This window comes from Capricornis sumatraensis, chromosome 19 (assembly GCF_032405125.1).
Source record: "Capricornis sumatraensis isolate serow.1 chromosome 19, serow.2, whole genome shotgun sequence".
NCBI classification, from domain to species: domain Eukaryota; kingdom Metazoa; phylum Chordata; class Mammalia; order Artiodactyla; family Bovidae; genus Capricornis; species Capricornis sumatraensis.
In genome coordinates this window covers 36,600,331-36,744,509 of record NC_091087.1, presented here as the reverse complement: position 1 = coordinate 36,744,509, position 144,179 = coordinate 36,600,331, and the positions used below count along the sequence as shown (strand labels likewise).

The 144,179-nt window shown below is 43.8% G+C and overlaps 1 protein-coding gene and 1 pseudogene across 1 annotated transcript; both read left to right on the top strand.

Annotated features, from left to right (window-relative positions):
• The first annotated feature begins 79,730 nt into the window (after window positions 1-79,730).
• LOC138094967 (histone-lysine N-methyltransferase PRDM9-like) lies at window positions 79,731-134,449 on the top strand. Its single transcript, XM_068990965.1, is given in 13 exon segments — window positions 79,731-79,806; window positions 80,207-80,322; window positions 80,627-80,735; window positions 86,466-86,515; window positions 96,887-97,055; window positions 97,878-97,967; window positions 98,185-98,220; window positions 98,223-98,452; window positions 98,857-98,919; window positions 100,136-100,324; window positions 101,693-101,699; window positions 106,356-106,590; window positions 134,230-134,449. Coding segments are annotated over 13 exon segments (1,590 nt in total).
• LOC138094869 (large ribosomal subunit protein eL39-like) lies at window positions 80,960-81,109 on the top strand (annotated as a pseudogene).
• Window positions 134,450-144,179: the final 9,730 nt, after the last annotated feature.

The window sequence follows — 144,179 nt, the reverse complement described above, 5'->3', positions numbered from 1 at the left end:
CCGTGTGCATTTTCTGACTCAGATACACATTTTTGGGAATAGAATGCAGGAAAATAGAAAAGAATTTTTGTGGATTATCACTTAGTGCTGTAGATTTCTGAGTCTATGTGGATGGGAGGTAGGAAGAATGAGGATAATCCATGGATGATTTATTACCCATACAGATTTCTTGTCCCTTTCGGTACTTACCCCCTAATTTGTTCCAGTTGCCTGCATTTTATTTTTCTGAAACAGATTTTTGTGAGTTTGAATTCTCAAAGTCTTTTGCAGATATGTTCATTTGCTGACTTGTGTGAAGTTCTCATGTGACTTGGATGAGACCTCATATCCCAGGATTTTTCTCCTGACTGATCACTTTCCCTATGATCCTTCAAGGTCCCTCCCTGTATCTCCCAGTGTTCAGTTCAGTTCAGTCGCTCAGCCGTGTCCGACTCTTTGTGACCCCATGAATCACAGCACGCCAGGCCTCCCTGTCCATCACCAACTCCTGGAGTTCACTCAGACTCACGTCCATCGAGTCCGTGATGCCATCCAGCCAGCTCATCCTCTGTCGTCCCCTTCTCCTCCTGCCCCCAATCCCTCCCAGCATCAGAGTCTTTTCCAATGAGTCAACTCTTCGCATGAGGTGGCCAAAGTACTAGAGCTTCAGCTTTAGCATCAGTCCTTCCAAAGAAATCCCAGGGCTGATCTCTTTCAGAATGGACTGGTTGGATCTCCTTGCAGTCCAAGGGACTCTCAAGAGTCTTCTCCAACACCACAGTTCAAAAGCATCAATTCTTCGGTGCTCAGCCTTCTTCACAGTCCAACTCTTACATCCATACATAACCACAGGAAAAACCATAGCCTTGACTAGACGGACCTTAGTCGGCAAAGTAATGTCTCTGCTTTTGAATATGCTATCTAGGTTGGTCCTAACTTTCCTTCCAAGGAGTAAGCGTCTTTTAATTTCATGGCTGCGGTCACCATCTGCAGTGATTTTGGAGCCCCCCAAAATAAAGTCTGACACTGTTTCCACTGTTTCCCCATCTATTTCCCATGAAGTGATGGGACCGGATGCCATGATCTTAGTTTTCTGAATGTTGAGCTTTAAGCCAACTTTTTCACTCTCCTCTTTCACTTTCATCAAGAGGCTTTTTAGTTCCTCTTCCCTTTCTGCCATAAGCGTGGTGTTATTGATATTTCTCCCAGCAATCTTGATTCCAGCTTGTGCTTCCTCCAGCCCAGTGTGTCTCCCAGTGTTACAATTACCTAATTTTTGTGTCTGCATTTCATGGATGAGAAATTGTCTACCAGATGTATGTACCACATCTTGTTTAAGGCTTAATCTCTCACCGGGGTTTTGCAGACTGCATGTCTTGGCTACTGGAAGGAAGCAGTGCTGGAGGTATGTTGGGGTGCATGTGGCTTTTACTCAATGGTGTTCTCAGGATACAGGCTAAGGTGTGGAAATGTCAGATCCTAGGCTTAGCCTCACTTCATAGTTTTTCAGGCATTTGGAGACTGTCCATTCTACTGGCTGCAGCCCATGTGCTTTAAAACTGACAGCCTTAGGGCATCCTTTTTCCTCCAGACTCTTCTCTTGTATATAGTACCTTCAGACTTCTGAGGTTGGCCATGTGAGTGTTTCTATTTAATTTTCTATTGTCCTTTTGACTGGCATTGCTGCAGCTTTGAGGGATGTTAAGCATCTGGTTTGAGAGGGGAGGTTTGGGTGTGTCTGTTCTTTTTTTTTTTTCACTTTTCCTTAAAGGGTGTGAGGACAATTTACCTTTGGTGGTAGGCTTCCTGAACGTCAGCTGTGTTGGGAATTTAGTACTCAGGTGCCAGCCACAGGACATTCTTGAGGGCAGCTGTCATTATCGGAACCTCAGGCCTTGTGAATTGAGGTGCTTGTTCAAGGGCGATCAAGTTGTAATTACAGAATATGTCCACAAGGCGGCAGCACTTTTTCATGAGAACCTTTGGTTCCTGGGGGAAAGCAGAGTCTGAAGGCTTCCTGGACTGTGAAACAGTGAAATTTGCCTGAAAAAAGTGGAAAGGTCTTGAGCCTCACTACTCTTTCCCCCTAAAGCTTCACACACAAAGGGACCATGCAGAGTAATCCCTTCAGTATCCACAGTTCACTGCAGAGGCTGCTTAGGTGTTAGGAGACAGTACTCCCAGGGAGGAGAAGGCTTGGGCTGGAATCCCCAGCTCCAGCAGAGACTGAGGCCAGCTGAATTTTGCCACGGAATTCCTCAGGTCCTTGATTCTATGTGGGACTATTGTCCCAGCCAGACGGAGCACACATGAAAACTTTAAGAACTGTTCAATGAAGGGTACCTTGCCAGGCTGTGTCTACCCCACGCAAGTTCACAAGTGGGACCCACACCTGCTCAGCCTCCAGGGATGGGATAGCATCCCAAGTCATGGATGTAGCCCAGAATACAGTAGGCACTGTTTTCCATCCATTTTCATTAACATCTTGCCAATACTACCTGCAGCATCGTCCATTTGCCATAGTGTGATTTTGTCAAGCACAGCCACCCCATTCAGGTTTTAAGTCATCTCCAGGGTATCTCTATGCTTTCTGGGGACTTTTTGCCTAACAAGATCGAGCAGAATGGTGAGCATCACATCCTCAAGCATTTTCTAACTCAGATACACTTTTTCTGGGAATAGAAACCAGATAGATGGGAGATAATTTTTGGTGGCTTATCTCTTAAGGCTACTGTCATGCCCAGAGTCCGAGTCCCCAAAACTGAGAGAATAAGACGTCCACAGCAACACAAAAGCATAAAGGAGGTTATTACTAGCTCGAGCCAGGACCCAGGTTTCATCCAGCACAGTGGAATCCAAGGGCCCCGAGTTCTGAATCACATATACTTTTACACAGACGGTTCTTTGTTTGTGCAACAGCATAGCTGATTGGTTAAACCGTACACGCACACGCGCACGCGACTTTTAAACCTCGCATCCCTATCTGGATTGGCTCGGGTCTGGCGTGGGCGGGGGGCTACGGGGATTTTTCTGATTGGTCTAGCTACACTGCCTGCGTGCCTGCCCCTCAGAGCCTGTCCTGGCTTCAGTTTGGTCCTAACAGCTGCATGTTTATCTGTCTGTCTGGATGGAAGGAAGGATGAACGAGGAGAATCCATGTGGCTGATTTATTACCGGTACAGATTTGTTGTCACTTTAGGTACTCACCCCTAGTTAGACCCTGCCCTTCACTTTGTTTATTTATTTTTCTGGAAGCTTTTGTTTGACTTTGAATTCTGAGTCTCTTTCTGGGATGCCACTGTGTTGCCTTGTACATCTGCTCTCATTTGGCCTAAATGAGACCTCATATGCCAGGATCTTCCTCTGCCTGCCTGACTTCTGTTTGCCCATAATCCTTCAAGATCCATCCCTGTGTCTCCCAGTATTATAATTTCATAGTTTCAGAGTCAGGTTTTAGGAGTGAGAAATGGTGTACCGGATGTAAGTGGGCATCTTGTTTGAGGCGTAATCTCTCGCCGGGGTTTTGCAGGCTGCCGGTCTTGGCTACAGGCAGGCAGCAGTGCTGGCGGTTTGCTGGGGTGCATGTGCGTTTTAATCGATGGTGTTCTCGGGATATAGGACAGGATGTAGGAATGTCAGATCCTAGACTTAGCCTGACTTCACAGTCTTTCAGGCGTTCGGAGACTGTCCATTCTAGTGGCTGCTGCCAGTGTGCATTGCCACCAAAGCCCTGGGGGACTCTTTGCCTCCAGCCTCTTTCTGTATGTACTGCCTGTAGACTTCCTTGGTCGGCCATGTGAGTGTTGCGATGTAATTTTCTTTTGTCCTTTTGACAGGCGTTCCTGCAGCTTGGAGGATCCTGAGGATCTGGTATGAGGGGAGGTTTGGGTGTGTCTGTTCTTCATTTATTTTCCCCAGTTATACTGTGAGGACACCTTTGGCGACTGGCTTCCTGAATGTCGGCTGTGTTTGGAACTTGTTTCTCGGGTGACGGCCACAGGACATTCTTGAGGGCAGCTGTCATTAACAGAACCCTGCTGCTGCTGCTAAGTCACTTCAGTCGTGTCCGACTCCGTGTGACCCCATAGACGGCAGCCCACCAGGCTCCCCCGTCCCTGGGATTCCCCAGGCAAGAACACTAGGCCTTGCGAATTGAGGTCCTGTGAGCAAGGGTGTTCAAGTTGTATTACAGAAAATGTCCACAAGGCGGCAGCACATTTTCATGCCCACCCTTATTTCCTGGGGTCCAGTGGAGCCTGAGGGCCAAGTTCGCTTCCTGGCTGTGAAATTGAGTGAAATTTGCATGCGCTAACAGGAAAGGGCTTGAGCCTCACTACTTTTTCCCCCTAAAGCTTCTCACAAAGGGACCTTGCAGATTAATCCCTTCAGGGTTCTCTGTACACTGCTGAGGGTGCTTAGGTGCCAGAAAGCGGCACTCCCAGGACAGAGGAAGTTTTAACTGAGATCCCCAGCACCAGCAGAGATTGAGGCCAGCTGAATTTTCCTTGAAATTCCTCAGGGTTTTGATGCCACGCGGGACTCTTGACCTGGCCAGACGTAGCACACAGTAGAACTTTTAAAAGTGTTTAATGAAGGGCACCCTGCCAGGCTGTGTATACTCCAGCCCGGTTCTGCAGTGGGATCCAAGCCTGCTCAGCCTCCAGGGGTGGGATAGCAACCCAGTTAGGGAGGTCACAGAATACAGTAGGCACTGCTTTCCTTCTGGCTTTTGTTGTTGTTGTTGTTAACATCTTGCCAGTACTCCCTGCAGCATCGTCCATTTGCCATAGTGTGATTTTGGTCACCACACAGATGCCTGATTCAGGTATTAAGTCATCTTTGGGGGATCTCGATGGTTTGCGGGGGCTTTTACCTTTGAATTTTGACTAGGGGGTGAGCATCACATCCTCGTGCATTTGCTAATTCAAATATACTTTTCTGGGAATAGAATGTTGTAATACAGAGAAGAATTTTCCTGGATTTACTCTCGGTGCTCTAGATTTCTGCGTCTATATGGATGGAGGGTAGGAAGAATGAGGATAAGCCACAGATGATTTGTTACAGGTACAGATGTGTTGTGCCTGTCACTGCTTACCCCCTAATTCGCTCCAGTCTCTGCACTTTATTTATTTATTTTCCCAAAACAGTTTTTTTGAGTTTGAATTCTCAGAGTCTTTTTCAGATATGTTCATTTGTTGGCTTGTATGAAGTTCTCATTTGATCTAGATGAGACCTCATATGCTAGGATTTTTCTCCTCTTGAGTGACTTCGCTTTCCCTTTGATCTTTCAAGGCCATCCCTGTGTCTCCCAGTGTTATAATTCCCTAATTTTAGTGTCTGTTTTTTATGAGTGAGAAATAGTCTACCAGATGTACGTACGACACCTTGTTGAAGGCTGCATCTCTCACCGAGAATTTTGCAGACTGTGTATATTGGCTACAGGAAAGAAACAGTGCTGGAGGATTTTTGGGGTGCATGTGCCTTTTAATTGATGGTGTTCTCAGGATACAGGCTCAGGATACAGGTGAGGGAATGTCAGATTCTAGACTTAGCCTCACTTCATAGTTTTTCAGGCAATCGGACACTGATCATTCTACTGGCTGCAGCCAATGTGCTTTAAAATTGACAGCCTTGGGGGATTCTTTTCCTCCTGACTCTCTCCTGTATATATTGCCTGCAGACTTCTGATGTTGGCCGGGTGAGTGTTTAATTTTCTGCTGTCCTTTTGACTGGCATTGCTGCAGCTTTGAGAGATGCTGAGCATCTCCTTTGAGAAGAGATATTTGGGTATGTCTGTTCTTCATTTTATTCCCCCCTTGAAGGGTGAGAGGACAATTTATCTTTGGCAGTTGGCTTCCTGGACATCGGCCTTGTTTGGAATTTATTTTGCAGGTGCCAGCCATTGGACATTTCTTGATGGCAGCTGTCATTTCCAGAACCCCAGGCCTTGTGAATTGAAGTGCATGTGTGCAAGGGTGACCAAGTTGTAGTTACACAAAATGCCCACAAGGCGGAAGCACTTTTTCATGTCCACTTTTGGTTCCTGGGGTACAGCAGAGCCTGAGGGCAAGTTGGCTTCCTGGGCGGTGATATAGAGTGAAATTTACCTGAGCAAACAGGAAAGGGCTTGAGCCTCACTACTCTTTCCCCCTAAAGCTTCACACACAAAGGGAACATGCAGAGTAATCACTTCAGTATCCACACTACACTGCAGAGGCTGCTTAGGTGCTAGGAGGCAGCACTCCCAGGGAGGAGGCTTAGGCTGGAATCCCCAGCACTAGCAGTGACTGAGGCCAGCTGAATTTTGCCATGAACTTCCTTGGGGTCTTTATTCCATGTGGGACTCTTGTCCCAGCCTGACGGAGCACACAGGAGAACTGTAAAAAGTGTTCAATGAAGCCCTGAAAGGCTGTGTCTACCCCCACGCGAGTTCACAATTGGGACACAAGCCTGCTCAGCCTTCAGGGATGGGACAGCATCCCGAGTCAGGAGAAAGCCCAGAATACAGTAGGCACCGTTTCCTTGCATTTTCATTAACATCTTGCCAATACTACCTGAAGCATCATCCATTTGCCATAGTGTGATTTTGTCAAGCACAGCCACCCCATTCAGGTATTAAGTCATCTCTGGGGCTATCTCTATGGTCTGGGGGGATTCTTTGCCTAAGAAGGTCAAGCAGAGTGGTGAGCATCGGGTCCTTGTGCATTTTCTAACTCAGATACAATTTTCTGGAAATAGAAAGCAGGTAGATGGGAATAATTTTTGTGCCTTATCTCTTTTTTAAAAATTAATTTATTTATTTTAATTGGAGGATAATTACTTTACAATATTGTAGTGATTTTTGCCATATATTCACATGAATCAGCCATGGTTATACATGTGTTCCCCATCCTGAACCCCCCTCCCACCTCCCTCCCCATCCCATCCCTCAGGGTCGTTCCAGTGCACCAGCCCTGAGCACCCAGTTTCATGCATTGAGCCTGGACTGGCGATCTATTTCACATATGATAATATACATGTTTCAGTGCTATTCTCTCAAATCATCCCACCCTCGCCTTCTCCCACAGAGTCCAAAAGTCTGTTCTTTATCTCTGGGTCTCTTTTGCTGTCTCACATATTGGGTCATCATTACCATCTTTCTAAATTCCATATATATGTGTTAATATACTGTATTGGTGTTTGATTTTCTGACTTACTTCACTCTGTATAGTAGGCCCCAGTTTCATCCACCTCATTAGAACTGATTCAAATGCATTCTTTTTAATAGCTGAGTATGCCTCTTTAGAAACTTACATGCAGGTCAAGAAACAACAGTTAGAACTGGACATGGAACAACAGACTGATTCCAAATAGGAAAAGCAGTATGTCAAGGCTGTATATTGTCACCCTGCTTATTTAACTTATATGCAGAGTACATCATGAGAAACGCTGGGCTGGAGGAAGCACAAGCTGGAATCAAGATTGCCGGGAGAAATATCAATAACCTCAGATATGCAGATGACACCAACCCTTATGGCAGAAAGTGAAGAGGAACTAAAAAGCCTCTTGATGAAAGTGAAAGAGGAGAGTGAAAAAGTTGGCCTCAAGCTCAACATCAAGAAAACAAAGATCATGGCATCTGATCCCATCACTTCATGGGAAATAGATGGGGAAACAGTGGAAACAGTGTCAAACTTTATTTTTGGGGGGCTCCAAAATCACTGCAGATGGTGACTGCAGCCGTGAAATTAAAAGATACTTACTCCTTGGAAGGAAAGTTATGACCAACCTAGATAGCATGTTGAAAAGCAGAGACATTACTTTGCCAACAAAGGTCCGTCTAGTCAAGGCTATGGTTTTTCCTGTGGTCATGTATGGATATGAGAGTTGGACTGTGAAGAAGGCTGAGCACCAAAGAATTGATGCTTATGAACTGTGGTTTTGGAGAAGACTCTTGAGAGTTCCTTGGACTGCAAGGAGATCCAACCAGTTCATTCTAAAGGAGATCAGTCCTGGGTGTTCTTTGGAAGGAGTGATGCTAAAGCTGAAACTCCAGTACTTTGTCCACCTCATGCGAAGAGTTGACTCATTGGAAAAGACTCTGATGCTGAGAGGCATTGAGGGCAGGAGAAGGGGATGACAGAGGATGAGATGGCTGGATGGCATCACCGACTCGATGGACGTGAGTTTAAGTGAACTCTGAGTGTTGGTGATGGACAGGGAGGCCTGGCATGCTGCAGTTCATGAGGTCGCAAAGAGTCAGACACGACTGAGCAACTGAACTGAATATTCCATTGTGTATATGTACCACAGCTTTCTTATCCATTCGTCTGCTGATGGACCTCTAGGTTGCTTCCATGTCCTGGCTATTATAAACAGTGCTCCAATGAACACTGGGGTACACGTATCTCTTTCAGTTCTGGTTTCCTTGGTGTGTATTCCCAGTAGTGGGATTGCTGGGTTGTATGGCAGTTCTATTTCCAGTTTTTTAGGGAATCTCCACACTGTTCTCCAAACTAGTGGCTGTACTAGTTTGCATTCCCACCAACAGTGTAAGAGGATTCCTTTTTCTCCACACCCTTTCCAGCATTTATTGTTTGTAGACTTTTTGATAGCAGCCATTCTGACTGGTGTGAGATGGTACCTCATTGTGGTTTTTATTTGCATTTCTCTGATAATGAGTGATGTTAAGCATCTTTTCATGTGTTTGTTACCCATTTTTATGTCTTCTTTGGAGAAATGTCTGCTTAGTTCTTTGGCCCATTTTTTGATTGGGTCATTTATTTTTCTGGTATTGAGCTTCATGAGCTGCTTATATATTTTTGAGATTAATTCTTTGTCACTTGCTTCATTTGCTGTTATTTTCTCCCATTCTGAAGGCCGTCTTTTCACCTTGCTTATAGTTTCCTTCGTTGTGGAAAAGCTTTTAAGTTTAATTAGGTCCCATTTGTTTACTTTTGCTTTAATTTCCATTACTCTGGGAGGTGGGTCATAGAGGATTCTGCTATGATTTACGTCAGAGAGTGTTTTGCCTATGTTTTCCCCTAGGAGTTTTATAGTTTCTGGTCTTACATTTAGATCTTTAATCCATTTTGAGTTTATTTTTGTGTATGGTGTTAGAAAGTGTTCTAGTTTCATTCTTTTACAAGTGGTTGACCAGTTTTCCCAGCACCACTTGTTAAAGAGATTGTCTTTTCTCCTTTGTATATTCTTGCCTCCTTTGTCAAAGATAAGGTGTCCATGGGTGTGTGGATTTATCTCTGGGCTTTCTATTTTGTTCCATTGATCTATATTTCTGTCTTTGTGCCAGTACAGTACTGTCTTGATGACTGTAGCTTTGTAGTGTAGTCTGAAGTCAGGCAGGTTGATTCCTCCAGTTCCATTCTTTCTCAAGGTTGCTTTGGCTATTCGAGGTTTTTTGTATTTCCATACAAGTTGTGAAATTATTTGTTCTGGTTCTCTGAAAAATACTGTTGGTAGCTTGATAGGGATTGCATTGAATCTATAAATTGCTTTGGGTAGTACACTCATTTTCACTATATTGATTCTTCTGATCCATGAACATAATATATTTCTCCATTTGTGTGTCATCTTTGACTTCTTTCATCAGGGTTTTATAGTTTTCTATATATAGGTGCCTTATCTCTTAAAGCTACATGTTTGTCTGTCTGGATGGATGGAAAGAAGGATGAACAAGGAGAATCCATGTGGATGATTTATTACAGGTACAGATTTGTTGTCACTTTAGATAATGACCCCCTAGTTGGACCCAGCCCTTCACTTTGTTTATTTATTTATTTGTTTTTGTGGAAACTTTTGACATTGAATTCTCAGATTCTATTTCTGGCATGTCAGTTTGTTGCCTTGTATGTCTGCTCTCATTTGGCCTAAATGAGGCCTCATATAGCAGGATATTCCTTTGCCTGACTGACTTCCCTTTATGTATGATCCTCCAAGATCCATCCCTGTGTCTCCCAGTTTTATAATTCCATAATTTTAGTGTCTTTATTTTATGAGTGAAAAATAATCCCAGATGTATGTACCACACATTGTTTAATTTTAATCTCTCATTGGGGATTTTGCAGGCCTCCCATTTTGGCTACTGGAGGGAAGCAGTGCTGGAGGTTTATTGGGGTGCCTGTGACTTTTAATCAATGTATTCTTGGGATACAGGCCATGGTGTGGGAATGTCACATCCTAGACGTAGCCCACCTTGATAGTTTGTCAGGCATTCAGAGACTGTCCATTCTACTGGCTTGCCAATGTGCATTGCTACCAACAGCCTTGGGGGGATTCTTTTTCCTCCAGACTCTCCTATATTTATTGCCTGTAGACTTGTGACATTGGCCACTGTGAATGTTGTGATTTGATTTTTCATTGTCCTTTTCACTGGCATTCCTGCAGCTTTGAGGGATGCTGAACCTCTTGCTTGACAGGGGAAGTTTTAATGTGTCTGTTCTTTTTTTATTTTCATCTTCTCCTTAAACTGTGTATGGACAATTTACCTTTGGCAATTGGCTTCCTGAACTTCAGCTGTGTTGGGAATTTATTTCTCAGGTGCCAGCTACAGGACATTTTTGAGAACAGCTGTCATTATCGGAAACCCGGGCCTTGTGAATTGAGGTGCCTGTGTGCAAGGTTTATCAAGGTGTAGTAACAGAAGATGTCCGTATGGTGGCAGCACTTTTCCAAGCCCACTTTTGGTTCCTGGGGCAAAGCAGGATCTGTGGGCAAGTTGGCTGCCTGGGTGTGAAATAGAGGGAAAGTTGCCTGAGGATACAGGAAAGGGATTGAGCCTCACCACTTCCCAACCTAAAGCTTCTAACAAAAGGACCATGCAGACTAGTCACTTCAGGGTCCATGGTACACTACTGAGGCTTTTAGGTGCTAGGAGGTGGCACTCCCAGGGAAGAGGCTTGAGCTGGGATCCCCAGCACCAGCAGATATTGAACTAGCTAAATTTGCCTTGAAATTCCTTGGGGTTTTGATGCCACTCAGGACTCTTGTCCCAGCCAGATGTAGAACTTTTAAAAGTGTTTAATGAAGGGCACCCTGCCAGGCTGTGTCTACTCCATCCCATTTCAGCAGTGGGACCCAAGCCTGCTTAGCCTCCAGGGATGAGGCAGCATCTCAAATCAGGGAGGTCTCACAGAATACAGTAGGCACTGGGGCGGGGGTGTGTGTGGGGGGGGGGGGTGTGGGCGGGTGTGTGTGTGTGTGTGTTTAACATCTTGCCAATACTACCTGCGGCATCATCCAATTGCCATACTGTGACTTTTGTCACCATACAGCTGCCTGATTCAGGTATTAAGTCATCTTTGGAGTATCTTTGGTTTTTTTGGCACTTTTTGCCTTAGGAGTTCGATTAGAGTGGTAAGCATTATATCCTCATGCATTTTCTGACTCAGATACATTTTTCTGGGAATCGAATGCAGGAATACAGAAAATAATTTTTGTGCATTATCCCTTTTTGCTATAGATTTCTGAGTCTATGTGGATGGAAGGTGGGAAGAATGAGGATAATCCATGGATAATTTATTACAGGTACAGATTTGTTGTCACTTTCAGTACTCCTCAACATTCAAAAAGTGAAGATCATGGCATCCGGTCCCATCACTTCATGGCAAATCAATGGGGAAACAATGGAAACAGTGAGAGTTTATTATTCTTGGGCTCCAAAATCACTGCAGATGGTGACTACAGTCATGAAATTAAAAGATGCATGCTCCTTGGAAGAAAAGTTATGACCAACCTAGACAGCATATTAAAAAGCAGAGACATTACTTTGCCAATAAAGATCTATATAGTCAAAGCTATGGTTTTTTCTGTAATCATGTATGGACGTGAGAGTTAGACCATAAATAAGGCTGAGCACCGAAGACTTGATGCTTTTGAACTGTGGTGTTGGAGAAGACTCTTGAGAGTCCCTTGGACTGCAAGTAGATCCAACCAGTCAATCCTAATGGAAATCAGTCCTGAATATTTATTGGAAGGACTGATGCTGAGGCTGAAGCTCCAATACTTTGGCCACCTGATGAGAAGAACTGACTCATTGGAAAAGACCCTGATGCTAGGAAAGTTTGAAGCCAGGAGAAGTGGACAAGATGGCTGGATGGAATCACTGACTTGATGTACATCAGTTTGATCAAGCTCCCAGATTTAATGATGGACAGGGAAGCTTGACGTGCTTCAGTCCATGGGGTTGCAAAGAGTTGGACACGACTGAGTGACTGAACTGAAGTGAACTGAGACAGGAGATAATTTTTGTGGATTGTCTCTTAGAGGTACAGACTTCTGCATCTATGCAGATGGCTGGAAGGAAGGCGTAGGACGATCCGTGTGGATCATCTATTACATTATAAATTTGTTGTCTCTTTAGGTTCTTACCCCCTATGGTTCCAGGCCCCTCTATTTATTTATTCCAAAACCATTTGTCTGACTTTGAATTCTCAGAGTCTTTTTCTGGGCTGTCAATTTGTTAACTTGTATGTCTGCTCTCATTTGCTCTAGTGAGTCCTCATATACCAGGATCTTCCTCTGCCTGACTGAACTCCCTTTGTCTATGATCCTTCAAGGTCGATCCCTGTGTCTTCTAGTGTTATAATTCCCTAATTTCAATGTCTGTTTTTTATGAGTGAGAAATAATCTACTGGATACATGTACTATATCTTGTTTAAGTTTTAATCTCTCATTGGGGATTTTGATAGTTATGTATCTTGGCTACTGGAGGGAAGCAGTTATGGAGGTTTGTTGGGGTGCCTGTGCTTTTTGATCGATGGTGTTCTCAAAATATAGACCAAGTGTGGGAATGTCAGATCCTAGGCTTAGCCTGATTGATAGTTTTTCAGGCATTGAGAGAGTGTCCATTCTATTGGCTGCTGTCAATGTCTATTCACATTGACAGCCTAAGGGGATTCTTTTTCCTCCAGCCTCTCTCCCACATTTATTGCCTGCTGATGTGACCTTGGCCATTGTGAGTGTTGTGATTTACTTCCCCATTGTCCTTTTGATTGGAATTCCTGAAGCTTTGAGGGATGTTGAGCATCTTGTTTGGTGTGAAGATTTGAGTGTGATTATTAAGCGCTGAAGAATTGATGCTTTTGAACTGTGGTGTTGGAGAAGACTCTTGAGAGTCCCTTGGACTGCAAGGAGATCCAACCAGTCCATTCTGAAGGAGATCAGCCCTGGGATTTCTTTGGAAGGAATGATGCTAAAGCTGAAGCTCCAATCCTTTGGCCACCTTACGCAAAGAGTTGACTCATTGGAAAAGACTCTGATGCTGGGAGGGGTTGGGGGCAGGAGGAGAAGGGGACGGCAGAGGATGACATGGCTGGATGGCATCACCGACACAATGGACATGAGTTTGAGTGAACTCTGGGAGTTGGTGGTGGACAGGGAGGCCTGGTGTGCTGCAATTCATGGGGTCACAAAGAGTTGGACACGACTGAGCGACTGAACTGAACTGACTCCTTTTTTTTATTTTTTCCTTAGAAGTTGTAAGGACAAGTTATCTCTTGTGCTTGGCTTCCTGAACGTTGGCTCTTTTTGCAATTTTTTTCCTCCAGTTCTGGCCACAGGACATTTCCTGAAGGCAGCTGTCTGTAATGGAACTCCAGGCCTTTTGAGTTGAGGTGCCAATGACAAATAGATAGGTAAAAATGGAAACAGTGACAGACTTTATTTTCTTGGGCTTCAAAGTCACTGGGGACAGTGACTATAGCCAAGAAATTAAAAGACACTTGCTCCTCTGTAGGAAAGCTATGACAAACCTAAAAGAGTATCAAAAAGCAGAGATATCAGTTTGCCAACAAGGTTCTGAATAGTCAAAGCTCTGGTTTTTCCAGTAGTCATGTATGGATGTTAGAGTTAGACCATAAAGAAGGCTGAGCACTGAAACATTGATGTTTTCCAACTGTGGTGTTGGAGAAGACTATCAAGAATCCCTTGGACAGCAAGGAGATCAAAACAGTCAATCCTAAAGGAAATCAGCATTGAATATTCATTGGAAAGACTGATGCTGAAGCTGAAGCTCCAATACTTTGGCCACCTGATAGGAAGAACTGACTCATTGGAAAAGACCCTGATGCTGGGAAACACTGAGGGCAAGATAAGAAGGGGCTCGGCAGAGAATGAGATGGTTCCATGGCATCACTGACTCAATGTACAGAAGTTTGAACAAATTCGGGAAGATAATGAAGGACAGAGAAGCCTCGCATGCTGCAGTTCATGGGATCGGAAGGAGTCAGACATGACTGAGCTGTTCAGTAGAACAACAGCAACAGGACCTCTGCCCATTTTTTAATCTGGTTGTTTATTTGATACTGAGTTGTATGAGCTGTTTTATGTACTTTGGATATTAAACCCTTACCAGTCATATAATTAGCAAACATTTTCTCTCTTTCAGCATGTCGTTGCTTCATTTTTTCATGTTATCCTTTCATGTGCAAACGTTTTTATGTTTAATTAGTTCCCATATTTCTGTTTTGCCTTTGTATCTCTTAGGAGACAGATACAATAATATTGCTATGATTTATATTAAATGTTTTGCCTCTGTTTTAATTTAGGAATTTTGTGTTTTCTAGTCTTAAGCTTAGGTCTTTAATCCATTTTGATTTTATTTTTGTACGTGTTCTTATAGAATATTCTGATTACATTCTTTTACATGTCTGTCCAATTTTCCCTCCAGTTATTGAAAAAATGGTCTTTCCCTGTTGTATATTCTTGTATCATTTATTGATTCTAAGTGGGTTTCTATCTAGACTCTGTCCTGTTCCATTGGTCTGTGTGTCCTTTTGGGGTCAGTATTATCTGCTTCGACCAGCTCTGTAGTACTGTCTTTAGTCAGGGAATGGGATATCTTCAGTTTTAAAGTTGTTGTAGCTATTCAAGGTCTTATTTTTCCATACAAATCTCAAAATTGTTTGTTCCAGTCATTGAAAACTGCCAGTGATGTTTGATAGGGATTGCATTGAATCAGATGACATTGGTTAGTATGGTCAGCTTAACAATATTGACTATTGCAATCCAAGAACATGGTCTATGTTTCCAAATAGTTGTGGTGTTTTTAATTTCTTTCACCAGAGTCTAGTTTTCTCAGTACAGATGTTGAACCAACTTGCTGCTGCTGCCACCTTAGGTCGAGGTTATTCCTAGTTATTTCTTTTTTAATTTTTATGTGATTGTAAATGTGATTGTTTCCTTAATTCCTCTGATAGCTTGTTAGTGTACAGAAATGCAACAAATTTCTGTATATTAATTTTGTATCCTGCAAACTTATCAAATTCATTGAGCTCTAGTAGTCATTTGGGATTTTCTGTGTGTAGTATCATTTCACCCAGAAACAGTGACACTTTAATTTCCAATTTGAAATGAAAGTGAAAGTCGCTCAGTCATGTCTGACCCCTTGGACTGTACAGTCCATGGAATTCTCCAGGCCAGAATACTGGAGTGAGTGACCTTCTCCAGGTGATCTTCCCAACCCAGGGATCGAACCCAGGAATCCCGCATTGCAGGCAGATTCTTTACCAGCTGAGCCACAAGGGAAGCCCAAGAAAACTGGAATGGGTAGCCTATCCCTTCTCCAGCAGATCTTCCCCATCCAGGAAACGAACCAGGCTCTCCTGCAATGCAGGCGTATTCTTTACCAACTGAGCTATAAGGAAAGCCCAGTATTCTGTATTGTGGCCCAGAGAATCCCATGGTCCACGGGATCGCAAAGAGTCGGGCACGACTGAGCAACGTTCACTTTCAGACGGATGAGACATGATTTCCAATTTAGATTCCTTTTATTGCTCTTTGATTGCTGTCACTAGGACTTTCAAAATTGTATTGAAAAATAGTGGCAAAGGTGGAAATTCTTGTTTCTGATCTTAGAAGAAATGTTTCATCTTTTCACTGCTGAGTCTGTTAGCTGTGCACTTATGTACATGGTCTTTATGCTGAAGTATGTTTCCTCTAGACTCACTTTCAGGTTTTATCATAAATGGCTATTGACCTTTGACAAAAGCTTTCTTTGCATCTACTGAGATGGTAATATGGTTTTTATTTGATCTGTTACTGTGTTGTATCACATTGATAGGTGGATTCTGAGCCATCCTTCCATCCCTGGAATAAATCTCACTTGGTCATGATGTGTGGTCCTTTTAATGAATCCCTGGGTTTCCTTGCTAATTCATTGAGGGTTTCACATCTATGTTTATCCATGTTACTGGCCTGCAACTTTTTTGTTTCTGAGATTTATTTGTCTGGTTTTGACTGCAGGGTGGTGCTGGCCTCAGAATGAGTTCAGAAGTATTCCTTCCTCTGCAGTGTTTGTGGAATGGTTTCAGAAGGGTCAGTATTAACTCTTCTCTGAAGGTCTGGTAGAATTCACCCATGAAGACATCTGGTCCTGGACTTCTGTTGGGAGCTTTAAATTATGGTAAAACTCTCAGTACTGGTAATTGGTCTGTCAGTGTTTTCTGTTTCTTCCTGTTATAATCTTGGGAAATTGTACATTTCAGAGGATTTGTCTGTTTCTACTACCTTGTCTATTTTATTGATGTATCAGTTCAATTCAGTTCAGTCACTCAGTCCTTTCTGACTCTTTGTGACCCCATGGACTGCAGCACACCAGACTTCCCTGTCCATCACCAACTCCCGGAGTTTACTCAAACTCATGTCCATTGAGTCGATGATGCCACCCAACCAATCATCCTCTGTTGTACCCTTCTCCTCTCGCCTTCAATCTTTCCGAGGATCAGGGTCTTTTCAAATGAGTCAGTTCTTCGTATCAGGTGGCCAAAGTACTGGAGTTTCAGCTTCAGCACCAGTCCTTCCAATGAACAGTCAGGACTGATTTCCTTTAGGATGGATTGGTTGGATGTTCTTGCTGTCCAAGAGATTCTCAAGAGTCTTCTCCCAGTTCAAAAGCATCAGTTCTTCAGTGCTCAGCTTTCTTTATAGTCCAACTCTCACATCCATACATGACTACTGGAAAAACCGTATCTTTGACTAGACAGACCTTTGTTGCCAAAGTAATGTCTCTCCTTTTTAATATGCTGTCTAGGATGGTCATAGCTTTTCTTCCAAGGAGTAAGCATCTTTTAATTTCATGACTGCAGTCACAATCTGCAGTGATTTTGGAACCCAGAAAAATAAAGTCTGTCACTGTTTCTACTGTTTCCCCATCAATTTGCCATGAAGTGATGGGACCGGATGGCAAGATCTTAGTTTTCTGAATGTTGAGTTTTACGCCAACTGTTTCACTCTCCTCTTTCACTTTCATCAAGAGATTCTTTAGTTCTTCACTTCCTGCCATAAGGGTGGTGTCATCTGCATATCTGAGGTTATTGATATTTCTCCTGGCAATCTTGATTCCAGCTTGTGCTTCATCCAGCCTGGCATTTCACATGATGTACTCTGCATAGAAGTTAAATAAGCAGGGTGACAATATACAGACTTGACATACTCCTTTCCCGATTTGGAACCAGTCTGATGTTCCATGTCCAGTTCTAACTGTTGTTTCCTGACCTGCATATAGGTTTCTCAAGAGGCAGGTAAGGTGGTCTGGTATTCCCATCTCTTTAAGAAATTTCCACAATTCGTTGTGATCCACATAGTCTAAGGCTTTGGCATGGTCAATATAGCAGAAGTAGATGTTTTCTGGAACTCTCTTGCTTTTCTGATGATCCAGCAGATGTTGGCAATTTGATCTCTGGTTCCATCTTGAACATCTGGAAGGTCACGGTTCATGTAATGTTGAAGCCTGGCTTGGAGAATTTTGAGCATTGCTTTATTAGCATGTGAGATGAGTGCAATTGTGTGGTAGTTTGGGCATTCTTTGGCATTGCCTTTCTTTGGAACTGGAATGAAAACTGACCTTTTCCAGTCTTGTGGCCACTGCTGAGTTTTTCAAATTTGCTGGCATATTGAGTGCAGCACTTTCACGGCATCATCTTTCAGGATTTGAAATAGCTCAATTGAAATTCCATCACTCCCACTAGCTTTGTTTGTAATGATGCTTCCCAGGCCCACTTGACTTTGCATTCTAGGATGTCTGGCTCTAGGTGAGTGATCACACCATTGTGATTATCTGGGTCATGAAGATCTTTTTTGTACAGTTGTTCTGTGTATTCTTGCCACCTCTTCTTAATATCTTATGCTTCTGTTAGGTCCATACCATTTCTATCCTTTATTGTGCCCATCTTTGCATGAAATGGTCCCTTGGTATCTCTAATTTTCTTGAAGAGATCTCTAGTCTTTCCCATTCTGTTGTTTTCCTCTATTTCTTTGCATTGATCACTGAGGAAGGCTTTCTTATCTCTCCTTGCTATTCTTTGGAACTCTGAATTCAGATGGGTATATCTTTTCTTTTCTCCTTTGCCTTTAGCTTCCTTTTTTTTCTCAGCTATTTTAAGGCCTCCTCAGACAGCCATTTTGCTTTTTTGCATTTCTTTTCCATGGAAATGGTCTTGCTCCCTGTCTCCTGTACAATGTCACGAACCTCATTCCATAGTTCATCAGGCACTCTATCAGATCTAGTCCCTTGAATCTATTTGTCACTTCCACTGTATAATCATAAAGGATTTATGTCATACCTGAATGGTCTAGTCGTATTACCTACTTTCTTCAAGTCTGAATTTGGCAATAAGGAATTCATGATCTGAGCCACAGTTGGCTCCTGGTCTTGTTTTGGCTGACTGTATAGAGCTTCTCTGTCTTTGGCTGAAAAGAATATAATCAATCTGATTGCAGATGGTATTGACCATCTGGTGATGTCCATGTGTAGAGTCTTCTCTTGTGTTGTTGGAAGAGGGTATTTGCTATGACCCAGTGTGTTCTCTTGGCAAAACTCTATTAGCCTTTGCCCTGCTTCATTCTGTACTCCAAGGCCAAATTTGCCTGTTACTCCAGGCATTTCTTGACTTTCTACTTTTGCATTCTAGTCCCCTATAATAAAAAGGACATCCTTTGGGGGTGTTAGTTCTAAAAGGTCTTGTAGGTCTTCATAGAACCATTCAACTTCAGCTTTTTCAGAATTACTGGTCAGGGCAGAGACTTGGATTACTCTGACACTGAATGTTTTGCCTTGGACATGAACAGATCATTCTGTAGTTTTTGAGATTGCATCCAAGTACTGCATTTTGGACTCTTGTTGACTATGATGGCTACTCCATTTCTTCTAAGGGATTCCTGCCACAGTAGTAGATATAATGGTCATCTGAGTTAAATTCACCCATTCCAGTCCATTTTAGTTTGCTGATTCCTAAAATGTTGACATTCACTCTTGCCATCTCTTATTTGACCACTTCCAGTTTGCCTTGGTTCATAGACATTCCAGGTTCCTATGCAATATTGCTCTTTACAGCATCAGACTTTACTTCCATCACCAGTCATGTTCACAACTGGGTGTTGTTTTTGCTTTGGCTCCACCTCCTCATTCTTTCTGGAGTTATTTCTCCACTGATCTTCAGTAGCATATTGGGCACCTATCTACCTGGGGAGTTCCTCTTTCAGTATCCTGTCATTTTGCCTTTTCATACTGTTCATGGGGTTCTCAAGGCAAGAATACTGAAGTGGTTTGCCATTCCCTTCTTCAGTGGACCACGTTTTGTCAGAACTCTCCACCATGACCCGTCCATCTTGGGCAGCCCTACATGGCATGGCTCATAGTTTCACTGAATTAGACAAGGCTGTGGTCCATGTGATCAGATTGGTTAGTTTTCTGTGCCTGTGGTTTTCAGTCCGTCTGCCCTCTGATGGGGGATAAGAGGCTTATAGAAGCTTCCTGATGGGGAGACTGACTGAGAGGGATATTGGGCCTTGTTCTGATGGCCCCCATGCTCAGTAAATCTTTAATCCAATTTTCTGTTGATGGGTGGGGCTGTGTTGGCTCCCTGTTATTTACCTGGGGCCAAACTATGGTGGAGATAATGAAAATAATAGTGACCTCTTTCAAAAGATCCCATGCACACACTGCTACACTCAGTGCCCCCAACCCTGCCACATGTCACCACCAACCCACACCTCTGCCGGAGACTCCTGGACAAGTCTAGGTCAGTCTCTTGTGGGGTCACTGCTCCTTTCTCCTGGGTCTCACACAAGGTCCTGTTTGTGCCCTCCCAGAGTCTATTTCCCAGTCCTGTGTAAGTTCTGGCAGCTCTTATGGTGGGCTTAATGGCAACCTCCTCCAAGAGGGCTTATGCCATACCCAAGTCTGCTGCAGCCAGAGCCCCTGTCCCTGAGGCAGTCCACTGCTGACCCGTACCTCTACAGGAGACACACACACAGTTCTGTCTCAGTCTCTGTGTGGTCTCTGGATCCTGGTGCGCACAAGGTTTGTTTGTGCCCTCTGAGCATCTGTGGCGGGTATGGGGTTTGATTCTAAACATGATTTTGCCCCTCCTACCACCTTGCTGGGGCTTCTCCTTTGCCCTTGGACGTAGGAAATCTCCTCAAAGCCCTACTCCAGCACTGTGCAGGCACCACTCCCACGCCTACTGTCTTGCTGGGGCTTCGCTGCCCTTGGACGTGGGGTATCTCTGCACACAAGACTACAAGTTGTAAAGATTCCTCTAAGAGGAATGCAGAATTTTCCAAAGGTATCTTCAGTTCAGTTCAGTCACTCAGTTGTGTCCAACTCTTTGCGACCCCATGAATTGCAGCATGCCAGGCCACCCTATCCATCACCAACTCCCGGAGTTTACCCAAACTCATGTCCATTGAGTCGGTGATGCCATCCAGCCATCTCATCCTCTGTCATCCCCTTCTCCTCCTGCCCCCAATCCCTCCCAGCATCAGGGTCTTTTCCAATGAGTCAGCTCCTCGCATGAGGTGGCCAAAGGATTGGAGTTTCAGCTTCAGCATCAATCCTTCCAATGAATGCCCAGGACTGATCTCCTTTAGGATGGACTGGTTGGATCTCCTTGCAGTCCAAGGGACTCTCAAGAGTCTTCTCAACACCACAGTTCAAAAGCATCAATTCTTCGGTGCTCAGCTTTCTTCACAGTCCAACTCTCACATCCATACATGACCACTGGAAAAACCATAGCCTTGACTAGATGGACCTTTGTTGGCATAGTAATGTTTCTGCTTTTCAGCATGCTATCTAGGTTGGTCATAACTTTCCTTCCACGGAGTAAGCGTCTTTTAGTTTCATGGCTGCAATCACCATCTGCAGTGATTTGGGAGCCCAAAAAAATAAAGTCTGACACTGTTTCCACTGTTTCCCCGTCTCTTTCCCATGAAGTGATGGGACCGGATGCCATGATCTTTGTTTTCTGAATGTTGAGCTTTAAGCCAACTTTTTCACTCTCCTCTTTTACTTTCATCAAGAGGCTTTTGAGTTCCTCTTCACTTTCTGCCGTAAGGGTGGTGTCATCTGCATATCTGAGGTTATTGATATTTCTCCCGGCAATCTTGATTCCAGCTTGTGCTTCTTCCAGCCCAGCGTTTCTCATGATGTACTCTGCATATAAGTTAAATCAGCAGGGTACAACATACAGCCTTGACGTACTCTGTATTTGGAACCAGCCTGTTGTTCCATGTCCAGTTCTAACTGTTGCTTCCTGACCTGCATATAGGTTTCTCAAGAGGCAGGACAGGTGGTCTGGTATTCCCATCTCTTTCAGAATTTTCCACAGTTTATTGTGATCCATGTAGTCAAAGGCTTTGGCATAGTCAATAATGCAGAAATAGATGTTTTTCTGGAACTCTCTTGCTTTTCCATGATCCAGCAGATGTTGGCAATTTGATCTCTGGTTCCTCTGCCTTTTCTAAAACCAGCTTGAACATCTGGAAGTTCACGGTGTCCGTATTGCTGAAGCCTGGCTTGGAGAATTTTGAGCATTACTTACACTGTGAAAAAATCAGCTTCTAAGTTTCAGCAGCTTTTTTTGATTGGGGCATCTGCGTAACAGCCAAATCAACAATGACTAAAATTTTCTTCTAGCGCTTTTCTTTCACTGGCAGCGACCAGCTCTAGCAGCACATGTGTAGTTACTCATAGCAGTCTCTCATGATCCTTTGTATTTCAGTGGTGCCATTTATAACTTCTTTTTCATTTCTGTTTTTTAAATCGATTAGGGCCCTCTCCCTTTTTTTTATGATGGTGTCCGTTTAAAGGTTTATCAGTTGTGTTTCACTCTTCAAAAAACCAGCTGTTTGTTTCCTTCATCTTATCTGTTTTTCAATTTTTTATTCACTTATCTCCTCTGATAGTTTTCTTTCCTTCTCAACTTGGATTTCCTTTATTCTTTTTATATCCCTTTGGGCATAAGGTTAGATTGTTAAGAGATTTTTCTTGTTTCTTGAGGCAAACTTGTATCACCACAAGTTCCCTCTTAGAACTGCCTTTGCTGCAACCCATAGATTTTTGGATCATTTCATTTTCATTTGTCTCCAGGTATTTTTATTAATTTTATTACTAGTTTAACTTCTTCAGTACCCCACTGGCTGTTTAGTAGCATATTGTTTAGCCTCCAGGGATTTGTACCTTTTGCAGTTTTCTTTTTGATTTCTAGTCTCATAGTGTTGTAGTTAGAAGAGATCATTGATATTATTTTCATTTTCTTGCTTATCAAGGCTTGTATTGAGGCCTAGCATGTTATGTATCCTAGAGAATGTTCCATGCACACTTGAAAAGAGTGTGCACCATGCTTTTGGATGGAAAAAAAATATATATATATATATATAGTTGTACAGTTGCTTGTGTCCAACTCTTTGTGACCCCATGGACTGTAGCATGTCAGACTTCCCTGTCCTTCACTATCTCCTGGAAAGTGACAGTGAAGTCGCTCAGTCATGTCCAACTCTTTGGGACCCCATGAAATGTAACCTACCAGGCTCCTCTGTCCATGGGATTTTCCAGGCAAGAGTACTGGAGTGGGTTGCCATTTCCTTCTCGAGGGGATCTTCCCAACCCAATGATCAAACCCAGGTCTCCGGCATTGTAGGCAGACGCTTTACCATCTGAGCCACGAGGGAAGTCTATCTCCTGGAGTTTGCTCAAACTCATGTTCATTGAGTCTGTGATGTCATCCAACCATCTCATCCTCTGTCACCCACTTTTCCCCCTGCCTTCAATCTTTCCAGCATCAGAATCTTTTCCAATGAGTCAGCTTTTCTCATCAGGTGGTCAAAGCTTTAGTTTCAGCATCAGACCTCCCAATAAATATTCAGCGGTGATTTCCTTTAGGATTGTCTGGTTTGATCTCCTTGTTGTCCAAGGGACTCTCAAGAGTCTTCTCCAGCACCACAGTTTTGGTGTTAGCATTCTGAAAATACTAGGGAGATTAAGACACCATTTTGACATTTGGCTCCATAGCTTACATTTTTCACATAATGATTTCAAATATATAGAGATCAATTTATAAGTTTAGAAGATAGCACAAGTGGCTTTTTTGTTGGGTTGAGTTGGGTTTTTATATCCACTTGTTGTGACTGATTTAATTGTTCCACCACATACAGTTATGTAAAGGAAATTTGCTTCCTCCTTTGTCATAAAATATGAGATTCCACCACCACAAAATGAGTAAATTAGACAGAATTTAACTGGATTTTTAAAGATTTTATATTTTGTAATTCTCACATTCAGTTGAAAGCCAAAATGGATTCCAACTTACAAAGTAACACACAGAATATAAAATTTTCACTCTGGAGCATTTCTGTGAACTCCAAAGGGCTGTATTTTCTAACTTCCCTGATGAAGAGTTGAGGGGGAGATGGCAGGTGGGGAGTTGGGGAGAGTAGACCAGATTGTCAGCCTAGGACCCTAAGAGGACGACAATTCATGTTTGACTTTATCCTTATAACAGAAGACTGTGGGGCAAATTTAAAGGAATGATTGTGCTCTCCTGGCTGTCGGATCACAGCCTGGTTTCCATCATGTATGGAGGGCTCTGTGGGACTCCGTGGCTCTCAGTAGCTGTCCAACTCCCCATCTTGTTGTGGGGAGCAGAACGGCAGGAACTGCTTATGGGCAGAAGCTTGCTTGAGAAAATGACCTGCTGTTTAAACTGTTTCAGACTCTCCTCTGAGCCCCAGTGAGTGTTGTCCCAAACCAGCCAGGAATGAAACCCCTGTTCCCATCTTTAAGACTAAAACCCAGTGCATCTGAAGGTCCTTAGTTGCTATATAAACAGGTAAGCTTTTTAGTTCTGAACTTTCATAATTTCCTGAAGGAATATAGTTAAAATGCAGTTTTGGCTTATTGTTGTTTTGTACACCCACAGATCTTACCTTTAGGATAAAATTACATTCAAAAGCCATGGTACAACTATAAGCAACGCCTGTGTTTGTCTCCCGACTGTGCCGAATGAGATGATTAGAGATGGGTCAGGTCACAGCACAAGTGCTCTGTTCCCAGCTGTCTTTCCACCATTATAGGTTCACCCACCTGGACTTCATCACTACTTTTCAAGCTCTTCAATAAAGTGTAAATTGTGGCTCAAACGGTATTTCCCTGCAATGTGGGAGACCCAGGTTTGATCCCTGGGTCAGGAAGATCCCATGGAGGGAAGGGCATGGCAACCCACTCCAGTATTCTTGTCTGGAAAATTCCAGGGACAGCGGAACCTGGTGGGCTACAGCCCATGGGATCACGAAGAGTCGGACACACATACTCCCCTAGAAAGTACTAAGCCTGCCTGTTTAATTTTTGTAGTGACAATATGTATTAAGATAGAAAAAGCAGAGTGACACTAGACTTGAGGATGAATGCAGAGCCCATGGCTGGTCTTTTCACTTCACCTTGTCTCCTGTAATGATGCCCTCTTGGGGAAGGGGGTGTAGCAACACAGTTGCATAGGACACTGAGATGAACAGAGTTGATGTAAACCCCTCAAAACACACAGCTATTAAATTACAACTGGATTTCAACTCCAGTTGAAGTATTTGAATGCTCAGGACAAAAGGTGATACTGGCAAGTAGAGGTGGGTCCTTAAAGGATAATTTTCTAATAATTTCAACTAAAGATTTCCCTAACATTAGTGATATAAAATGCTGTACATATACAGTTTGACTACAGTACTGAGTGGAAACATTCAGCAAGACTCAACAGTACAGATTTTCTGGGTCTCTGGATTGGTTTGCTCAAGTATGTCAGGAATAACCAGAAATAATTGTTAAAAGAATTTAAAATGGCTTCAACTGGTGGGGAGAGCAGATGTCAGAAGGCTGGCAAACCTTACATAGGCATGTGTGTCATGAGGAAATTTAAGGGAGCCAGAAAGCAATAATTATTCACTTAGTATGAATTTTTAAATGTGCATTTTAATCTAATATTCAGAGTGAAATGTTAGTAGGAAAACACATTTAAGAAAAAATTTTATTTTTAAAAAGTCTCTTCTAAATAATAAGTAAAAAAAAAAAAATTCTGCCTGTTGGCCCCTAAGAGAGCTTCAAATGCAATAACTACCAAAATATATTCATTTTTATAATTCACCTAACATAAATTCCAAGTTATGTATACAGGCTTATTTCATCATTGTTGATGATTTCCATGTTTTTTCCATTAAGGCATTTAGAAAGAAAATTAAAATATAATTGGTGCAAACTGTGAGGTTCTAAAAATCTAAAGGAAAACAACTTTTTCTTATTATAATAATTCTTTGTCAAAAACATCATTGTTTAGGGGGTAGGGAAAGAAAGGATTGGGAGTTTGTGGTTAGCAGATACAAATTGTTATATACAAGATGGATAAACTGCAAGGTCCTACTCTATAACACAGGGAACAATATTGAATGTCCTGTGATAAATCATAATGAAAAAGAAATACAAAAAAAATATACATTTATGTAACTGAGTCACTTTGCTGTTCAGAAGAAATCAACACATTGTAAGTCAACTGTACCTCAATAAATTTTGAAAAAATAGATCACAGATATTGCTGTTACTATTAAATATATTAGGTACTGGATACTACTGAATGTTTTTGAAGGCTCTGACCTTTTATTTTAAATTGGAGCAAAATGAAAGATGCCAACATACAAATTAACTGAGGTTACTTATTTTATTTTTTAATTTTTTTTTTTTGAGGTTACTTATTTTAAACAGAGCCGGAGGTTCAGGTCCCTGTACCGGGACACAGGGATGCTGTGTCCCTTCTCCCTCCCTCCCACCCCGCAACCTCGATCCTTGCCTCTCACTGCCCCCTGTCTGCACATTATTACCACTGCTGCTGGCCTAGGAAGTCAGATGCAGTGTGCAGTTGTTTTCTCAGTTATGCTTAAGAATGAGAGTGAGATAGAACTCATAAAATTCACCATTTTAATGCATACATATTAGTCAAGGGTTTATCTTTTTTACTATTAAAAAATGGGGGGGTTGATACTGCAGTGATCACCGCAGTGTATGTTAGAACACTGCTCTTGCCACTAAAATTGAATGGAGCCCCTCAGCGGTCACTCCTCCTCCTCACCCAAGCCTCCAGCTTTAGGCAACCACTACTCTACTGTCTGTATCAATTTGGCTGCTCTGGATAATGCATATAATCATTCAATATGTGTCTTTCGGTGAATGGCCTCTTGTATTTAGCATAATGTTTTCAAGATAATAGTCCACTGTATGAATGCACCACACTTTGTTGGTCTCCTCACTAGTTGATGGACATTTGGGTTGTTTCCACATTTGGCCAATTGGGAATAATGCTGGTGTAAACATTCATGTATGGATTTATGTCTGAACATGTGTTTTTTAGTTCTGTTGCCTATATGTTGGAGTAATTGCTGAACCTTGTGGTAACCCCATGTTTCAACTACCCGATGAACGACTGCCAGGCTGTTTTCTGCAGCAGCCTTACCATCTTTACTTCCCCACCAAAACAGGACAAGTGTCTCCATTCCTGCACATCTTTGCCTCCACTTGTTTCTTGTCATTATGGTCTGACCCATCCTAGAGGTTGCGAAGTGTTTTGATTTGTATTTCCCTAATGATTAATGATATTGAGCATCTTTTCATTTGCTTGTGGGTCATTTTTATGTCTTTGGAGAAATGTGTATTCAAATTCGTTGCCAGTGTTTTAGTTATTTTATCTGCCTACGTACTATTTAGCCATAAGGGTTTACATATTCTGGATACAAGTCCTTGGATAGACACATGACTTGCACTTTCTCCCATTCTGACTGGGGGGCAGGTGGAGGGGCAGCTTCAATTTTCTTAGTATTTGTTCATTTTTATTTATTTGTTTGGCTGTGTTGGATCTTAGTTGTGCCATGTGGGATCTAGTTCTCTGACCAGGGATCACACCTGGGTCCCCATTGGAACATGGAGTCTTAGCCACTGAACCACCAGGGAAGTCCTGGGGGCTTTGATTTTAATGGAAAAACCAATTTATTTTTGTTTCTTAGACAAGTTTTGCATTAGAGTTGCCTTTCAAACTAACTTGATTTAGTATCCACTTAAAGATACCACTATTTTTTTTCGGTTTACGTACTGACTGCAGATAATTAAGAGGCTGTTTATTTTTATCCACAAAAATATAGTGTAGCCATAACTCTGAAATGAATGACTGTTGCTGAAACATCACTTACACATAGACTTTTCCCACTAGTTGTATGGGAAATTTGCTTGTGATTCAAATTATTTTGTGAGACAAATTGTTTTTCCTGACAATAAGCTCATCATCACAAGAAAAAGATTACTTGTTAAAGCAAGCTGTTATTTTGTTAGATTAAAAAGAAATGGGGCTGTGCAAAGAAAATTCTCAACAGCAAAGTGATGGTTCCAGTCAGGCTGACTGGGTCAGTAGGCTCCAACATCCACAGAGTATAGTACACAGCTCACTGGGGTATCCTTAGACGAAATTATTACAGTGTGTGCCTCGGAGAAAGGAGGGCAGATAACCACAGGGTTTGGCTTAGAGCAAGAGAAAACATCACCATCATTAGTGCTGGCCTACTTTCATTATCTTAAAATAATATGCTCCCATTGAAAGCACCATCTTAGCCATGGCTCACATTGTAATTTAAAGCTCTTCTATGTAAAAGTTCTCAGTTTGGAAAGGTGAGTTTAGAATATTTAATGATTATCCTTTTCGGTCAAGTTTTTGTTTTCAAGTGTGATATTAGGTTGGTATATATTTCCTTCAGAATCCCTCAGGATACTGATTAAGGTTTTATGAAATGAGTACATCAGTGACAACCATCACCAAGTATTACACTCGTGTTTCTCTGAAAAGCTGCTCAGCATCAAATCACACATGGCAGTACTCCTTTGCGTATGATTAATACATTAGCAGCATTCTGTAAGTAAAGTAGGAAGCAGCTGATACTATTCAGGAGAAACGTGGTGTTTGTCTCATTACAAAATGTTCAGTTCAGTGGCTCAGCCATGTCTGACTCTTTGTGTCCTCATGGACTGCAGCACGCCAGGCCCCCTTGTCCATTACCAACTCCTGGAGCCTATTCAAACTCATGTGCATTGAGTTGGTGATGCCATCCAACCATCTCATCCTCTCTCATCCCCTTCTCCTCCTGCCTTCAATCCCTCCCAGCATCAGGGTCTTTTCCAATGAGTCAATTCTTTTCATCAGGTGGCCAAAGTATTGGAGTTTCAGCTTCAGCATCAGTCCTTCCAATAAATATTCAAGACTTATTTCCTTTAGGATTGACTCATTTGATCTCCTGGCAGTCCATAGGACTCTCAAGAGTCTTCTCCAACACCACAGTTCAAAAGCATCAATTTTCAGTGCTCAGCTTTCTTTATATTCCAACTCTCATACCCATACATGATTACTAGAAAAACCATAGCTTTGACTAGACAGATTTTTCTTGGCAAAGTAATGTCTGCTTTTTAATATGCTGTCTAGGTTGGTCATAGCTTTTCTTCCAAGAAGCAAGTATCTTTTAATTTCATGGCTGCAGTCACCATCTGCAGTGATTTTGGGAGCCCCCTAAAATTAAGTCTGTCACTGTTTCCATTGTTTCCCCATCTATTAGCCATAAAGTTATGGGACTGTTATAGCCACGCATTCCGGGAAACAAACTCACTCAAAAGGACAATGTGCATGGTGGAGTGGAGTTTATTACACCAGCGGGCCCAAGGCCGAGTCTCCTCTTAGCCAAGGACCCCGACCAGTTTTTGTGAAAACCTTATATACCCTAAGTGTACGTGCTCAAACCTACCTCCCCAAACTCTCTGAAACTAGTCTGAACAAAGGAAAAGAAAGATAGAATCAAAGTTAACCCCGTATGCCTTAAACCTGTGATTTGTATGCCTTAAGCCTAGCTGGTTAACAATGCACAATTATCAATAGGCCTGTGGTCATACCCCAATAAGCATAATAGAATTTATGATTCTATTCGGTTACACAGATAATTAGCTTATTTTTTTAGGCGACAGAGAGTCTAGGTATGAACCCTGGGGCTCTTCCATCCAGGGTCTGATTTTCCAGTTTGTATGATGTTTCCATAGATACAGGGCATATAGCTCAAAGTCCACAGTCCAGCTCAATATGGAGTCCTGCTTTCAAGATGGAACCTGTTCTGTTTCCTCCTTCATTCACCATCTTGATGCTCTTAACTCATAGTATGAGCATCACTCATAGGGATATATTGCACCCTGGCTCTCCGACCGCCAATTTGGGAAAACAACACCAGCCTTTGGGTTATAAAGTCCATAATACATTGTAAATGCAAGGTCCACAAAGCAGAACTATCAAGGCAACTATAACAATTTTATATATAGTTTTCCATCAATCACCCTTCACCCAAGATAGAACCAAAGTCCAGAAAGGAATGTTTTCATTTGACATTGCTTTTACCCAGTTTTTCATGTCATCTAAAGCAGCTGATACATTGCCAGATAAATCAGGATATACACAACATTCAACCTTAATTATAGCACAGATCCCTCCTTGAGCAGCTGTGAGCATGTCCAAAGCCATTCAATTTGGAATTACCGCTTTTCTCATTTGGATTTGTTCTTTTAAGGCTTGGATGGCTTTAGCACTATCTAGGAGGGCCTGTTTTGTGAAATTAGTCAAGGCCTCTACTTTAATCATACTATCTGTTGACCCTTATAGAAGGTATGAGTAAGGCAGCAATATACTCATGCCACTGAAACACAGACCTTGTCCACCTAGCATGTAAATAAGGTAGATTGACCAGGGTTTTCTGTAGGTTAGGCTTTATGCTGCCATGGGCAAAAGTGAATCCCAGTGTGCAGGGGCCTACCCAGCAGACTGGTAACCAAGACCAAAGGTTAGGCCCCCAATTAGGTTCCGTTGGGTGCCACCCAGAGGATTCCAGGGTTTTATTTTTAATCAGAGCCTGGCCAGTGGATGGACTGGTTGGGGTGGTATGTGACCTCAAATGTTCATTTACATTGTTTGGGGGATAGGTACCCCATATATTTTAGTTCTTTTGGATCTAAGGGACGGTCACCAAACCCTACCCTTTGTTCTTTTTGTTCCCAGCATACAGCGGCAGGAGTAATTAATTGACCCTTTTCTGGGGTCATCCAGAAATATTCATCCCAAACTCAGTAGAATTGTTCAACATACCTAGAGGCCTGTCCTCCCTTGGTGGTCAGGGAGCGGTTTTTTTTTTTTTTTTCTCCTCTTTAAATATGAGGTATAGGTTTTTGTTACTTCTATGAAACTGGTGTTAACATCAAAAAGAACCCCATGAACCGAGTCTATGGACTGTAGGTCTGGCTTAAACCAAGAGAGCAGGGAGAGATTATGATTGACAAGAGAAAGGGAAGTCTCTTTGTTGTCCCAGAAAAGAGCAGAGTGGTTTAAAAGGAGTGGTGACACCACTAAGGAAGTCCATCTATCACAGACAGAGGCATAGCCCCACATACCCAGCAGTTGGAGGTGTTGCTGAAGTCCGTATAAGAATGTGCCCATAAGATGAAAACATTGTCCTGAGTTGAAATGGAAGTTAAACTCAAAATCATGTTGATGAGGAAAGCAGCAGGAGTTGATTATGTGGCTTCATCCTCAAGGGGCTTGTCCGGGATCTTCTTTCCTTCTTCTTCTTAAGGATGATCTTAGTCTCTCGAGGGTCAGCAGGGTCCCTCTGTGCAGTCCACTCAGCGTTTTCTGGGTCTGCGTGGTATGCTTTCTTCACCCTTGTATGATGGATCCAAGGGGCAATACCTGCATCTTTAACTGCAGTAGGGGTAGTTAGAGTAACAGTATAAGGGCCCTTCCACTGAGGGGCTAGTGAATCATGTTCCCAATCTTTGACCCATACTTGGTCACCAAGGGTAAACTCATGAATCCGTTCCTCCAAGGGGAACAGCACTCTTTCTTGTACAAACTCAGTTACCTGATTTATTACTTTACCCAGTTCCATCTGCCGTGAAATCCCATCCCCCCTTCAGTTCAGTTCAGTTCATTTTAGTCACTCAGTCATGTCCGACTCTTTGCGACCCCATGAATCGCAGCACGCCAGGCCTCCCTGGCCGTCATCATCTCCCGGAGTTCACTCAGACTCACGTTCATCGAGTCTGTGATGCCATCCAGCCATCTCATCCTCTGTTGTCCCCTTCTCCTCCTGCCCCCAATCCCTCCCAACATCAGAGTCTTTTCCAATGAGTCAACTCTTTGCATGAGGTGGCCAAAGTACTGGAGCTTCAGCTTTAGCATCATTCCTTCCAAAGAAATCCCAGGGTTGATCTCCTTCAGAAAGGACTGGTTGGATCTCCTTGCAGTCCAAGGGACTCTCAAGAGTCTTCTCCAACACCACAGTTCAAAAGCATCAATTCTTCAGTGCTCAGCCTTCTTCACAGTCCAACTCTCACATCCATACATGACCACTGGAAAAACCATAGCCTTGACTAGACGGACCTTAGTCGGCAAAGTAATGTCTCTGCTTTTGAATATACTATCTAGGTTGGTCATAACTTTCTGTCCAAGGAGTAAGCGTCTTTTAATTTCATGGCTGCAATCACCATCTGCAGTGATTTTGGAGCCCAAAAAAATAAAGTCTGACACTGTTTCCACCTGAGGCAAATTGGTTGACACCTATTTTATTATGGGAGGGGGTCTCCCATATACAATTTCATACGGAGAGTAGACATGGGATCGTGGGGTCATCCTGAGTCTGAGTAGAGCCATTGGAAGCAAGTCCACCCAGGAGCAGTCAGTCTCTCTGATGCATTTGGAGGGTGTCTCTTTAAGTGTCCGGTTGGTCTGTTCCACCATCCCAGAACTCTGGGGCCTATATGCAGTGTGTAGTTTCCATTTGATGTTTAAAGTTTTGCTTACTTCTTGTACTAAATCAGCTACGAAAGCCAGACCATTGTCTGATCCAATGCTGGTAAGAAATCCAAATCTGGGAACTATCTCCTGAAGCAGGCACCGGGCTACTTCTGATGCTTTTTCAGTCCGGCCAGGAAAAGCTTCTACCCATCCCGAGAACGTACATACCATGACCAGCAGGTAATGGTAGTGTCAGTGAGGTTTCATTTCAGTGAAGTCCACTTCCAGGTGTTCAAAGGGCAGCCTGCCTTTTAGCTGAATCCCCGGAGGTTTCTGTCTGTGCCAAGAGGCAACACTGACCTGTGAGCAAGCAGTGCAGTTCTGAGGTTCTGTTCTGCATAGGGGAGAGAGGCGGGGAACCAAGAAATATTTTCAAATTAGCTCTTCCCGTTTATCATGGCCTAGGTGGGTCGCTTGGTGTGTCTGGCTTCCCAGAGTGGGTGCCAGCTCCTCTGGTGCCAATAATTTGCCACTTGGCAATTCCCACCATCCCTTTCCAGTCTTGATAGCCCCTTCTGCTTTGGCTAGTTGGTTTTGGGCTTCAGTGTATTTTGGAGAGTCCAGCGTTAGCTCAGGCAGCTCCACCAATACGAGAGCTTTAATAGGGGCTCACTTGTCACCCCCATGCCCTCGGCTGCTTGTTTAGTGGTCTTATCTGCCAGTCTGTTTCCCTGAGCCTGGTGGGTATCCTCTTTTTGATGTTCTCGGCAGTGTACGACTGCAACCCTTTCTGGTTCCCAGAACCCTTTCTGGTTCTAATTGGCTCAGAATTTCTTCCTTATTTTTGGTATCTTTTCCACTAGCTGTCAAAAGGCCTCTCTCCTTATACAGAGCCCCATGTACATGTAGTGTGGCAAAAGCGTACCTGGAGTTGGTGAAGACGTTTACTCTCTTGCCTTTTGGCAGCTGGAGTGCGCAAATCAAGGCCCGTAACTCAGCTCGTTGAGCAGAGCAGTGTTGTGTCAAGGAGCCAGCTTCAATGATAGTCTTTTCTGTGACTATGGCATAACCTGACAGCCATTGTCCTTGTTTTATCAGGCTAGGGCCATCAGTATATAGGACCCAATCAGGGTCCAGAATGGGTTGGTCTCAGAGGTCGGGTCTGCTGGCGTAGACCTCTTCCAAGACTTCCCCGCAGTCATGAGAAGATCCACCCTCTCCCACTGGAAGTAGTGTGGCTGGGATTAAAGTCTGGCAAGGCTCAATATGGAGGTTAGGGTTTTCACATAACAGCCCTTGATACTGAATAATCTGGGAGTTTGATAGCCACTTGTGGGGATCTCCTCATAAGAGTGTGTTGACCTCATGTGGGACTCTTACGACCAGACCTTGGCCTAAAGTCAATTTAGTAGCTTCTCGTACTAGTAGGGCAACTGCGGCAATTGCTTGCAAGCATCTGGGCCACCCGGCGGCAACACTGTCAAGCCGCCTTGAGAGAGGCTACAGGCCTGTCCCACGTTCCCACAGTCTGAGTTAACACCCCCATTGCTGTTTTGTCTTGTTCAGTTACATACAGAGTAAATGGCTTGGCAAGGTCTGGCAGCCCTAAAGCAGGAGCTGATATAATTGCCAACCTTAGTTCATCAAAGGCTTTTTACTGTTTTTCAGTCCAATTTAGCGGATTCTCCTCAGGCCCCGTCAAGAGTTCACATAAAGGCTGGGCCATTGGGTAATATCCTGGAATCCAGATTCTGCAAAACCCAGCAGCTCCCAAAAACTCCTGGACCTACCAACAAGTCTTAGGTGTTGGGATTCTCAGGATCAGTGAACTGGTCTTTTAACTGAACTGGTCTAATAACCTTGTGCCCTTCTTTAAAACAAACCCCAGATACCTTACCTCCTCCTTGCAGATCTGTGCCTTCTCCTTTGACATCCGGTAACCTGCTTCCATCAGCAGTTAGAGCAGTGCTTTCATCCTTCCCAGCATTTTTCCTTGGTCTCTGCAGCCAGTAGCAGGTCATCACATATTGTAGGAGCCAACATCCATACTGTTCTGACTGGAATGAGTCCAGGTCAGAAGCCAAGGCTTCCCCAAAGACGGCTGGAGAATTCTTAAACCCTTGTGAGAGACGAGTTAGGGTGAGCTGTTGTTTGGTTCCCCTGACTGGATCTTCCCATTTCAAGGCAAAGATGGGCTATGATGCTGGAGCGAGGCTAATACAGAAGAAGGCATCCTTGAGATCTAGGCAAGTATAAACTTTAGTCCTCGGTGGGAGGAGGCTAAGTGAGGTGGAGGGGTTTGGAACAGTGGGGTGTAAAGTCACAGCAGCCTGGTTGACTAGCCTGAGATCTTGCACAGGCCTATAGTCCTGTCCTCCTCCTTTTCTGACTGGCAGGATCGGCCTATTCCAAGCCGACTGGCACTCTACTAGAATGCCTACCCGCTTGTTCCAATCTATTGATGTGGGGTAGTATGCTGGCCCGGGCCTCTATCAGTAGCGGGTACTGGCGCTTTCTAACCGGAATGGTGCCTGGCTTGAGTTCTGTTATCACTGGGGCTTAATGTTTAGCCAGCCTGGGGGGAGGGGGGAGGGTTGTCTTCTGCCAAGACCTCAGGAAATAATTGAGTTGGCTCTCTCTCAAGTTCTTCCGGCCCACCTGGTTTTTCCTTCGGAGGCTCATGCAACCTCCACTCCTCTTGGGGTGGGTATTGAGAGAGAGAGAGAGAGAGAGAGAGAGAGAGAGAGAGAGAGAGAGAGAGAGAGCAATAAGTCATAGTGCCCATCCGGAAGGTGGGCCTCTCCTCAGGGGAGAAAGTCACTTGTGCTCCTAGTTTGGAGAGCAAGTCTCTTCCCAACAGGGGTACTGGGCACTCAGGAATGTAGAGGAATTCATGAATCACTTGGTGTCCCCCTATCTGGCATTTTCCGGGCTGGCAGAATGATTTAATCATCTCTTCTCCTGATACCCCAGTTATAGTCTTTTTGGATAACGGTGCCACAGGTTTTGTTACTACCGACAGTTCTGCTCCTGTATCCACCATAAAGTCAATGTTTTGGTCCCCCACTTTTAAGGTTACCACGGGCTCTCGGGGACCTGGTATCTCTGAGCCCCAGCAGCCCTATTTAATTTTCAAGTTAGCAAGTCCCACAACTGCGAGAGCTTTCTCTTCCCTCCTTGCCTTAGGGCATTCATTCTTCCGACGGCAGAAACCTCAGCACCAGGCACACTGGTTTGGCTGTAATGGGGCCTGGGGCCTCCATTGGGATGAGTTGAAGGTCTGTCTTGTCCCTGGGGCGAAGGCAAAGTCGCTCAGTTGTGTCCGACTCTTTACGACCCCATGGACAGTAGCCCACCAGGCTCCTCCATCTATGGAATTTTCTAGGCAAGAGTACTGGAGTGGGTTGCCATTTCCTTCTCCAGGGGATCTTCCCGACCTGGGGATCAAACCCGGGTCTCCCGCATTGCAGGCAGACGCTTTACCGTCCCTGGGGCAAGAAGAGGTTTTTCTGGAGGGCCCGAGATAAGACTTTCCCAGAGCAGCAGCTAGCACTGCAAATCTCTGGTCTGTTCTCTTTTGTTCCTCTTTATATCTCTTTTATATTTCTTTTCTATTTCTGTGTCCCTGTTCTGGAACACTTTGCCTGCTATTTCAATTAGCTGGGAGCTGGACATGGACAGCACCCCTTCTGTCTTTTGAATCTTTCACTTAGTATCAGGGTACGCCTGCAAGATGAATGCTGAGTTTACAACAATCTGAGAGCCCGGAGCGTCCGGGTCTATAGGTATAGAAAGTCTATAGGCTTCACAGAGCCTCTCATAAAATTCAGGTGATCATTCCCCTTCCAAATTACCCCAGCAGGTTTTGACATGTCCATTGGCTTACAGGGTCCCCTTTTCAGCCCTTGTATAATGGCTGTCTAATATCTGTCTAATTGAATCCACCCTTCTTCTGTGTTACGGTCCTAATTAGGTTTATCAGTGGAGAAGGCTTGCTCTATCTACCTTTCTGGGTTTGCAACACCTTCTGGAACCATCTTTCATAACCATTTTCTTGCTTCCGTATTAATCCTATATCTCTCCTCAGTACTGAAGAGAGATGTCAATAATTGCATGACATCATCCCATGTTGGTCGATGGGTGTGAAAGATGGTTTCCATCAATCTAGTCATACCTGGTGGCTCTTCTGAGTATGTCAGTTGATGAGAAAGGATGGTAGTAATAAGCTACAGGAGCTTGATGGTAATTACCATCCTCCCCTTGCACGGGGGGTTGTTGGACTTCTCTAAGAGGCATCTGTAGTGGTGCCTTTCCCTCCGGCTCTCTGGCAGAGCACAGTCTCTGCTTAATTCCAAAGTCTCCTTCCCCTTGTTTGGAAGTACTTACAGGGAGCGGAGGATAGAGCTTGTGGCGTATGATGTCAGCAGTGGTTGAATCTGGTGGGTTGTAGCCTGTTGCCCCTTCAACAGCTTGCCAGAACGGCAGCTCTATAACCTGTGGGGCTGTCGGGAGGACTGGTGAAGGTGGAGGCTCTGGGATGCTTACCCGCCTCTGGTCAGTTCCCTGTGGGGAGGCTCTTGGCACTGCGGGAACATTGGTTGGTGGGATCATCATCCAGTACAGTGGCGGGGGAAGTTCTTCCCCTCTCTGGATCCTGTAAGGTCTCCTTTTCATCTTTGGTTACTTCTTGAGCCATCAATATCTTCCTCTCCCCATTTTGGATATAAAATCAGGCCCATGTGGTGGGGTCCTGGGCTATCCCTAACCAAGAGTCTATGTATGGGAACTGATCAGGGTGTCCAGGTTTTCCTGTAACTATGGCATAGACTGTCTTTATTAAATTTAAGTCCATGGTATCCTCTGGTGGCCAACTGACTCCCATTGCGGGTCACTCGACCTCACAGAGAGTGCAGAGCCAGCTGGGCATCATCTTTGTCCCACAGTCTCCGTCAAATCCCTTTTTGAAGTTTTTGATCATGTTTTCTAGTACAGTTGCCTTAGATCCGATTCCTCCCATTTTTCCTACCTTCTCGTTGATGTTTCCTTTTTTTCTTTTTTGGCTTGAGAAGCACTTGGTATCCCTGGTATTTTTGGTATTTCCACTCGATGAAACACTTAAACTGCCAGTCTGCCTCTTGTCTAATAGGGTCAAGGAGGGCTTTACCTGCTAAGTCCCAGAGGGTGGTGGGGAGTCAGGCATTGTTTTTCTTGCAGCCTTATTTGTCTAAACCAGAACACCACAGCAGCCACAACTTCTCCCCTTTGCTTTAGACGCCTTTCTTGTCCCGGGGCGCTTAACTGGGTGAGAATGAAAACACAGATCGATTAGATACCCCACATCCCAGGCTTCTCCTGGAAAGGCCAATTCATACTTACTGATATACTCTTTTTCTTTCTACCTAACTAGTTTGAGGGGATCGGGGGTTTTGCAGCAGATAGGGCACCTCCTGTGGGAGGGTAGAATACGACCACACAAGGACCAAGTTTCTTCTCCTAAAAATCCCCTGGCAATTGCTTGGTAATAATTTCCCTAAGATGGCGTGGACACCACCTCCTAAATGACCTTCACAAATTTCCTTCCTAAGCCCTAACACACTCGTTGACCTGTGTATCAAGCAATCACTGCCACCTGCCTATTCCAAGCTCCTGTGGATCTGTGCCCCTTCTAGTCCCTCCCAGGGGGGTGATCGGGCCCCCTCTTCCACCCTGCCGGGTGGGTTCCTTCTCACCTGAGCACTCAGTTCCCCTGCTGCTGTCCACTACCTGCTAAACATAAAAGGTCTGGAAGTTGAGAAGCAGAATCCTTCCAGAAGGGCGAGGCGACCTCCTCCCTCTAGAAGATTCAAGCCTCAAGGCCTCAGAGTAGTCCCAAATGGGATTTGTCTCCTCAAGGGAGGAGTTTCCCGGCCAGTGCATCAAATGTTGTAGCCGTGCGTTCCAGGAATCAAACTCACTCAAAAGGACATGCAGATGGTGGAGTGCAATTTGTTACACTGGTGGGCCCAAGGGAGAGTCTCCTCTTAGCCAAGGACCCCGACCAGTTTTTGTGAAAACCTTATATACCCTAAGTGTATGTGCTCAAACCCACCTCCCCAAATTCTCTAGTCGGAACAAAAGAAAAGAAAGATACAATCAGAGTTAACCCATGATTCATATGCCTTAAACCTGTGATTCGTATGCCTTAAGCCTAGGTAGTTAACAGTGGACAATTTTCAATAGGCCTGTGGTCATACCCCAATAAGCATAATAGAATTTATGATTCTATTTGGTTACACAGATAATTAGGGTATTTTTTTAGGCAACGGAGAGTCTAGGTATGAGCCCTGGGGCCCTTCCATCCAGGGGGTCTGATTTTCCAGTTTGTATGTTGTTTCCATAGATACAGGGCATATAGCTCAAAGTCCACAGTCCCGCCCAAGATGGAGTCCTGCTTTCAACATGGAACCTGTTCTGTTTCCTCCTTCAGGACCAGATGCCATGATCTTCATTTTTGAAATGTCAAGTTTTAAGCCTGCTTTTTCACTCTCCTCTTTCACCTTCATCAAGAGGCTCCTTAGTTCTTTGCTTTCTGCCATAAGGGTGGTGTCATCTGCATATCTGAGGTTATCGACATTTCTCCCAGCAATCTTGATTCCAGCTTGTGCTTCATCCAGCCCAGCATTTCAAATAATGTCACCCTGCTTATTTAACATACGCAGAGTACAATATACAGCCTTGACATACTCCTTTCCCAAGTTTGAACCAGGAGACAGTGGGTTGATTTATTCAAAGCACTGAAGGAAAAACACGTCAACAAAGAGTCCTGTTGATGGCAAAACAGGGAGTTGTTTAGCACTAGGCCTGCCCTGCATAAACGACACTGGACAGTAACTCAAAAACAAGTGTCTATATGGGGAAAAATGGGAAGTGACCACACAAGCCAAAGTCTTAGAAAAGACCTGAGAAGATCTTCAGCTTACATCTCAGGTTGGTCCTCAGCACAGAGGAACAATTAGAACAAAACCAGTATCAGTGAACAAACCCTGGGGAAGAGTGGGGCCCTTATTTCCAGAGTTACCACATTACTGAACTCAAATGTCCAGTTTTCAACAAAAAAAATCAGAAGGCAGAGGAGCAACATCATCAAAATGGTGGAACAGGTTACTATCTTCCCTGAAAGAAAACGCCCACAGACTAGGCAGCCTTTGTGGGAGGCCCAGAGTCCAGCAGGGTGTTCCAGCACAGTGTGGGAGGCCTGGAGTCCAGTGGTGGGGGCCAGCACACTGCTGGACAGAAAATCAGATGCTGGATGCATTGAGGAGAGCAAGAGAAATGCTCTGATTTTTCCCCTGTTGCCCCCACAATCCCCAAGGTGACACTCAGGAGAAGGGTTAATTTTAAGTTTACACTGGATCTGCTTCTGTGACTTTAACCCTTTTTTGTTATACACAATGGCCTGCCTCAGAGAGAGAACCTGAGCTGCCCACCTGTGAAGGACTGTAAGGAAGTGAAACTAACACATTCCCCCGCCTAAGGGTTGCCATTCTAGGGGACATTTGCAAAGACTGAATAGTCTTTCTACTTTGTTTCCTCACCTCCCCCTCATCTCTGATCCATAAAAGATCCTGGCAACCAGGCCCAGACAAGATGGCTACTTTGAGGCACAAGCCTGCCATCTTCCCGGTCAGCTGGCTCCCAGATTAAAATCTCTTCCTTGCCTCAACACCTCGTCTCTTGGAGAGCACCCACCTGACACCCACTGCCTCCCTGTGGATGTGCTGACAGCTGTGAGAATGCACTCAGGCAGTAAGGGAGCCTGAGCAGAAAGCTACCTGAGTCAGCAAGCCCGGAGGAAACCACTGGCTGGACCATTCAGCACCCCTTCCTGTCAGCAGTCAGCCAGGCTTGGCAGGATCCAGAGAGGGTATGTGCATTTCAGCATTCTGCCACAAGAGGAGGTGTGGAGCAGGCGTCCCCACAATAAAGATGTGAGAATTCCTAGCACAGCCCACAGAGGGTGTTTCTCTCCTGAAGTCAGCCACTAAGGACTAGAAGTGGTCACTCCTCTTCAGATGTGAAAACAGCAACACAGGACTTCAAGGAATATGAAAATTTGAGGTCCAGTTATATGTCACAGGGATATAATGTACAGCTTAGGGAATACAGTCAGTAAAACTGCAGTAACTTTGTATGATGACAGAAGGCTCCTGGACTTAATGGTGATCAACTCACAATACATGAAAATGTTGGATCACTATGCTGTACACCCCAAACTAATATAATACTGTATGTTAACTATACTGCAGTTAAAAAATTTTTAAAAAAGAAGCTTTAAGGAAACATGACCATCAGTGGAACATAATAACTGTGTCTAATAACTGACCCCAAAGAAATGGAAATCTGCAGTTTACCCAATATATAATTTAAAACAGCTGTTTTAAGGAAGCTCAATAAACTACAAAAAAAACATAGAACAATTCACCAAAATCAGGAAAAGGATACATGAACAAATGAGAAGTTCTGTAGGGAGAAAGAAAACATTGAAACAAAAATGTACAAATTCTTAGGCTGAAAAATACAGTGGATGAAATTACAAATGCAATAGACAACATCAACAGCAGAATGGGTCAAGGAGAAGAAAACTTGTGAGTAGTAGACAGGAGCTTGAAATCATTCATTCAAAGAAGAAGAAAAATGAAGAGTGAAGATTCGGTGAATTATTCTATAATTTCCTTAGACTAAGAACATTAGTTTAAAAATTAGATTACATTTTAGATTAAAAATCTCTTAGATTAAAAAACATTCTAAGAAGTATTCGGGTCTCAGAAGAAGAGAGACAAGAGTCAGAAAGCATATTTAAAGAAATAATGGATGAAAACGTCTCAAATCTGGGGAGAAATTTTGATATCCAAGTTTATAAAGCTAAAAGTCACCCCAAAATTTCAATACAAAACAATCTTGTCCCATTTTTTGATAATACTGTCTAAAATAAAAGATAAAGGTAGAATTTCAAATCAACAAGACAGAAAAAAAGTCTATCTCATACAAGGGTACTCCTAGAAGCTGAGTTCTCAGCAGGGAGCTTTCAGGTGAAGAGAATGGGTGGATATAATATTAATAAACACTCTTAGAAAAGTATTCCAACAAGGAATACTTTACCTTACCTCATTTCTGAGAGAAAAATTTACTAGGTAAAGACTTTTCCAAACAAACAAAAGCAGAGGGAGTTCATTAGCTCTAAACACTGAAATGAGTTCTTCAAGTTGCCATGAAAGGGCATTATACGCCTATGAAAACAAAGGATGCAGGTAGATAAAGAAGATAACGATAAGCATGTAGCCAAATTCAGCATATTCTAAGACTGAATATGGTTGCATGTTAATCATTTAATTCTTAATATAAACGTTAAAGGACAAAGGTAGTAAAAGTAACTATAGCTATAAAATTGGTTAATTAATACATGATATAAAAAGGTAAACTAAGGGGAGGTAGAGGTTAAAAATCAAGTTATCATCAGCACGTAATAGACTGTTATATCTGTAAAATGATTTATGTAAGCCTGGTGGCTCAGTCCCCAGATTTGGTGGCTCAGTGGTAAAGAACCCGCCTGTCAATGCAGGAGATACGTGTTCAATCTCTGATCTGGGAGGATGCCCTGGAGAAGGGAATGGCACTTCTCAGTAAAAACCCACTCAAGTATTCCTACCGAGGAAATCCTATGGACAGAGAAGCCTTACAGGCTACAGCCCATGCGGTTGCAAAGAAGTCAGATGAACTGGGGATACACTGGCTACATCTAATGGAAGCTCCACCACCTCCACTACGATGGTGTACCTGGAGGAGGCTCAGGATGACAAACACAGTATACTGGCCCCAGATGGCTGAGGTGCATATTAAAGGAATGTTTTCAGAGAGCATCATCCCATACACAGAAAAGTGCTAAATTCCTTACCTTCAGACATCTGGTTTTCTTTTATTAACAGCAACCTTTTCATGTTCCAAGTAACTAAGTGGTCTTTATTGCAGAAACTTCTATATATCCTGGTTCCCTTCTTGCCTCTTTGGAGCAGTCTCTCAGTTATCTGCAGTCCTCAGTTTTGCCCACCAGATAAAACATAACTCTCAACTATCAAGTTGTGCATTTTTTTTTCAGTTGACACTAAAAAGACCCAACTACCGACAGTGGAAAAATTAAAGAGGGTTAGCTATGGAAGTAACTCAGCAATTTATTCACCACGAGCAGATAATCTCCACTGGATTAAACCTCCATATCATTCCACCCTACCCTTCAATGTCTGCTGAGAAAAGACAAAGAGAACTTGAGGAGAAACACACTTCATCAGAGATTTTAGTTTATAGCCCATCCATTCAACAGGTGACACTAGAAAGACAATCTGTGGAATGTTAGATTAATTAGTTAAGCTAGGTTTTATCTATTAACAGAAAATACATCAGTATTCTTACCAAATATATAATAGAGTACTGTAAAATTACCAAACACCAAAGAACATTTCAGTCTCTCTATATAAGACAGATTGAAAAAGCATTGCGACCTCAATCTCAATCTGACAAAATAAATTTAAGGGGAAAGTAATTTAGAAGTTTGAAAATTTAAAAAGCATCTCTAGGATTAATCTTCAAAATATATAAGTAGCTCATGCAGCTCAATACCAGAAAAACAAACAACTCAATCAAAAAACGGGCAGAAGACCTAAATAGACATTTCTCCAAAGAAGACAGAGAGATGACTAATAAACACAGGAAAAGATGCTCAACATTGCTCATAACTAGAGAAATACAAATCAAAACTACAATGAGGTGTCACCACACACCAATCAGGATGGCCATCACCAAAAAATCCACGAACAATAAGGCTGGAGCTGGTATGGAATAAAAGGAATCCTCTTGCACTGTTGGTGGAAATGTAAATTGATACAGCCACTATGGAGAACAGCATGGCAATCCCTTTAAAAACTGGGAATAAAACTACCAGGTGTGTGTTAAGTTACTTCAGTCATGTTCAACTCTATGACTCTATGGACTGGGGCACCACCCTCCTCTGTCCGTGGGACTCTCCGAGGCAAGAATACTGGAGTGGGTTGCTACGCACTCCTCCAGAGGATCTTCCCAACTCAGGGATCAAATTCACGTCTCTTCTGTCTCCTGCATTGGCACCTGGAAAGCTCCATAAACTACCATATGACACAGCAATCCCACTACTGGTCATATACCCTAGGAAAACCATAATTGAAAGAAACACATGTACCCCAATGTTCACTGCAGCACCATTTACAACAGCTAGGACATGGAAGCAACCTGGATGTCCATCAACAGATGAATGGATAAAGAAGTTCTGGTATTAATACATATATACAATGCAACATTACTCAGCCACAAAAAGGAATAAATTTGAGTCAGTTGTGTGGATGAACCTAGAGTCTGTCATACAGAGTGAAATAAGTCGGAGAGAAACAAATATCGTATATTAAAGCATATATATGGAATCCAGAAAGATGGCACTGACGAACCTATTTGCAGGGCAGCAATGGAGACGCAGACACAGAGAACAGACTTGTGGACACAGTGGGGTAAGAGGAGGGAGGGATGAAGAGAAAGAGTAACACTGAAACATACACATTACCATAAGCAAAACAGAGAGCCAATGGGAATTAGCAGTAAGACACAGGGACCTCTAACCCAGTGCTCTGTGACCCCTAGAGGGGTGGGATGGGATTGGAGGTGAGAGTGTCAGGTACAAAGTTAGACATGAGCACCTAGAGGAGGCCTGGCTGAAAGGATGCAAGCTGATCTCTAAACTCCATCCCAGATGCACCCAGGAGAGCTCATAAATATGCTACAAAATAACCATAGAAACTTTTCAATTCCTGAACATGGGCCCTGGGCACACAGTGGATACAAAATGACCACAGGAGCTTCTCCAAATAACCTTAGCAGTTAGATACTTAGGAGTGCATCAAGGGCTCATGAATATTCTACATCTAATTATATCAGATGGAATTATGGGAAGACATAAACAACACAGCCTGCTATTATACAACTTGAAATTGTCAATTGGCCTTGAGCGTATGCCCATTTGTATTCCCTTTCATTGGCTGGTAGTAGGTACAAGCCCTACTTTGCACCTGGCATAACCAAAAGGAGGGGGACTGGAGGAAGCCAAGAGCTTGACAGAAAGGATGAGAAGGACTCTCTTGGGAGTGTCAGTCTAATAAAAGATCTGTATGCTTAAGGTGAGCTGACTTTTCACTTGTCTGTTGTTCTATACATTTTGCTCCATTGCTCCAAATTTTTGTTTGTTGTGACAAGATAAGAACCGAGGAAGATAAATAAACCAACCTGAGAGGAGGGAGGTCCAAGAAGGAGGGGGCATATGTATATCTATGGCTGATTCATATTATGGCAGAAACCAACACAATATTGTAAAGCAACTATCCTCTAATTAAAAATAAAATAAAAAACACTTCTATTAGTATCCTCCAGAGGGAAAAAACATAGGGTACATATAGATAGCTAGAAAGATTTTTTTTTAGGTGGGACTGGCTCACATGATGATGGAAGCTGAGAAGTCCCAGAGCTGCTCTGCTGTCTACAAGTTGGCGGTCCAGGAAAGCCAGTGGTGTGGTTCCAAATCTGGAACCGCCAAACCTGGATGCCGAAGAATGAGGGAAGCCAACAGCATCAGTCCCAGTCCGAAGGCCTGAGAACAAGGAAAACCAAAGCCAATGGTAGGAGACAGAAGTCCAGGCTCAGAAAACAAGCTCCCCCCCCCCCCCCGCCCCATTCCCCCAATCCCCAACATCCCCTCCCACCACACACCATTTTGCTCTCTCTGGACCTTTAGGGAACTATCCTGTTTCCAGTCTCTGGTTTCAAATGCTAATCTCTTCTGGAAAGACCATGACAGACTCATCCAGAAATAGTCTTACCAGTTTTCTGGGCCTCCCTTAGCTTAGTCTCTGTGCATGACACACAGTGAGGCCAACAATATTAAACCATTAGACTCTGGAACAGAGAAAGGTTTATTACAGGTTCATGCAAGGAGACGAGTGGCTCATGCCCTAAGAACCCCAAAGTTCCTGAAAGCTTTCAACAGAGCCCTCTTTAAAGCAGAAGGTGAGGGAGCGGCTCGGTTAGCTGTTGTAGATTCTTGGCGTCAGACCCTTTGTTCTTGAGGTCAGGTCATGGTCTGGTAATGATGTTCCTGTAAATCTCCATCAAACGAACGTTAATCTCTATCCTGACAGGAAAGGGCAAGGGCCCATGGCATAGCTGTCACCCTCCAAAGTCCTGGTCCTGGCAAAGAGGAGGCAGAGCTCAGCTGGTGGCTCCCTCAGGCCCAGGTCCCCACACCCTGCCCAGCTGTCATCGCTGAGGGAGTCAGGCGCCCGATCCAACTGGCCATCATGCTCCTCAGGCCACCCAAAGGGGGACAGACCAGGTCTCACAGACTGTGACTCAGGCAGACTGCCACTGCTATTGGGTCAGAGAGACCAGGATGGGGGTGAGGTTCACCTCTCCTCAAGGCCTGCTAGGGAGTGGCCTTGGGGAGGGCTCTGAAGTCCTGCAGGACACAGTCCCCAGCCTGGTCCCTGGACCCCCAGCTCACCTGCTGGTCCAAGGCCCGGTGAGCTGGAGAGCCTCAGGGAGAAGACTAAAATCTGCCCCTTACCTCACTCTCCGCCTCACGAACACCACTCCACTGCTGTCTGATTCCTCTCACTGTCACTCCTTAACAGTTGGTTGGTTGGTTGTAGGAGAAGGGCGTACTGCTGTGCTGTCCAATGGCTGAGCAGGACCACTGATGGTAGCTCATTAACAGCTGGTTGACAGTGGGTGGGAGCTGACTGAGGCACGACCAGTGGCTGAGCAGGGCCACTAGTGGCGGCTCACTGACTGCTGGTTGCTGGTGGGCGGGGCCTGGAGGAAACCACTGCATGGCCCCTCCCCCACAACCACACCACATCCACATCTGGGCCCTCTGGTCAGGGGAGGATGGTGCCTCAAAAGGTAGGTGTGAAGCAAAAGGAAGGAAACTTCTTCCTACCTGATTACCCATAAGCAAGAGAGCAAGGTGAGCTCCAGGGGGGTCCTTGTGTGGGATGGGTTTGCAAGAGGGGGGATGAGCTGCTTGAGGGGCAGAGCATTGGCAGGGCTGAGCCTCCCACTCTCTCTTTCCCCTGGAGTAAATCCAGCCTTGTTGTTGTTCAGTTGCTCAGCTGTATCCAACTGTTTGTGACCCCATGGACTGCAGCATGCCAGGCCTTCCTGTCCTTCACCATCTCCCGGAATTTGCTCAAACTCTTGTCCACTGAGTCGGTGATACCATACAACTATCTTGTCCTCTGTTGTCCCCTTCTTCTCCTTTTGCGTTCATTTTTTCCCAGCATCAGGGTCCTTTCCAGTGAGTCAGATCTTCGCATCAGGTGGCCAGAGTACTAGAGCTTCAGTATCAAGCCTTTCAATGAATATTCAGGGTTGATTTCCTTTAGGATTGACTAATTTGATCTCCTTGCTGTCCAAGGAACTCTCAAGAGTCTTCTCAAACACTACAGTTCAAAAACATCAATTCTTTGGTGCTCAGCCTTCTTTATGGTCCAACTCTCACATGCATACATGACTACTGAAGAAACCACAGGTTTGACTAGACAGACCTTGGTTGGCATTGTGATGTCTCTGCTTTTTAATACGCCGTCTAGGTTTGTCATAGCTTCTATATATTTCAAAAAAAATTCACTCCTTATCCTATTTCAGTTTTATAAGTTTATGCTATTATGGGTCAAATCTGGGGCTAAATAAACACCTCAGGCTACAGGTCTGGAAATACCTCTGGCAGCAACTTAAACAAACATTTGAGTTGGTAGTGAGGTTGTTTTTAGTGATCTTTCTGACCTGCCTGGAGGCCCAGGGAGAGACTCCTAACTGTATTTTCTGCCACATTCCTGTAAGGTTCTCAGGTTCATTGAAATAGGTGGTTTAAGAGTTCCCCACCGGAGGGACAGTTGGTTTTAAAGTTCATTTCATTATCACACGTGAAAAATGGAGGTCCTGCTGCCAAGGAAGCCTCAGCCCACCTGCCAGTATCACCAGGGAAGGTTTGCAGGAGGCCTGTAGGCAGTGCTCTGCTTTCAGGAACCCAATTTCACCTGATTTCTGACCTTAGGTGTTTGAAACCAAAATTTAAAAGTTCTGTGACTGGCACAAACCAAAGTGTACTGATCAACATATGCTGTAAACGAAGCAGGGAATGAGAAGTCAAGTAGGCCTGAGGAAGCATCACACAAACAAAGCTAGTGGAGGTGATGGATTTCCAGCTGAGCTATTTCAAATCCTAAAAGATGAGGCTGTGAAAGTGCTGCATTCAATAGGCCAGCAGATTTGGGAAACTCAGCAGTGGCCACAGGTCTGGAAAAGGTCAATTTTCATTCTAATCTCAGAGAAAGGCAATGCCAAAGAATGTTCAAACTGCCACATGATTGCACTCATCTCACACGCAGGCAAAGTAATGCTCAAAATTCTTCAAGCTAGGCTTCAGCAGTACGGGAACTGACAACTTCCAGATGTTCAAGTTGGATTTAGAAAAGGCAGAAGAACCAGAGATCATTGCCAACATCTACTGGATCATCAAAAAAGCAAGACAGTTTCAGAAAAACATCTACTTCTGCTTTATTGACTATGCCAAAGTCTTTGACTGTGAAGATCACAACAAACTGAAAAAATCTTAAAGAGAGGGGAATACCAGGCCACCTTACCTGCCTCCTGAGAAATCTATATGCAGGTCAGGAAGCAACAGTTAGAACCAGATATGGAACAACATACTAGTTTCAAATTGGGAAGAGTACATCAAGGCTGTATACTGTCACCCTGCTTATTTAACTTATATGCAGAGTTCATCATGTGAAATGCCAGGCTAGAGGAAGCACAAGCTGGAATCAAGATTGCCAGGAGAAATGTCAATAACCTCAGATATGCAGATGACACCACTCTTATGGCAAAAAGTGAAAAAGAACTAAAGAGCCTCTTGATGAGAGTGAAAAAGCTGGCTTAAAACTCAACATTCAGAAAACTAAGATCATGGCATCTGGTCCCATCAGTTCATGGCAAATAGGTGGGGAAACAATGGAAACAGTGACAGACTATTTTCTTGGGCTCCAAAATCACTGCAGATGGTGACTGCAGCCATGAAATTAAAAGACACTTGCTCCTTGGAAGCACAGCTATGACAAACCTAGACAGTGTATTAAAAAGTAGACATTACTTTGCTGACAAGGGTCCATCTAGTCAAAGCCATGGTTTTTCCAGTAGTCATGTATGGATGTGAGAGTTGGACTATAAAGAAGGCTGAGCGCCAGAGAATTGATGCTTTTGAACTGTGGTGGTGAAGAAGACTCTTGAAAGTCCTATGGACTGCCAGGAGATCAAATGAGTCAATCCTAAAGAAAATCAGTCTTGAAAATTTATTGGAAGGACTGATGCTGAAGCGCCAGTACTTTGGCCACCTGATGGGAAGAACTGACTCATTAGAAAAGACCCTGATGCTTGGAAAGACGGAAGGCAGGAGGAGAAGGGGTGACAGAGGGTGAGAAGGTTGGATGGCATCACTGACTCAATCGACATGAGTTTGAGCAAGCTCCAGGAGTTGATGATGGGAGGGAAGCCAGGCGTGCTGCAGTCCATAGGGTCACAAAGAGTCAGACATGACTGAGTGACTGAACTGAACTGACTGAAGCAGGGAATGCGAATGAGTTTTCATCTTCATGGCTTTTGTTTTTATTATGCAACAACAATGAACCTAGAATGCTAACGTCCTCTTCAATGCACCAGGCAATAAAACAACAAAGTAAAAGAGAATCTGCTCAGCTATAACAACAGCGCTATCCTCTAACAACGCAATCTTCACTTATCCTATTTTAAGTGTACACACCTCCTGCTTTTGCCTTGGATTAATTTAGCTTCAGTGTCATTTTTTACTTCTAGAAAGCATTTTCACTGATTACCTTCAACTTCTCTTATTAGTGTATTCTTACAACATACTTGGATTTGCATGTACATTTTCACTTGATATTCTCAGATATGCATGAAGGAGGCCTGAAGGTCAATTCCCATTCCCCTATATGGAGCTCAACATGCTGTGCAATGCTTAGTTGATCAGTCCTGCTGGACTCTCTGCGACCCCATGGACTATAGCCCACCAGGTTCCTCTGTCCACAGGGATTCTCCAGGTAAGAATACTGGAGTGGGTTGCCATGCCCTCCTTTGGGGGATCTTCCCAACCCAGGGATTAAACCCAGGTCTCCCGCAATGCAGGAGGATTCTTTGATGTCTGAGCCACCAGGGAAACCCCCGGAATGGAAAGTGTTTTTAAATTGTGGTAAGAAACTCTAGTGTATTGCCATCTGAATTGGCAAAGCAAGTCAGTTTTTCTGACTGACTGGCAAAGTTTTTCTGAAAAGTGCCAGATTACAGTGAAGATTTTAGGCCATGTGGGTCATAAGTACTCAGCCCTACTGAGTGAGAAAGCAGTCATTCCAACACATAGAACTGAGTGTGGCTGGATCCCCAAATACTTTATCTCAAGGAACAGGATGGGGTGGGGGGGACGGCTATAGTTTGCTGACTCCTGCAAATGATGAGTCTCATGTACACACTCGTCTAGTAAATAAAATTCTGAGTAGTTTCTGTTGCATTTTCCTTTGGTGATTTTCCCTGTCCTCACACCATGTTGACAAACTCTGACCTCACTAAGTGACCCATTTTAAAGTTCATAGGTCCTCTGGAGGAGTACCACTAGATTCCTCACCAGTGTTTCCAAAACCAAGGCCAAAGGAGATTCAGCTCTTGGTATATCATTAAATTTGTGTCCTGTGAAGACATCTTATGGTAAGATATGATACAACAAGAAGGATGGAGGTCCCTGGCAATTTCAAAGATCACATGGGTAGTAAACAAAAATAGTTCACCTGCAGACTGACATGTAGCCAGAGAAGTCTGGGTCTCCTTGGAGTAGGACACTACCTCTCTGGGCAAGAAATCCGCTTGGGTAAACTTTGACAGGCCCAGCTTAGGCAGTCTTCTCTGGAAGTAACGGAGAGCAAACACTTAGAGAGTGAAGGCATTTCTTGTAGAATATTTATCAGGAATAAAACAAACATCTAAAACAAACCCCAAAGATCCATAGCATCTCCATGCAAGTGTCAGCACTGAAAGCAGAACTGGCCCCGGGCTGCAAGTCTGGAGACTTGAGGTTTTGACCACGTTACTGCTGTGTTGCTGGGTGGTGCCAGGTAGGCCTCCTCATGACCCTCAGGCCTTCCCCACATCAAATGAGACTCCCTTCCATTCCGAGCAGGTCTGACTTTTCTCAATTAAAATTTACAAAGGAATTTTCATTTTTGATACAGGAGTCTAGTCTCTTAGGCAAGAGGGATGACAAAAAAGTAACACTTCTCAAATCTGAAGAAAAAGATGATTGCTGAATGGAGTAAACATTCTCTATGATAGTAATGAGAGGATTATATTCCAAGGGGAAGTATGTGTGTGTGGTATGTACGGTTGTTCAGCTGTGTCTGGTTCTTTGCAATCCCATGGACTGTAGCCTACCAGGCTCCTCTGTCCATTGGATTTCCCAGGCAAGAATACTAGAGTGGGTTGCCATTTCCTACTCCAGGGGATCTTCCCAACCCAGGGATCAAACCTGCATCCCGTGTGTCTCCTGTATTGGCAGGTGGGTTCTTTACCGCTATATCATCTCCTGCTTCTTCAGAAAAGGAACTAATACAAACAGCATGTGAACCTGTGTAAAGATAAGTTGGTATAGCACAGAGGAGTGCAAAGAGTACTGGGCCAAGCATGATAAAGTTTTAGTTTATAATTCTGAAATTAGTTGTGCCATGTGGAAACTCCTTTCTGAATATTTACAGAACATGTCAAGTGTTTTCTGATGTCTTTCACATCCATGACATAAACTGTCTTCACGACCCTTCAGTGAAGCTTCTGGGCAGATTACCACCATCTCCATTTTGTAGATGAGAAAAGTGAGATCAGTAGGAGGCATGCTCAAATATATTCAACTCACAAATGGTAGAACTAGGGCTAAAATTCAGTTGGCCTGAGCCCTGGTCCAGAGCTTTTGCCACCACTCAAACTCCTACCTGAGGCTCTTAATGGTGAATTCTGAGTTACGCCCCAAATTTGAAGTGCCTCCTGCATCACCCAGGAAACATCCACTCATGGAGGCAGTAGATTCTGGCAGTTAAGCACACAGACCAGCTCACCAACTCACCAGCTCTGTGTGTGACCCTGCTTAAGCTACCTAAGTTCTCTGGGCCTCAGTTTCCTTATCTGTAAAATGGACATATTATTACTAGTATTCAGTACTAGGATTATTATGGGTAATGTATACATGTCACATACATATAATGCATATGCCATATATATACATACATACACAATTTACACACACATATATTTTTAAATAGTTTCTGAAACATTATTTTAGTATATAGATTTAGTATCAGCATTGGACATATTTGACTATATTTCTTTAACATTTCCAGGAAACAGACTGTGTGTGTCTCTCTCTGAGAGAGAAAGAAAGGCTACATAACCATTTAGCCAAAATCCCACATTCCCTAGCTTTCCAGAATCAACAGAAGCACACCTTGTATTATTTTTTAAATTATTACTAGTAATGGCACAGACATTGTATTTTTTCCAGTACCCATGGTGGATTCATGTTGATGTATGGCAAAACCAATAAAATATTGTAAAGTAAAAAAATAAATCTGAAAAAAAAAGAAAATACATACCACAGCTAGGGATTTTCATGTACAATTTACCAAGCATTCTAGGAAAACAAAAATTTATTTTCTATGAATCAATAAAATAACTGAAGTGAAACCTGAGATGAGCACAGGGTTGAAGAAAAACAAACAAAGGCTGGTTTGGAGAACAAGCCCACTGGGTTGTCTCTGCAGCCCCACTATGCTCCACACAGGCCTGGGCCATGTGCCCTCACTCACTCAGATGTCTGGACCACAAAGCATACAGGAGGGTCAGGCTGGGGACCCAGAACTCCCTCGCAACCTTCTCACACAGCATTAGGGGAAAACACACGAAAGGTACTAGAAACAAAATTACCCAACGAGGCAAAAGGCTCAAGATTTCAGAGAAAGAAATTCAGTATTATTTTAAATTCTCCCTGGATCAGAGAAGTAGGCTTTTCTTCCTGAAATGGGTCTTTCTTGAAGCATCTGAAGACACCCCAGCACTGCTTGAGGCAAAGTCTCTCCTGCTGTCTAATAGCCCAGAGCATCTTTCTGAGGGCCCAAGAGGCTGATCTTCATCTCAGGCAGAGAGACGGAAAGGAACCATGGGCTGGTGATGCTCCCTCATCCCTTCAAACTGGGCTCACATTTGGCATGGAGAGACCACCCTGGAGTTTAGACATCCAAGGGCATCAGTGAGACCCAAAGATCTCCAAAGTCCAGTGAAGAGAAACCTACACCTGCAGCCAGGGATTCCACACCTCTGGCTCATAACATGCAAGCATAAGCTGTCGGCCTGTCTTGCTGGGTGACCAACCAGTTTCATCTGGTAATCCATCACGGAAAATTGAAACCAGCTAGTGAAGCAGCACAGCATAGTGGTTAAGCCACATGCGCAGAGAAACGGGGTTCAAATCCCTGCCCTGTCCCTTACCAGCCACATGGTATGTAAAAGCTTTGGATAAGAGACAAACCCCTCATGTTTCTCATCTGCAAAATGGGTACATATCACTGAATGGTTGTGAAGATTAAATGAAGCTAATATTCATAAAGTACTTAACTCAGTGCCTGGCACATAGTAGGTGGCTTTACACTTTATCTTTCTCACTGATTATAATAAAGCTTATATTTATTTCAAAAAACTCAAGGGAATGCAGACTTATGACTACTCTAAACGGATTCTCTAAAATAGTAGATTGGAAGATTATCTCTGACAGTAAAACATGACTCACACTCCTCATTCCTATGTATGGGCCCTTGGGTAGGTTTTGGTTGCCTGGGAGCGATGACCTGCTGCTGCTAAGCCGCTTTCAGTCGTGTCCAACTCTGTGCGACCCCATGGACTGCAGCCTACCAGGCTCCTCTGTCCATGGGATTTGCCAGGCAGGAGTACTGGGGTGGGTTGCCATTGCCTTCTCCAAGAGATGACGTGGTCTTCCTTTAATTAAAAGTATCATTACCATGAAACTTCTCAGTTTTCAAAACTTAGCTTGAAGTGATTTGAATACTGCACAATTGTTCCTAGCCCTAGCTATTCCAGAAAGTGTGGCTAGAAGGTGCAGCCCTTCCATGGCAAAGACCTTCCCCTTAGGTGTGTTCTCCAACTTGCCCCCACTTCTGGTCTCTCCTGGGCCAGCCTTAGCGTCTGCATATCTTGGCAGATCCAAGTGCTCTCCGTTCACACAACACTGGAATAGAGGCTTTCAACTTCTCTAAAATACTTCTACAAGGGTCTCTTTTATACAGAAGCTGCTCTTTGCACAGATCCTGAATAACTCTAACTCTTAGCTAATCCGGCATTACCATGGCTCCATGCTCCCATGAATGGATTGGCAGTTCTGGACACACTGTTTAAGGTCACATTTCTCAACTCAGTTTCAAAACTCTAGGTAGAGAAGCTCACTGCACCATGGAAAATGATCACTCACTTATTTGACCCTAAATACGCTAAACAATACAGCGTCTGGCATCTCATCTAAAAAGGCCTACCATGTAACAGTTTATAATTTAGGGAACCATCTGCTTTACAATATTTCTTTAAAGAAAAAGAATAGGCAAAATATCAAAATTGTTCAAACTAGCAGTGACTTATTGAGAGACGAACAGAAGTTTATATTTTAAATCTTTTACTAATCATCACTATCCAGTCTCCTATAAAATTCTCATTGGCTCAAGTTTATTTGCTCAGCTTCACTTGATTAGAAAGTGGAAATTCAAACCAACAAAACAAAACAAGCCCTGGTCCTCTGTTGAAAGTATAACCTGGAATAAGAGACACGATGTCTGTGTTGTGTAACCTTGTTCTCAGAGGAGCGGTTAATTTCTTGTTCAGCAGCACAGTGGTAGTTTCCATTCTTCTTCCCATCATTTTTAGACTCCAGAGTAGGCCGCTTTAATATTCTTCCTTTAAAGAGCATCTTTGCTCTTAACTTTTTTTTTTTTTTTTTTGGTTTTGGTTATAAGAAAGAGATGTGTGGAATACTTGGAAGGCATAACTGTCATTTGTGATGCTGGTACTCAATGTGGCTGAGGAACTCTCATCCACTGCTGGTGGCATTTTTAAATGAGTAAGTTCTTTGGGAAAGCAGTATGCCAACATGGCGCAAGAATCAAACACAACATTTATTCTAGAACTTCCTTAACTTCTAGGAACTCAACCTATGGAAATATTAATCAAATAGCACAAGCAGTAATAACAGAAATGATGATGGTGAAAATGATGACCAAGTCACCAAATCCCAAGGTCTGTTCCTGTCTCTCATCCTTGATCTCTATGATTGTGGTGACCACTGGCTCCTTCATAGCATGATATTTCTTTCAGTGTTCCTGACCCTAAAACTCTGTGTCATTTCCACCTCTCGCTATAATTTTGGAAGGCTCCTTACCTTACTCTTTCCATCCCCATAAAGACAGACTGCTGGGAGCCGGCGTGAGGAACTCCACCCATGGCAAAAGACATGAAGAACGAGGCTCGGCATACGCAAAGGTGGGATCGAGCCTCAGGAGACCTCCTGTTCCTGAGCATCTACCCCCCAAAATCAGAGTCTGCCTGCTTTACTGTGTTACGCTTTTTACCTACTCTTCTGACATTAACAGGGGGCTGTTCCTCCACCACTTTTTTCTGGAAAAAGTTAATTTAGAGCTTTTAGATAATAAATCTCCTGGGCATAATACAAGTGTTTCAATCCAAAAACCCCTCTGATTGCTTTCTAGCCTGCCTGCCGGACTCTTAAAGCTGCGCATGTGATTGTTTGCAGCCTCCCGACTGTGAGAGGCACAGGAAGCTTAAAACATCCTAGGAATGTAGAGGTTTCTGAGGAGTCAAAATCATTAGAATAGGATTGATTAAGGGTTTCATTTGTTGAGCCAATACTTGCTGCCAAGTTTTCATATCTTTTATTTGTAGATATAGTTGGTATATAGAAAATACAGGTAGTAGCCCTGGTATTAGCAACATTAGATCTTTAAGTTAAGTACTTTCTTTGTTATAACCCACTGCACCTTTGTTCTACAGGAATGTAACTTTATTTAGTATTTTGAGGGTGATGAAGATTAAGGAAAAACACTTCAGGGGAAATGAGTTTATTGGTTGATAGACATTTATCTAGGAAGAGAGCCATAGAAATGTTAACAGGCCTCTTGGCCAGAAGATAATGTAAACCACCTGAGACCTTTTGTATATGGGAAGGTATGCAAAAGGAAAGCCTGGTCTCAATAAGGGTCAGGACTGCTGCCCCTGCATAACTCTGCATATTCCATTATTTCTTTATGTACAACTTGGGGTATATAAGCTGCTTTTGAAAATAAAGTTGTGGGTCTAACACTGATGCTTGGCTCCCCCATGCCGTTCTTTTCTCCCTTTTATGGCTGAATTCCCATCTGGAGCGTGGAGGTTCACTGTGTCTACTTATTGGCCCTGGCTTCTAAGACCCACGCAAAAGGGAGCCCAAGGCAGGGCATCCTCCGCTATTCAAGCAGGCGCCGGTGGCCTACGTAGATGGTGCAAGTTCCTTGTCTTGGAACTTTATTGGTTTTCCACATAAACCAAGTTATTCAGCCTCTTTTCTCTGCTAATTTTCCTACTACACTATTCTTTCCTAATCTCTCTTTATATTTCTAAATAAAAAGTTTTCCTCGCCGACTCTGTCCCCGCTTCGAATTACCCTGGATCCACTGGGGCTGGACCCCAGCAACAGACATTCTCCCAACCAGAGTTATTTCTTCTCCTCTCACCTCTATACTCTAACTGTAGGTGATCCCAAAGATGTCCACATATCTTCTGCAGAAGATGACTCCAGTCCTCAACATCCTTGAACTCTAAGTCCTAACTTTTCACATGCTTTTTGGATATATCCATCAGTCAGTTCATTTCAGTTCAGTCATCAGTCGTGTCTGACTCTCTGTGACCCCATGAATCGCAGCACACCAGGCCTCCCTGTCCATCACCAACTCCCGGAGTTCACTCAGACTCACGTTCATCGAGTCCGTGATGCCATCCAGCCATCTCATCCTCGGTCATCCCCTTCTCCTCCTGCCCCCAATCCCTCCCAGCATCAGGGTCTTTTCCAATGAGTCAACTCTTCACATGAGGTGGCCAAAGTACTGGAGTTTCAGCTTTAGCATCAGTCCTTCCAAAGAAATCCCAGGGTTGATCTCCTTCAGAATGGATTGGTTGGATCTCCTTACAATCCAAGGGACTCTCAAGAGTCTTCTCCAACACCACAGTTCAAAAGCATCAATTCTTCAGCGCTCAGCCTTCTTCACAGTCCAACTCTCACATCCATACATGACCACTGGAAAAACCATAGCCTTTTTAGACAGACCTTAGCCGGCAAAGTAATGTCTCTGCTTTTGAATAATACTATCTAGGTTGGTCATAACTTTTCTTCCAAGGAGTAAGCGTCTTTTAATTTCATGGCTGCAGTCACCATCTGCAGTGATTTTGGAGCCCCCAAAAATAAAGTAAGCCATTTCACCCTTCCTCATCTTGTCCGTCTTTCCTTCTGTATGGTAACAATCCTCAATCAGACCTTCTGTCCTTTTTATCAGATCAATGGTTCCCCCAAACATGTCCTCAAACCCTGAAAGCATCATAAAAATGCAGTGACCAGACCTCAACTCAGACCTGTGCGTTAGGTATGTGTGTTTCTAATAAGCTGTCAAGTAAACTCAACAGAAGCCACCAGATACAGGAGTCAGGAGTCTCAGCTATCTAAAAGACCATACTTGCCACCCAGATTCAGATCTCTTTTCCTATGGCCACCTCCATGTGCTTCTACACCCACCTCCACCTCCTCATCTATTTCCCTTCACAAACAGTCTACACCCCACACCCCTCCTCTTCCTCCTCCATTTCCCTTCACAAACAGTCTATACTGGACACTCCTCCTCTTCCCCTCCCCCCTTTAGAAAGGACCTAATATGTGTCAAAACTCTAGGTACAGTAGTAGTGAATCAAAAGCACCTCTCCCATAGGAATATACAAATTAATTGTAGATGACCTGGAAAAATGCTTTATTACATTATTGCTCACCTCTTTGAGTATAAATATTTGAGAGCTGTAATTTCATTGAAACATTTCTTTAGATGGCTTCAAGTTAAATATGTCAATTTACTGGAAATTTAGAAGAATTCCTTGATCTTTGCCCTCCTTGCAGGTCTAGCACTTATTGTGCTGTACAATGAATTCTCTACTACTTATTGAATGAATGTGATGAACAACTGAACAAATAAATAGTCCCTACTTGCCTTTTCTGAAGATAGGTGAGAAGTGTTGAGGGCAAGTTGGCTCCCTAAGCAATAGCTTTTACTTTCTTTATTTTTTAAAAAAATGAGGGAATAAATCAGGGCATGTCTGCCCGACTCTCTTCACCTCTACAAGCCACTTGTGAAGAACTCAGTCTTGGATGGCATGATGCCATCACACGGTCCCAGAAGAACTTTCAGACTCGCTTCCGTATTGAAGAAAGCCTATGTTGAATATGCTGATGTCAATGCATGAATGGATAAAAAAACTGTAGTACACACACAAATGTATAATATTATTCAACCACAAAAAAAATGAGGACATCCTCCTCTTTGTGACAACATGGATGGACTGTAAAGACATTATGGTAAGTGAAATAAATCAGACAGAAAAAGACAAAACTGTATAATCTCAATGATATGTAGAATCCAAAAAATCAAACTTATAGAAAAAGAGATGAAAGTGAGGGGCTGGAAAAAGATACTCCATGCAAATGGAATCAAAAGAGGAGTAGCAATTTCATCTCAGAGAAAAAAATTTAAAGACTGTTACAAGACACAAAGAAGGATGCTACATAATGATCAAGAGATCAATCCAAGAAGATATAACCATTATAAATATATATGCACCCAAAGTAGGAGCATCTCAATATGCTAACAACTATGAAAGGGGAAATCGACACCCCACTCACACCAATGGACAGATTATCCAGACTGAAAATAAGGAAACACAGGCTTTAAATGATACACTGGACTAGTTGGACCTAATCGATATCTACAGACTATTTCATCCAAAAACAATAGATTTCACTTTTTTCTTAAGTGTACATGGAACATTCTCCAGGATGGATCAGATACTGGGCCACAAATCAAGCCATGGTAAATTTTTAAAAACTGAGATCATTTCCAGCATCTTCTCTGACTACAACAATATGATTAGACATCAACTACAGAAAAAAAAAAAACTATTAAAAAAACACATACACATGGAAGTTAAACAACCTGCTTCTCAATAACCAACAGACCACTGAAGAAATCAAAAAGGAAATCTAAATATGCATAGAAACAATTAACAATGAAAACACAACAATGCAAAACCTATGGGATGCAGTAAAAGCAATAATGTGAGGGAAGGTTATGGCAAAACAAACCTATCTCAAGAAACAAGAAAGACTACCAAATAAACAATCTAATCTTACACCTAAAGCACTTAGAAAACAAACAAAACAAAAGGAAAAAACCCAAAGTTAGTAGAAGGAAAGAAATCATACAGATCAAAGCAGAAATAAATGAAAAAGAAATGGAGACAACAGCAAAGATCAATAAGACTAAAAGCTGGTGCTTTGAGAAGATAAACAAAACTGACAAACTGGTAGCTAGACTCATTAACAAAAAAAGGCAGGGGGAGGGAGAAGATGCAAATCAATAAAATGGGGAAAGGAGAAGTTAGAGAAAGTAGAAATGTAAAAGAAGTTACAAAAGATAACAGAAATACAAAGGATCAATATGATACTATGAGCAACTATATGCCAACAAAATAGACAAACTGGAAAGAAAGAGACAAATTCTTACAAATGTTTTGCCTTCCAAAACTGAATCAGGAAGAAATAGAAAATAGGAACAGACCAGTCACAAACATGAAAATTGAAACTGTAATAAAAAAATCTTCCAACAAACAGCAGACCAGGACCAGCTGGCTTCACAGGCAGATTCTACTGAAACTTTAGAGAAGAGCTAGCACCTATCCTGCTCAAACTCTTCCAGAAAATCACAGAGGAAGGAAAACTCCCAAACTCAATCCATGATACCAAAACCAGACAAATATACCACAATAAAAAAGAAGGTTATAGGCCAGAATCACTGAACATAGATGCAAAAATCCTCAACAAAATTCCAGCAAACAGAATCCAACAATTCATTAAAAGGATCATACATCATGGTCAAGTGGGGTTTATCCCAGGGATGTAAGGATTCTTCAATATATGCAAATCAATCAATGTGATACACCATATTAACACATTGAAAGATAAAAACCATATGATCATCTCAATAGATGCAGAAAAAGCCTTTGACAAACTTTAACACTCATTTATGATTTTAAAAAAAAAACTCTCTAGAAGGTAGGCATAGAAGGAATATACCTCAACGAAACAATGGCCATATATGGTCTATCCACAGCGAGCATTATTCTCAATGGTGAAAGCCCTCTTTTCATGTCTCTGCTGTTAAAATGAGGCCATCAATATTAGGATATTTTGCTCCATTGTGCTTTTTTTAGTTACTCTTGAAATGAAAATGAAACACAGCAAGCATTTTCTCTAAAATCAGGAACAAGACAAAGTTCCACTCTCGCCACTAGTATTCAACATAGTTTTGAAAGTCCTAGCCACAGCAAAAGAAATAAAAGGAATCAAGATTGGAAAAGAAGAAGCAAAACTCTCACTGTTCATAGATGACGTGATGCTTTACATGGAAAACCCTAAAGATACCACCAGAAAATTACTAGCACTGATCAATGAATACAGTAAAGTCACATATAAAATTAACACACAGAAACTCCTTGCATTCCTATACACTAACAATGCACAATCAGAAAAAGAAATTAAGGAAACAATCCCATTCACCACTGCAACAAAAAGAATAAAATTCTTATGAGAAGACTTCCAGTTCAAGATGGTGGAGTAGAAGGACTTGCATTCTCCTCCTGCAAGAGCACCGAAATCACAATGAGCTGTTGAACAACCATCCACAGGAGGACACTGGAACCTACCAAAAAAAAAGATACCCCGTGTCCAAAGACAAAGAGGAAGCCACAGCAAGATGGTAGGAAGGACACAATCACAATAAAATCAAGTCCTATACCCACAGGGTGGGTGAATCACAAACTGGAGAACAATAATACCAAAGAAGTTCTCCCACTGTTGGGAACGTTCTGAACCCCAGGTCAGGCTTCCCAGCCTAATGATCGGACAAAGGGACTGGGAATCCCCAGGGAATCTGACCTTGAAGGCCAGCAGGATTTGATTACATGACTTCCACAGGACTAGGGGAAACAGACACTCCAGTCTTAGAGGGCAAAAATAAAACTTGCACGCACCAAGACTCAGAGGAAAGCAGCAGTGACCCCACAGGTTGTTGTTCAGTTGATGAGACGTGTCCAACTCTGCGACCCCACACACTGCAGCATGCCAGGCTTCCCTGTCCTTCACCATCTCATGGAGCCCATCCAAACTCATGTCCATTGAGTCCATGCCATCATGATTATCTGGGTCATTAAGATCTTTTTTGTATAGTTCAGACCCCACAGGAGACTGAACCTAAACTACCTGCTAGTGTTGGAGGGTCTCCTGTGGGTGTGGGTTAGCAGGGGCTCACAACAGGGATGGGACACCAGTCTGGGAAGGTCCCCCTTGGTGTAAACCCTCTTGTAGGCCACTATTAACCCAACCACAGAGCTCACAGACCTGAGGGCTGGGTCCCCAAGGACCAAAAAACTACCACAGAGGAAGCATAACCCCATCCATCATCAGACAATTGGATTAAAACTTTACTGAGACCCTGTCCACCAGAGCAAGAGCCAGTTTTTCTTACCACCAATGCCTCCCACCAGGAAGCTCACACAAGCCTCTTAGCATCCTCCATCAGAGAGTAGACAGAAGAAGCAAGAACCACAGTCCCACAGCAACTAATACAAAAACCACATTACAGAAAAGTAATCATAATGAAAAAGCAGAAAGTTTTGTCTCAGATGAAGGGACAAGATAAAATGCCAGAAAAACAGCTAAATGAAAAGGAGATAGGCAACCTTTCAGAAAAAAAAAATTCAGAATAATGATAGTGAAGATGATTCAGGACCTTAGAAGAAGAATGGACACAAAGATTAAGATGACGCAGGAAAAGTTCACCAAAGACCTCGAAGAACTAAAGAACAAACAAACCGAGGCGAATAAAACACTAGAAAGAATAAGTAGCAGAATAACTGAGGCAGAAGAACAGATAAATAACCTGGAAGACAGAATGGTAGAAATCACTGCCACAGAACAGAATATAAAGAATGAAAAGAAGACAGCCTAAGAGACCTCTGGGACAACATTAAACTCACCAACATTCACATTATAGCGGTCCTAGAAGAAGAGACAGAGAAAGGACCTGATAAAATATTTGAAGAGATAATAGCTGAAAACTTCCTTAACATGGGAAAGAAAATAGTCATCCAACTCCAGCAAGCACAGAGAGTTCCAGGCAGGATAAACCCAAGGAGGAACACATTGAGACACACAGTAATCAAACTGACAAAAATTAAAGACAGATAACATATTAAAAGCAACAAGGGAAAAACCACACATAACATACAAGGGAACTCCCATCAGGCTATCAGCTGGTTTCTCAACAGAGACTCTACAAGCCAGAAGGGAAAGGCATGATATATTTAAAGCTATGAAAGGGAAGAGCCTACAACCAAGAATACTCTACCCAGTAAGACTCTTCTTCAGATTTGATGAAGGAATAAAAAGTTGTCCAGACAAGCAAAAGTTAAGAGAGTTCAGCACCACCAAACCAGCCTTACAAGAAATGCTAAAGGAACTTCTCAAGACCTATGTAGAGAAAATAAATCCAAAACAATTAAGAAAAATGTAAATGGATTAAATGCACCAACCAAAAAACAGATTGGCTGAGCAAATGAAAACATGTGCATGTATGCACTTTCACTTACCACATCACTCTGCTTGACTTCACAAATTGTATGCAATTATTTTATATTATTAGGTTAAACATGTTCCCATTATGGTGTACAACTGTAATTATTTTTGTTTTTTATCTGGCTATTGCTTGTGAAAACTGATAAACATCTTTTACTATTGTGATTCAGTCAGCCAGTCAGGTCAGTTGCTCAGTCGTGTCTGACTCTTTGCGACCCCATGAACCGCAGCACGCCAGTGAATAGTGAATGGTGAAGTCATGTCCGACTCTCTGAGACCCCGTGGACTGTAGCCTACCAGGCTTCTCCGTCCATGGGCTTCTCCAGGCAAGAATACTGGACTGGGTTACCATTTCCTTCTCCAGGGGATCTTCCCAACCCAGGGATTGAACTCAGGTCTCCCGCATTGGAGGCAGATACTTTAACCTCTGAGCCACCAGGGAAGCAGCACGCCAGGCCTCCCTGTAAATCACCAACTCTCAGAGTCCACCCAAACCCATGTCCATTGAGTCAGTGATGCCACCCAACCATCTCATTCTTTGTCGTGCCCTTCTCCAGTCCTCAATCTTTCCCAGCATCAGGGTCTTTTCAAATGAGTCAGTTCTTCGCATCAGGTAGCCAAAGTATTGGAGCTTTAGCTTCAACATCAGTCCTTCCAATGAACTCTCAGGACTGACCTCCTTTAGGATTAACTGGTTTGATTTCCTTGCAGTCCAAGGGACTCTCAAGAGTCTTCTCCAACACCACAGTTCAAAAGCATCATTTCTTTGGTGCTCAGCTTTCTTTATAGTCCAACTCTCACATACATACATGACCGCTGGAAAAACCATAGCCTTGACTAGACGGACCTTTGTTGACAAAGTAATGTATCTGCTTTTTAATATGCTGTCTAGGTTGGTCATAACTTTCCTTTCAAGGAGTAATCATCTTTTAATTTCATGGCTGCAATCACCATCTGCAGTGATTCTGGAGCCCTGAAAAGTAAAGTCAGCCACTATTTCCCCATCTATTTGCCATGAAGTGATGGAACCAGATGCCATGATCTTAGTTGAGCTTTAAGCCAATTTTTTCACTCTGCTCTTTCACTTTCATCTAGAGGCTCTTTAGTTCTTCACTTTCTGCTATAAGGGCGGTGTCACCTGCATATCTGAGGTTATTGATATTTCTCCCAGCAATCCTGATTCCAGCTTGTGCTTCATCCAGCACAATGTTTCTCATGATGTATTCTGCACATAAGTTAAATAAGCAGGGTGACAATATACAGCCTTGATATACTCCTTTTCCTATGTGGAACCAGTCTGTTGGTCCATGTCCAGGTCTAACTGTTGCTTCCTGACCTACATATAGGTTTTTTAAGAGGCAGGTTAGGTGGTCTGGTATTCCCATCTCTTTCAGAATTTTCCACAGTTTATTGTGATCCACACAGTCAAAGGCTTTGGCATAATCAATAAAGCAGAAATAGATGTTTTTCTGGAACTCTCTTGCTCCTTTGATTATCCAGCGGATGTTGGCAATTTGATCTCTGGTGCCTCTGCCTTTTCTAAAACCAGCTTGAACATCTGGAAGTTCACGGTTCATGTATTGCTGAAGTCTGGCTTGGAGAATTTTGAGCATTACTTTACTAGTGTGTGAGATGAGTGCAACTGTGTGGCAGTTTGAGCATTCTTTGGCATTGCCTTTCTTTGGGATTGGAAAGAAAACTGACCTTTTCCAGTCCTGTGGCCACTGCTGAGTTTTCCAAATTTGCTGGCATATTGAGTGCAGCACTTTCACAGCATCATCTTTCAGGATTTGAAACAGCTCAACTGGAATTCCATCACCTCCACTAGCTTTGTTTGTAGTGATGCTTCCTAAGGCCCACTTGACTTTACATTCCAAGATGTCTGGCTCTAGGTGAGTGATCACACCATCATGATCACTCACTTAGTACCACTGTATCATGAGTGGTGAACAGAAAAATAACAGAATTCTGTATCAACAAAACTACCATTTAATAGAAAAACCTGTAATCACTTTTTAAAATCCATATGCATATCAGAATTATCTTGGGATTTTTTGAAAAATACAAATGCCCATATACTGCTTTTTTTCCAGCAGAGTTCCAGATATGTTTCTAATGAACAGCCATGCTTAAAAGCCACTGGATTATATTGGGATCTTTAACTTTTATCTATTTTGGTTTACTTTTTCTATTTCATATTCAGTGTTCCCATTTCATTCACCTTATGTTTCTCCAATTTTTCCATCTCTTCTTTTTGATGTTCTTTTTCAAGACTTTATCAAGCATAGTAGAAAAGCTCTCATATACATATAAATAATATGCATAATATATATATTTAGAAATTTTATGGACTTTTGCCTAACTAAAAAATTTATGACATTTTGATTCTACTTGTTTGACTATGAATAGAATGCTAGATTTCTAATTTTAGAAATAGATATGTAATAAACAACAAAGGTTAACTGTATAGCACAAGGAACTGTAGTCAATATTTTGCAATTACATATAATGGAAATTTCAAAACCAACATATGTGTACTGGCATAAATGAATTACAAAAAAAAGAATTTCACATTTTCAAATGTAGTCATGCTTATCTTTTTGCTAGTTTTTCTAAATGCCCTATGGACACCTAATAACAACATATGAAATATAAAATTTGAAATTTATTTGTGTAGGATATAAGATTAATATAAATAGAAATCATTATATTTAAATTATTAATGACATCATTCAAGATGCTTCTATTCTTACTTTTTTCTGCACTTGATATTCTCAGAAAAATGATATGTCTATGATTGTATATTTTTTTCTTTTTGCTTATATTTCTTCTGATTTTTGCTTTGTGTATTCTTGTTTCTTTGTTGTTAGCTGTCTGATGGTTTATGTCTATCTTATTTGTGAATTGTTCCTTTTAGCATTACAAATATTCATCTTTGTTTCATTTTAAAATTAATTATTTAATTTAAAAAATACTTAGGAGTAAACTTACCCAAAGACCTGTATGCAGAAAACTCTGAGACATCGATGAAAGAAATCAAAGACAAAACAAACAAATGGAGAGATATACCATGTTGTTGGGTTGAAGAATAAATATTGTGAAAATGATTATCCTACCCAAAGCAATCTGTAGATTCAATACAACCCCTATCAAAGTACCCATGGTATTTTTTCACAGAATTACAGTAAATAATATCACAATCTGTATGGAAACAAAAGACCCTGAATAGCCAAAGCAATCTTGACAAAGAAGAATGGAGCTAGAGAAATCAACCTTTCTAACTTCAGACTTCACTACAAAGCTCCAGTCATCAAGACAGTATGGTACTGGCACAAAAACAGAAATATAGACCAATGAAACAAAATAGAAAGCCTGGAGATAAATCCACCCACCTACAGGCACAAAGAAGACAAAAATATACAATAGAGAAAAGACAGTCTCTTCAGTGAGTGGTGCTGGGAAAACTGGGCAGCTACATGTGAAAGAATGAAATTAGAATACTTCCTAACACCATAAACACCAAACAAAAATAAACTAAGTAAACAAAAATAAATGCCAAATGGATTAAAGACCTAAATGTAAGACCAGAAACTATAAGACTCTTAGAGGGTAACACAGACACAATACTGTTTGACATAAACCATAGCAAGATCCTCTGACCCACCTTCTAGAGTAATGGAAATAAAAACAAAAATAAACAAATGGGACCTAATTAAATTTAAAGCTTTTGCACAATGAAGGAAACTATAAGCAAGGTGAAAAGACAACCTTCAGAATTGGAGAAAATAACAGCAAATGAAACAACTGACAAAGAACTGACCTCCAAACTATACAAGTAGCACAGGAAACTCAATACCAGAAAAACAAACAACCCAATCAAAATGTGGACAGAAGACCTAAAAAGACATTTCTCCAAAGAATATATAGAGATGGCTAATCAACACATGAAAAGATGCTCAACACTGCTCATTATTAGAGAAACGCAAATCCAAACTCAATGAGGTATCATCTCACATTGGTCAGAATGGTCATCATCAAAAAGTCCACAAACAATAAATGCTAGAGAAGGTGTGGAAAAGGGGGAACACTCTTGCCCTCTTGGTGGGAATGCAGACTGATACAACCACTATGGAGAATAGTATGGAGATTCCTTAAAAAGCTAGGAATAAAACTACCATATGACCCAGCTCTCCCATTACTGGACATATATTCTGAGGAGACCATAGCTGAAAAAGATATGTACCTCCATGTTCATTGCAGCACTATTTAAAATAGCTAGGACATGGAAGCATGTCCTATAGCATGTCCAACAGCTAGGACATGTCCACCAACAGATGAATGGATAAAGAAGTGGTAATACAAATATACAACAGAATATTACTCAGCTATAAAAATGAATGCATTTGAGTCAGTTCTAATGAGGTGGACGAACCTATATCATACAAAGTGAAGCAAATCAGAAAGAGAAAGACAAATATTGTATATTAACACACATATAGGAATCTAGAGAGATGGTACTGATGAACCTATTTGCAGGGCAGCAGTGCAGTCGCAGACACAGACAACAGACTTGTGGACACAGCTGGGGAAGGAGAGGGTGGGCAGAATGAGAGAGTAGTGTTGTATATACGTAAAATAGATAGCCAGTGGGAATTCGCTGTATGACAAATGGAACCCAAACTGTGACACCTAGAGGGGTGGGATGGGGAGGGAGGTTTTTAAGAGGGAGGGGGCATATGTGTACCTATGGAGGATTCATGTTGATGTATGGCAGAAACCGTTGCAGTATTATAAAGTAATCATCCTCCAATTTAAAATAAAAGATTGTAAAAAAAAATGACAGCTATGGAGTTTCTTCCACTTACTGATTTTTGGATCTATTCCAAACTACTTTGCATCAACACCTGGGAGAATAGGAAAGCTCAAGAGACCACCTCATAAAAGCTTTGGAAAGTACACATTAGAGTAAATGAATGGACCTTTATACACAGTGAAATGGCTTAAACAGTGGCACCAAATGCAGTGTCAGCGCTGAACTCCATAGGCTTTCCTGAGGGCCTTGCCAGTCAGCCCCACTAAATCTCCCAGCACAAGGAGCAAGGCTTGGGGACATGAGTTATGGAGCTTCCTGGGGATAATGCAGGTCATTGCAAAAGTAATTTTGATGCTCTCAGTTTAAGAAAATAAGAGTCAGAGCTACCTGCTGCTAATTAATACTCATTTCACACACATAAAAAGCTAGTTTCTCATTTACAACTAGCAAGGGGTTAAAAGCAGATAAATCAAACCCACCTATATGTCTCCTCCCTGTCTGACTGTCAACCAACTCTCCCACCCACCAGCCAACTACAGCTCAACTCTAACCTGGCTTAGGAACACTTACAGTGGTCCTGCTAGAGCTCCAGGCCAGGTCAGTAGATAGACTTTCATGATGCCTGCCTAGTTTGCCCCCTACAGAGCCCATGTTCTGAATTTGTTTTCCATTAGAGTCTGATGCTGGGAGGGATTGGGGGCAGGAGGAGAAGGGGACGACAGAGGATTGAGATGGCTGGACGGCATCACCGACTCGATGGACATGAGTCTGAGTGAACTCCAGGAGTTGGTGATGGACAGGGAGGCCTGGCGTGCTGCGATTCACGGGGTCGCAAAGAGTCGGACACGACTGAGCGACTGAACTGAACTGAATGACATCCCTTCAAACCTATGTGCATTGCCTGATCCATCTTCCTCTCTGCATCTTAGCAGTTTTCTCCCGCGGTTTTCCAGCTTTACTATCACTAAGTACAACCCCCCTTCAAATCTTTTCTCTTTTCATCCACCAATTACCCCTACCTGACAACAGAAATCTCAAAGTTCAAATCAGCTACTCCATGTACTCTGAACGCTACACCCCCATTCCCAACCCCGAGAACTTTTTTCAAATTTCCACTCTCCTGATTTCCTTCTTTTCCCTGGTTCACCCTTTATCCCCTTGTTTCACTATGACTCATCTCCATCTATCCTCCCAGATGTCTCAATTCTTGCCAACTTGTGTTTCAGCCCATCTTGGAGTTCAGTAAACTCCCATTCTTACCATCCAAGTAAAAGAATCAACAGAAGAGCTTAAAACTGTGTCTGGCAAGTAATGAACAGCAAAGAAAAGTTATTTCTTCTCCTCCTCTTTTTCTATTATTATTAGTATTCCTATTTTTTTACCCTGCGAACTCTTTCCCCATCACCACTAATTCCACCCTAATTCAATAACTAAAACCATCACTCAAAGTTCACTACAAACGATCTAAATCTTTAAAAAAAAAAAAAAAAAGGCAGGGGGGAGGGACAGAATTCCCCGGTAGTCCCGTGGTTAGGACTGAGTGCTTTCACTGCGAGAGGCCAGGGTTCAATCCCTGGTTGGGGAACAGAAGATCCCACAAGCTGCGCTGCATGGCCAAAATTAAAAATTAAAACTTTAACAACAAAAAATACGCTCATAGCCTGAGAACAGATTTAATTAATGCCTTGCTGTAAGTGCATATCCTTCGACTTGGCGGGTAACAACAGCATCTACCAGCTTTGCAGACAACTGAAAATACTCAAACAGCATCCATTCATTCCCCTTCCTCTGCGAGTTAGCGGGTGGCCGGGAGGGGTGCAGCCCGGAACGCCTCTCCCAGCGCAGAAGGTGGGCGCCCAGGTGATGTCACTACGACTCTCTCTCTCCCTCCTCTGCGCTCGCCTCCTGGCTTAGCTGGGAGATCTGCAGCAGGGGGCTGCCTCAGGGGCGCTTTGGCCGCTTTTAGGCGCCGCGGAGCACGCAGGAGTCCTGGGAGGGGGCCGCGGCCAAGGTCCAGATGGGGCTGTGGCAGGCGTACTACGGCCTGCAGCTCCGAAAGCTAAGGACCCCGGAGCGGGACGGTGTAGGAGGCGCGCAGAGGCGGCGGCCCGGGGAGTGCAACCCCCCTCGCAAGCACCTGGATGGGGGACCTCCCCTCGCATTTACCTGGACTCGAGCTGCGGCAGCGGCGCTGGGCTTATGCTGAGCCAGCCGACCGCTCGGGCTCCTCGAAATCTTCACGTCTACCTTCTCCGGAGCCAGATGCTGCAGGCTCGTGGGAGCATTCAAACTGCGGCTCGCCCCGCCGGAGCCAGGTCCTCTACGTCCCGTGCTCTGCCCTGGCCACGCCCACCACACCCCCACCACGCTCCGGTCACGCCCTCTACGCCCTGCGCTCCGTCCCAACCTCGCCCTCCACGCCCCCGGCTCCTCCCGCACTGGGCGCCCCCCATACTCGACCTGGGCTCCCCGGAAGCGGATGGCACAGAGGACTAAGCACCCTTGTGCCATCGACAGGACTCACCTAAGTGGCTGTAAAGGAAGGGTGTCAGTGTTTTGGGAGCTCCTGTCAACGTGCCAACAAGGAACAACTTTCACTCCCTGACAACTACTTTAGGTTAGTTGAATAGAAATAGAAAAAGCACAGATCCAGCTGCCGCACACAAAGACTTAAAGATTTACCCTTAGTTTTAACCAGAGGAAAAAATAAATACATTTTCAGCTTGCCTCCACGACATTACTTCTTCGAGTCCTAGCTTTTAAAAGCCTGGGTAACAAAACACCCTGCATATGCTAGTGAAATTAGTCAGTTCGACAAGGACAAATACTGCATGATATCACTTGTACATGGAATCTAAAAAATATGAGGAGCTACTGAATATAACAAAAGAGAAGCGGACTCACAGATCTAGAGAGTAAATTAGTGGTTACCAGTGGGAAGAGGGGGGCGCATTATAGGGTAGGAGATTAAGAGGTACCAACTATTATGTAAAATAAGCTACAAGAACGCGGGGAATATAGCCAATATTTTATAACTATAAATGGAGTATACCTTTAAACATTGTGAATCTCGATATTGCACACCTGTAACATATAATATGTAACCAAGCAAAACCAAACAATGCTGCCTTCCCAGGGACAGACTCCCTCACCCATATCCTCTGCTTTAGCTCCTCTGATAAGTGCCTAGATGGTAACAGCTGATGTACATTTATTTCCTGAGTTGTTTTACAGATGCTAAAACCCCCAGGTGGAAGATGCTAACTAGTTCACTACTCCATGACCTGAGTACATAGCCTCCAGGTCTACTGGAGCCTAATATTGTTCAGTGGTTTAGTCAAGTGTGACTCTCTGTGGCCCCTTGAACTGCAGCACACCAGGCTTCCCTGTCCTTCACTATCTCCCAGAGTTTGTTCAGACTCATGTCCATTGAGTCCATGATGCTTAAGGACAACGCCTAACTCTAAGGTTAACTCCTGTGATGCGCCCTGTTACCTCGCCGTTAACCAGTCAGAGAATTGTGCATGGGCTGGTCATGTACCCTTTGGCTTACGTCCCTCACCTTGCCCATTGGCAACTGCAGGCTTTTTAAGCAGTAGCTGTCCAGACTCCTGGTATGGTGCCTTCCAATAAGAGCTGTACTTTCCTTTACCACATCCAGGTGTCAGTAGTTGGTTTTTCTGTGGTAAGGCTCAGTAACAAATGTATATCAACTACACTTCAATTTACAAAAGAAAAAAGATTAATAAAAATCTGGGTAACCATTCTTGGACTCCCCCAAAACTGCCATAAAAGTTGAGTTTTATGACCCAGAAATGGAGTTTGGGATTCTAAAAAGCAGGTTTGGCCCCATTTTTACACAAGCTTTTCACCATGCTTCTTAGATGTCTATGGAATCACTTCACACATTAGAATGAAAGTAGAGAGCAAGGGCTGTATCTTATTCACTGCAGTATCCCCAATACCTACAACAGTGATGCATAACAGGTGCTCAATAAATATACATGATTCTATTTAATTGACAAGTACTACAATATTTTCAGGGCTTCCCTGGTGGCTCAGCTAGTAAAGAATCCTCCTGCAATGCAAGAGATCTGGGTTAGATCCCTGGGTTGGGAAGGGAACTGCTACCCACTCCAGTATTCTGGCCTGGAAGTCGGACATTACTGAGCGACTTTCACTTCACAGTATTTTCAAAATAAACATAGACCTTATTGTAAATAAAATATCAGGTCTATCTATAAAATGGCTTTCTTTGTGCCAATTTTGCCTTGCTGGCAAATTACTGTAAGCATAAGTAAGACTAAAAAATAGAGTTAAAGTGTCTTTAGTTAGAAGGAAGTAAAGGTATTCCAGAAGAAAAATTCAGTGAAACAAACACTTGCCACTGCCATATATTAGATACTTAATGAATGTTAAACTCTACATGTATTTTCCTGTGTATCAGATACAATGCTATGCCCATAGAAAATGAATCTGAGTCTCAAAGAAGTTAACTACCTTGCCCAAATTTCAGAGCTACTTAGAAATTTCCCTGAGACTGGAATCCCTGTCCACCTGACTCTACAGTTTACACATTCCTACTTGGTGTTACTGTCTCTCCAACGTGAGGGTTGCTGAATGTCCACGACCTGCAAAGCATTGTGTTGGAAGTTCTGGATGGTCCAGAACTGAGGACCATGTAATTCCCTTTCAAAAGTAGGGTTAAAATCCAGTTGAAAGTGGAAAAATGGTTGAAGGCAGCATACAATTAAAGGCAAACAAGAAGGAAATGGTCAAAGGAGTGCACTGTGTTAAGAGAACTCAAGTAAGAGCCGTCTGCTGTGAGTGGGGAGGTGGTAGGAGGAAATTAGAATTATGAACATGGATAATGCTTGAAATGGATAGGTAAGGTTTTTAACAGTAGTAATGCAGAACAGAGAACATTTTCAGGCATAAACAAAGCTCCAAAGAAGAGAAAGCAATATGTGTACTTAACAAATGAGTGAGCCAGTTTTTTGGAGCATAACAGACTCTTAGGGGAGCAGATTTGGGCCTTAAGGGATGCTGAAGAGCAGACAATAGAGTCCCACCATTACAGATATTTGAGCAGAAAATGACACGTGGGAAGAGGCATCCAAGGGTGTTTAAGAGTAGGGGACTGGAACATGCAAAGGCTGAAGAGACCAATTTACAGTTTTATGTAAGAATCCAGGCCAGGATTGTTGTTGTTGTTGTTTAGTTGCTAAGTTGTGTCCATCTCTTTGTGACTCCATGGGCTGTACCACACCAGGCTCCTCTGTCCATGTATTTCTCCAGGCAAGAATACTGGAGTGGGTTGCCATTTCCTTCCCCAGGGGTATCTTCCCCACCCAGGGATGAAAAATGCATCTCCTGCATTGCAGGCAGATTCTTTAACATCTGAGCCACCTTGGAAGCCCCTTAGGTAGTGTAGTAATATCATATCTTGTTTTAATCACATAAACGTAAGTCAACTATCCTCCCAAAAAAAAGGTAAACATTAACTGGAAAAAAAAAAAAAAGCCAAACCAAGGATTAATGAGACACAACTTTTGATGGTTTCTTCTGGCACATGCCACTCTATCTTACAACCGTGACCTAGTAGTAACCCTGAGGCTCTGGTTACTGCAGTAACAGGAGCAGGGCATGAAGAAATCCTGCTTCCTTGTGGCCATTTCCCACAACAGCAAACTTAAAAGATATTGCTTCTGTTGCAGTGAAATAAGAGTTTTCTTTTTCTCTTTTGCCTTTTGAGTCCCTTTCTGCTTTAACTGTTCCTAATCTACAGTCTGAATTGATAACTAAGTTTTCTTCTTTTCAGAAGACTAACCTATTGACTGTTTTGAAACAATGCAAAAAGGAAAAAGAATACACGATCCTTACACCTTTGTGGAAATAATTTTTTTTTTGGAGGAAATAGAAAAATGGCTTTGATCCCCAAGCTGGCAGAGTAGCGAACACAGTAGGCTCGTGCCTCAGGAACTGTGCCCCCGCCACGGGGAATCAAGGAGATCATACAGTCAGGACTCACAGTCAGAGGTTGGAGATAAAGAGCAAAGGTGTAACGATCCTGCATTCTTTCTTTCTGCATTGTTTCAAAACAGTCAATAGGCTGGCTTCAGGTAGCCTGGTAACTTGGGTCTGGCATTCTGTCCCAACAGTTAGGTCCATTGTCTTTTGTGGATTGCACCACAGCTTTCTTTCCTTAATGCAAAGAGGGAAAAACAAACTATAAGGGGTGTTTACAGAGAAAGTGCTGTAAAGTTAAGCATCAGGATTGACTAGCATAAAATTAAAAGATAATAGATGCAGAGTGTAGCTCATGCAGAATTAGAGGGTGATAGGTGAGGGATATCCCCGGAGAAGAGCAAGGCAACCCACCCCAGTGTTCTTGCCTGGGAAATCTCATGCACAGAGGAGCCTGGCAGGCCAGTCCATGGGGTTGTAAAGAGTTGGACACAGCTGAACAACTAAATAACAACAACCTAAATTCCAATGACATTTTTCACAGAAACAGAACAATCTTAAGATGTGTGAGGAACCAACAAAGGACCCAGAATAGCCAAAGCAAACCTGAGAAAGGAGAACAAGCTGGAAGCATCTCACTTCCAGACTTCACATTACATTACAAAGCTACCATAAAGCAGTGTGGACTTGGCACAAAAACAGGCACACAGACCAGAGGCCCAGGATAGAGAACCCAGAAAAGTTCTAAGAGCATGTACTCTTGTTAACTCACAAGAATTAAGGAGCCAAAGACAAACACCATGGAAAGAAAAGTCCCCTCAATAAATGGTGCTCAGCAAACTGGGCACCACATGCCGAAGAGCAGCACTGTACTTTACCCACACCACACACACAAAACTGGCCATGCACTGGGTTCTCCACACCAAGTCCTTCCCCACCTGGCCCTCTGAAGACAAGACACTCCTCAGCAGTCAGCCACACACAGGCACATTTTCCCCACTTTTCTTCACGTTTCTTCACCTTTTTCTTCAGCAGGACCTCCTACCAGCAGGTCCTGAGGAGACCAGGCTCCTGTCTGAGTGAACAGGACCCCACAATGTCCCAAAGCTGAAGCCCTGGTGGGTCCTGAGGGGACCCAGCTCCCATTAGCATGGACTTGACCACCCCTACCCTTGTTCCAGAAACCAAAGCCAGGGCAGGTTCTGAGGAGATGGGGCTCCCATCAGCTATGCTGGGAGCCAAGTCCTCAGGCAGAATGCACAACCCCAGGGCGGCTCAAGGAGGTGGGCTCACGTTCCCTGCCAGCCAATGGGAAAGCGCAGATCAAGCCACCCTCACCTTCAGCTGAGGCCCTACCCCCTGGGGGCAGTTCTGCTGCCTCCATGAAACCGGGGAAAATCAAACTGAAACAGAACCAAACAGCCCATGACTTTTCCAAAATTGTTACAGAATAATTAACGGGAAACCATATGAAATGAAATGAGTATAAACACAAACTTTAAAATACAAAACTATCAAAATTACTGAAAAACAAAGAAGAAAATCTTCATGACCTTGGTTCTGGTCTGCAGATCATGAGCTTTGAGGTTAGTCCACAAAAAGCAAGAGCATAAAAAGAAAAAAATATTGTGGACTTTATAAAATTAAATATTTCGACTCCGAAAGACCTGATTCATAAGGTCAAAAAACAAACCATGAACTGGGAGAAAAATATTTGTAAACTACATACCTAATAAAGCGTCTGGACTCAAAACAGATAAAGACCTCTAAAACAACCCCATAAAAAATTGGGTAAGGATGTGAACAGACACCTGGCCAAAAAAGATATATAGACAGTAAATATCTTACAAGAATTAGATTTAAAAAAATCATACTGTTAAAGAATAACAAGTTAAAATCATGCAATATCACACCACACCTTTTAGGACTGCTAAACTCCATATATATGACAATATCAACTGCTGGAGGGTGAGGAAAAAGAAGTCTCCCTCACTGCTGCTGGCATGTACGTACAGCCACTTTGTAACACAGTTGGGCAGTGTTTTCCAAAGCTAAACAATGTAATCCAACAATCATGCTTTCAGTATTGACTCAAATGCTTTGAAAATTTATCGCAAATTCAAACGAGGATGGAATTATGCACAGCAGCATTATTTATAATAGCTAAAATCTTGAAAAAACCAGGATATCCTTCAACAGATGAATGCATAAGCAAAGTAGGGTATATCCATATCAAAGTGAGTAGGATATGCCACCCCAAAATATGCCTCTCTGGCATAAGGATTATTCAGTCTAATGAAAAAAAAAAAAAAAACCAGGAATCTCAGAAAACTAAGAAGTGATTGCCCTTTTGTGAAGGACATTTACAAAAGAGAAATCTCCATATTTAAGGGCTTACCCTCTTTGCACCAGAAATAGAAGGATAATTAAAACTCAAAGAACTTATCAATGGAGAGGTTCTGACTTAAATCTGCAAAAATCATATGCTTCTTTACTGTGTTTTGCATGATAACCTGTCATAATGGACTTCCCCCACTTCCCCAAGGTCTTTCTTTTATTTTTATCTGAAATGGTATTTGAGTTGATGGCTTTGGACATTTCAGGAAGTGACTCAGGTTATACACATGACATATACAAGTTATTAAACTTCTGTTTTTCTCCTGGTGTTGTCTCAAACTCTGCTACAGTGCTTTTGTGAAAAAAAAAAAAAAAACAAAAACGGGAAAATGAAGCTGGGCTCCTGAAGGCCAGTCCTTCTAGTCTAAGCTACTTCCATCAATGTCACAGTGAAAAGAAAAAAAAGAGGAATGATTTTCTTTTCTTTCCTGAGAATAAAGAAGATAAAGAGAACACTGAGCAGACCTGATCCCTCCTAGATTTTACTTCACTGTTCCTAATCTGTAGTCTGCAAATAAATTTGCTTTTCTGTCCCCGTAACTCTGCGTGAGCTACATCCTCCATCTATTTGCCTTTAACTCCATGCTACTTACACCCTGGTGCTTACCTTTACAGCAGACCACCCGTTGCAGTTTTCTTTCTTTTTGCATTTCAGAAAGAAGGCCACAGTGCAATAAACCAGAGGGCTGTGCTGGGTCTTCGTGCTGCGTGGACTTTTCTCTAGTTGAGGAGAGCGGGGACTTCTCCTCATTGCAGTGTGAGGGCTTCTCATTCAACTACTGAGCCTTTGCTCTAGAGCCTCGGAGCCACGACTGCTATGTTGCAAATACAGAAGGCCGCATGCCCTGAAGCCTGTGCTCCACAACTAGAGAAGCCACAGCAGTAAGAAATCCTAGAAACAAAACAAAGAGTAGCCCCCACTTGCTGCAATTAGAGAAAACCCGTGCACAGCAACAAAGACGCAACACAACCAAAAATATAAATAAAATAAACAAAAATCAACATTTTAAAAAATTAGAGTAAAACATAAACAACAAGGATTACTCTATAGCACAGGGAACTACACTCAATATTTTGTAATAACTTAAAAGGGGAAACATTATAAAGAAGAACAGATATCTATACCTATATCAAGACCAGATCAGCTGGAATGTAACCCATGCTGATGGTGACTGGTTCTGACTCTCAAGACTTCAATCAACTGAAGCTTGGACTCTGCCATGGGCAGAGGCCCTGCATGAACACGCCTGTAAAGTGAAAATCCTAGTCACTCACTCGTGTCTGAATCCTTGCGACTCTGTGGACCACCAGGCTTCTGTGTCCAAGGGATTCTCTAAGCAAGAATACTGGAGTGGATAGCCATGCCCTCCTCCAGGGGATCTTCCCGACCCAGGGATCAAACCCCAGTCTCCTGCACTGCAGGCAGATTCTTTACCAGCTGAGCCACAACGGAAGCCTCAACATGCCTGTTCCCGTAGATTAAAGCTTCCCTAATTTTGCCATTTGGAGAGAGATTGCTCTGGAAAGCTTCCTGGCATTCTCCATACTTCTGCAAGTAATATACCTTTCCTTCCCATGAGCTTTGGCATGGGTTGTATCTTCCGGCTCAACACCACCCAGAGGCAAACCCACTTTTCTGGTAACGTCTTTCCCAACCAGCACTCATGGCCCTGTTAGGGGAAGCACACCGACTAAAACCGCCCACCCTGACCAGGCACCATAGTAATCATTTGCATGAGCTGATTTATGACAGGAGATCCTGGTAAGGAACAGGGAACTAATAGGCCACTACCAAGCAGAAGAGTTAGGGAATGGTCAAAATGAGACACCACATGTCTGACCACCCTCCAGAATCCTTCTCACTGGCATCCATCTTGGCTGAACAAGGTGTGCACCACCAGGAAGGACTCTAAGTCAGGATGATTGGCTAAAGACAACCCGGAAACTAATCCTATCACCATAAAACTTGAGACTGTGAGCCACTTGGCAGAGCTATTCTCTGGGGTTCCCTTACCCCTACTGCTCTCCATCCGGGTGCTGCTTCCCAATAAATTCTTTTGCTTTGTCAGCACAATTCATTTCCGACTGTTAGACAAGAGCCCAGTTTCAAGCCCTAGAAGTGGTCCCCCTACCTGCAACAGCCCCACTTGGTAATTTCCAGTCAGTCATCTTGCTTCCAATACATGGAAATCATGTTATTTTTCTATGAGCAAAGATATGTAAGGGCCAGAAACAGTGTCCCTATTTTATCTTCTGAAGCCAGTAGGTCTCAAGCAAACTCACCTCTGTAGACCCAATTCAATGCCTTGTTCTATGGAAAACACTAGCAGGGCTTTGGGGTTTTATTTATATCTCATTTCTGAAGCCTTTTAATACCTACATTAAACATACAGATTACTCATCAGTGCCACTTCTACTTTGAGGTTAAAAATCCTCCAAGTTTTTTCTAATATACTTACCATTCCATTCGTTGCGTTTAAATGTTTGACCAAATGCTATTTCTCTCGTGTTTCATCAGAATTTAGTTAATTACACAGTTGTCGCCAGAATAAAGCAGTACTCATCATATACAGTTCTTGCCAAAACTGGATTTTACAAGGTAGGGCACAGGTGGGCCAGGAGGAGCACGACTACAGTCTCCTTGAGCCAAGATTCTAATTCAGGGCACTGGAGGAAAACATCCACCCTGAGGACGCACCGCCCACTTAAAGTGCAAGATTAAAACGCGTTGCCTGAAAACAAGCTATGAAACCTACCAAGATGCGCCTGCGCGCTGGAGGTCTCTAGGCAGACAAGCGCGGGACCCAGAGCAGCCAATCCCCAATCGGTGGGGCGGGACCTTTTGCGCGCTCCGCATCCTCCCAGCTCCTATTGGCTGGACTGCTTCAGTCGCAACGCAGATTGGTGGCTTGTGCCTGACGCGGCTGTACAAGCCAGCTGCTCACCCTTCGCTTCGCCACAGCCGGGGAGGACTGGATGACGCCTATCGCCGAGCTCTCGCCGGACCGGGGTGGGCAGCGCCGGAGGACAGCGGGGAGACTGACAGGAACGCGCCCTGCGAAACGCTCGTAAACCCTTTGCTTGACGTCTTCAAATTCCAGGCTGCTGCTGCTGCTAAGTCGCTTCAGTCGTATCCGACTCTCTGCGACCCCATAGACGGCAGCCCAACAGGCTTTCCCGTCCCTGGGATTCTCCAGGCAAGAATACTGGAGTGGGTTGCTATTTCCTTCTCCAATGCATGAAAGTGAAAAGTGAAAGTGAAGTTGCTCAGTCGTGTCCAACTCCTAGAGACCCCATGGACTGCAGCCTACCAGGCTCCTCCATCCATGGGATTTTCCAGGCAAGAGTGCTGGATGGGTTTCCATTGCCTTCTCCGCAAATTCCAGGCTGGAAGGCCCCAAATCCCAACAGCTTTGAGGAACCCAGGTCCTAACCTGAAGGGAACTCGCGTCTCGTCTGCTTCAGGGACAACAAGTCCTTTCACCCACAGAAACAAGAAATGCCCTAGTGCTGAGATCCCTAAATACCTCAAGTAACCTCAATTCCCCTCAGCCTGAGGCACCCTAAAAATAGCACCCTCAGAGAGACCAAATTTCCCTAACCTCAGAGTCCCTGAATACCTCAGCCTGGGAACTCTTAATCCCTTCATACTCAAGACCCCAACTATCCTGTAGGAGGGAAACCTAAAGCTCCTTAATGAGAAATCCCCGATTTCCTCAGCCTCAGAGATTCCAAGTTCTCTCAACCTGAGCATTCTACATCAGCCAAAAGACCCCCCAGTCCCCTTTGTTTGAGGAACCCCAGTTCCCCCAGCCCTGTGACCCTGATCTCAAGTCAAGTGGTTTGTCCCTTAGATGTAGAACACACATTATGCTCAGATTTTCCTGGAGTCCCCAGGCAGAGCCACCAAAACCCTTGGAAAAACATTCCCTCTCGCACTGGAACAGAGCCCTGATTTCAGCCTGACGCCAGTCCAGCAGTTAGGAACTTCCAGGTCTCCTTAGGACTCCCTCTGTCACCCACAGACACATCCCTCCTAGTGCCTTTCCTCAGAGGGGTCGAGTTGTAGGGCAACAAAATCTTGCTCACATTAGGCTGGTCTGTCACAGCCTATCAGGATTTGTCCATCCCACCAAGACCCCCACCCTGACTTTCCCCACACCTTCCTGCCCCAAACACTCCATCCAAGGAAGACAGGCCTGGCTCTGGACAGTGGTCTGGGCTATCTCAGCGTCTTCTTCCACAGGCACTCAAGGCCATGAACCCTTACATATCCCCAGAGGAGAGCACTGAGGGAGATGCTGGGAGAACAGAGTGGAAGCCCATGGTGAGAGGTGGAGGTGGCAAAGCCAGGCTCTAAGCTGGCTCTATAGGAAGGATGTGGAGCTGGTCCCTTAAAGACCATAGACTGCTTGCCTGCACTGCTGAGTGAACTTCTCTGTGAAGATACACAGGATGGGAGTGCCTGGCCCTGTCTGGAACAGGTGGGGTGGAGTGGGGCAGAACAGGATACTAGCATCGTCAAGTGCTTTGTGTCCAGGAATAGTTACGAAATACTCAGTGTTTGCTCAGTTAAGCAGGGCAGTCAGTAAGGAAAGTCTTCATCCCTGTCTCACAACACCCAGTGGCATCAGGCTACTCCCTGCCCATAGGTAGAAGAGAAGGCCCAGCTCTAAGGGCTGACTCATATTAGTAAGTCACTGATGAAGTCTATTATTTTCTTTAAGGCCAAAGATGCTTTCAAAGACATTTCCATATACTTCTCCAAGGAAGAATGCGCAGAGATGGGAGAATGGGAAAAAATCTGTTATAGGAATGCAAAAAGGAACTGTGAAGCACTGATTACTATAGGTAACAGGAAATGCTGGGCGCCTGTGAGCCTGGGAAACATGAAACAGGTCTTCAGTCTCCATGTTAACTTGGCCCTTTCTTAGGTGGCTACATCTGCTCACAGTCTCCTTTTGTGTGGAGACTAACCTGGAGGAAGTTTTTGTTCTTTTTTATCAATGTGGGGCTAGCCCTGGCAGTGCACAGCTCACCTCTTGCCCTGTTCTAGATTCTCCAAGCCCTACTAATTGGCCTGACTTTGTGACACTTTCCATTGCGTCTATGCTTTGTTCTTCCTTCTTAAAGCAAAAATTTTGCTTCTTTCTGGGTCTCAGGGCCACTCAACTAGCATTCATGCATCACTGCAGGCAGGTCATCAAACCCCAGGTAGATGACATTGAGGATTCTGATGAAGAATGGACACCAAGGCAGCAAGGTGAGGGGCCAGGAGGATTTAGAGGTGTCTTCCTGAAACTAACCTGTGTTTATCTCTTAGCTGCATCTCAGGCATTAGCAAAGAAAACATAATTTTCAGAAAACTAGCAAGATGCATAACAATATATTATACAGTGAGACTATCCATATGAAGTTTTTAAATACGTGAAATAATTAGCCTCCCTTTCTCTGCCATTTTATGTGCAGTTTACTCTGCTCCTCACCATGTCTTCTGACAAGACTTTCAGGATCAAGTGATACCTCACCAAGAAACAAAAGCAGAATCATCCCATTCCCTAATGGATTCTAATGAAAACTGGTAATAAAATCAGATAAAACTCCAAGAGAAGACATTGCAGAAAAACAAAGCTATAGGTCTATAAGGAGCCACACATGAGGTGGCACACATATTTGTGCTGTCGAGGTCACTTGCATCTTACCATATGACTCTGAAAACATCATTAATGCATCCATTTGTTTCACTGAAAAAATGATTTCTCTTTGTGTCAGTGTTTCTGCACTGGTGCTTTGGTTCAGTAATAAATATGAGAACTTTTGTTGAAACAAATTATATATATATAGGCATATATATATATAATTATTTATACATTAAAAATGGAGCAACTGACAAATAATTAATCTCAAAAATATACAAACAACTCCTGCAGCTCAGTTCCAGAAAAATAAACGACCCAATCAAAACTGGGCCAAAGAACTAAACAGACATTTCTCCAAAGAAGACATACAGATGGCTAACAAACACATGAAAAGATGCTCAACATCACTTATTATCAGAAAAATGCAAATCAAAACCACAATGAGGTACCATTTCATGCCAGTCAGAATGGCTGCGATCCAAAAGTCTATAAGCAATAAATGCTGGAGAGGGTGTGGAGAAAAGGGAACCCTCTTACACTGTTGGTGGGAATGCAAACTAATACAGCCACTATGGAGAACAGTGTGGAGATTCCTTAAAAAACTGGAAATAGAACTGCCATACGCCCCAGCAATCCCACTGCTGGGCATACGCACCAAGGAAACCAGAACTGAAAGAGACATGTGTACCCCAATGTTCATCGCAGCACTGTTTATAATAGCCAGGACATGGGAGCAACCTAGATGTCCATCAGCAGACGAATGGATAAGAAAGCTGTGGTACATATACACAATGAAGTATTACTCAGCCATTAAAAAGAATACATTTGAATCAGTTCTAATGAGGTGGATGAAACTGGAGCCTATTATACAGAGTGAAGTAAGCCAGAAAGAAAAACACCAATACAGTATACTAACCCATATATATGGAATTTAGAATGATGGCAACGATAACCCTGTATGCGAGATAGCCAGAGACACAGATGTATAGAACAGTCTTTTGGACTCTCTGGGAGAGGGCGAGGGTGGGATGATTTGGGTGAATGGCACTTGAAACATGTATATTATCATATGTGAAACGGATCGCCAGTCCAGGTTCGATGCATGATGCAGGATGCTAGGGGGCTGGTGCACTGGGATGACCCAGAGGGACGGTACAGGGAGGGAGGAGGGAGGGGGGTTCAGGATGGGGAACACGAGCACACCCATGGCAGATTCATATAGATGTATGGCAAAACCAATAAAATATTGTAAAGTAATTAGCCTCCAATTAAATAAATTTATATTGAAAATGCCAAAAAAAATGGAGAATATTAAAAAATCTAAATGTGAATAAGAAGTACCAAATTCAGCACCAGAGGAGTAAGGGCTGGCAGGCGGCTTCACTGTGTGTTGGTTAGTTTTTTTATCTTATTTTTGAATTCTGAAATAGAAATTTAAAAGACCTGACGTGGTTGTGGCAGAGTATTGATGTAAGCCTGAATGAAGGTGGATGTATAGGTTTTCCAGTATAATTCTCAATAGTTTTATGTTTAAAATTTATCATTCTTTTTCTTTTAAAAAGATTGTTTTTGCTAAACATTCTTAATGAAAGGGCAATTAAAGCCACCTTAATTAGACTACAAATTCACCAGAGAAATTTTTAATACTAAGCTCATAATGATTCAGTCACTGGGTTAAATCTCTTAGAAGAGGAAAGATATTAACATATCATGTCAAGATACATAATTTATGCATATATATTTAACCACACCACATGATCTTCTTATGCTAAGATGAACCTAATTCTTTGTCTTGATTCTGGGAAAGGGTTTGAGATAACTATTTAGTCTCCTTGATCTTTCCCACATTTCACTGCTGACCAGAGACTGCATCAGGTAAACAAAATGAAGTATACTCATTGTAAAATAGAAGTGAGCAGCTCACTTCCTCTTCTGCTGCTCAGAGTAGAGTTTAGAAAGAGTTAATCTGCCTAGACTGGAGAAAACAATTTAGATTAGTTCCATGATTCTCCATATATGGATTTCTATTCTCTTAGTTTATTATTATTTATTTATTCTTGGCTACACTGGGTCTTCGCTGCTGTGCATCAACTTTCTCTGGTTGCAGTGAGTGGGGGCTACTCTCTACTTGGGTTGCACAGGCTTTTCCTTGTGGTGGCTTCTCTGGTTGCAGAGCCCACACAGGCTCAGTAGTTATGACACACATGCTTAGTTGCCCCACAGCATGTGGAATCTTCCTGGACCAGGGATCAAACTTGTCTTCTGTATTGACAGACAGATTCTCATCCACTGTGCCACCAGAGAAGTCCATTTGTTCCCTTAGGTTATTAATAGTAGTGTAAGAGACGAAAACCAAACATATGTCTGCAAAGGTTTTGGTATGAAGAGATACTCTTGATAGGGAACAGGTACCCCACGATTCGCCAGAACTCTACACATTTACCCTCTGAACAGTTTTTGTGTGTGTGTGGTGCACTATTGCTAACTATATACACATTGCTGTACAACAAATCTATAGAACTTTTTCATCTTGCATGACTGAAACCCTGTACCCATTGAGCAACAATTCTCCACTTTCTCCTCCTCATAGGCCTTGGCAACCACCATTCTATTCTGTTTCCATGAATTTGATTAGATACCCAAGTGAAATCATGCAATATTTGTCTTTTTCTATTGGTTCATTTAATAATGTTCTCAAGGCCCATCCCTGATGTAGCATATGACAGAATTTCATTCTTAAGGCTGAAAAATATTCCATGTGATGTATATATAATATGCATATGAGATATATTTTATATATAATCTGTATCTTTTTATCCACCAGTGAACTGTGAGGTTGCTGCCACATCTTGCCAATTGTGAATAATGCTGCAATGACCATACATGTGCATATATTTATTCAAGATCTTTTCAATTTTTTATAAATATATACTTAGGAGTTGGATTGCTAGGTCATATAGCAGTTGTTTCTAATATTCACAGGAAACTCCATACAGTTTTCTATAAAGGTTGCAAGATTTTACACTTCGAACAATAGTGCGTGTGTTAGTGTGTAAGTTTCTCCATATCCTTACCAAACTTGCTAATTTTTTTTCTATACTGGCCATCATAAAATATATGAGATAATTTCCATTGCACTTGTGTTCTGTATTTCCCCATTGATTAGTAATACTGAGCATCTTTTCATATGTTTGTTGGCCATTTGTGTTATCTTCTTTGGAGAAATGTCTATTTAATTCCTTCTCCCACTGTGTTAGTCAGTTCAGGCTGCCATAACAAAACAGATCACGTGGCTTAAACTGCAGAAATTTGTTTTCCTACAATCCTGGAGCATGGAAGTTTGATATCAGGGTGCCATCATGGTTAATTAAGTTCTCTTTCTGGCTTATAGGCAGCCTTGATATAGGTATGTGCTTATTAACCCCTTATCAGATAAGTATTTTACAAATATTTTCTACCGTCTTTTTCACTCTGTTCATTGTCTCCTTTGCTGCAAAGAAGTTTTAAGTTTAGTAAGTTCCATTTGTCTAATTTTACGTTATTAATATATGTGCACTTAGTATCATATTTAGAAATCATTAGATTAAATTAATGACGTTTCACCCTTGTTTTCTTGTAAGAGTCTTACCAAGTCTTACATTTTTGAGTTGATTTTTCTACATGATGTAAGAGCTTCATTATTTGCATGTGGATATTTGTTTCCCAGTGCCATTCATTACAGGGATTAAGCTTTCCCCATTGTCTTGACACCCCTGATGAAGATCTTTAGATCATGTATCCAAGAGTTTATTTCTGTTTACTTCTAGCTACCTCTTCCGTTCCATTGATTGATAAATCTGTCTTTATATCAGCGGGCTTCCCCAATGGCTCAGCAGATTCACCTTCAATGTAGCAAACACAAGAGACACGGGTTCAATCCGTGAGTTAGGAAGATCGTCTGGAGAAGGAAATGGCAACCCACTCCAGTATTCCTGCCTGAAAAAATACCATGGACAAAGAAGTCTGGTGGGCTAGTCCAAAGGGCCACAAAGAGTCTGACACGACTGAGCAACTTAGCACGCACTTTATGCCACTACTACACTCTTTTGATTACTGAACCTTTGTAATATGTTCTGAAATCAGCAGCCTACAGTTTTGCTGTTCTTTCTAAGATTGTTTTGGTTATTCGTGGGTCCTCTGAGATTCCATGTTAACTGTAGGATGGATTTTTCTATATCTGAAAAAAAATCCATTGATATTTTTATAGGAGTTGCATTGAATCTTTAAATTTCTTTGGATAGTATGAACAGCTTAATATTGTCTTCAAATCCATAAACATGGGATGCCTTTCTATTTATTTGTGTCAGATTTCTTTCAGCAATACTTTGTAGTTTTCACTGGGTAAGCCTTTCATCTCCTTAAGTTTACTCCTAATTATTTCATCTTTTTGATGCTATTATAAATAAGATTGTTGGGACTTCCCTGATGGTCCAGTGGTTAAGATTCCACACTCCCAATGCAGAGCGCCTGGGTTCAATCCCTGGTCATGGAACTAGATCCCACATGCCACAACTAAAGACCCCACCCGTCACAATGAAGACCTGGCACAAATAAATAAATAAAAATAAATATTTTTTAAAAAAATTTAAACTTAGCTCTTGACTATAGCTTTAAAAAAGTTAAAAGTAAATAGGACTGTTTGCTTATTTTCCATTTTGGAATGGTCAGTGAACAATGAATTTTCCATTCAAATATGCATGGAAAGATATTTGAATGTTGATTTTGTACCCTGAAACTTTCTGTGCAAGTTTTTTGTGGAATTTTAAAGATTTTTTTCTACACATAAAGTCATGTCTTCTGTGAACAGATGTAATTTTATTTCCTTTCCAAATTGGAAGCATTTTGTTTCCTTTTCTAATCTAATGCCCTGGCTAGGATTGCTAATATTATGTTGAATAAAAGTGTTGAGCATGGGCATCCTTGCCTTTTTTATTGATCTTAGAAGTTTTCTGCTTTTCACTGATGAATATGATGTTAGAGGTAGGCTCCTCATATATGACTTTTATTGTATTGTGGCCACTTCCTTCTATACCTACTTTGTTGAGTATTTTTGTCATGAAAGGCTAGTAAATTTATTAGATACTTTATGAACATCAGATGAAGCATAGATGAAGGTTTGTGGTTTTTTTTTAAGAAAATTATGTGATACCCCTAGTGGAAACATAGTAGTTGATGGTACAGAAATTACTTACTATTCCTCCTTTGGTAATCCTCGTCCTTGTTACTCTCTAGCTCAGAATTCTGTGTTCTTAATTAGAATGCCCAGAGTTTGGAAACATTTACCAACCAAAACACTGATTCTCATCATTTTTTAGGTAAACCTTATTGGATGACATTCAGAGTGAAGCACAGTAAACACCAGAAGGTAAGTATTTCCCAAATCCTGTGACAAGAAAATCCTCCTCATGGAGGTAAGAATAGGAGAATACACAGAGATCCTAGAGACTGCTGCCTTCCTGTGCTGTCTTTAGTACAATGTCTGATATCATCACCAACACTGGGCTGGAAGAAGCACAAACTGGAATCAAGATTGCCAGGAGAAGTATCAATAACCTCAGATATGCAGATGATACCACCATTATGGCAGAAAGTGAAGAGGAACTCAAAAGCCTCTTGATGAAAGTCAAAGAGAAAAGTGAAAAAGTTGGCTTAAAGCTCAACATTCAAGAAACTAAGATCATGGCATCTGTTCTCATCACTTCATGGGAAATAGATGGGGAAACAGTGGGAACAGTGGCAGACTTTTTGGGGGGGCTTCAAAATCACTGTAGATGGTGACTGCAGCCATGAAATTAAAAGACGCTTACTCCTTGGAAGGAAAGTTATGAGCAACATAGAATATTCAAAAGCAGAGACATTACTTTGCCAACAAAGGTCCATCTAGTCAAGGCTATGGTTTTTCCAGTGGTCATGTATGGATGTGAGAGTTGGTCTGTGAAGAAAGCTGATGCTTTTGAACTGTGGTGTTGGAGAAGACTCTTGAGAGTCCCTTGGACTGCAAGGAGACCCAACCAGTCCATTCTAAAGGAGATCAGTCCTGGGAGTTCTTTGGAAAGACTTATGCTAAAAGCTGAAACTCCAATACTTTGGCCACCTCATGTGAAGAGTTGACTCACTGGAAAAGACTCTGATGCTGGGAGGGATTGAGGGCAGGAGAAGGTGACAACAGAGAATGAGACTGCTGGATGGCATCACCGACTCGATGGACATGAGTTTGGGTGAACTCTGGGAGTTGGTGATGGACAGGGAGGCCTGGCATGCTGCGATTCATGGGGTCGCAAAGCAACTGACACGACTAAGTGACTGAACTGAAGAATAGCAACAATATTGTTACATTATTTTCACAGAATTTCAAACTTTAAGCATTTTACCTGAATAAACTTACTTAAACCTTAAAACAATCCTACAGTACTTATTGGTAGGTACTATAACTATCACCATTTATACATCAAGAAATTGTGGTAAAGAAATTTTGATTATATGCCTGAGATCACACTATCACTGGTACTGCATGCAATCTAATCCAAAGCACCTTCTCTAAACCCCTTACAAGCTACTTAAAACTTCCATAATTCTATGAAGTTTACACTGTCTTATTCATACATCTTTTTATCACTCATTTGAGGGATGGTTTCAACCTCAGTTCTTTTGTGCTGTGCTAAAGTGAGGGATATATTAAGATATCCCTAAGGGAAGCTTACAGATACATAGCGAAATTTATAGAGCAGGTGGTCCAAGATGAAGGAGATAGGATCCCCAACCTCAGAGCATCCTACTCCAGTAAGAAAGAGGAATCAACTCCCAACTCTGACAAGCCTTAGATTTTATGACTGAAAACCAACATGTAAGAAAATAACTGAAGGGACTTCACAATAGGTAGAAGTAAAAATTCATCACCTGGAACTGATTTCAAATGTTCATTCTTGTAGGAGGACATAACAGCTCCTTCCTCTGAGCTCTGATTAGGCAACTCTTATACGTGGAATTGTCAGTGGAGTGTAGTCTCCTCGGTTCTGTCTCATCTCATCAAAAATTTGAAGTGATGGACATTAAAGCCCTCAGCATGTCACAGCTCTCAGACAGACCATGTTACAGCTCTCAGGTCTCAAACAGACCGTGTTATAGCTCTTGGACAGGTAAGTGTTACAGCTCTGTGTTACAGCTCAGTTTTATTTAGAAAATAACAGGAAAATACATCCTCGAGCCATGAGGCCATGCTGACCCAAAGTCGCAATGAGGGGGGAGAGAGAGAGAACTCCGGCCCTCTGGCTCCTCTTTTTATATGTTTTTTCCTCCCCCCTGGGCCTGCCCTATGTAAATTGGGCTGGCCAGGAGTGCTGTTTGTTCTACCCGAGGTCCTCACGCTGGTCCTTGGACCTTCCTTTGTTCTGTTTTCGAGGGCTTTTCCCTTCCTTGTCTTTTAGCCACCGCCATTCTGGACTCCTGTTTCCTATTCTAACTACCTAACATTCCCCCCTCAAGAGATGGGAGGCCCAATTATTTGGGAGTAGGGGCGTCGAGGTCTTTCTGGCTACTTCCTGCTGAACTGGGACGGCGAGGGGTATTGGGCCTCCCCCTCTTGCTGGTCTTAGGCCTCAAAGAGTCCTTATAGCAGTGTCCATTTAAGGGTGAGTGATATTTTCCGTGGCCGGCTGTAGTTTTATGTCTCTTTGTTGAACTGGCACTGCATGTTGTAGCTTGTTGACCTGGGCAGAGACAAAACAGGTTAGACAATTGATAATACATGGAACAATCATAAACAGCATCAATATGGCATAACAAGGAGTAGCAGGGGCATTAGCCAATTCCAAATTCCCATTGCCAGATGGCTCAAATCCCTCCTTGTTCAGGGATCAGATCTATCTCCTGTCTGTTCTGGAGTACAACCCATGGCAAGCTGTGTTGGCTCTTTAGAGCTGTCCTGAGAAATCCTATCCCCAGAAACTAGATTTTGGGGCTGTTCATTAGAATGGCACTCATATATAGTTCTGAATAGGTATCTGAGATTTCCCAGGGGCTCACAGGTATATTGAGTGTCCTCTTCTGTTTTCTTCCACAGCTTAACTCGTGAGTAGTGAATCCAGGTGTCATGTCCTGGTACCTTGACTGCTGTGGGGGTAGAAAGTATTATAGGGTAGAGGCCCTTCCATGTGGGCTGGAGTTGAGCCTTTGGGGACCCATCTTCCCAGACTTTAATGAGGACTTGAGTCCTTGGAGCATATAGTGCTGGCTCCTTAGAATATTTTGGGTCTTGTTTCACACCCCACAAGCATATATCCTGTTGGAATTGCCCAATGGCTGTGGTATAAGACTGGAGGGTCTGAGCCTCTGGATCTAAGAGGAGGTCATTGACATAAACAAAAGGTCTCCCATATTGCATCTCATAAGGACTAAGACCAACCTGTTCCTTAGGGGCAATATGGGTGCAGAGGAGAGCTATCGGTAAATAGCTTCCATCCCAGGGAGGTCTCCTGGGTTATCTTTTTTATCACTGATTTTAAGAATTGGTTGGCTCTTTCTACTTTTCCTGAAGACTGAGGCCTCCAGGCACAATGGAGATAATAAGTAATGCCCAATGCTTTAGAGACCCCTTGGGTGACCTTAGAAGTAAATGATGTCCCATTGTCACTTTGTAATGACCTGGGAAGTTCAAATCTCAGAATGATTTCATGGAGAAGATTTTTTACCACCTCCTCAGCCTTCTCAGTCTGGTTGGGAAAGCCTTCAATCCAACCTGTGAATGTATCTATCATGACTAATAGGTATTTATACCCTTGAGAAACTGGCATCTGTGTGAAGTCCATCTGCCAGTCTTCTCCTGGGTAGGCCCCACGTCATTGGATGGGCTGGGCCAGCTGGGGTCTTCGAGCTCCTTGGGGGTTAAGTGGCAAGTGGGACAAGGGGAGACCACTTGCCTTAGTCATTTGGAAGCCTGTTCCTCTGAAGGACCTTTCTAGTAATCTTTGGAAGGCCTTTTGCCTTAAATGAATGGTGGCATGTATGAGTTAACCAACTTCCATTGGAGGTTTCCAGGCAGAAAAAGGAGTCCCTCCTTTTGCAAGCACCCCATATGACCTTCTTGAAAGCCCTCACTCTTAGCTTTAAGAGTCTCACCTTCAGTATATGAAGGAGTTTTTGGCAAATTAGTCTGTGGAACTAAGGTGGCAACCCCTATTAGGTCATGGTTCTGTAATGCTGCTCTCTTAGCTGCCTGATCAGTTGCTTGGTTCCCCCCTGCCACTTCTGTGCTCCCTTTTTGGTGTTCTTTACAGTGGGAGACTGAAACCTCAGTGGGCAGATGGACTGCTTCCAAGAGTCTAAGAATTTGATCACCATATTTGATTGGGGACCCTCGGGTGGTCAAATGGCCCCTTTCCAAAGAGCAGCATGTGCATGTAACACCAGAAAGGCATACCTGGAGTCAGTGTAAATGGCTACTTTTTTTCCTTTTCCCAGCTCTAAAGCTCGAGTCAGGGCTATGAGCTCAGCAGATTGGGCTGAAGTACTTGGTGGCAGAGGCCCTTTACGGTCTCAAAATTGGAGACTACTGCGTATCAGGCTTTTCCTTTTCCATCCAAGACAAAGCTGCTTCCATCAGTGTATCAGATTTCCTCAGGGTTGGTCAGAGGATCTTCCGACAGTCCCTCTCGGGGTTTTGTCCAGTGGTCCAAAGTTTCTAGGAAAAGACTGAAAGGGGAGAGAGCCCTCGGGGGTAGGCAGGAGGGTGGCTGGATTAAGAACCTCACAAGGGGATATAGTGAGGCCTGGATTTTCCATCAGCACTACTTGATATCTGAGGATTTTTTTATCAGACATCCATAATGGTCTCTATTTAGGAGTTGTTTCACTTGGTGGCTGGTAAAAATAGGTAGTTTGCCCCCAAAAGAGAGTTTTAAAGCATCTTCTATCATGATTGCAACAGCTGCAAGATTTCAAAGGCAGGGGGGCCAGCCTCGGGCAGTTGGGTCGAGACTCTTGGATAAGTAAGCAACAGGCTGGGGCTCAGATCCCAAACTTTGAGTTAACACGCCCAAGGCTATTCCCTCTCTTTCATGGACATAAAGTTGGAATGCTTTTTCTGGGTCTAGCAACCTCAAGGCAGGTGCCTGAGTTAAGGCTTGTTTTGAGGAGTTCCCCACATCAGTGGGATTGAATCATCCTGCCCCTTTAAGCTGGGCAATTAGACCATAGTTGGTATCCACATTCTGTAATACCCAGTTAGCCCCAGGAAAGATAGCAATTGTTTTCGAGTTGTGGGGGAGGGCAACTGCAGGATTCCTTGTACCCGCTCAGAGGACAGCCTCCTGGACTGAACTCCCAGGTAAGTGACCTTTGTCTCAACCATCTGTGCCTTAGCACGGGAGACTTTATATCCTCTCTCTGCCAAAAAGTTTAGAACCTGAATTGCATGTTGTTGGGCATTTTTCTCATCTGGAGAGATTAGTAGGTCATCTACATATTGTAATATTCTCCCATTAGGTCCCAGGTCCAGATCTAGGAGATCCCGCTACGGGCCTGTCCAAATAGGTGGGAGCTATCTCTGAACCCCTGAAGTAATACTGTTTAAGTCATCTGTTGGTGTTTTTCTCCTGGGGCTTCCCACTCGAAGGCAAAAAGATACTGGGATTCTTTAGCCAGTGGTATGCAAAAAAAATGCATCTTTGAGATCAAAGACTGTAAACCACTTGGCACTGGGTGGGATTTCTCCCAAGATTACACAGGGTTTGGATACTGTGGGATGGAGGGAGACTACAGCTTCATTTATGATCCGGAGATCTTGAACCATTCGCCAGGTTCTGTCCTTCTTTACTGACAGAAGTGGGGTGTTACATGGTTGATTGGTGGGTACCAATAGCTCACAAACAAGGAATTTATTTATTAAAGGCTGTAGTCCCTCCCAGAAGAAGGCTCTCTTCTAAGGGGATATTTGTTTCTGATTGGGAAACCGAGTGGGATCTTGGAGGATAATGATGACCAGTTCAGCTTGGAGGGCTTGTCCAGGAATCCCCTCGTCCCACACCTGGGGGTTAATTTTGTCTTCCCATAGTTTTTGGTCCCTCTCTATTGGAGAAGGTGTAATAGGTTCTTAGTAGTAACCAGAAGCTGTAGGGCTCTAGGGGCTGAAAAACTTCCCATCACAAGGGTGGTCCCCAATTTAGTGAGTATATCTCTTCCCAATAAGGGAGTAGGACACTCAGGGACCACCAGAAACTGGTGGGAAAATATTTGTCCATCCCAGCAACAAAGAAGTGCTCGGGTGAATCTTTTAGTAGTTGCTTTCCCTGAAGCACCCAAAATGGTACAGGTTTGGGAGGAGAAGGCTCCGGAGTAGGAGATCAAGACAGAGTAGGTAGCCCCCGTGTCAACCAAGAAATTCTCGGACCTACCTGCCACATCCAGTTGCACCCTTGGCTCTAGCCCTGTGATGGTTATCTGTGACAGGCAGGCTAGCTGGAGTGGGCCACTTCAGTCCTGTTGAACCATCGTGAGGGAAGGCTTGGCGCTTGACCTTGAGGCTCTTGGGTCCCAAGGGCAGAGTGCCACCCAATGTCCCAGTTGATGGCATTTGAGGCAAGTCATTTTAGGAGACTTATAATGGTTTGGACACTCTTTGGCCCAATGCCCCACCTGTCTACAGATTACGCATTCGCTTCATGCCTTGTCCTTTAAGGACTCAGGGTTTGCCACAGAGCTTCCCTGGAGGGCGGCCAGCATCAGGGCATCCCTTGTCTTTCCTTCTCTCCCTCTCCTGGGCCTTGGCCTCCTTCTCCTGTTCTCTGTTATAAAAGGTATTGCTGGCTGTGTGGACCATCTCATCTAAAGAGGAAGCAGGGTCCTGCTGCTGTAGCTGTCGTAATTTTATTCTGGTATCTGATGCACACTGGGACATGAATTTGTCCTTTAAAATCACCTGTCCCTCATAAGAGTCTAAGTCCAGATTGGTAAACTTTTGGAGGGCCTCTTTTAGCCTTTCCAGAAGACTAACTCGTTGGGCTCCTCAGTTATTACTGAGACTGGGCACAGTCCCACAAGTAATAGACTTCCTTCTATTTCCATGGGTGGACTTCCTTAGGGGTGAGTCTTTCTGAAGCTTATCTTACCCAGCACTCTTGCAACCTGAGAGCCAGGCATCCCCGGGTCAGGGTGCAAATCCCCAGGCAGGCTGAGGCATGACAGTCTCCTGGAGATCAAATCCCCGGGCAGGTAGAGGCAGGTTGGCCTCCGGAGAATTCGGTCCCTGGGCAGATCAAGGAGTGATGATCTCCCAGGACCCCTGGACTGGCAAGTCCCCAAGTTGGTTGAGGCGTGACAATCTTTCAAGGACAAGATCCCGAGGCAGGTCAAGGCAGGTTGAGCTCCTGGGACCCCTGGACTGGAGTTGGGCATCCCCAAGGTCTCCAGCATGACCAGTGCTGGGTAGGATTAAGGGGTTGTAATTTTAACTCATTTTGTTCAGATGGGAATAGGTATCATGATGTAAAGCAATCCAAGCCTTTGCCCTGAGACTGGGAGACAGTGAAACAGTCATAAGCTTTATCCTCTTACTACTCTAAGGGATTTAAGTCATTGATTTCTTCCCCTAGTCCTCCATAAGAGCAGGTAAGGGTGTCTCCCCTGGTAAGCACTGTAGTCATAGACCCACTTTATGTAATAACAGAAGTAATGACAAAGGAGTGGGTTATCTGGCCCTGTGAGGGGCATTAAGGTATTTTAATAATAGACTGGGTAGAGCAATAAGGGGGCAGGTTGCATACAAGGGGGCAGGGTCTTGATTGTAGGAGTTAGTAATTGGCTTAAGAACAAATTTGTTAAGAGGCAACAGACCAGATATTCCATAAGAGTAGAGTGGAGATTTGATCCAGGGGTATGTTTATAACTTTAGGAGAAGGGTGGTAAGGGTTTGGGCCCAAACAGCCTGCAGGGCTAACTCCCAAAGTGGCAAACATTATCCCTGGAAGCCCAATTGCCATTGAAGGGATGCCACTTGGTGGACTTCTAGCAGGCACTGAGTGCCTGTCGCCCGCCCTAGCGGGTTCACTGAGAGATGCTGGTGTTGTACATGCTGTAGGAAACATGGAAGATGAAGGGCTGAATATCTAGAAGGATTGGGTATTATACAGTATTTCCCTCCCAAGGGCCAGCTATTTTCTAGTTGTCCCTCCAGAAGATTGTAGAGGCAACACTGTGGGCCTGGATGGGGCTCAGGAAAAAAGTATGAAACAGGAGGAGAGGGGACAGAGCACAATCTTTGAAAGAATGACACAGCACAAGGGCATAACATAAACTGATTAAAATCAATTGTGTCTAAGATGACAAGTCAAATTCAAGCAAACCTTAATCCCCAATCTGTAAACTAAATGACACACCCAGAGGTGGGAGGACAGCTCCAAGGTACTGTCAAAAGACAGAGGAGTGGGTGGTTCCCCAATGGCTGGGATGATCCTCCCACTCATTAGCATATTAATTCACTCAGCTGGCAAAACCTAGCCAGGCCACATTCCATGTTCAGAGCCCTCTGCAATAGCCCACATCCTGCAGTGCAGTGTGCTTCTCTCTGAATCCTAACAAATCCACCTCTTACCAATCACTTTGTCTCTCACTGAATTTTTGCAATGAGACATCAGAGCCTGAGCTTCATTAGGTTCTGAAGCCAGGCATCCTGGATTTTGGCCGGGCTCCGAGTCCCAGGAGAGAGCGCTAAAGGACAGGAGGAAAAAGCAGTGGGGAAAACGTGCCAAGGAATCCCCTTCATAGCCTGCCAGAAAATCTGCTAAATAGCTGACCTATGCTCACAGCTTTCATTGGCCTGATCCTTGGCACAAAGATTAAGGACAGAAGAACCCCCCACCGGCTTGGGTAATGGCTAGTGGGGCTCAGCAGGTAGTGCCTTTGGGACATACCGAAGAGTAGCCTCTCCAGAGTCCCTCAGTTGAGCCCACTGCCACCCACCTGTTCACGAGGTCGTTTGAGGAAACAAGAAACTGTAAAGGAATTAAGACTTTGTTAGGCATATGTCCCTCCAGCCACAGGAGCAAGGATCTCCTACCTTAACTGGAGGTCTTCTGGAATCTGAGACTGAGCCATGTGAGCTTTCTGCTGAGTTTGTTTTTCCCTGTCCCGGTTTCCAGCATGATGGACCTCTTGTCACTTCCCCTGCGCTGGGTTTTCTTCGCATTCTGCTCTACCTCAGGAGCTTTCGCCAAGTTGGGCTCCTGCTGTGCTTGGCCTCGTCCTTGCAGGGGACCACACTGAGGTTGTTTCAGCCAGGTTAAACCCAAGTCACGGCACCATAGATGTCAGGGGAGTGTAAGAGATTACCGAGGAGACTTGGTTCTGTCTCATCTCAACAAAAATTTGAAGTGATGGACATTAAGGCTCTTGGCATGTCACAGCTCTCATACAGACCATGTTATAGCTCTTGGGTCTTGAACAGACCGTGTTGTAGCTCTTGGACAGATAAGTGTTACAGCTCAGTTTTATTTAGAAAATAACAGGAAAATACATCATCGAGGCGTGAGGGCATGCCGACCCAAAGATGCCAAGAGAAGAGAGAGAACGAGCGCAGGGGGGAGAGAGACCCCCCCAGCCCTTTGGCTCCTCTTTTTCTCTTTTTTCCTCCCCCTTGGCCTGCCCTATGTAAATTGGGCTAGCCAAGAGTGTTGTTTGTTCTACCCGAGGTCCTCACTCCGGTCCTCGGACCTTCCTTTGTTCTGTTTTTGCGGGCTTTTCCCATCTTTGTCTTTTATCCACCGCCATTCTGGACTCTTTTTTCCTATTTTGACTACCAAACAGAATAATTTGTTTAGCCTGCCCCTGTGTCGTGAGCTTTGAGAGCCTAGGCCGTATCTGTTAATTCTTAGAAGTTCAGGCCCAGCTAAAAGCCCCTGAGGGCCCTCTGAATGTTTTCTGAATGAGTGACTCCATATTTAAACATTCATCTAGGAGGAAGAAGGTCAAGGAATGCTGAAGATAGTATCTGTGAGCCGGACTCAAATACAGAGACAGCTGAGGGGGTAAACTGATAGCAGGGATGGACTCTCACATTCATTCTGTATCAAATAGCTCACAGACATTTTGTTGAATGTTATTAAACTTCATGTCCACTATAACATCAAGAATTAGCATGTATACCAATTTATGGATCAGGAAACGGAGGAAAACCAGCTAGTTGTACCACCTTATTCAAGCAGAATTGATGGGACCAGCTACTGTAATTCCAAACATGGCGATCTGCAACTTTCAGCTTATTTTCTTTATTGTCTGTGTATGTTTCTGCCAATCTTCTTTCTTCTTCCCAAACTCACTGCTTCGTCACCTTATTTTCCAGATGTGTTTTGTCCCCTCTGTACTTTTCCACACTGCCTCATTCATCAAAGGGGCACTATTTAATAGAAACCCCGCCCCACCCCGGTTTTCTCTGAGCCCTTACCCTCTTCTTTCCTGACCTTGTGGATTCTCCAGCTATTCTCCCTGCCTTGCTCTCACTTTTATGGAGAAAGTTGAAGGGAAAAAACCTTAAGATATGAGTTCTAGTGTTGATTCACTACCCACTTAGGTCCTTTATTTACACTCCAGTGTTCCGATCCCCTTTCCACTCCTCCTCCCCCCACAACACTGGATATTTCCAAGAATTGTCAAAGTATTAACTTAAATCATGCTTGGGAAAACATTTCATAAAGTCCTAAAGAACTAAAGAAATGTATGTTGTCTTTTACTATGTGACTCTCACACAGAGGGAATGTCCAAGGCACTAGTAAGTAACAAATCTAGTTTGAAGGAACTGCCAGGAGCATCAAAATTGCTGAAGACACGTGGCCCCAAGCAGGCCCAGATACCAGTGCCCCCTCCCAGAGAACCAAGTATCTCTGAACAGCACCCTAGACAAAAAGTGGGAAATAACTTGGGTACTTCACTTCCTCTAATTCCTCTAGAAAGGCTAATAACTATGGCCCAGGTATGTAGGGTAGACTTTGGGTAGGTATGGATTTAAGCTGGACTGATCTGAGACCTAAAGTTAGCACTGTGGCCTTTGGAAAGGAAAATCTTACATATTTTCTGAGGTTCTGACTGCTTATCTGTAAACTGAAAATAAGCAATCTTCTTATTGCTTTCAAACACACTGTAAAGTGTTTGAAAGCATTAAATTAAATATAAAAGTGTTGACACATTGAAGTTGTTCAATAAATCTAGCTGTAATAATAGGACCATGCTTTGTTAGTGTTTATGCCCAGGCCTTTGCACAATGCCTTATCTGTAACGTGCCCTCAACATATATTTTCTGAGTAGATGTGTCCGTGAACTATTTTCTAAGTAAGAATGTTGGGAAATTAAACCTACTAACAGGAAGTACAGGATGCTAACATTAAACTGGGCATCTTTAGTCAGTGTGTAGCCTCAGTCTCTCTGAACCAGTAGTTAAAGGGAGAAAAAACAAAGTATAGAGAAGGAACTTTCCTGGTGGTTAAGTGGTTAAGACTCTGTGCTTCCACTGCAGGAGGCTGGGTTCCATTCTGGGTCAGGGAACTAAGATCCCACATGCCATGCAGTGTGGCCAATAAATAAATAATGTAACATTAATGAATAAAAATACACACATAAAAAATTTTAAAATAAATGTAAAAAAATTTTTAACGAAGTATACAAATGAACAGGTGGGCGATACCACAGTTTCTGATCAAACGGGATCTAACTCTCCAGACCCCACCAGCTTCTGTTCTCCAACTCAGAACTCAGAAAAAAGGAGACTGAAGTGAAGATATATAGCCTACGAGAAAGTGAGGCATGTGTACCAAGTGAGCCTCAGGATGACTACCTCTGTGAGTGACCCCATGGGCCCATTCACGGAGAAGGGGTTATGAGGCCTTGGCACAATAAAATAACCTCACCATTTGGTCCCCCAATCATCCCTTTCCTCTTATGACTTGAGGTACAGGATCAAGGCCAAATGCCATGAGCGCCCCATTTCATTCTGAAGTTCTTTATGACCAGCAACATCACTATACCTCCCCTCATCTCCATTGCTCTCACCTCCAGATTGTGAGAAGTGCGAGAACTTCACTGACAGCTGTGCTGTCACGGGCTCCCGACCTCTGTAAAGGACTGTGCAGTGGAGAAAGGGCATGCCAATCACTCAGCCCTCAGTCTGCCCCCTGGGTTAAGTATCAGACCATCAGGCATCCCTGAGGCTGGGCTTGGAGTGTGGAACAGGGTGTCTGATCTGCTGCTAGGCCTGCACTTTGGCTCCTACGTGGGCCAGATCACAGACGATGAAGAGGCTGCCAAGAGTGGATACTCCTGGCTGGTGAGAACACCCCTCATCCCCTCTCCTCTGACCTCCAATCACTGGTGCATGTGGCAGGGGACCTCATGTCTACATGTGAGGACGAGGATGAGGATAATATGGCCAGCCCTGTGTACTGTGTACACTGTGCATGAACACGGGACTTCTATCTAAAGATGAGAGGAGAGGTGGGAGCACAGTGGTACAGGCACACAGAAGTGGCTTCTCCCGTGTGGAGTCCTTGCCCTGAGTGCACCAACGGACTCAGACATGGAGGTGATGATTCAGGAGCTTACCACGTGGTCACAACTGACAACTAATTCATGGAGGCTGAAGAGCACTGATGATAGCAGAGGGAAATAATTCTCCTGTTACCTCCCACCAAAAAAGAGAGAGAAGTTTTAAACCCTTTATCTGACACTCAGATCACCAAAGGGAGAAACTGCTATGAGTATGTGGATGGAAAGGAGAGGTCTTGGGCCAACTGGATTGAGGTGAGTGCAGTGAGCCTGCAGGTATAAAGGTCGCTCCTCCAAGCCCACACCCTTTTCCTTCTCAACTAGCCTCCTTCAATAGCTTTCACATCTTTCCTCTTTTTCCACCATACTATGTTCTTTCCTTTAAAAAACAATAGAATCAAAGAAATAAAAATGTAGTGAAAGTGAAAGAAAGTGAAGTCGCTCAGTCATGTCCGACTCCTTGCGACCCTGTGGACTGTAGCCCACCAAGCTCCTCCATCCATGGGATTCTCCAGTCAAGAATACTGGAGTGGGTTGCCATTTCATATGCCCTCAAAATGTAAGTCTCTATGCTCAACAAAACTGGGGTACTTGAAAACAACTTGAGGAGTCTAGATTCACCAGGGACACTTTAAACTCACCTAACTGACCCTTACCAACCACTTTCTGTGTTCCAAGACAGTAGAGTTCATTACTGAAGCAGATCATACAACCCATGTCCTTTTGGAGGACATACTTCAGATAGAAATTAACCAATTGATTTTAGGAATATTTAACCTAAATTTTTCTACTTTTGAAGAACTGTACAGTGCCAGGATAACCTAGCATGAGGGACCTTGAGCCCATGAGGGCAGCAACCTCCCCAGGCTAACCTCTAGTGAGAAGTGGGCCCTGAGGCCTGGAAAGGAATGGGAGTCAGAACCTTTCTCTGAGGGCCTTTCATCAGGGGAGGCAGAAAGTGTATATTACTGTTCTGTGTCTCAAGCTAAGTCACAGCAAGCTCCAAGTTTCCACAGGAAGGGGTCGGCAAGCGGATGGGACCCTGTATACCTGTGGGGAGACTGGAGAAAGGCCTCAGAAAAGAAAGGAGGCTGGGGTGAGTGCTAAGGAGTGTATGCTAGCCTAGAAGTACCAAGTTCTGTGGAATGAAAGAGAACTTTGAGTTTAGAGGAGCTAGAGGTCACCAGTCTTATGGTCAGTCCGGGTAAAGACAAATGTGGAACTGGGCTCTGGAAAATGGCTAATTAGGTAAGGAGAGAAAAGCGTTCCAGCCAGGAATAGGACCGGAAATAGGATCTGGAGGTAAGAATTCACATGGTGTGGTCAAAAGTGTGAACAGAAAGTCCCCAGGAGGGGTAGTGGGGGCTGTGGCAGCCTCAGAGACTGAAGGCCAGGCGCTGGGATCAGGTCTGACAGCTGGAGGGAACTCATCACTTGTGGTTTCTTTCTCTTTCCTGGCCTCAACTCCAGGTATGTGAACGGTGCCCGGGACGACAAGGAGCAGAACCTGGTAGCCTTCCTGACTCACAGGCAGATCTTCTACTGAACCTGTCGGGTGGTCAGGCCAGGCTGTGAGCTGCTGGTCTGGTACAGGGACAAGTACAGCCAAGAGCTCAGCATCAAGTGTGGCAGCAGGTGGAAGAGTGAGCTCATGGCCAGCAGAGGGGAGCGCTACTCTTCAAGCACCCCACCCCATCCTAGGGAGCTCCCTGGTCTAACTCTGAAGCAGAGTACAATCCAGTGTAAAGTCACCCCACCCCATCCTAGGGAGCTTCCCTGGTCTGGCTCTGAAGCAGAGTGCAACCCAGTGTAAAGTCACCCCATCCCATCCTAGGGAGCTTCCCTGGTCTGGCTCTGAAGCAGAGTACAATCCAGTGTAAAGTCACCACACCCCATCCTAGGGAGCTTCCCTGGTCTGGCTCTGAAGCAGAGTGCAACCCAGTGTAAAGTCACCCCATCCCATCCTAGGGAGCTTCCCTGGTCTGGCTCTGAAGCAGAGTACAATCCAGTGTAAAGTCACCACACCCCATCCTAGGGAGCTTCCCTGGTCTGGCTCTGAAGCAGAGTGCAACCCAGTGTAAAGTCACCCCATCCCATCCTAGGGAGCTTCCCTGGTCTGGCTCTGAAGCAGAGTACAATCCAGTGTAAAGTCACCACACCCCATCCTAGGGAGCTTCCCTGGTCTGGCTCTGAAGTAGAGTGAAATCCAGCATAAAGTCACCCCACCCCATCCTAGGGAGCTTCCCTGGTCTGGCTCTGAAGCAGAGTGCAACCCAGTGTAAAGTCACCCCATCCCATCCTAGGGAGCTTCCCTGGTCTGGCTCTGAAGTAGAGTGAAATCCAGCATAAAGTCACCCCACCCCATCCTAGGGAGCTTCCCTGGTCTGGCTCTGAAGCAGAGTACAATCCACTGTAAAGTCAGTCAAACCTCAATTAAAATGCCTCAGAAATTGATTCATTTCATATGACTTTTAGGAAAAAATTATATTAAAACTTTTTGTCCTCATTTTTAATATTTCATGCAAAAAATACAGGACATCACATTCTGCTGAAAGGCTTAGAGGCAAAAAGCAAATTTTCTAGCACATACCAGCTCTCTCATCTTTAGCTGTTTCTTCATTTCCTCCACATTTCTAAGTGACAGGTGTGCAATGATTTGCATTCAGTCACTGTTTCAGTTCATTGTCATGTGAGTTCATACTCTGTGCCAGACTGGGCTCCATGCCCTGAAATAGATAGAACCACCTTCTGGGGCAACATAATTAATACCAGACAGGCTGCTGGTTGCTATGAGAAAAATCAGTCCAGGAAAAGGACCTCGGATCAGTGTGAGCAGCGGGTGGGGTGTGGCAGAGGATGGTGGGGCAGGGTCTCTCCAGAGGTAACACCTGTGGGAAAGGATTCAAGGCAGGGAATCAGCCAGTGCCATAGCCCCAGGGTCGGGAAGAGAGGCCATGCCAGTGGTTGTAGGAGAAAGTACAGAGGGAGATGGAGGAGGATGGATGGAACATGGAAGCCTCAGGGCCCATGTCTATTTGCAGGCACCTGGAATCTTCCAGGGTGAAATGGAACAACAGTGCAGCTTTCAGCTGCAAGTGGCAGGTTCTCTGTTCTAAGACGATGCTTTGGTTCATTTTTGGGAAGGGACAGCAGTGGGGAATCCCTTCAGAGGTCAGTTCATTGCCAGATGATAGGGGACAGTGGGCTGACTAAAGACGCATGGGAGTCAGGGTGTGAAGAATGGCACCTCACTCCAGTACTCTTGCCTGGAAAATCCCATGGACAGAGGAGCCTGGTAGGCTGCAGTCCATGGGGTCGCTAAGAGTCGGACACGACTGAGAGTCTTCACTTTCACTCATTGGAGAAGGAAATGGCAAACCACTCCAGTGTTCTTGTCTGGAGAATCCCAGGGATGGGGGAGCCTGGTGGGCTGCCATCTATGGGGTCGCACAGAGTTGGACACAACTGAAGCGACTTAGTAGCAGCAGCAGCAGGATGTGAAGAGTCTGGGTGGAGATGTATTTTTAAACAGGATTTCCTAGTACATTTTAAATGGACTAGACTGAATGAAATAAATGAGATATGAATACTTGTGAGGCTTGAGAAAAAACACATCTTTTATGATTTATGGAAAACTGAGAGAGAAGCAATTCATGAACTAATGGGGGCAACAGGAACCCGAGACCTCTAGTCCGTGGGACCTGGGCCACTTGGTCTCATCCAGTCTGAATCCCACTTCGTGTAGAGACCCAGACACAAAGGCTGCTCTTTGAATGAGGACCCTCAAATTCACCTTTACTTGCACATGCTAGAACATCACCCCCTGTGCTGCCTCCCATATTCAGAGAGCTCCAGGACAGGCACCCCTAACTTAATAGACCTTTTCCCCTCACAGGGAGCCACTCAGGATGACTCCACCTAAGTCATCAAGAGTCTTATCTCTCAGTAGGATAAAATACCTGTGACCACTATGACATGAATTTTCAGATACTTATACATAGGGAAAGGTCCCTGCAGATCCACCTCTATCAGGAGAAACACTGCCTCTGATGCTACCGGAAGGTCCCTAGTCTGGGCAATATGAAGAAAAGGTCCTTGACACAGGCTTCCTGGATTTCTGTAGAAGATGCAGAGAATAAGAATGGAATGGAAAAGTGGACTGTAAAGGCACACTTGGTGGGAGACAGATCTTGCACTGTCAGCACTAAGATGATTAGTGGGGCAGGCCTTCAGTTCAGTTCAGTTCAGTTCAGTCGCTCAGTCATGTCCAACTCTTTGTGACCCCATGAATCGCAGCACTCCAGGCCTCCCTGTCCATCACCAACTCCCAGAGTTCACTCAGACTCACGTCCATCGAGTCAGTGTTGCCATCCAGCGATCTCATCCTCTGTCGTCCCCCTTCTCCTCCTGCCCCCAATCCCTTCCAGCATCAGAGTCTTTTCCAATGAGTCAACTCTTTGCATCAGGGAGCCAAAGTACTGGAGTATCAGCTTCAGCATCATTTCCTCCAAACAAATCCAAGGGCTGATCTCCTTGCAGTCCAAGGGACTCTCAAGAATCTTCTCCAACACCACAGTTCAAAAGCATCAATTCTTCAGCGCTCAGCCTTCTTCACAGTCCAACTCTCACATCCATACATGACCACTGGAAAAACCATAGCCTTGACTAGATGGACCTTAGTCAGCAAAGTAATGTCTCTGCCTTTGAATATATTATCTAGGTTGGTCATAACTTTTCTTCCAAGGAATAAGCGTCTTTTAATTTCATGGTTGCTGTCACCATCCGCAGTGATTTTGGAGCCCCAAAAATAAAGTCTGACACTGTTTCCACTGTTTGCCCATCTATTTCCCATGAAGTGATGGACCAGATGCCATATCTTAGTTTTCTGAATGTTGAGTTTTAAGCCAACTTTTTCACTCTCCTCTTCCGCTTTCATCAAGAAGCTTTTTAGCTCCTCTTCACTTTCTGCCATAAGGGTGGTATCATCTGCATATCTGTTATTGATATTTCTCCCAGCAATCTTGATTCCAGCTTGTGTTTCTTCCAGTCCAGCATTTCTCATGATGTACTCTGCATAGAAGTTAAATAAGCAGGGTGACAATATACAGCCTTGATGTACTCCTTTTCCTATTTGGAACCAGTCTGTTGTTCCATGTCCAGTTCTAACTGTTGCTTCCTGACCTGCATACAGATTTCTCAAGAGGCAGGTCAGGTGGTCTGGTATTCCCATCTCTTGAAGAACTTTCCACAGTTTATTGTGATCCACACAGTCAAAGGCTTTGGCATAGTCAATAAAGCAGAAATAGATGTTTTCCTGGAACTCTCTTGCTTTTTCCATGATCCAGCAGATGTTGGCAATATGACCTCTGGTTCCTCTGACTTTTCTAAAACCAGCTTGAACATCAGGAAGTTCACGGTTCACGTATTGCTGAAGCCTGGCTTACAGAATTTTGAGCATTATTTTACTAGCATGTGAGATGAGTGCAATTGTGCGGTAGTTTGAGCATTCTTTGGCATTGCCTTTCTTTGGGATTGGAATGAAAACTGACCTTTTCCAGTCCTGTGGCCACTGCTGAGTTTTCCACATTTGCTGGCATATTGAGTGCAGCACTTCCACAGCATCATCTTTCAGGATTTGAAACAGCTCAACTGGAATTCCATCACCTCCACTAGCTTGTTTGTAGTGATGCTTTCTAAGGCCCACTTGACTTCACATTCCAGGATGTCTGGCTCTAGATGAGTGATCACACCATCATGATTATCTGGGTTATGAAGATCTTTTTTGTACAGTTCTTCTGTGTATTCTTGCCACCTCTTAATATCTTCTGCTTCTGTTAGGTCCAGACCATTTCTGTCCTTTATCGAGCCCATCTTTGCATGAAATGTTCCCTTGGTATCTCTAATTTTCTTGACGAGATCTCATCTTTCCCATTCTGTTCTTTTCCTCTATTTCTTTGCATTGATCACTGAAGGCTTTATCTCTTCTTGCTATTCTCTGGAACTCTGCATTCAGATGCTTAAATCTTTCCTTTTCTCCTTTGTTTTTCACCTCTCTTCTTTTCACAGCTATTTGTAAGGCCTCCTCAGACAGCCATTTTGATTTTTTGCATTTCTTTTCCATGGGGGTGGTCTTGATCACTGTCTCCTGTACAATGTCACGAACCTCATTCCATAGTTTGTCAGGCACTCTATCAGATCTAGGCCCATAAATCTATTTCTAACTTCCACTGTATGATCATAAGGGATCTGATTTAGGTCATACCTGAATAGTCTAGTACTTTTTCTTACTTTATTCAATTTAAGTCTGAATTTGGTAATAAGGAGTTCATGATCTGAGCCACAGTCAGCTCCTGGTCTTGTTTTTGCTGACTGTATAGAGCTTCTCCATCTTTGGCTGCAAAGAATATAATCAGTCTGATTTCGGTGTTGACCATCTGATGATGTCCATGTGTAGAGTCTTTTCTTGTGTTGTTGGAAGAGGGTGTTTACTATGACCAGTGCATTTTCTTGGCAAAACTCTATTAGTCTTTGCCCTGCTTCATTCCACATTCCAAGGCCAAATTTGCCTGTTACTCCAGGTGTTTCCTGACTTCCTACTTTTGCATTCCAGTTCCCTAGAATGAAAAGGACATCTTTTTGGGGTGTTAGTTCTAAAACATCTTGTAGGTCTTCATAGAACCATTCAACTTCAGCTTCTTCAGAGTTACTGGTTGGGGCATCGACTTGGGTAACTGTGATATTGAATGGTTTGCCTTGGAGACGAACAGAGATCATTCTGTTGTTTTTGAGATTGCATCCAAGTACTGCATTTCGGACTCTTTTGTTGACCATGATGGCTACTCCATTTCTTCTAAGGGATTCCTGTCCGCAGCAGTAGATATAATGATCATCTGAGTTAAATTCACCCGTTCCAGTCCATTTTAGTTTGCTGATTCCTACAGTGTCAACGTTCACTCTTGCCATCTCCTGTTTGACCACGTGCAATTTGCCTTGATTCATGGACATGACATTCCAGGTTCCTATGCAATATTGCTCTTTACAGCATCAGACCTTGCTTCTATCACCAGTCACATCCACAGCTGGGTATTGTTTTTGCTTTGGCTCCATCCCTTCATTCTTTCTGGAGTTATTTCTCCACTAATCTCCAGTAGCATATTGGGCACCTACTGACCTGGGGAGTTCCTCTTTCAGTATCCTATCATTTTGCCTTTTCATACTGTTCATGGGGTTCTCAAGGCAAGAATCCTGAAGTGGCTTGCCATTCCCTTCTCCAGTGGACCACATTCTGTCAGACCTCTCCTTCATGACCCACCCATCTTGGGTTGCCCCATGGGCATGGCTTAGTTTCATTGAGTTAGACAAGGCTGTGGTCCTAGTGTGATTAGATTGACTAGTTTTCTGTGAGTATGGTTTCAGTGTGTCTGCCCTCTGATGCCCTCTTGCAACACCTACCATCTTACTTGGGTTTCTCTTACCTTGGGTGTGGGGTTATCTCTTCATGGCTGCTCCAGCAAAGCGCAGCCGCTGCTCCTTACCTTGGACGAGGGGTATCTCCTCACTGCCTCCCTTCCTGACCTTTAACGTGGGATAGCTCCTCTATGCCCTCCTGCGCCCACGCAGCCACCGCTCCTTGGACATCCGGGGCAGGCCTTAGCAGCTACCTGACCAAAAGCTTCCTCTTTCAGCAGAACCAAAGCCCCAAATCCACCCATGTGCCTCCTGCTCCCTGGCCTTCTCCAGTCAGAAATTCCTCAGGCAACATGTAGAACGCAATCACCCCTCTCAGATCCTCCTGAGGACACCTGCAAGAGACTGCCTCCAAACAAAGGATTCCTGCCCAGGCAATCAAAATCATGAGCAGCAATATTCTGATCCACACAGCTGGAGTGATAAACCTGAGGATGGAGAGTTCAAGGAAAGGCCCCAACATTTGCTGAAAAGCATAAGGCTGAGGAGGGTTTCAAGGGCCTCTTCCTACTCACCCAAAGGACAAATGGGGGATTCCTGGGTAAGCGAGAGAATGATGGAGGAGCCCAGCACAGGCCAGAAACTGAATATAGAGGGCACAAGCAAATTATGTATGGGGGCAGGTGTCTTAAGAATTATAAGAGTTAAGCATGGAGAGTGTGGGCAAGGCTCCAAGGATAGGTCAAGTCTCATCACACACCAGAGGATACACAATGGGGAAAAGCCCTATGTTTTCAGGGAGTGTGGGCAAAGCTTCAGTGAGAAGTCAATTCTCATCAGACACCAGAGGACACACACAGGGGAGAAGCCCTTTGTTTGCAGGGAGCGTGAGTGAGGCTTCAGTCACATCAAGCACCAGAGGACACACACAGGGGAGAAGCCCTTTGTTTGCAGGGAGTGTGAGCGAGGCTTCAGTCAGAAGTCATATCTCATCAGACACCAGAAGACACACACAGGGGAGAAGTCCTATGTTTGCAGGGAAGTTGAGTAAGTCATTACCAATAAACCACATCTTAGCCGCAGGAGGATTACTGTAGCCATCACATACTTCAACTCTGAGGGGGCCTCAGAGGAGGTCTATGACCCGTTACACTCCCCAAGACTGTGATGAGAGACTTCCCTGGTGGTCCAGTGGCTAAGACATCATGCTGCCAATGCAAACACCCATGTTCAATACCTGACTGGGAAACTAGATCCCACATGCTGCAATTAAGACCCAGTGCAGCCAAATAAATAAATACATTTTTTAAGAGTGTGATGAGCACAGAATTAATTGATTAAATAGACCTTCCACTTTCATGACAGGAGAGGAGGTAGATAAACAGCAGATGATTTCTTAAGTGTTCTGGAGAGGTTCATGGCAATTCCCTTCATGGGTTTTTTGTACTCCTGTTTTAATAAATTTTGTCTCCAAACAAATCTGAAGCCTAGACTATATAACTCATTCCCACCTTATTACTGAGAGCAGTGGGGTCCAGTGGGACCTGAACCACTGGGAAGGCATAAGTCAGGAGTCAACTCAGTTAGGTCACTGCACAGTCAGCTCCTGGGTCCAGGGAGAGGATCTAGGGTTTGAGACAGACTCATCAGGGGGGACTTCCCTGGTCTCCTGGGAAGTATGGTCTTTCCTCCTAATAGACCTCCATCCTCTTTTGGCCTCTCCTGCTTGCCCTCTGGTTTCCTCTGACTCCTTGTAGCCTCAAAGGTGAAGGTCATGTGCACACGTGTGTATATGTGTGCATGCATGTGTGCCTGGCTAAGTCTGGGCCATCTGTTTCTCCCTCACTCTGTCTTTGCTGCTCCCTCAGGTCATAACAGCATCTAGACTCCAGATTCAACCACAGTGGGCCAGTTCTCAGCTCTGCTATCACCAGCTGTGTGACCTGGGGCAAGGTGCTCAGCCTCTCTGTGCTTCTAGTCTCATGTGTGATATAGGATGGTACCACCAGCCTCTTCAGTTCAGTCGCTCAGTCAAGTCCGACTCTCTGTGACACCATAGACTGCAGCACACCAGGCTCCCCTGTATATCACCAACTCCCAGAGCTTGCTCAAACTCATATACATTGAGTCAGTGATGCTATCCAATCATCTCATCCTCTGTTGTCCCCTTTTCCTCCTGCCTCAGTCTTTCCCAGCATCAGGGTCTTTTCCAATGAGTCAGTTCTTCGTATCAGGTGGCCAAAGTATTGGAGTTTCCAGCTTCAGCATCTGTCCTTCCAATGAATATTCAGGACTGGTTTCCTTTACAATGGACTGGTTTGATCTCCTTGCAGTCCAAGGGACTCTCAAGAGTTCTCTCCAACATCACAGTTCAAAAGCGTCAATTCTTCGGCACTCAGCCTTCTTTCCAGTCCCAACTCTCACATCCATACCTGACTACTGGAAAAACCATAGCTTTGACTAGATGGACCTTTGTCAGCAATGTCTCTGCTTTTTAATATGCTGTCTGGGTTGGTCATGGCTTTTCTTCCAAGAAGCAAGTGTCTTTTAATTTCATGGCTGCAGTCACCATCTGCAGTGATTTTGGAGTGCAAAAAAATAAAGTCACTGTTTCCATTATTTCTCCATCTATTTGCCGTGAAGTGATGGGACCAGATGCCATGACCTTAGTTTTCTGAATGCTGAGCTTTTTCACTATCTTATTTCACTTTCATCAAGAGGCTTTTCAGTTCCTCTTCGCTTTCTGCCCTAAGGGTGGTGTCATCTGCATATCTGAGATTATTGATATTTCTCCTGGCAATCTTGATTCCAGCTTGTGCTTCTTCCAGCCCAGCATTTTCCATGATGTATTCTGCATATATAGGACTTCCCTAGTGTCTCAGCTGGTAAAGACTCTGCATGCAATGCAGGAGACCTAGGTTCAATCCCTGGGTTGGGACGATTCCCTGGAGAAGGGGACAGCTACCCACTCCAGTATTCCAGCCTGGAGAATTCCATGGACTGTATAGTCCATGGGGTTGCAAATAGTTGGACACAACTGAGCGACTTTCACTTTCACTCTGCATATAAGTTTAAATAGGCTGCTGCTGCTGCTAAGTCGCTTCAGTCATGTCTGATCCTGTGCGACCCCACAGATGGCAGCCCACCAGGCTCCGCCGTCCCTGGGATTCTCCAGGCAAGAACACTGGAGTGGGCTGCCATTTCCTTCTCCAGAACTAAGACCTAGCGCAGGTGATTAAATAAGTACTTAAAAGTAGGAGGCTGTTCTTCTGTCACCAAAAGAAACTCCTACAACATTTCAGTAAACTTAAAGATCTTATTTTGCAACTTCTCATGGTTGATAGCAAAAATTTTCTCATAATATGCAGTTGGTCATAAAAAAAGAAACTTAGAAAATACAGAAACCAAAAGCCACCCACAAATGTGTAGGCAATACCAATTACTATAGCATACGGCCACCATACACACATACATGTTTTTGTTCCACAAGAGCTTTGAGCCTCCACCCACCTTCCCACCAGCCTCTGTTCTACTCACCAAGAAGACTGCACTTTGGCCTCATGAATGAGAAGTTTCCACTCAACTCAGAGGGAGGTGGAGGAGCGGAGGCTGTGAGGTTGGGGGACTGCTGTCCAGCCTGTAGTGAGCAGAGAAGTGTCGAGTGCCCTACTCCAGGTCCAGTAACTTCAGGGGACCTCAGGGAAGATGCCTAAGAAAAAGCCTCTCAAACACCTTCCCTGCAGTTTCTGTGGTTACAACCTGTCTCATGTCTTGGGGTCGGGCTATAGGTTAACGAGCATTCTCTTGTTAGACGTGAACAGCGTTTCTACAGAGAACCTGTCACAATCTTGGCCTAGGTTGGTTCTCTTGTTGGACATGAAAAGTGTTTCCACAGAGAATCTGTTGGAATCTTGGCCTAGGTTGGTGCAGATTTAACTTGCAGTATATTCAGGACTCAGGGCAGTTACTTCTCAAGCTTGCTGTGTTCAGGACTACGGTGCCTCCTCATGGTCACAGAGCCTTCTCTTCCAGAGGAAGGTGTTTGGCAACATTAACCACTAAGAGATACATGCTAAAGAGGAGAAAGGCCATGGCAGGCAGGGTTGGGTGTTCTCAGGGGACAAAGAGACCTTGGACACTCCAAGCTGGAACCCTGCCCTGCTGGCTTCTCTTTCTTGCTGGGTGTGCAGTTTTCTACTTCTGGTTGCCTGCCAGTGAGGGGCTCTCAAGACGCCTCAAGCTGGGGTGGACAATGGGCATGCTGGATGCCAGGGAACCCAAGATCCTGCAGCAGATCAGTGCAGTGTGGACAAGGGCTGGCCTCACTGAACGGTTAGGCCCTGTCTGTTCAAGACACCCTCTCCGGACCTCAGGTGGAGGTGCTGCTGTTCCCAGTGCTCTCCTGGGTTTCAGGAGGTAGACCTCCTGCCCAGAGAATGACAAAGGCCAGTTCCCCAAAGTCGGTGCAGGGTGAGCAGAGCAAGTGTTGGGTCTCACAGGGTCCCTGTGAAGAGTTTACTCCTGACCAGATCTTCCTTCTTGGCTGGTTCTCTTTCTGCGTTATCTTCACATCAAATCTCACAAGGACAAGGCAATCCAGGTGTTCACAGCATTACTGGCCCAGGTGCCAATGACCCTCGTTATGGTGTTTATCATGGACAGGGAGAAATGGTGGCTGGTATGACACTCCCCTGGACGAGAGAAGAGACCTCCCCTAGGTTGTGTCCCCTGTGTGACTTCAGAGGGTACTGGCATGAGGGGCACCATTTCCTTTTCTAAATATTTCAGACAACCACCAAGTTCTTTTCAGTTTTTGGTTTCAGATCTTTTTGATATGACCCATTTTCAAAGTCTTTATTGAATTTGTTACACTATTGCTTCTGTTTATGTTTTGTTTTTTTGACTGCAAGGCATGTGGGATTGTCATGGAGTCCAAGCTCACTCTGCTTGCCACACGACAGGCCAATAAATCAAAGGCAAGGTGTTGAGGCAAAGAATATGACTTGGAGAGCTGGCAGACCAAGAAGTGTTCATTTCTTCCTTCCTGTAGCCATCCACAGGTGGACAGGTCCTGAACAAAAGCAAAAGGGCAGGGTTACCTGAGGCAGGCCATCACGTATGGACAGTATCCTTTTAGTAAACAAATCAACAGGAAGCAAAGGTTAAAGTAAAAAGATCCAACATGGAGTCAGGTTTATTCTTCCCTACAATAATTCCCCGCTTTCAGGGTCCATTCCACAATCTTATGGAAAAAGGGGTGATGAGCATTCTAACTGCTCCATCAGTTGTATCTTTTGGGGAATGTCCATCATCAGTGCCAGTGTTTCAAATGTTGACATTTGTCTTTTGTTGTTCTTTGGAAAGTGTTTACATGTGTAGACATAAAAATATTTACAATCTAAGTGTTGAGAGTTATGTTTTATTCAGAGAGAATCTTTTAGGACTTCAGACCCAGGAAGCAGCATCTAAAGTTAACGAATTAAGCACTTTTGTATTTATGGAAAGATGCAAGAGTCATTTCACTGAAATCATTCCCTCTGATACACACCTCACCATCTGGGACCAGCATCCTGCCTTCTCCTTCCTAAATTTCCTCAGGGTTCACCATGGGGAGTGACTGCAGTCTAGTGGCTGGTAGAGGGCAAGTATTCTCCTCCTTCCTGAGTTTCCTCAGAGCTCACCACAGGGAGTGGCTACAGTATTATAGCTGCTAGAGAGCAGCTATTCTCCTTCCCAAGTTTACTCAGGGCTCATCATGGGGCGTGGCTGCAGTCTGATAGCTGCTTGAGAGCAGGAAGGGGAACCTGAGTCTTGAGGGGGACTGTCTCAGCTGACAGAACAAGATGTCCAGTGGTTCCAGACAATCTTCCAATGTTCAGGATTCGGCATTCAGCCTGCAGGATCCGGAGTCGCCAGCTCAGTCAGGTCCGTGCTCTGCACTTAATTGCTATGTAGGCCCGACACCTACACTGCAGGAAGCCCTTTAAATGTGCATCCTGTCCAGCAGACTCTCAGCCACATCCTCCAAGCCTGAACAAGGCCCAGTTTTGTTAAAGACTTGCTTTGCTGAGAGGGTCTCACTGTGAAAAAGGTCCCTCTCCTGCTCTCCCACATCCCACACCTGAGTGGGGAGAAGGCAGGGGCTTGAGGCACAGTGCCTCCAAGCAAGGAGGGCAGAAGTTCACCCATTGGCCCTTGTGTCCATCCTTGGAAGCATGGTATCATGTCACTTTCAGTGGCAGGGGACCAGTGTCCCCAGCTCAAATACTCTCTTGAGGATGTGAGCCACAAGCACTAGCACAGGAAACACTGAGTGACCTACCTAGGCTGGAAGACTAGTTCCTGGGATGTGAGACAAAGTTGGAAAGTAGCTTCTCACTGGGCTGGCCTTCTCTAGACCTAGCTTGGGGACAGCAAGAGTAGGACAAGGGGGCCCCCAGCTGGGACAGCCACACAGTGCCTCTCGACAGTCTATGGAGACTGTGTGGCCACAGTGACCACAAGCCCGCATTCACCCAGCGGGTGGCGTCTGAGAGATCTATGACAGAGGAAGCCCATCATCAGATAATGGAGGGTTTTAATGACACATGGCCACAAAACCAGGAAAAATATGAAGAGTCTAAGAAACTAAAGTATGGATATCAAATAAAATCTTACTCCACTGAAGGTTCTCCTTGAGCAGGGGCACCTCCAGGACTGCAAAGGCTTTTGTGGTTTCAAGCAGTAGAGACGCTGGTCCAGAGCCAGGCAGTGGCAGGGCTGGGAGTGGGGAAGGCAGCTTCTCATAGCAAGGGGGCCAGCCCTTCTGTGATTGTGGGGCTACCACTATCTGCTATCCAGGGTCACCCACTGACCGGGGTCACTCACTGGTGGCCCTGCCCCATGCATCCCTCCCTCCTACAGCTGCTCCCACTCCATCCCTGCTCAGCTGCCAGCTGCCTTTTCATGCTCCCAATTCCTGCCCCTGAAAACAGGATCAGACTGGCCACTCCGATTCCATGGCCAAACTCTCCCTTCCAGAGCACCATCCTGTTCACAGACTCAGGCCCCCGAAACAGAGCTTCTCAGGAAGTTTCTGTTGGTGCCGTGTCCATATACCCAGAGTCTCCGACTGACACCTGGGACTGAAAAGTACCAGGTGTTTCATAGGAAAGGAAGCTGGGAGAGGGTGTTCTCCTTCCCCTCCAGGCCTGCGACCAGCAGCCACTAATGCTGCCTCCTCTGCCCCAACACTGCTCAGCGGGCAGATGAGCTATCTGATCACCTATGTGAGGCCTAGGCCGTCTCAGGCCCTGTCAGTGGACCAAACACGAGAGGCTTGGTTCTAACAACCAGGATACATGCCCCCAACCCCTCCACCTAGCCCTCACCAGCCACTTCTCTCCTCTGGTTCATGTGCTCAGCCTAGCTCCTGCTCTGTGACCACTGTTCAGGCAGGACTCCCCTGACAAAGGTAGGAGAGAAGGGAGGACAGGAGGGGCCTGGGAGATGTGCATGATGGGAAGGTGGGAGTGTGGAACATCACCCTCCTCTTCGGCACTTAACAGTTTCCCAGTCCCTGAAGTTAATCACATCAAAGGGAAACCTGTTCCCCTATAGTGACAGTCACATAGAAGGACGCCCTAAAGATTTCTGGAAGAATAAACAAACCATGTGGAAACTATGCTAATACTATGGTGAAGTATTTGAACTGGAACTTGCATCACTTTATGTTGTTTTATCATCTTCATCATGAGTAGACTAAAAGGGGATACATTTAATCTTAGACTTTATGTTAGTTTGCTTTGTCACACTGGCTGAGACTATCAGCTCCCCTCCCCTTCGCCCACGCGGGAACCTCTGTGATGCGAGTCTCAGCAGCGGAAGCAAATGGCAGTAATGAAGATGACAATACGGACAACTCAGCCGTTGCCGACACCCTCAGCCAAGACCCCTCGATGCCATGTCACATCAGTTAGCACATGGATACCACCAGCATGCCACTGCCGACTGGACCCAGAGCCCAGGGGTTAGCTGGGGGCCACCCAGTGCTGCAACCACATCTACATTTGTCCCCGCCAGCGAGGCACAGGACACACCAGCCAATCAGAACAGGCACCAGCGATAAAGATGTAAACAAGATGTGACACTGTAAAACCCCTAGAAGAGAACACAGGCAAAACATCCTGTGACATAAATCATTCCGCTGTTTCCTCAGGTCAGTCTCCTAAGGCAATAGAAATAAAAACAAAAATAAACAAAGGGGACTTAATCAAACTTACAAGCATAGCAGAGGAAGTCACAAACAAGATGAAAAAGACAACCTACACAATGGGAGAAAACATTTCCAAATGATGTGACCAACAAGGATTTAATTTCCAAAACATACAAACTGACCAAACAGCTCATACAACACAAAAACAACTCAATCAGAAAAAGGGGAGAAGAACTAAGCACACGTCTCCAAAAAAGAAATACAGATGGCAAATAGACACATGAAGATGTTCAGCATCACTAATTATTAGAGCAATGCAAATCAAAACTACAATGAGCTATCACCCTCATACCCACCAGAATGGACATCATTAAAAAGTCTAAAAATAATAAATGCTGGAGACGATGTGGAGATAAGTGGATTCCCACTGTTGGTGGGAATGTAAGTTGGTGCAGCCACTACAGAGAACATGCTTGAAATTCCTCAGAAAACTAAAAACAGAATTGCCACATGATCCAGCAATCCCACTCCTGGGCATATACTTGGAGAAAACTGTAATTTGAAAAGATACACATACCCCAGTGTTCACTGCAGAACTATTTATAATAGCCAACACATGGAAACAATCTAAATGTCCATCAAGAGATGAATGAATAAAGAAGATGGAGTACAGACACAATGCAATCAGTTCAGTTCAGTCGCTCAGCTGTGTCCGACTCTTTGAGACCCCCTCAGTTCAGTTCAGTTCAGTCGCTCAGTCGTGTCCAACTCTTTGCAACCCCATGAATTGCAGCACGCCAGGCCTCCCTGTCCATCACCATCTCCCGGAGTTCACTCAGACTGACGACCATCAAGTCCGTGATGCCATCCAGCCATCTCATCCTGGGTTGCCCCCTTCTCCTCCTGCCCCCAATCCCTCCCAGCATCAGAGTCTTTTCCAATGAGTCAACTCTTCACATGAGGTGGCCAAAGTACTGGAGCTTCAGCTTTAGCATCGTTCCTTCCAAAGATAAAAAAGTAAACTGCAGTAAAATGGATATACCCAGATATTATCATACTAAGTAAGTCAGAAAGACAAAGACAAATACCGTATGATATCACTTATATATGGAGTCTAAAATATGACACAAGTGAACCTATCTATGAAACAGAAATGGACTCACGGACACAAGAGAATAGACTGGTGGTGGCTGAGGCAGAAGAGGTTGGTGGAGGGATGGAGTGGGAGGCTGGGGTTAGCAGGTGTAGCTTTTCTAAACAGAATGGATAAACGAGGTCCTACTGTATACCACAGAGAACTATGTTCAGTATCCTATGATAAAGCATGAAATAATATTTTTTAAAAAGAATGTATGTATGTGTATAACTGTATCACTGAGCTGTGCAGCAGAAATTACCACACTGTAAACCAATTATACTTTAATTTTAAAAAACACTGATTAAAAAAGAAAGATGCTAGCCAATTACAACAGATACTCAATCCACGAGAACAGACTTCCCAACAGTTAGAACATGGACCAACCAGTCAGAAGAGAGGTCTACTGCAGACGTGGCCCCACAGCTGCCCCCAGGCTGGCTGTGAGCCCTGGGCACCATAAGCAGGAAGCATCCCTGGAGGAAATGAGAACTGTACCCAAACAACTCCTCCTCTAGCTTCAAAACGAAGTGGCTCTGCTTCCCCTGATCACATAACTGAAGGGACCCCAGGATGCCCTGGCTTGGTGCTGGGACCAGGAATATACTGGTCAGATCCCAATACAGGGGAAGCCTAGGAGGGCAGTTCTGGAGTGTGGTGGGCCAGGATAAGCAATGAGGAGTGCAGCAGCTTGTCCCTTTCCTTGAAGATCAGACACAATAGCACCCAGGAGGGCAGTCACTGTTCTACTGGAGGGGAGGCCCCCAAGTTTTGTGCCTCTGCCCTCTGGCTGATGCCCAGTGCTGACTCCCATGTGCCAGTCTGCAGAGCATTTCACACACATCCTGCCGGCTTAGCTGCCAAGCCCCAAGGTGAAGGCTTGTGATCACGGCTGTTCCCACAGGCACCAACAGCACCAACCCTCTGGCTCTTGGCCTGACTGCAAAGTCCAGCTGAGGCCAGGAGACATCCCATGAGCTATGCTCCACAGTGGCCCCTTTGTCAATAGTAAGCAGCAGTGTCAAGATTCAGGCCAGCGGTACTCAGCCTGGCAGACTGCTTGAATCAACAGGAAAACACAGACCCATGAACACTACCACTGCTGGGCTAGGAAGTAACTGAAATGGGCAGACAAGTGCAGAGAGCAGAGTCCATAGCACAGACAAGGCCCAGCTGTCCCCCAGCACAAAAGGGGCCCCTTCTCTGGCCAAAGCCCTCGGGATCCCCCAGCTTAAGAATAAAGAGGCTTCAGGCACAGGTGGTGGGAAGAGACTCAGAGCTGCTTTTTAAATCATGCAGGGCAAGACACACAGGTGAGTGAAGACCAGAGGGAGTTTACCGTAAAAAGAGGGTGCCTGGGGGAACAGACAGGCTTGGGTGGAGCTGAGCCATATGGGGGCTGCGAGGCTGGGCTTAGAAACCCTGTATGTCTTTCTCCCATCTCTGGCTCCTAATCTATGCAACCCCCACTCAGCAGCCTGACACCATCTGTCCTGTGCATCTCCACACTCAGACTGTCCATTCATTCAAAGGATATTTGTTTAGCACCTGCCTCTGGCCAGGCTGTGTTCCAGGTATGGGGACAGCTGTGAGACAGACAGACAATAACCCCAGTCCTTGGGGAGCAGAAATTCTACCAGGGGCTAAATACACCCTCCTATGGCCACTGCCTCCTGCCTCACTCTCCTCAAACCACTGGCTGGCCCTCCCAGAGCTCCAGCCTGCAGACACTTTCCATCTGAGCATCCCCTCTCCTCCAAGGCCAATCTCTGGACTCACTGCCCGTCAGCTCTGGCACCCTGTGCCCTGTGTTGTTCTCAGAGCATACCACCATCTGAAATGGCCTCCCCATCATTGGCATCACCTCAGTGTACCTGGCAAAGTTATGTTTGGGTTGAAGGAAGTTCCCAGCTGCCTTCACACTCTTTCTGTTGAGTTCCTACCACAAATTCCTGTCACAGTGGCCTGGAAAGACTCCCTGAACGGGTATGGAGCAGGGGCTTGGTGGTGCCTGAGCAACTGGACCTACAGTGGTCAGGGTAGGACAAGGACCTTGCAGCTCAAGCTCCGACCCGGATGATAGGCAGACCAGCTTCCTTCTCCCTGGGACCATGAGGGGACGAGACTCTCATCACTGCTCAGGGTCACGACTACCCAGGAAGGGCTGTCAGTTCCGTGGTACCAAACACCCTGTGTGCTGTTACGCATTTTACCTGTGTAATCTCAACTCTCTCAGGCAGAATGCTTGGGCTATATGCTTGGAACAATCAATAGGAATGGTTTAAAAATCACTTGAGGTAACACAGTTCAGTTCAGTCACTCAGTCATGTCCAACTCTTTGCAACCCCATGAATCACAGCATGCCAGGCCTCCCTGTCCATCACCAACTCCCAGAGTTCACTCAAACTCATGTTGATCAAGTCGATGATGCCATCCAGCATCTGCCATCCCCTGTCACCCCTTCTCCTCCTGGCCCCAATCGGTCCCAACATGAGGGTCTTTTCCAATGAGTCAACTCGTCGCATCAGGTGGCCAAAGTATGGGGTTTCAGCTTCAACATCAGTCCTTATAATGAACACCCAGGACTGATCTCCTTTAGGATGGACTGATTGGATCTCCTTGCAGTCCAAGGGACTCTCAAGAGTCTTCTCCAACACCACAGTTCAAAAGCATCAATTCTTTGGTGCTCAGCTTTCTTCACAGTCCAACTCTCACATCCATACATGACCACTGGAAAAACCATAGCCTTGCCTAAATGGAACTTTGTTGGCAGAGTAATTTTCTGCTTTTTAATATGCTATATAAGTGGGTCATAACTTTCCTTCCAAGAAGTAAGCGTCTTTTAATTTCATGGCTGCAATCATCATCTACAGTGATTTTGGAGCCCCCCAAAAATAAAGTTTGACACTGTTTCCCCATCTATTTGCCATGAAGTGATGGGAACAGATTCCATAATCTTCGTTCTCTGAATGTTGAGCTTTAAGCCAACTTTTTCACTCTCCACTTTCACTTTCATCAAGAGGCTTTTTAGTTCCTCTTCACTTTCTGCCATAAGGGTGGTGTAATCTGCGTATCTGAGGTTATTGATATTTCTCCCTCCAATCTTGATTTCAGCTTGTGCTTCTTCCAGCCCAGCATTTCTCGTGATATACTCTGCATATAAGTTAAATAAGCAGGGAGACAATATTAAGAGACTCCTTTTCCTATTTGGAACCAGTCTGTTGGTCCATGTCCAGTGCTAACTGTTGCTTCCTGGCCTGCATATAGGTTTCTCAAGAGGCAGGTTAGGTGGTCTGGTATTCCCATCTCTTTCAGAATTTTTCACAGTTTATTGTGATCCACATAGTCAAAGGCTTTGGCATAGTCAATAAAGCAGAAATAGATGTTTTTCTGGAACTCTCTTGCTTTTTCCATGATCCAGTGGACGTTGGCAATTTGATCTCTGGTTCCTCTGACTTTTCTAAAACCAGACTGAACATCTGAAAGTTTATGTATTGCTGAAGCCTGGCTTGGAGAATTTTTAGCATTACTTTACTAGCATGTGAGATGAGTGCAATTGTGTGGCAGTTTGAGCATTCTTTGGCATTGCCTTTCTTTGGGATTGGAATGAAAACTGACCTTTTCCAGTCTTGTGGCCACTGCTGAGTTTTCCAAATTTGCTGGCATATTGAGTGCAACACTTTCACAGCATCATCTTTCAGGATTTGAAACAGCTCAACTGGAATTCCATCACCTCCACTAGCTTTGTTTATAGTGATGCTTCCTAAGGCCCACTTGACTTCACATTCCAGGATGTCTGGCTCCAGATGAGTGATCACACCATCATGATTATCTGGGTCATGAAGATCTTTTTTTGTACAGTTCTGTGTATTCTTGCCTCCTCTTCTTAATATCTTCTGCTTTTGTTAGGTCCATACTGTTTCTGTCCTTTATCGAGCCCATCTTTGCATGAAATGTTCCCTTGGTATCTCTAATTTTCATGACAAGATCTCTAGTCTTTCCTATTCTGTTGTTTTCCTCTATTTCTTTCCATTGATTGCTGAGGAAGGCTTTCTTATCTTTCCTTGCTATTGTTTGGAACTCTGCATTCAAATGGGAGTATCTTTCCTTTTCTCCTTTGCTTTTTGCTTCTTTTCACAGCTAGTTGTAAGGCCTCCTCAGACAGCCACTTTGCTTTTTTGCATTTCTTTTCCATAGGGATGGTCTTGATCCCTGTCTCCTGTACAATGTCACGAACCTCTGTCCATAGTTCATCAGGCATTCTATCTATAAGATCTAGTCCCTTAAATCTATTTCTCATTTCCACTGTATAATCATAAGGGATTTGATTTAGGTCATACCTGAATGGTCTAGTACTTTTCCCTACTTTCTTCAATTTAAGTCTGAATTTGGTAATAAGGAGTTCATGATCTGAGCCACAGTCAGCTCCTGGTCTTGTTTTTGCTGACTGTATAGAGCTTCTTCATCTTTGGCTGCAAAGTATATAATCAATCTGATTTCAGTGTTGACCATCTGGTGATGTCCATGTGTAGAGTCTTCTCTTCAGTTGTTGGAAGAGGGTGTTGCTATGACCAGTGCGTTCTCTTGGCAAAACTCTTATTAGCCTTTGCCCTGCTTCATTCCGTACTGCAAGGCCAAATTTGTCTGTTACTCCAGGTGTTTCTTGACTTCCTACTTTTGCATTCCAGTCCCCTAGAATGAAAAGGACATCTTTTTTGGGTGTTAAGTTCTAAAACGTCTTGTAGGTCTTCACTGAACCGTTCAACTTCAGCTTCTTCAGCATTACGGGTTGGGGAATAGGCTTGGATTACCGTGATATTGAATGGTTTGCCTTGGAAATGAACAGAGATCATTCTGTCGTTTTTGAGATTGCATCCAAGTACTGCATTTCGGACTCTCTTGTTGACCATGATGGCTACTCCATTTCTTCTAAGGGATTCCTGCCCACAGTAGTAGATATAATGGTCATCTGAGTTAAATTCACCCATTCCAGTCCATTTTAGTTCGCTGATCCCTAGAATGTTGACGTTCACTCTTGCCATCTCCTGTTTGACCACGTGCAATTTGCCTTGATTCATGGACCTGACATTCCAGGTTCCTACGCAATATTGCTCTTTACAGCATCAGACCTTGCTTCTATCACCAGTCACATCCACAGCTGGGTATTGTTTTTGCTTTGGCTCCATCCCTTCATTCTTTCTGGAGTTATTTCTCCACTAATCTCTGGTAGCATACTGGGCACCTACTGACCTGGGGAGTTCCTCTTTCAGTATCCTATCATTTTGCCTTTTCATACTGTTCATGGGGTTTTCAAGCAAGAATCCTGAAGTGGTTTGCCATTCCCTTCTCCAGTGGACCACATTCTGTCAGACCTCTCCACCATGACCTGGCCATCTTGGCTTGCCCCATGGGCATGGCTTAGTTTCATTGAGTTAGACAAGGCTGTGGTCCATGTGATCAGATTGGCTAGTTTTCTGTGAGTATGGTTTCAGTGTGTCTGCCCTCTGATGCCCTCTTGCAACACCTACCCTCTTACTTGGGTTTCTGTTACCTTGGACATGAAGTATCTCTTTACAGCTACTCCTTACCTTAGACAAGGTCGCCCCTCCTGACCTTGAACGTGGAGTAGCTCCTCTTGGCCCTCCTGCACCTGCACAGCCGCCGCTCCTTGGATGTGGTGTTGCTCCTCTCAACCACTGCCCCTGACTTCGGACACGGGCTAGCTCGTCTCGGTTGCCGCCCCTGACCTTGGGCGTGGGATAGCTCCTCTTGGCCACGCTTCTGCACGGTCCATTGCAGCAGCCATGCTTCTGTGCAGTCCATCGCAGCCATCGTGCTTCACAATCCAGACACAAAAGGCCCGTGCACCTGACAGGAGGTGCAGAAACACCACCAGGGAGGGAGCTGCTTATTTCCTCCTTGGCGTCTCAAGTCTTCCTTAGCACGAGTCACGCCCTTCCGGTGCTGGGTGGCTGCTGTGCCTCTAGCATCATATCACACAGTCAGAAGGGAGTGGGAGGAAGAGGGCAGGCCCACCAGCAGAGCTGCACTTTGTTCCCAGGAGCCTGAAGGTGCTGTGTGACTACTACTGGCTGGAGTCGGTCAGGCAGCTACGGCTTGGGGGTCACGTGGTGAGCATGGCATGGCTGGCCCTGGCCCTGGCCCTCTTAGGCTGGACCCCCTTGCCTGCTCTTGATCAGCCTGCTGCCCTCTCAGATTCCAGGGTAAGCCTGTAGGCTGGGCAAGGGCCCTGGTGAGCCTGCAGAATCAATTCTGACAATGCCCTGCCCTGCCCTGTGCTCTCCTAGGACTAGGTTCTCTCTTAGGGCAGAGAGGGCATCAGGGCTGTAGATGGAGGGGGTGACAGGGCAGCCAGCAAAAAATGTTTGACTGTTGTTTTTGTTAGCTTGCTTCTGACATTTGAGATGGTAAGTGTACAAGCAAAGGTTACAGAGTGAAAATATCAGCCCATCAACACTGCTAGTTCCAGACATGGTCCTGGCATCACTCTTCTGTGTCCCACACCAGAAAGTGTTCCAGCACACAGCCTCTCCACACCTCAGGTTTGCTCTCTGTGACATGGGGACCCTGAGAGCCGCACCCTGAGCCTGTGATAGTGGTGAGGTGAGCAAATCCTTGTAATGGAGTGGAAGTGGCTGCAGATTCAAACCAGGAAGCTAGAGCTGACTCTCTCTCCTAGTCACAGCTGCTACTTGCCGCTCACCTCACCCACCAACAGCCTCACTCTCTGTACTGTGCTACTCAGCTGCCAGTGTGTGGAGAAGTTCATTTATTTAACTGTCCCTTGTGGGGGAAGTATGCTTGTTTTTGGTCCTGGCCCTGTGTTGGAGAAGGAAATGGCAACCCACTCCAGTATTCTTGCCTGGAGAATCCCGAGGACGGGGGGAGCCTGGTGGGTTGCCGTCTATGGGGTTGCACAGAGTTGAACACAACTGAAGTGACTTAGCAAGCTGTGTTGTTCAGTCGTTCAGTCGTGTCTGACTCTTTGCAACCCCATGGACTACAGTATGCCAGGCTTCCCTATCCTTCACCATCTCCTAGAGCATGCTCAAATTCATGTCCATTGAGTCTGTGATGCCATCCAACCATCTCGTCATGTCATCCCCTTCTCCTCCTGCCCTCTGTCTTTCCCAGCATCACAGTCTCATTTGACGAGCCAGCTCTTCGCATCATGTGGCCAAAGTACTGGAGCTTCAGCTTCAGCATCAGTCCTTCCAATGAATATTCAGGACTAATTTCCTTTAGGATTGACTCGTTTGATCTCCTTGCAGTCCAAGGGACTCTCAAGAGTCTTCTCCAACACCACAGTTCAAAAGTACCAATTCTTTGGGGCTCAGCCTTCTTTATGGTCCAACTTTCACATCTATACATGAAGACTGGAAAAACCATAGTTTTGACCATACAGATCGTTGTTGGCAAAGTAATGTCTCTGGTTTTTAATATGCTGTCTAGGTTGGTCATAGCTTTTCTTCCAAGAAGCAAGCATCTTTTAATTTCATGGCTGCAGTCACCATCTGCAGTGATTTTGGAGCCCAAGAAAATAAGACTTTATCACATCAGCAGGCAGACCAGCTCTGCTCACTGTTTACACTGTTTCTCCATGTATTTGCCATGAAGTGATGGAACTGGATGCCATGAACTTAAGTTTCTTTGAATGTTGAGTTTCAAGCCAGCTTTTTCACTCGTCTTTCACTTTCATTGGGAGTCTTTTTAGTTCCTCTACGATTTCTGTCATAAGGGAGGTGTCATCTGCATATCTGAGATTATTGACATTTCTCCCTGCAATCTTGAGTCCAGCTTGTGCTTCATCCAGCCCAGCATTTCGCATGATGTGCTCTGCATATAAGTTAAATAAGCAGGGTGACAATATACAGCCTTGATGTACTCCTTTCATAATTTGGAACCAGTCCATTGTTCCATGTCCAGTTCTAACTATTGCTTCTTGTCCTGCATAGTTTTCTCAGGAGGCAGGTAAGATGGTCTGGTATTCCATCTCTTCTAACAATTTTTCAGTTTGTTGTGATCCACACTCAAAGACTTTAGCGTAGTCAATGAAGCAAAGGTAGATGTTTATCTGAAATTTTCTTGCTTTTTCTATGATCCAAGGGCTATTGGCAATTTGATCTCTGATTCATCTGCCTTTTCTAAATCCAGCTTGAACATTTGGGAGTTCTCAGTTCATCTACTGTTGTTGAAGCCTAGCTTGGAAAATTTTGAGTATAACTTTGCTAGCATGTGAAATGAGTGCACTTATGAGATAGTTAGAACATTCTTTGGCATTAGAATGAAAACTCACCTTTTCCAGTCCTGTGGCCGTTTGCCAGTGTGTGTCTCCATGGGGTCACCTCCTAAAAACATCAGCCCTGCCAAAGCTCACTGCATTTAAGTCTCAAATACAAACTTCTTGGTTACCTCCAAAGCAGTTGTAACCAACTCACAAACTTTGTTGAGAGGTCTCCTTCCCCACCTCAGAGAGTCCTGATCCTTAAGGCTCAAACTGACCAGGCTCACTGTCTAATCATTTGAACATGTAGTTTAAGAAGAAAAAGGACCCCACACGCAGAGCTACACAACCGGTCAGGCAACATCTTGCAGATTGCAAGCGCGGAATGTCCTTTTATTTTTTCTATTACATAAAATCTGTTCCGTGCACACATCACTTGATATTTTAATACGATGGGATTCATGCCTGTGTGCTCAGCCTCATCTCCTCTGTCATTTCCGCAGAGCCCGAACCCTATGCTGTCAGTGTGATGTGTCCCTGCACCTTGGAGATCAAGGGCCAGAGCAGGTGGGGGTAGTGGGGGTGGAGGGCGGTAAAGGTGACCACAAGGGTGTTATGCTGCACTGCCCTCTCAACCCAGGCAGGGGTCAGTGCTGCCTGGGCACCTCCACATGGCCTCTTGGGGCTTCTACCAAATGCCGACCATCCAGGGAAGGAAAACAAACTGTACTGGTTCCAGGGACACCGGGGGCGGTCGGGCTCTCCCTGCGCTGCCAGCGGCCCTGCACCAATCTTTCCCCCAGGTCCCCCAACCCTGCCCCTGCGCCCCACCCCCACACTGCGGGGCCACTCCACTTCGGCCTGGGAGGAGCCTCTGGCCTCAGTTCTGCTCACTGATTGTTCAGCTGTCCACCCCCCACCCCCACCAAGAAGCCCCCTGGGACCCCCTGGGTGAGCACTTTCCTCTCTGCCCTGCGATTGGCCATGGATTGCGGGAGGTATCAGGGTAGGGCTTCTCAGGGAAGTTGGCGGGGGGTGGGGGGTGGGGGTAACATGTGGTGTGACCTCTGGTCTCCTCACCAGTCCCTAGGCTGGCCAGGCATGAGCTCCGGGGCCCCCCTGCAGCTGCGGACACTCTAGCAATGCCTGGGCTCCCCGGAGGTGGGCGACAAACCTGACGTCTCCTGAGTCTGAGGCTAAGATCCAAGATGGCCCGCAGATCAGAGGACAGGGCTGGGTTTGGGGAGGAGAACCTTCTGTGGCCACCCAGGCACTGAGGACATGGTGCTGGGGGGTGCTCTGGGTGTAGAGACCCCTTCGGTGCTGGGAAGAGGTGGAGAGATCAGCGTTGTGTAGGTAGTGTGTGTTACCCAACTCCACTCCCACCCCCAGCCCCCCACCCACCCCTGGTGGGGCCTGTTTACTCCAAGGCACTGCCTCCTACCAGGGGATGTGAACACAAGAAGGCCCCCTAGGCGCACATCCCCGCCCCTCTGGTGGCCCAGAGCAGAGGCATGGAGCCGGGCAGCAAGCCATTGACTACACATGTGTTGGACACTGCCTCAGGGCAGCCAGCCCAGGGCCTTTGCCTCTGTCTGTCCAGGCTCCAGGATGGTGGCCAGCAGTGGACCGAGCTGAAGAAAAAGTAGTAAGGTGGTCTGGGGCCGGGCTTGCGTCCAGAACACCCCCCACCCCACCCCTGCAAGGGGCCCTGCATCGGGCCAGCAGGTGGCAGGGCAGGGCTGTCCTGGCTGGATGGTCCCCCTGCAGACTCTGGGAGCCTCTGTTTCAGCAGATTGAGCAGTTCTGATTGGGCCACAGCCAAGCTGGCAGAGCTCACAACCTGAGTGCCCACTGCAGTGGGACAGGGGTCTGTCTCTCCCTGCCCTGTGGCCACTTGAGGCCTGAGGAGGAATCAGAAGGGCTGGTCGTCACCATGACTGGCAGGTGACCTGTTCTGGGCAGCTCTCGAGCACTAGACGTTTGTTAGGTTCTCACTGCATCTGGTGTGCACACCCAACAAGCACCCCTTTCACATATGAGGAGATGAAGGGTGAGGCAGGAGGCCCCTGCCCCTGCTGGACCCCAAAGGCTCAGGGCCTAAGGCTATGGAGCCCTTCACGAAAAGGGGCTTCCAGGTTACAGCTGAGCTTGGAGTAACACATGGAGCCCGGGGGAGAGGAGTTCACACAGAGCCACTCCCAGCCCCCAAGCTGTGCTGGTAAACGCTGCCGATGCTCATCACAGCATGGACACTTGAGAGCATGGTTGCAGTGAGCAGAGGCCCTCAGAGACTCCAGCACTGCAGCTCCAAACAGCCCGCCATGTGGATGGCAGCCTGAGCGCAGTTACTGACCCAGAAGCCACGCGCAATGTAGTAAACAATAAACACATTACAAGGGCTTCCCAGGTGGCACTAGCAGTAAAGAACCCGCCTGCCAATGCAGGACACTTAAAAGAGATGTGGCGGAGGAGCATAAAGATGGCGGAGGAATAGGACGGGAAGACCACTTTCTCCCTCACAAATTCCTCAAAAGAACATTTCAACGCTGAGCAAACTCCACAAAACAACTTCTGTAGGCTGGCAGAGGACATCAGGCAACCAGAAAAGCAGACCATTGTCTTCAAAAACAGGTAGGAAAAAATATAAAAGACGAAAAAGAAGACAAAGGAGGTGGGGAGGGAGCTCCGTCCCGGGAAGGGAAGCCCGTCCCGGGAAGGGAAGCCCGTCCCGGGAAGGGAATTTTAAGAAGAGAGGTTTCCAAACACCAGGAAACATTCTCCCTGCCGAGTCTGTGGCGAGTCTTGGAAACACAGAGGGCAACATAACAGGAAGGAAAAATAAAGAAATAATTAAAACCAAGAGATTACAAGCCCAACAGTAACTCTCCCAGCGGAAAAGCAGCACAGACGCCTGCCTCCGCCATTGGGAAGTGGGGGCAGGGCAGGGAGGCGCGGGAGGCGCGGGCTGCAGTGCTTTGTAAGAATCGGGCAGGAACGCCCCACGCGCAACCAGAACGATCTAACTTGCGCTAGCAAACCAGACTGTGATAGCTACCGCACGAAAAGCTCGAACATAAGACACCACCAGGACCGAGCACAGAACAAAGGACGGAACGGAAAAAGCCAGCTGCAGACCATCCCCTGCCGGGGACAGGCAGCCAGAGCCGTAAGGACTGGAAAGGGGCAATTGCAGACCCGGAGAGACTTTACTTACCTAACTGCAAGCAGGCTTCTTTGCTAAGACTTCTGGGGGTGCTGGACAGTCACAATCTGCCTCACGGGGGATGCCAGCGGTCCACCCAGAAAGCTGAGCAGCAGCGGCAGAAAAGGTGACAAGCCGCGGCGATCACGCTCGCCAAACTCCTGAGCTACTCGGACCTGGGAAGGGCACAAAGCGCAGTCCCAGCCGAATCTGTGCCTCTGAGAGCTGCCTGAGCGCCAAACCTGAGCGGCTTGGACCGGGAAGTGCACGCAGCCTAGGGCCGGCCCCAGACGGTTCCCGGCTGAGCATCGTAGAGCCGGAGCGGTTTGTGCGCCGCGAGAAGGGACAGGTCAAGCGGGGCTGAGACACCGTGAGCACACGACAGTGCTATTTGTTTGCAGCATCCCCCCTCCCCACAGCGCGACTGAACTAGTGAGCCTGAAAAACCAGCAAACGGAAGAAGTTAAACAGAGGGAACCACCTTGGAAGTGATCCCACACGGCCCAAAACATCAGAGAAGGGCCAGATATATTTTTACTATTTTTAAAATCATTCTTTTTTTTTCTTTTTTTTCTAACTTTTTTTTAATTGTTAAGTCTATTTCTCCTCTAATTTTTATTACTATAACCTATTATTACTATTAAAAAAAAAAGACTTTTTTTTTTTTTTAAGGCAAACACCATATATAGCCTTTGGATGGTTGTTGGTGGGTTTTGTTTGTTTTGTTTGTTTGTTTTTTTAATAATTCTTGTTTTTTTTTCTTTCTTTCTTCCTCCTTTTTCCTTCTGCTTCTTTTCTTTAATATTGTATTTTTGAAAATCCAACCTCTACTCTAGATTTTTAACCTTTGCTCTTAGGTTTTTGTTGTCAATTTTGTTCATTTAAAAACCCAAACTTCACTACCCAAGTTTACCTGAGAGCGAGATTACTGGCTTGACCACTCTCTTCTCCTATGGACTCTCCTTTTTCTCCACCAGGTGGCCTCTGTCTCTTTTCTCCCCCATCTCTTCTCTATCCAACTCTGTGAATCTCTGTGTGTTCCAGACGGTGGAGAACACCTAAGGAACTGGTTACTGGCAGGATTTGTCTCTCTCCTTCTCATTCCTCTCTCTTATCCTCCTGGCCACCTCTGTCTACTTCCTCCCTCTCCTCTTCCCCGTATAACTCCATAAATACCTCTGAGCGGGCCAGACTATAGAGCGCACATAAGGAAGTGACTACTGGCTAGCTTGCTCTCTCCTCTTTTGATCTCACCACATCTCATTCCAGTTACCTCTAACTACCCCCTCCATCTTCTCTTCTCCTTGTAACTCAGTGAACCTCTCTGAATGTCCCTCAATGTGGAGAAACTTTTCATCTTTAACCTAGATGTTTTATCATCAGTGCTGTATAGATGGAGAAGTCTAGAGGCTACTGTAAAAACAAAACTGAAGACCAGAAGCAGGAGGCTTAAATCCAAAGCCTGAAAACATTAGAGAACTCTTGAATTCAGGGAACATTAAGCAATAGGAGCTCATCAAATGCCTTCATACCTACACTGAAACCAAGCTCCACCCAAGGGCCAACAAGTTCCAAAACAAGACATATCACTCAAATTCTCCAGCAACACAGGAACACTCCCCTGAGCTTCAATATACAGGCAGCTCAAAATTATTCTAAAACCTTTGATGTCTCATAACCCATCACTGGTCACTCCACTGCACTCCAGAGAGAAGAAACCCAGCTCCACCCACCAGAACTCCAACACAAGCCTCCCTAACCAGGAAACCTAGACAAGCCACTGATAGAACCCCACCCACAGTGAGGAAGCTCCATAATAAAGAGAACTCCACAAATTACCAGAATATAAAAAGACCACCCCAAACACAGCAATATAACCAAGATGAAGAGACAGAGGAATACTCAGCAGGTAAAGGAACAGGAGAGTTGCCCACCAAACCAAACAAAAGAGGAAGAAGTAGGGAATCTACCTGAGAAGGAATTCCGAATATTGATAGTGAAAATGATCCAAAATCTTGAAATCAAAATGGAATCACAGATAAATAGCCTAGAGACAAGGATTGAGAAGATGCAAGAAAGGTTTAACAAGGACCCAGAAGAAATAAAAAAGTCAAAATATAATGAATAACGCAATAAATGAGATCAGAAACACTCTGGAGGCAACAAATAGTAGAATAACGGAGGCAGAAGATAGGATTAGTGAAATAGAAGATAGAATGGTAGAAATAAATGAATCAGAGAGGAAACAAGAAAAACGAATTAAAAGAAACGAGGACAATCTCAGAGACCTCCAGGACAATATGAAACGCTCCAACATTCGAATTATAGGAGTCCCAGAAGAAGAAGACAGAAAGAAAGATCATGAGAAAATCCTTGAGGAGATAATAGTTGAAAACTTCCCTAAAATGGGGAAGGAAATAATCACCCAAGTCCAAGAAACACAGAGAGTTCCAAATAGGATAAACCCAAGGCAAAACACCCCAAGACACATATTAATCAAATTAACAAAGATCAAACACAAAGAACAAATATTAAAAGCAGCAAGGGAAAAACAACAAATAACACACAAGGGGATTCCCATAAGGGTAACAGCTGATCTTTCAATAGAAACTCTTCAGGCCAGGAAGGAATGGCAAGACATACTTAAAGTGATGAAAGACAATAACCTACAGCCCAGATTACTGTACCCAGCAAGGATCTCATTCAAATACGAAGGAAAAATCAAAAGCTTTACAGACAAGCAAAAGCTGAGAGAATTCAGCACCACCAAACCAGCTCTCCAACAAATTCTAAAGGATATTCTCTAGACAGGAAACACGAAAAGGGTGTATAAACCCGAACCCAAAACAATAAAGTAAATGGTAACTGGATCATACTTATCAATAATTACCTTAAACGTAAATGGGTTGAACGCCCCAACCAAAAGGCAAAGACTGGCCGAATGGATACAAAAACAAGGCCCCTCTATATGCTGCTTACAAGAGACCCACCTCAAAACAAGGGACACATACAGACTGAAAGTGAAGGGCTGGAAAAAGATATACCATGCAAATAGAGACCAAAAGAAAGCAGGAGTGGCAATACTCATATCTGATAAAATAGACTTTAAAACAAAGGCTGTGAAAAGAGACAAAGAAGGCCATTACATAATGATCAAAGGATCAATCCAAGAAGAAGATATAACAATTATAAATATATATGCACCCAATATAGGAGCACTGCAATATGTAAGACAAATGCTAACAACTATGAAAGGGGAAATCAACAATAACACAATAATAGTGGGAGACTTTAATACCCCACTCACACCTATGGACAGATCAACTAAACAGAAAATTAACAAAGAAACGCAAACTTTAAATGATACATTAGATCAATTAGACCTAATTGATATCTATAGGACATTTCACCCCAAAACAATGAATTTCACCTTTTTTTCAAGTGCTCATGGAACCTTCTCCAGGATAGATCACATCCTGGGCCATAAATCTAAACTTGATAAATTCAAAAAAATCGAAATCATTCCAAGCATCTTTTCTGACCATAATGCATTAAGATTAGATCTCAATTACATGAGAAAAACTACTAAAAATTCCAACATATGGAGGTTGAACAACATACTTCTGAATAACCAACAAATCACAGAAGAAATCAAAAAATAAATCAAAATATGCATAGAAACTAATGAAAATGAAAACACAACAACCCAAAACCTGTGGGACACTATAAAAGCAGTGCTAAGAGGAAAGTTCATAGCAATACAGGCATACCTCAAGAAACAAGAAAAAAGTCAAATAAATAACCTAACTCTACAACTAAAGCAACTAGAAAAGGAAGAATTGGAGAACCCCAGAGTTAGTAGAAGGAAAGAAATCTTAAAAATTAGGGCAGAAATAAATGCAAAAGAAACAAAAGAGACCATAGCAAAAATCAACAAGGCCAAAAGCTGGTTCTTTGAAAGGATAAATAAAATTGACAAACCACTAGCCAGACTCATCAAGAAGCAAAGAGAGAAAAATCAAATCAATAAAATTAGAAATGAAAATGGAGAGATCACAACAGACAACACAGAAATACAAAGGATCATAAGAGACTACTATCAGCAGCTGTATGCCAATAAAATGGACAACGTGGAAGAAATGGACAAATTCTTAGAAAAGTACAATTTTCCAAAACTGAACCAGGAAGAAATAGAAAATCTTAACAGACCCATCACAAGCACGGAAATTGAAACTGTAATCAGAAATCTTCCAGCAAACAAAAGCCCAGGTCCAGACGGCTTCACAGCTGAATTCTACCAAAAATTTAGAGAAGAGCTAACACCTATCCTACTCAAACTCTTCCAGAAAATTGCAGAGGAAGGTAAACTTCCAAACTCATTCTATGAGGCCACCATCACCCTAATACCAAAACCTGACAAAGATGTCACAAAAAAAGAAAACTACAGGCCAATATCACTGATGAACATAGATGCAAAAATCCTCAACAAAATTCTAGCAATCAGAATCCAACAACACATTAAAAAGATCATACACCATGACCAAGTGGGCTTTATCCCAGGGATGCAAGGATTCTTCAATATCCGCAAATCAATCAATGTAATTCACCACATTAACAAATTGAAAAATAAAAACCATATGATCATCTCAATAGATGCAGAGAAGGCCTTTGACAAAATTCAACATCCATTTATGATAAAAACTCTCCAGAAAGCAGGAATAGAAGGAACATACCTCAACATAATAAAAGCTATATATGACAAACACACAGCAAACATTATCCTCAATGGTGAAAAATTGAAAGCATTTCCCCTAAAGTCAGGAACAAGACAAGGGTGTCCACTTTCACCGCTACTATTCAACATAGTTCTGGAAGTTTTGGCCACAGCAATCAGAGCAGAAAAAGAAATAAAAGGAATCCAAATTGGAAAAGAAGAAGTAAAACTCTCACTGTTTGCAGATGACATGATCCTCTACATGGAAAACCCTAAAGACTCCACCAGAAAATTACTAGAGATCATCAATGAATATAGTAAAGTTGCAGGATATAAAATCAACACACAGAAATCCCTTGCATTCCTATACACTAATAATGAGAAAGTAGAAAAAGAAATTAAGGAAACAATTCCATTCACCATTGCAACGAAAAGAATAAAATACTTAGGAATATATCTACCCAAAGAAACTAAAGACCTATATATAGAAAACTATAAAACACTGATGAAAGAAATCAAAGAGGACACTAATAGATGGAGAAATATACCATGTTCATGGGTCAGAAGAATCAATATAGTGAAAATGAGTATACTACCCAAAGCAATTTACAAATTCAATGCAATCCCTATCAAGCTACCAGCCATATTTTTCACAGAACTAGAACAATAATTTCAAGATTTGTATGGAAATACAAAAAACCTCGAATTGCCAAAGCAATCTTGAGAAAGAAGAATGGAACTGGAGGAATCAACTTGCCTGACTTCAGGCTCTACTACAAAGCCACAGTCATCAAAACAGTATGGTACTGGCACAAAGACAGACATATAGATCAATGGAACAAAATAGAAAGCCCAGAGATAAATCCACACACATATGGACACCTTATCTTTGACAAAGGAGGCAAGAATATACAATGGAGTAAAGACAATCTCTTTAACAAGTGGTGCTGGGAAAACTGGTCAACCACTTGTAAAACAATGAAACTAGATCACTTTCTAACACCGCACACAAAAATAAACTCAAAATGGATTAAAGATCTAAATGTAAGACCAGAAACTATAAAACTCCTAGAGGAGAACATAGGCAAAACACTCTCCGACATAAATCACAGCAGGATCCTCTATGATCCACCTCCCAGAATTCTGGAAATAAAAGCAAAAATAAACAAATGGGATCTAATTAAAATTAAAAGCTTCTGCACAACAAAGGAAAATATACGCTAGGTGAAAAGACAGCCTTCTGAATGGGAGAAAATAATAGCAAATGAAGCAACTGACAAACAACTAATCTCAAAAATATACAAGCAACTTATGCAGCTCAATTCCAGAAAAATAAACGACCCAATCAAAAAATGGGCCAAAGAACTAAATAGACACTTCTCCAAAGAAGACATACGGATGGCTAACAAACACATGAAAAGATGTTCAACATCACTCATTATCAGAGAAATGCAAATCAAAACCACAATGAGGTACCACTTCACACCAGTCAGAATGGCTGCGATCCAAAAATCTGCAAGCAATAAATGCTGGAGAGGGTGTGGAGAAAAGGGAACCCTCCTACACTGTTGGTGGGAATGCAAACTAGTACAGCCACTATGGAGAACAGTGTGGAGATTCCTTAAAAAATTGCAAATAGAACTACCTTATGACCCAGCAATCCCACTGCTGGGCATACACACCAAGGAAACCAGAATTGAAAGAGACACATGTACCCCAATGTTCATCGCAGCACTGTTTATAATAGCCAGGACATGGAAACAACCTAGATGTCCATCAGCAGATGAATGGATAAGAAAGCTTTGGTACATGTACACAATGGAGTATTACTCAGCCGTTAAAAAGAATTCATTTGAATCAGTTCTGATGAGATGGATGAAACTGGAGCCGATTATACAGAGTGAAGTAAGCCAGAAAGAAAAACACCAATACAGTATACTAACACATATATATGGAATTTAGAAAGATAGCAATGACGACCCTGTATGCAAGACAGGAAAAAAGACACAGTGGTGTATAACGGACTTTTGGACTCAGAGAGAGAGGGAGAGGGTGGGATGATTTGGGAGAATGGCATTCTATCATGTATACTATCATGTAAGAATTCAATCGCCAGTCTATGTCTGACGCAGGATACAGCATGCTTGGGGCTGGTGCATGGGGATGACCCACAGAGATGTTATGGGGAGGGAGGTGGGAGGGGGGTTCATGTTTGGGAACACATGTAAGAATTAAAGATTTTAAAATTAAATTTAAAAAATTAATTAAAAAAAAAAAAGAGATGTGGCTTTGATCCCTGGGTTGGTAAGATGCCCCGAAGGAGAGCATGGCAACCAACACCAGTATTCTTGCCTGGAGAATCCCATGCACAGAGGAGCCTGGTGGGCTACAGTCCATTGGGTCGCAGAAAGTTGGTTATGACTGAAGCAACTCAGCAGGCATGCATACGGTATAAAACAGTATGGCAAGTACAACCCAGTTTTTTAAGTTTGTAAATAAGCACACTTACGCATAGAGAAAATGTGAAAAGTCTTTGTGCTCGATATGAAGTGATTACTGCCCATGGAGGATGGGAAGGTTCTCTCCCTTCTCTTCTCTGGAATTCCCTCAGGACAGTAAGGCGACATAGCCTGAGGTCCTGGATGCTGCCCTGCTGCAGAGGTGTCCAGGCCCTGCTCATCCAGGTCCGAGTCAGGCCATGCCGGGTCTGTGTGCCCTGGAAGACCCAGGCTGGGGAGCCCTCTGCAGTGGCCCCACCTCTCCCCAGCTTCAAAGACCTGGATGGGCTGTGCATCCCATCCCACAGACCTGGGCTCCTGCTGCCAGGCCAGATGAAGGTGGGCAGTGACAAGCTGTCCTTCGACACCAAGGGCTACTGATAGAAGAGGGGCCAGGAGAGAGTCTATCCGTACACTGAGGTGAAGGCCAGAAGGGTGGAGGCCTGAGATGCACTGTGACCCGCGGGCTGGTCTTGCCCCACCCCCACAACTGAGCACCTGCTCTGAGCTCCTGGCCTTGACCACACCACGCCCATGCCACCCCATCCTGCTATCAGGCTGACTCAGCCCCTCCAGACAGAGGTTCACCCAAGCACCTCCAGCTCTCTGTCCCCATCACCTGACCTGTTCAGGATGGTCCTAACTCTTAGGAACCACAGGCCCAGGGGACCCTCAGACCAAATGCTTCCTTTGGGGAGGCCCCAGCCCCACCCACAGTCCCCTAGCTGACCCTGGGGCTCCGGTGCCCCCAACTCCAGCCCTGGATTACTGGGTCCGAGGCAGCACTGGGCCAGGCTGCTTGCTCTCCCAGTGCCCCTTCTGCCCTCAGGTTGCTTTCACTGTCACAAACGAGACCCACAAGTTCCACGTGCCACTGCTGCTGAGCCCGTCTTATACCACATACCGGGGGAGCTAACAGCTGACCGGCAGCCAGCCTGTGAGCATGGACACAGCACCAACAGCAGACCAAGCCACCCCTGAGCAGCAGGGCTGGCAAGTTCCTCATGGGCACCAGGGTTACACTTTCCCTGGGACATTCTAGCCTCATGTCGCTGGGGCAGGTGTATAAAGCAGGTGGTGATGGCCACGCACAGACACCTCCCAACTCAGCTGGAAGATAACCAGGGACTTCCCTGTTGTCCAGAATAACTTTGGCCTGAGTCTAAGGTCATTATCAGGTGCTACCCAACCACTTCACATGAGGGACCTCAGTGTCCCTGATTCATGGCTGGGAAGGCTGAAGAGGGGGTGCACTCAGTGTTCCTGGTTCCATCAGGCATTTCTCACTCAGGCCCACCATCCCTGCCTTCCTGGGGACCACCCTCCCCACCATGTCTGTCACTATCTATTCCCTTCCCTCTTCTGAGGAAAGTTAAGTTCTGGGCCACAGCACTGGCATGACCAGTGTAGGCAGGCTCTCTTTCCCCCGTCTCTGGAAAGTTGATGTTTTTCAAAGGGTACAATATCACAAGGTGGTGATAAGGGTTTGAAAAGTGGAGCATGTTATATGCTGAAAGCCTGGCCTGACTCAGGATGAAAGCTCAGAGGGACCCCTTGTTCTCAGCACTGTCAAGACAAGGTACTGGGAGCTGAGAAGGAAGAGCAAGCAAGGGCCAGGCTCCAGGAGAACTCAGGGGCTGGGCCCCAGCTCTCCTCCTTCTCTGGGGTTCAGACTCCCTGACAATCATGTGTAGATTATGGAAGTTCCCCCCAAGAGCTGCACACACCAATGCATGGCCCTAATTTTGTGTGCATATGTACCCAGGGAGGGCCCAATGGGCAGGAAAGGCCAGGGGATTTGGTTACCATGGAGCACAGCACCCATGATGGCACTGCCTTCACCTGGGGCTTCAAGTTCAGTTTAGTACAGTTGCTCAGTCGTGTCCAACTCTTTGAGACTCCATGAACCGCAGCACACCAGGCCTCCCTGTCCATCAACAACTCCCAGAGTTCACCCAAACTCATGTCCATTGAGTCGGTGATGCCATCCAACCACTTCATCCTCTGTCGTCCCCTTCTCCTCCTGCCCTCAATCTTTCCCAGCATCAGGGTCTTTTCAAATGAGTCAGCTCTTTGTATCAGGTGGCCAAAGTATTGGAGTTTCAGCTTCAACATCAGTCCTTCAATGAACACCCAGGACTGATCTCCTTTAGGATGGACTGCTTGGATCTCCTTGCAGTCCAAGGGACTCTCAAGAGTCTTCTCCAACACCACAGTTCAAAAGCATCAATTCTTTGGTGCTCAGCTTTCTTTATAGTCCAACTCTCACATCCATACATGACTACCAGAAAAACCATAGCCTTGACTAGACTTGTTGACAAAGTAATGTCTCTGGTTTTTAATATGCTGTCTAGGTTGGTTATAAGTTTCCTTCCAAGGAGTAAGCGTCTTTTAATTTCATGGTTGCAATCACCATCTGCAGTGATTTCGGATCCCCAAAAAACAAAGTCAGCCACTGTTTCCTGTCAGGGAATGTTTAACAGGAGGATTCCTTCATGCTGTTTCTCACAAGTCCTTTGTTTCTTTTTAAGCGGAACAGCATGCTGCTCCCAGGAACTGGGGTCATGGTGTGAGACAGGCTTGAATCTCCTTTAGTAAACATTCTCTTTATGACAAAATTGTTTAGTCTCGACCCCCTTTCTTGAGATATGGATTGTCTCCTGACCTTGTGACCATCATCATCCCTTGTTCCCTTGGTAACGGTTACTATACGTTTGGTTTTCTGATCTTTATCATTGACGAAAGAAACTTCTTGTACTACAGCCTATATACACTCACAGAAATATCATTAAAGCACCTTTGCTCCATCAGAGCTTGGGTCCCTGTGTCTGTCTGTCTTTCTTTCTCTCTTTTTCTCTTCGGCTGATTCCTTGGAGCGCAGAGACCTGCCTTGCTCACTCTCCTGCCCGGGCTTCTAAGACTCTCTCGAGAAGGCACCCTGTGCCTTCACCCCCACCTCGAGAGGGCGCCCGGTGCCTTCATGAGAAACGCAAGTCCTGTGTCAAGGACTTTATTGGTTTGCTGCATAAACCAGGGGGTGTCAGCCTCTTTCTCTCTTTCACTTTCTTATCGTCGCCTCCGGACCACCAGGTCCCGGTACATTAAAGGACCCCAACAAGTGGCGCCCGAACAGGGACACTGGTGTACATGGCATTTTGGTCAGAGGGACTCAGGACCTATTGAGGTCAGTAAGTACTAAGACACGGGTTATACGACTGGAAAGCCCCATCATTTCTCTACTTTATTTCACCATTTGTTTAAAGCTCAGGGACTTTTGGTTTAATGCCAATGAATAGAGGCTTACTTTCAAACACTGGTTAAATATAATCCTTGGTTCCCTGATAAAGTCAGTTTTGATTTAGAAATTTGGCACCAGGTCAAAGAAAATGTTGAACAAGCCGCCAAGCAAGGAAAAAATTTCAATTGATTTCTGGCCATTTCAAGGTATATTCCAACCCTCCTAATATTCGACAACAGACAGAACACTTATTACATGAATATGAATTAGATGATAAAACTTTACAAAAGGTCCAATTAGAACAACATAAAAAAATTTTCCTACTAGTCCTGCCCCGGCTGCTCCAATTGCTCCTCCTGTGCCAGCAAGCATAAATCCAGAAGTCTCTCCTTTTTTAGAACTTAATGATTCCGACGACGACTCTCCTCAGGTGTTTTTTGACACTAAAACTGGTAATGCTTTTATGGAAAATTATGATAAGTCCTTGATACAGACTCATATTTGCAACAAATCAGCACTTATTCGCTCTCCTCCACAGCAGAGGCTCTCTGAATTACTGGCTTTGCAATCACAAGTTTCTGACACTGATGGTTTTTCCATCTTTCCAGTTTTAAGAAATTCTGACACTCAAGGGCACATAATACCTCAAGGCTATAACCATGTATGGCCCACATTCGCCTTTTACTAGAGAGCTTCTAAATGTTGTGGCATCTTCTATTGGAAACTTTATTCCCTATGATTGGTGAACTTTAATAAAAGCTCTCCTTAAACCGGGAGAACACCTTCAATGGACAATGTGGTTTCATGATATAGCCAGAGATCAGGCTAACAAGAATACTCGAGCTGGCACTCCTCAAAACCAGATTACTTATGAAATGTTAACTGGCTCCAGACAATTTGATACCATAGAAACTCAAATACAATGCCCTCCTTTGTTGCATCAACAATTCAAAACAGTGGCCCTTAAAGCTTGGGATCAAATTACTCCTCAAGGAGAGCCTGCAGTTAGTTACACTAAAATATTACAAGGACCTAATAAAAGTTATACTAATATTTTAGCTAGATTAGAAACTGCTATTTCCCGTACTGTAATTAGAGAAGAAACCAAGAAACAGAGAAATTACTTGCTTATGAGAATGCAAATCAGGAATCTCAAAGAGCTATCACTGCAATTCATGAGACTGGGACTATTATTGATTTTTGAAGGCTTCTCACAATCTAGGATCAGAAACTCAAAAGATGCAAATGCTAGCTGAAACAATGGCTACTACCTTTAAAAAGGGAAATGAAGGATGCTTTACATGTGGAGATAAAAACCATTTAGAAAGGGACAGCCCTAAGGCGGCTAATAAAAAACCTCCAAGAATTTGCCCTTGCTGCCATAGAGGAATGCATTGGGCCAAAGACTGTAAATCTAAATTTGATATTGAAGGAAAACCTATTCCAGGGAACTCCAAACAGGGGACCCTCCAAGTCCCCTACAACAAAAACCAGGGGTAAATTCTATCGTTTCCCTCAAACCCTCAACATTCGGCAGTGCTGCCTTCAATATACCAGCCCTAAATGATTTTTTCCTTTACCCTCAAGCAGTCCCTTCTAGAATATCTACCGGACTTTTTGGACCCCTGCCCCCACAAACCTTCAGTCTTTTACTTGGCCAATCTAGTTTGGCTTCTAAAGGAATTACTAGTCACCCTGGAATAATTGATTTAAATTATAAAGAAGAGATTCAAATTATGATGTCATCTCAGATTCCATGGCAATTCAAAAAGCGGGACAAAACTGCTCAATTACTTCTTTTGCCTTACATTTCTATTAACTCCTCTAATAATGTACGGACAGACGGGTTTGGCAGTACAGATCAAAAACAATCCTTATGGACATCATTGGTATCTGAATATGCCCGACCAAATATAAATATCAAAATTAATAATAAAAGATGTTCTGGTCTCCTCGACACTGGATCTAGTATTACTATTATTTCCAAACACTTATGGCCCAAATCCTGGCCTATACAAAATGTCTCTTGCCAAATTGTGGGAATTTCTCAAACCAAAGTACAAGAAATTTATCAAAATGTTTTGATCTACCCATATGAAAGACCAAAAGGCCAACCTACAACATTAAGACCTTATGTGATAAATGCATCCCTGAATCTAATAGAAAGAGACTTACTTATGCAATGGCAAACTCAGATATACATTCTGTTAGGTAAAAGATGACCAGGTACACCAAAAGAATGTCTTACAGGCTTTAATGGCGAAGCGCTCCCAGGAGGGGCTCCCGGACCCGAATGGGGCAGGTCGAGGAAGTCCGCGCACCCCGGCTGCGTTAGAAGTTTGTTTATATATGCACGCAGCGAGGGATGGCAGGGTTTAGTGGATGGGGGTTTGGATAGGTTGCCAGTTCACGGCGTCGCGGGCTGATAGGTCTCTCTATGCGGCTGGAGCAGGGTGGCTTTAGCGGCAAAGTGTGCTGTCATTGGTCCCCGGGATCCGGGAGCCTCCCTCCATTAGGGACCTTCTCGCTGGCAGGAGGGAGAGGAGGGGCAGCCCATCATGGCCCCCGGGGTCCGACCTTACACATTCCACATTTTTTCTAGGGGCCACTGCTCATTTAACAAACAAAGCAATTATTAAAATAACTGAGAAGAATGACGAGCCTATTTGGACAGAGCAATGTCCCCTTATGAAAGAAAAATTACAAGCTACTAAAGAACTTATAGACACACAATTAGAATTGAAACATATTGAGGAATCTTGCTCTTCTTGGAACTCTATTTTTGTTATAAAAAAGAAATCTAACAAATGGTGTCTCTTAACAGACCTTAGAAAAGTTAATCCATCTATGAAACCTATGGGTACATTACAACTAGGGATCCCATCACCTACTACTATTCCTCAAAATTAGCACATTATTGTTACTGATTTACAAGATTGCTTTTTTAATATACCTCTATACCCTTTAGACCAAGAAAGATTCACTTTCTCTCTCCCTTAACCTAGTCATATTGGGACTCATAAAAGATTTCAATAGACTATGTTACCTCAAGATATGCTTAAGAATCCTAATATTTGTCAAAATTTTATAGCCAAGGCTTTACTTCCTCTGTGACAGCAATTCCCTCATGCATATATCGTTAATAATATACTGTAACTACAAAAAGGAGAAATGATATTTTTGACACTGGATGGCCATGATATTCTTTAGACTCCAGAGAATACTGATTAAAATAAAATCTTTTTTGAAATTGCAAAACCAATTCTTTTTACACATACAGTTAGGAAAACGTTAACTTCTTAAAATACTTTTTTGGAGCTCCAATTCTGCCTGGGAAACAAAAACAGGCCTAAGAAATACACAGCCCACTCTATCTAGGACTCCAGCCATAAATGAATTGGTGGAACTAAAAAAAAATAAAAAATAAAAATTAAAAAATAAAACAAAAAGATATTTTAAATTTCAAGAGGAAAACTATGCCTATCTATCTAAAATTATCTATGTCTCAATATATGTCTTTGTTTTTGAATAATATGAAGTTCATCAGCTCTATTTAAATTCATTTGTTTGCTAATCTAATTAAGACATGTCTTAAGTCATCAACATTATATAATACTTTTATTATGCCTAGGTTTAAGGTAAACTAAATTTGTCAACAAAAGTGTAACTTTATATATATATATATATATATGATATATATATATAAGATGAAAATTTTTAGATAACTAATTATATTTTTAATAGAATAATCTATTATCATAATCTAAAATAATCCCTTAGGATTGGGGTAACTTAAGTTTCTGGAGTTATACTAAACTAAATAATAAAAGTTTATTAAATAGCCAGGTCATTTCCAAATGAAATAAGATTTTAAAACATTAATCACTGAATGTTAACTTCCTCTTACAAAAAATTTTTCTTACAGAAAAACTAAAGAGATTTTAAACTATTAATAAACATATAAATATATTTATATTAAAATATATATAACAAAGATATTCACCAATCTATAAAATACTAACATACAAGACACTTCATAGTTGCTAAAGAAAAGATATATGCTTTTGATAAAAGATACAAGAAATGGCAAATAAAATGATGAATACAAAAACATAAAAAAGAGTTTATGACAAATGAGAGAAAATTTTATGACAAATGGATAAAACTCACTGCCCTGAACTTTCTTCCTCTTCCTTCTTACATGTCTCAATAAATACAAATTCTTCTTTATATGGACCACACCTCTCCAAGGTAAAACTATACAATATGTTATAACCCTCCTATTAGCTTACTTTACATTAATGAGAATACCTAATTCTATAAAAACAGACAATAGCCCTACCTATATTTCTAAGCAAATTCAAACAATTTTTACATTCATTCTCTATTAAACAGAATACAGACATTCCTTATAATGCACAAACACAAGACATAATTAAACAAACACATTATACATTGTAACTACAAATAGAAAATTAAATAAAGAAAAATACACAGGAACACTTTTATCTTCCTTATCCAGAGCAGATTTTGGTGCAGTATATTTTTTAAGCCTATAACTACTGTTAATATAGCTTTATTTCTATTTCCAGTCTATAAGATTCTTAAAACAAAATAACACCAACTTCAATGCCTGTTTCACAATACAAAACAAAAACAACATAAAAAGGACACCATTTCCCAAATAAGTTATTTATTCCTAGGGATATCAAAACTGCAAAATACTCACCTTCTTTTCAGGTCTGTCTTGAAAGTATAATCATCTTCCTTGACACGCTGAACAGAAAGATTCAACAACTGCCAGGCTGCATTTGCTTTCCAAGGACATGGTCAAATATATTTGGATATGAGCAACATTTCATTTATCAAGTTGTTCTGCATCAGCTTTTCAATCATTTCACTTAAGAAAAAAATATTTGAATGTTTGCTCCTAATCCTTTCCCCTAAATAATACAAACCACTTAAAATACAGTCAGATCCCATTTCTTTTTATATCAGAAAAAACATATATGCTAAATGAGAAAGAAATCAACCCATTATTTCAAAATCATAGCCAAATTTTCAGGTTAGTTAATGATGACAACAAGACTATAGTACCTCATGGAAATTAAGGCAAACTTACTTACTTACTGACACATTGCTTGGTTGGAACTTATAACATTAGACAGACTACGCCACCAATACCTGGGCCTAATGCAAAAATATTTTTTAAATGGGTACATATATCTACAAAGGCTTGCTTTAAGCCACTGACTGTCCCATCTGTTAAACATGAGGCATAAACTCTATCAACCAGAAAACCTACCTCTAACATAACAACATCAATGTTGTCAATTCCAAAATACCCGAAGACCAAGAAGTTAACTTAAAACCAAAATTGGGTCTATTTGATTTACATATATGAAAAGGAAGAACAATAGCATTGGCTGAACAAGATGACTCATACCTGTGACACAGAAATCAACAAATTCATGGAAACAACATTCAAGAAGAAAGGTTTAAGTAGTCAAGAGTCAAGGTTAATTTAAAATAAAAGCTTCTCAATGTCCTCTTGGGGGACATTATCTACCAATCCCCAAACAGATCTCTAGATGATTATTTTTGGACTTAAATATTTCCTAGGAATGTTTTCATCATTATTGCTTTCCTTTCTTTCTGTAACTATTGTTAATATAGATTTGTTTTAATTTTTTTTTTTTTACTTACCACAAGAAGATATTTTGACAAAAGCAGAAAAACATTTTGAAACATTAAAGGACACCTCCCTTCCTTTGCCCATTTGATATCAAGACGGGTTAACTAATCTATGGAAATCTAAGAAACTAATCTTACAGGGAAAGGGATATGCTTCTATTTCTCCAGATGGATCCAACAAACTCATATGACTTCCTCTTCAGAAGATTCAACCTAAGGGGGCCCCCAACATTCAGACTACAGATGATACCACAAAAACCTCAGGAAGAAGGAATTCCAATTATAAGCCACGGCAACTTTAAAAATTTCCAAAAACCACCACACTCAACGTCACCGACCTTATGATCTCCCTACTTGGCGACAGATAAATACCCTTACTAATCAAGCTGAAAATCTGATTTCTCAACAGGGAATGTCTCGGAATCCTGAAAATATTTTTCTTCGCTATGCTTGCTTTGCTTGCTTTTGCTTTCCCTGCTCAGGCTGACTTGATTGATCACACTTAATGGGCTTATATACCTAACCCCCCTTTTATTACTGTAGGTTATAAAATGGACAGATAGACCAATCATATCCACTAATGACTCAACACATATTCCCCGTCCTTGGAACTTGGAGGGGCCCTCTCATCCTGAAGAAGAAGAAAAACTAATTAATCTCTCTAGGTTATGAAGTCCTTTCTTTGTATATGGGCCCAACAGAATTATGCATAAATGTTAGCTGACAAACTTGGGCTTTCGCCCTGTCTCTAAAAGAGGACTTTTGGACACTGCTTGGATTATTTACTACTCCTTTGTCCATGAACCATGTTTATACTACCAAAACTTGAGGGAAAGAGTTAAGGAAAGAACAAAGAACACTATGCAAAGGGTTTACTAACAAGAACTTTAAATATATTCCTGTTCATTGGGACAAATCAGGAAAATTAATGTTTATGGCTAATCATACAATTGTTGATTGGGGACCCCATGGTATATGGTTATCTAACTGCTCAGATGATATTAACACCACTATATATGATTATATTACTTAAATAACATAGAAGGTTACTAATACTACAATGAAGCATTACCATGACAGAGGACTTCTTCAATGGCTTGACGGTGAAGTGGCCCCCCCCTCGTCCTTGAATCGTTCTTGATAGACAGATTGGGCCTGAGCAATGGGACATCTGGAAAC